Source organism: Heterocephalus glaber, unplaced genomic scaffold, assembly GCF_053883595.1.
Source record: "Heterocephalus glaber isolate CG9 unplaced genomic scaffold, H.glaber_assembly_v1.0 deba00001442, whole genome shotgun sequence".
In the NCBI taxonomy this organism is placed as follows: Eukaryota; Metazoa; Chordata; class Mammalia; order Rodentia; family Bathyergidae; genus Heterocephalus; species Heterocephalus glaber.
In genome coordinates, this window is record NW_028258296.1 from 49,732,974 (window position 1) to 49,877,152 (window position 144,179).

Genomic DNA, 144,179 nt, shown 5'->3' on the forward strand with positions numbered 1-144,179 from the left:
TTTAATTCTTTGGGGAAGATACCCAGCAGTGGAATAGCTAGGTCAAATGGGACTTCCAATCCTAGTTCTTTGAGATATCTCCATACTGATTTCCACAGTGGTTGCACCAGTAGCAGTGGAGTAGGGTTCCTCTTTCCCCACAGCCTGGCCAGCATTTGTTATTGGCTAATTTCATGATAGCAGCCATTCTTTCTGGAGTGAGGTGGAATCTCAGTGTTGTTTTCATTTGCATCTCTCAAATGACCAGTGATGTGGAACATTTTTTCATATGTTTATTTGTTATTTCTACTTCTTTGTCTGAGAAATGTCTGTTCATGTCAGATGCCCATTGTTGGATTGGGTCTTTAAATTTGGGAGGTCTGATTTTTTAAAGTTCTTTATGTATTCTAGATAGTATACTTTTGTCTGAGAGACAGCTGGTGAAAATTTTTCCCCACATTGTGCGTTGTCTCTTCACTCCGTTGATGGTTTCTCTTGCTGTGCAGAAGCTTGTTCGTAAGAAGAGATCCTACTTGTTGATTGTTTGTGGTAGCTCATGGGCATCTGAAGTTTTATTCATAAAATCTTTTCCTACACCAATGTCTTTAAGAGTTTTACCTAACCTCTGTTCCAGCCAGTTCAGTGTTTCCCTTTTAATATTTAGATCTTTAATCCATTTTGATTTTATTTTAGTGCATGGTGAGAGATACAGGTCTAGTTTCAGTCTTTGGCAAGTTGAAACCCATTTTTTCCAGCACCATCTATTAAAGAGGCTTACGCAGCAGAATGAGCCAATGTGAGGACAGAATATCAGATATAGAAGATAGGATTGCAATTAGTGACTAGGAAAAGAAAAATTTCTTAAAAATAGTAAGGGAATAGTAAAAAAAAATAGTAAAAATACTGTTCACAGAAGTGATGGCAGAAAACTTCCCAAGGAGGGGAAAAGAACTTGACGTACAGATAAGTGAAGCATATAGGACTCCAGCTAGCCTTGATGAAAAAAAATCTACACATAGGCATATAATAGTTAGGATTCCAGAAATCCAACAGAAGAACAAAATTCTACAAGCAGTGAGAGAAAAGAAACAAATTGCATACAAAGGAAAGCCCATCAGAGTCACAGCAGACTTCTCAATGCAAACGCTGAAGGCAAGAAGAGCTTGGAGTGATATATTTCAAGCCCTAAAGGAAAACAGCTTCCAACCCAGATTGATGTACCCTGCAAAACTATCTTTCAAAATTGATGGAGAAATAAGATACTTTCATGATAAAAAGCACCTCAGGAACTTCATGAATGTCAAACCGGCACTCCAAAAAATTTTAGACAATACCCTAGGAAAAGACAATGTGAATCACAACCCCAGGAAACCCAGCAGAATGAATCGATTGGGCATGACAAATTAAAAGCAAAGGGAGAGAATCCAACAAAAAAGAAAAAGTGATGACAAGGCTTTTAAAATTTTTAACTTCATCTCCCTAATGAGTGTATAATTCAATTTTGTTATTGCATTGATTAGTATTTTTCTGATTCTAGAGTTGCACACCATTCCTTGTGCTATACTGGCTATTTATCATCTTCTTATGTCTACTTTTTAATTAGGTTGTCTGTTAATGAGTTGTAAGAGTTCTTTATATATTCTGGTCATAGGTTATATGCATTGTAAATATGGTCTGTTTAAGGACTACTATTCATTTTAATGATGTCATTTAAAGTTCTAAATTTTGATGGAATCTCATTTATCAATTTTTTTCTTTTAAACATCATGTCTTTTTTATCCTAGGTAGTTCTTGCCTACCCTGAATTCATAAATATTTGCCCTTACAATTTCTTCTTAAAGTTTTACATTTTTAAGCTTTCTTATTTAGGTTCATAGATCCCTTCAAGTTATTTTCATGTATAGAAATAAAGGGTTGAGGTTAATTTTTTATATACAGATACCAGGTGTTCTAGTGCCATTTGCTGAAAACACTAACTCTTCCTCGGCTCTTGAATTGAGTTTATATTCTCCAAAATGCTAATGTTAAAAAATCTTTCAAAACTCAGTGGACCATGTATGTGTGGTTCTATTTCTAGATTCTCTGTTTTATTCAAATGATCTGTATGTCTTTCCTTATACCAACACTGCCTTGATTACTGTAGCTTTAGAAGAAGTCTTAAAATTAGGTACTAAACATCTTCCAACAGTGTTTTGTTTTGTTTTATTTTGTTTTTTAACTTTTCTGGGTCCTTTGTACTCCTACATAACTTTTAAATTTCAATATCCAGTTTGTCATTTATAGCAAGTATACACAGACCTGAATTTTTATATATACCTTGTGTTTTCTAATCTTGCTAAATTCAAATACAAGTTCTAGGGGCTCCAAGAGATTTCTTAGTATTTTCTCTGTAGATGATCATTTCATCTACATATAAAGATCATGCTTCTGCCATGCCAATCCTATCCTAGTTGTGTCATTTTATTGCCAGACTATTTTGGTAGGGCCTAGGTTTCAAAGTTTAATGGACAGATAAAGAGTAAGCATATCTGCCCTTGTTCTCCACCTTCAGGAGAAAGCATTGTGTCTTCTCCATTCATAGAAGGAGTTTTTGTTGGAAGTATGGAGTACGTGTCTTTAATCTGTTGAGAAGGTTCTGTTCTACTTCTAGTCTCCTGATAGCTTTTACCATGAACAGCTGTAGAATTTAGTCCAATACTTCTCCAACTAGTGACAAGATCATGTGGCTTTTTCCTTTCCTCTGTTAAAATGATGACTTTTGGGGATGGATCTTCCAATGCTGAACCAACACTGCCATCCCTATAACAAAACCACTTTCTACATCCTGCCAGATCTGACTTCTAATAGTTTGTTTTGTTAAACAAATTTCTATCTATGTTCACACTTTGTTCTTCTATTATCTTTATCCAGTTTTAGGATTAGCACAATGTTGAGTTCCTAAAATGAGGGGAGAAGTGTTCCTTCTTTTTTCTGCTTTAATTGTTTGATATAATTTATCAGTTAAGGTGTATATGAGCCTGCTGTTGTCATATAGGTAGGTTTCCAAGCTGGGAATATACTTTCTTTAGTAGGTACTATTCAAATTTTATATTTCCTCCAGAGTTAGTTTCATTAATTTTTCTTCCAAGGTACTTCTTAGAAGTTGTCAAATTTATTTCAAGAAAGATTTTTGTAATATGCTTTCTATATCCTTTTAAATTCTGTAAAATCTGTGGTTATGTCTCCTAGATCTTGATATTGTAATTTAAAAAATGTATAACTGATATTATGTAACAGGAAGAAAAGGTCTAATAGAGCAGGGGAATTGGGAGGGGTAGGGGAAGGGAAAAAAGGGAAAGGAAAAAATATGAGAAGAGGAAAAAAATGGAAACAAGTTCTTTGCAAATAGGGAAGGGTGGCGGGGGTGAAGGGAGGGCAAGGGAAGGGGAAAAAAAATAAGAACCAAGATACTCATGTAAAGGTACAAGATCCCAGTGATGAATGTAATTGTATTTTATACCTAAAATGTACCAATAAAGTTAATGGGGAAAAATACATAAAATGTTCAATTTTCTCAGGAAGATAAAATAATTTTAGATTAATATGCATCTAATTACATACAATTATACATAACTATATATATGATTTCAATACATATTTCAGCAATTCTTAGTCAAGACAACAAAGTAACTGAGGATGCAGAATATCTGAACATAGTTATCACCGAAGAAGTCCATAACATATATTTATTTTTAACATACATAGACCATTTTAATGTTTCATCATACACTAGTCCCTAAAGAAAACTTCAAGAAAGTTGAAAGGATTATGTCCTACAGAAAACAAAAATTTACTACAAAATAATCTAGAAATTAGTAATAAAAATCATTTTTCTTTGTTTGGAAATGAAAAATATATATCTATGGGCTAAAATAAAAGTAAAACATTGGAAATTAAGTTATACATAGGTGAGTAATATTGAAATATTACACATTAAAACTTGTGAGTTTGTAGGAAGATGGTACCAGTGGTGGTAGCCTTGTGTTAAGATCTCTCTGATTATCCACATAATTAATACAGCAAAGAAACTAGAAAAAAAATCCCCCCAAAACTCATGGACAGGAAATGCAAGCAACTGAGATACTATCTTCTTGAATTCTGAAGAATGAGAAATGTGACCACCAACAACCATAAGATAAGCATTGTGTGTGTGAGACTGTACAAAAGGAAGGACGAGCAGAGAAGTCTAGGCATGGAGCAGAACTTAAGAAACAGAACTTCCAGGACTTCTCAGATGGAGTCCTACTCTGAGGGGAAGGAGTTGCAAGTGTAATGAAAACAAAGCAGAATAAGGACAACAGAGACAAAGGAAGAAGAAAAGCCAGGCCTAAGTAAAGGAAACAAAGAGAGGTAGGAAGTCTCTGAGAGTAGTTTCTTAATGTGAAAATAATGGAAGAGGAAATTTTGTGAAATTAAAAAATCTGCCCTCAGTCATATTTCCTGGAAATGAGTGTCAGAAATGTTTTAAGGTTTAATTCTGTGCCATAAGAATGGGTACAAAGAAAGTAATCAGGTCAGTATTCATTGAAAGTTATTATAGAAATAGATAAAATATGGAATAGAATAACAAACTTCCAGATACTGGATGCACACTAGAAAGATACACATATGAAAAGACCCAAAACTGTTAACTTATAAATTCTAAATAAGTCAATCTAACAATGTTAATTTCCTGATTTAGATGATTGTAGGTATGTAGGAGAGTAAGAAAATACAAATAAATGTATTTAGACATGACAGGAATATCAAGTAGGCACTTATTCTCAATGGCTCAGACAAAAAGTTCTTTGTACAGTGCATACAACTGTAAGTGTGATATTGTTTAAAGATAAAAATTTCTAGCCAGGCATGGTAGCTTATAGTTGTAATCCCAGCACTCGGGAGGCTGAGGCAGAAGTGTGAGGCTAACCTGGGCTACATAGTGAGTTCAAATCCTGCCTGCACTACAAAGCAAGACCCTATCTCAAAAACCCCAGTAAATAAATAAATAAATAAATAAATATTTCTTAAAGAAAAAAAAAGAAAGCCGAAAAAGGATTTTTGTAAAATAACAAATGTTGATGCTTGGCAACCAAGATACAACAACATAAGGATAATAGTCCCAAAGCAAAGCAAAACAAAACAAAACCCAGAAAATAATAGTAAAATTATAAATTAATAATTTTTAAATGAAAGTATATATGGGAAGAGTATGTTTCAGGCATTTGAGAATATTTATTAGGAATAAGAAACACGAAGACATATAGAATTATGAACTTTACAGAATAAATCCTTTAGACATCTAGACAAAAAAAATCTCTTATTTATGGAAGAAAATAAGAGTATTATTAGTTTTTAACAGTAAAAATTTATGCTGAAAGAAAGCAAAAGTAACAGTTAAGTTACCCTAGAAAGGATATATAAAGGGTTTTATAGTCAGCAAAACTGACTCTCAAGTAAAAACAGACAGGATTTATGTTCTTATAAACTCTTTCTGAGCAACATACTAAAGAAAACATCTAAATGATTAGAGAGACGTCAACAGAAATGCTGTTACCTGCTTCTGTTATGTCAGAGTCTTGTTCTTACCATTGCTAGCAGTAAGCTAAGCTTGTACAAACCCCTTTACTAACCACCATGGCCTACATAGGAAAGCCTCCATTTGGCTTCACAATTATTCTGGTACCTGTTTATTTAGTTGATTCCTTATGGTCTTTACAAACAGCGTTCAAAGTGTATTCTGCTAGAACATAAACACCTAGCAGGTCGTCTAATTTTACACGATATGTCCATTCCAGCACGACCAATTCCTTAAATTTTTCATCTCTTCATTCACCATCTATCACTTTAATCCTACTGTGTGCTCTTTCATTGCTTTCTCAGTGCTTCTCTAAACCTTTACAGTAGTGCGTTTGGACCAACTCAGGGGTCTTTGCCAGTGTATAAAAGTCTCAGGGTGCCTGAGGGGAGTGTTTCAGGGGAGTGTGGCTAAGTCAATGAACCTTTCTTTATCTAATTTCAACTTGTGAGAAATAAATGAGAAATAGGATACATTTAAATTCTCAACTTTATAAATATATTTTAAGAAACTAATGAATCACCTTGAGTGATGACAGAAAATCAATACAGTATCTTAAAACTTAGGTAGGGGAAAGAATAAGCATTTAGTCTGCATTCTTAAATACACTGACCCACAGGGTAACCAAGTAAATGAGGGAAGGATGTCTTCATAAAATTCTTCCCTGTAATAAAAGAAAACAGAATTGCAGAATGAGAACATCTTGCAACTGCCAGTGAATTAATGGTTCTGGGCAATGAACAACAGCGGTTGCTAATACCACAAGCAGAGAGATAGACAGTACATATCTTCTAGTAAATAAACATCACACAATCTATAGTCTGGCCAAAGAGATCAAACCAAAATCTGATTGAGCTCCTAGAACTCCCGGGGAGAGAGAACTGTATGGAATTCTACCATGAGTATACAGTCAGCAAAGTCCAGGCCATAGGAAACTCTAGGTGTCAAAATCTCTGGTTTTTCAACATAGAAATTGCAGGGAAAAGAAGAGGATGGAGGAAAAAATGTAAAATAAAAGAAAATTTAAAGATCTAACAAACAATGCTTTATAGATGGGAAAAAATTACTATTATGTCTAAGGATCCTTATTTGGGTGAAACAAATGTCTAAAAAGAAAAGAATGTGATTATGATAAAAATCAGGATATTGTTTTGGAGGGAGGGAAGCTGAAATCGAGCCGGGGCCAATGGACAGCTCCCGGATGCCCATAAAGTTCTATTTTTCTGGCCATCAATGCAGTTACAAAGATGCTGATTTTAATAATACTTCAGTATTCTATGCATTCATTTATGTAATTTCCTGTATTTTTGGTTTGTTTTACAATAAAATAGTTAAACATTTAAGAGAAGTAATAGCAATAAAATAGGAACTTGTGAAGTATAATTAAAGCTTTACTCAGAGGGAAATTTATAGTTTTAAATGTTTACATTAGAAAAGAAGTTAAAGAATAATTAGCAAATTGTAGTAGGAAAGTCAAAGCAAGTCAAAGAATGTAGAATGAGGGAAGTCATGCAGATAGGCACTGAAATTGATGCCACCCCCCATCAAACAAAGAAGACAATGAAACCTTAGCGGAATCACTGAGAAGATTTATAAAACTGAAAATATCTGAGAAGACTAATCATGGTGAAAAGAGAGATGGCATATATAAATAATAGTAGCTATAGAAATAGGAACTATTTAAAAGATAAGAGCATAAAATGAAAAATGGCCAATAAAATTTGAAAACATGGATGAAAGGGAAAATTCTTTGACTGAACATTGTAAAAACTTTCCAAAGTTGTTAAAAAAAGAAAGTAGGAATGGGACTAAGTATTTAAAGATCTTCCTAAAAAGAAAATATTATGCCCAGACAAGTCCTCTATGATTTTATAAGACTTCTATCTATTTAGCTTTTTGCCAGATGACCTGCTTATCAAGTAAGAAAATAATTATAAGTGAAACATAAGGTTTGGAAAGGAGAAATATAAAATGAAAATGTGGTTTGAGGGGATAGAGTTATCAATTCAGAAAATGAAAATTGTAGGCACATTAAATTAAAATAAGAAATTTATGAAGCTTGGCAAAGATGTAGACATATATATGTATATATGTCTCTACATACATATAAATGAAAGTCTATTGTGTGTTTATACAGTGGAAACATCTAACTAGAAAATGCATTTATACTGAGACTTGAGAAAGCCTAATTAATAGCATCAATATTCCAGCCTGTGTTCTGAATGAGACAAAAGAATAGTGGACAGAAAACAAAAACAAAAACAAAAGCAAAAATCCAATTAAAATGGTTACAGGAACTGATAGACATTTTTATCAAGAAGACATATGAATGGGCAATAGGTCTGACAAAAAAATTCATCACTAATCCTTCAGAAAATGCAAATCTGAACCACAGTGATATATAAATTATACCTACTATTGTGGGTACTATTAAAAAGTCAAAAGTTAAAAAGTGTTGATGAGAATGTGGAGCAAATAGTATCCTTTTACACTTTTAGTGGGAATGTTAATTTGGACAGCTGTTTTGTAAAACAATATAGAGGTTCCTCAAAATATTAAAAATACAACTGCCATATGATTCAGCAACCCCACTTCTGGGAATATATACAAAGGAAATAAATCACTATATCAAAGGCATATTTATACCCTCATGCTCTTTTTAGCATTATTCACAATAACCAACATATGGAAACAACCTAAGTGACCATCAAAGATGAGTGGATGAAGAAAATATGACACATACACAATTATTATTTACCCTTAAAAATGAAGAAAATTGTTTCATTTACAACAACACAGATGAAACTTCTGGATATCATGTTAAGTGAAATGAGCCAGACATAGAAAGAAATGTTCTGCATGATCTCACTTACAGTGGAATATAAAAAATTTTTTGAACTTATACTATTAGAGAGTAGAGTGGTGATTACCAAGGTCTAAGCATGGGGGAAAAGTAAAGAGATTGGTCAAAGAATACAAACCTTCAGTTATAAGTTGAATAAATACTGGAGATATTAAATACTGGAGATATATTAAATATATATATATATATACACAGTGGCTATAGTTATTAATACCATATGGTATGCTTGGAACTTGCTAAGAGAGCAAAGCACAAGCGTTCTCATCACACACATGCACACACATACATACACAGTTACAATAATAGCTTTGTGAAATTATGGATAAGTTAATTAGCTTGATTGTAGTAGTCATTTCACAATGTATACGTATATTAAAACATCACATCATATACTTTAAATCTATACAGTTTTTATTTGTCAATCTTACATCACTAAAGCTGGAAAAAAGAAGAGGCAGAGAGATGCCAAAACATTTTTATTTTCATTACACTGATTTTGCAGAATGTGGTTTATATCTGTGCCTAAGAGAGATTCACAATCCTAAATTCCAGAATCAGACAGCCTTCTCCAATGAATCACTAGCAACATGTGAACAGCAAAAGCCTCTCCTATAAAGGAAGGGTCATTTCTGTTAGGCTCTCTTCATGTCTTAGAGTAATTTAGACCACATGTTCTCATAGAGCTGCTCCCAAGAGGATGGGAAGAGGAAGGAGCTGGGCATGAAAGCCAAGTTTATTCTTCCAAACCATTAATCAGATTATGTTTCTTCTTCTCCCACAGGGCCAGCATGAGTGAGGGCTGGAGACAGGTCAGGACTGTTCATAGGTGAAGCCCCCTCCAAAAAGAGGGAAAAACAATCATCCCTAAGTTCCATGGGGGTCTGATTCAAAGCCCCCTGTGGGTACCAAAATCAGCGGATGCTCCAGTCTGTTAACATAATGTGGCACAGTATTCCATGTAAACTGCAGACAACTTCCCATACATTTTAAATCCTCTCTGGACTATTTATAATACCTAATATGATGTAGACGCTGTGTAAGTAGTTGCTCTACATTGTTTAGGGAATGACTAAAAAAAAGAAGTCTGTACACGTTCAATAGTGACAGTATCTTTCCTGAACAATTTTGAGTCTGGTTACTTCTTGGATATGGAACCTGTGAACAGAAAACCTGACTGTACAGTCTCCTCTTCACCAAAAATGAACTTAGAATGCTACCACTTTTGAGAATCAGCCTGTAGGAATAGATTTAGTAAAATATTTTAAAGCAAGACCTTTATGGAGAGACTTACAGAACTTGATTGAAAGATATTAAGGAATTCTGAAAGAGACATATCACGGTCACTGACAGAAAGATCGAACATTGTGAAGTTGATAATTTTCTTGAAGTCAGTTCACAGAATCAATGTAATTCTAATAAAATTCTGAAGAAGGATTTGGTTAGCTATATCTAACATGTACATGGATGAGCAATATGTCATAAATAGCCAATACACTCCTAAAAATATCAAGGTAGAAGGACTTTCCCTACCAAGTCAAGTTTTATTACAAACTATTGTAATTAAGGCAGAGTAGTTTGGGTGCCAGGAAAGGAAAAAGCCCAAATGGAACAGAAAGGGAGTCCAGAGATAGAGTAATACATAGCTGATTTTTTAAAAAAAGCACTATATGAAGAGCTAGTATTAAAAACTATTTGGAAAAATAGTTTTTTAACCGGTGACATGAAGATAATTGGTCATCTATATGGAACAAAATAGGATCTTTACCGTACATACACAAATTCTAAATAAGTATAGGGATTCAACTAAAAAAGAAAAAGTATAATTTTTAGAGAAAAATGAAGAAAATATCTTAATTTTGGGAATGAAAAATATTTCTTAAATAAAATTCAAAGGGGGAACCCTTATACACAGAAGATTGATAAATTTGATAGCATTATAAGTAAAAACTTCCTCCAAAAGACATATTAAGTAAAAAGACAGGCCCTAAGTTGTTAGAAAATAGTTGCAATATGCTAACCAATAGGGAATTATTATCAAGTTTTCGTAACAAAATCCTGCCACTTGGTAAGAAAAGGACAAAAAATAAGTAAAAGATATGAACAAGCATTTCATAGTGAAGGAGCAGGATAGGTTAATAAACCTATGAAAAGATGTTCAACCTCATAAATAACATCATAATTTGGTAGCACTTTATATCCACTACATTTGCAAAAATCAACAAATCTAACAATACTACATACAATCAAGGATACAAAACAATGGAAATATCCCCACACTGCTGGTTGGAGTATATAAATAGGCACAAATACATTTGAAAACCATTTGGTATTCTTATGTATGGTTGAAGATGCATCTTATGACCTAGAAACTCCACCCCAGATTATATTTCCTAGAGAACTTGCACAGGTGTATTAGGAATTAGGCACAAGACTACACCTGTAGCATTGTTAGTATTAACAGCAAAAATTGGAATCAATGCAAGATCCATCAACATTTGAATGGATAAATTGTACTATATTTTACATTGTAATACATATAATGAAGTATTGTACCCAAGTAAAGATGGAACTACAATTATATCTACTAACTTGAGGCAGGGAAGAGACCCACATGGAGTTTCCAAGACACTTATTGCTCTGGTCTGAATGTTGATGCCCATCTGAGTCCTATGTTGGAACTTAATTTTCAATGTGATAGTACTAAGTGGTAGGGATTTTAGGAGGTGATCAGCTCATGAAGGCTTGGACTCATGCATGGGATTATTAGTTCTCTTATAAAAGAGGTTTGAGGAAGCCTATTTGTTCTTTATGCTACATGAAGACACCTAGAAGATATAATCAGTGAGGAGCAGGCCTTCAGCAGATCTTCTCGTGCCTTGATCTTGGATTTCCCAGTCTCCAAACTGTGAGCAGTAAACTTCTGTTGCTTATAAATTGAGTCTAAAGTATTTTGTTATGGCATTAGGAAAAGACTAAGACATTGATTATGTTTTATATTTAAAACAAAGTAGTACGTTCATTTGTGCTTATTTAAAAATATTGTTTACATAACACATAAAAATTACATATTTTGACAGGCATAGTGGTGCACATGTCAGTAATCCCAGAACTCTGGGAGGCTGAAGCAGGAGGATTGCCCTGAGTTTGAGGTCAGCCTGAACTACATACCAAGATCTTGTTTCAAAAAGCCAAAAAAAAAAATACACATACTCACTTACAGGATACTATATATTATTTAGAATGAAAGAATATTCCTCTGAAAATTATGTACTGAAGAATTAGGAATAAAACTTCAGCAGATTACTTGGCATCTTCAATGAAATGCAAGATGACATGGCCCATATAGCAAAGAAGCAGAAAATTCTAAGAGAACAATAGGCCAAGATGAAAAGAGAGCAGATTGAGATATAAAGACAAGAGCATACAGTAAAGTTGGAGGGGGTGAAGTAATTTCAAAAATCATGGGAAAATAATACAGAGTAGCTGAGTCAAATCCACATTGAAAGCAATAAGCAGGTAATTTATAGTTTAGAAATCAAATCAAGAACATGAAGAACAAACTTGTCATCTACCAGAAGGTAGATAAAAAACCAGGAAGTATGACCATAAATAAAAAAACCCCTGGGTGTTGTGCTGGACCCCTGTAATCCCAGCACTCTGGCCTGAACACCCTTTTAACGTATTTGAATGTCTGATGGGGCAAAGAGAGATTGGATGTGTCTTTTGCACCTTCAGAGGGTGAAGATGCTTGGAGTGACAGGAAAGCAAATTGGAGTGAATAGGGAGAAGTGATAATAAAAGAGAGGCCTGTACCACCAGATCTTCTATTGGCAGGCCCCATCCCTGAAGACTGGAGTGGCCCCTAGCTCTGTGGGCCTAAGGACAAAGAAATTCCTGCAGCGGGGGAGGTTAACCTTGTAGCTCACCTGTTAAGGTCCCTGTTGACTCTGAGATGTCCCATCCTGCAAGTCTGACAGTTCCAGGAGAATTTTCTTTAAAGACAAACATGTCCTGAGTTCACGTCCAGAGGAAAACGTGTGGGGGTATGTGGGAGCCAGCCTGCTGAACCTGGAAAAGCAGCAGTGAGAGAGGCAGGGACCCACTTCTCATTCCAGCCCACTCACCTCTAGCTCCTGCCACATCCTGGAGAGTGCCTTAGAAACAAAGCCATTTTTGGAAAAAATGCAATAAAAGAGAAATGAAGCAAGAATGCTTGCTTGGAGAGTTTGATTTTTTTTCTTTTTTGGTTATTTTCTAAACTGCTTGGCAACATACCTATTGGCTTTTTTATGTGGTGGAGCATGAGTTTCCAAGCATTATAGGAAGATGTTTTGAAATCAAACCAGCTTGTCTGAAGCTGCTTTTTATAGTGAGGCACTGTTTTCAACTAATGTGGCAATCCATTTCAATTAAGAATTTTAACAGACTTTGTGTTTATATAAAGAACAACTTTTAACTTCATGGCCTGACCATAACTTCTTCATGGAGATGTTTAGAATTCCTGTGCTGTGGAAATTCTGGGCCACATATGACTGATCCTACAGCACAGGAAGAATCCCCTCACCCATCCTTTGTACTGTCCTATGGGACCCTTTATTTAATCTCTCTCCTCTTGGGTGGATTTAATAAGGCTTCTGTTTCCCTTGTCCTGAGTGATGACACAGTAACAGAAAAATGGGGCCAGGTCTTCAGAAAGCTTGAAATCCACATTGCGAAATGGTTCCACCCACTTGAAGTGACTTGAGGGTGACTATAAGGCAATTAGCAGGTGTCAGGCAGGTCTGGTGCTGGCAAGGGGAGAGACCATGTCACTACCTCACATGCCAACATGGCTTTTGCTTTTTTTGTAGAAAGATTCATATTATGGCAGCTTCTTAGGAAACACAATTACAGAGATGGGCAGTTGCAAAGTCTGTTACATAAACCACAAAGTACCATAGCTAATGTGCCTGCTCTAGTTTCCTTTTCTTCTAGGAGGAAATTCATTTGGGAGCATCAGAGTGGAACTTGGTAGGAATTTACTGGCAACAAATGTGTGTGTCTTCCACTTGGTTTTGAGCAGAATGGAAAATAATAGTTGAAATGATGGCATATAGTTTCCTGGTAAATTCACGCCCAAAAACAAATTGATATATATTGTCACTAATAATCTGTTTTTAAATCTCTATATTTCATGGACTAACATTTGCTAAGTGGCACCTGACTGCAAGAAAGATCTTGTTCTTGTAGAGAAAACCAACATATGGACAAAAATTCCAATATGATGAATATGATGAATCAACCAAGGGACCCTGTTTTCCACTGACAGGCCAAAAGGAATTCTCCAACACTGCATTGTTTATCAAATGTTTCCAGTTAAACTTTATAAGTGTCCTTTTAAAAAAAATTTTAGTAAGTGCATAGTGATTTAATAAAAAAGGACCAAAAAAGGGAAAAACCCCAAACACTGTCAGGAATTGATAAACACTGTATTTAATTCCATATGGAGAGAGTGAAGAATGTGTCTCTTCTTTTTTGGTAGTAATTATCCGCCTGTTGTGATTGTGTCAGTATTTGTCCAGTCTTCAAGAATCTCACTAAGGACACTGCTCCTCAAGTAGAAAGTGGTCTTACGATGCACCCTCTTAACCTTTGTTTTAGTTATTCTCGTCTCTGAGACACACTACATGACACCCACAGGTTAAAGGAGGAGAGATTTATCTTGGCTCAGTTTGTAGAGGGTTCAGTCCATAGTCAGCTGGCTCCAAGGCAGGGTGGCAGGGCAGAGGGGGACAGCGGAAGAGAAACAGCTCATGGCATGGCAGACAGGAAGCAGAGTGCACCATCAATGAAGGAAGAGGGATGTATATATATATATATATATATGAAACCATGGGCCTGGCCCATATAATTAATCTTCCATACCTATTAGATGTTATCATCATCATCATTATTATTAATGAGATAGGACAACCATGACCTGAAAGTCAGCTAATGTAAGACAAAAGGAGCTGGTGGGACAAGAATACTGTGTTTGAGAGTACAGATGAAATACTTTCCAGTGATGACATGAAAAAACAGAAGAATTTGGTGGGAAAAACCAATTTATTCCTGTATTGGGTCATAGCCAGTGTGGCTTGGAGAGACCAATTATACTTAAAGCTGTGGCCATTTTCCTTATCATCTGCCTATGAACACCAGGCCATCTGTGTTCTGTTCTTTCCTTGCTACCTACACTTACAGTTACAGTGTTTCCTATCTCCACACTTTGTATTTCTGGTTCTGAAGCAGTAGATTCTGCCAGTTTTGCAGTGGAACTTTTTTTTTCTTCCCTAGAAACTTTGTCAGTTCCTAAAACGCTGTGAACCTCTCACTGATATTTATCTCAGCTGCAATGTTACAGTAGTAGGTATTCCAGAAGTGTATTATGTGCTGGGTGTGGTGGTGCGTGCCTATAATCCCAGCACACAGGAAGGCTACTCTAGACTACACAGTGACACCCTGTCTCACGAAAACAAACAAACAAAAAAAAGTGTGTTAAATATGCTTGCATTGATGGTCAGTTACACTCCACTGATCATCTTATCAGCTCCCAACTCAGCCCCCAGCGAAAATCCTCAACTGACTTCATCTTCCACTATTCTCCAGGGTTATTTTAGGTCATCTCATGGTCCTGGGAAAATACAATGCCTATTGCTTTCTTGCAGTGTGGAAAATATCACCCACTTTGGTGCCAAGGGGAATAACGTCTGAATGATGACTCTGTTTATTATAAGTGCACAGGAGAATAAGCTTCATGATTTCCCCAAGACCTGAACTTATCTATAAAATGAGATCATAAGATGTAAAAGGCCCTACAAAGTATCTGGGAAATAGTAGATGATGTGTAAGTCTCAGTTCCTTCCCTACTTTCCTCTGTCATCCTCATTTCTCCCGGAGAATCTGCTTTCTTCCCTGTACTTCCTACCTACTCTCTTGTCTCTTTCAATGGTGTATCCACATCCAAAATCTTCCATATTATTGACTTCACAAGGATTTCCCATTCTTTCATGAATTTGTGAAACCTTCGTTTAGCACTTTCTCCATGGACACATTGGTACATCTTGTCCTATATTGTCACCCAGCTGTGCCATGCATCTGTAATATGAAAGCCTTTAGTCATGTTCTTCAGTATTTCTGGTCCTCCTCCTTCTGGACACATTTGAATGGCACTCTGTTACCTCTTCAGGTAATTCATGCTGTGTGACTTGCTTTAAGTTCAGCAAGTGTAAGTAGGTGTGTGATGATTCAGTACATGGTTGTCCTTCTTTCCTTCCAACCGTTGCATTAACCTATGGCACTCCACAACCTTAAGCCTTTGTTAGTCTAGGTCCCTGACAGAAGGTAATGTAGGGAGCAGCCCTGCCTCCTTCATGACTTATGAAAGACATGGGAATTGAACTATTTATAGTTTTACATCTCTAAAATTTGTGTTACTAGATGATCCTAACTGGTAAGGGTATGGAAGTATGAAAACTGTGTCTTCACTTATCTCCCCATGTCAAATGGATTGTGCACATACCAGGCCCTTACTCTTTGTTAGGTGAAAGTGTTTTAATTCAATCACAGCACTTTCGGAATGGAAAGGGATAACTAAGATAATCTAATGTCAACATTCATTTGTCTGGGTCTCTTTTATCAATTTCCTGCCTAATATTTGATCTGTTTAAATAATTCCAGGGACAGGGAACTTACCGTAGTCCAAGTCAAACTGCCCATTTTTTGGACAGTTGTGCTAAAATGTTCAGCCTTATGTACGGCACAAATTGATTTCACTGTGGCTTCCTCTCCTTCGCCTGAAGCAACTCTCAAGCTGTAGGGAAAAAGTTGGCCCCGAGCCCCACTTCTTGCTGTCTGGCACAAGGGAGAAGAATGGCTTCCCTCATGGGACCCAGGTGGAAATTCCCCACCATTCTCGGGAAACCCCAAAGGCCCCAGGTCACTCTTGCAACTTTTAAACAGAGGTAGGACCATCAGGAGAAAGAAACTCTTCCCTTTGGCTACCGTCAAGCTAGGTAGGGGTTTGAGGAAAGGTCTTTGTGGCTATAAATTGTGAGGACCCATAGCCACGGTGGGGGATTCTGCTGGCTTTTCCCTCAGATGTGATAGAGCAGTCCCAACTGTTGGCCACAAGATCACACAGAGGCACTCACCTCAGCAGCTCTGAGTGGCTCTGTTGTGTCTGCCGCATATCCTACATTTTCCCCTGGGAAAGGCCCATGATTAAAAGGCATCAGAGGGCCCATTTGCAAGGACTCTGCTGACGTCTATCTGGATAAAGCCCACGGGGGCAGTGAATTATTTCTGGGACCCATGTGTGACGCCAGGGCTCTGCAGCCAGCGGCGACGCTGTAGAGTAACCTTGTGTTACACACGCAAGAGCACACGCAGCCTAGGAGTGACTCCAGCCTCAGAGGAGCAGGAGCTCAGAAAGTTGAAAGCTCAGCAGAAGAAATAATATCACAAATTGAATGGTTTTGAACCATAACAAAATTAATTTTCCTTGGAAACTGCTTTGTTTCCTTAAATCAAAAACAAAATCTCTCAGACCGCAGAAAAACATCATCTTAGAGACTTAGGCAATTTGGGGAGCTTGCTCCCCTCTTCCTTGCCTCCGCTTTCCCCTTCCCCACTGTTTGATGGGTCCAGAAGGCATGGAGGAGGGTCAGATGTAAGATTTGTGAGGAATGGTTTTCCTGACATATGGACAGTCCCCAGAAGAGCCCATGGTTTTTTAAGGCCAAGAGACTGAGTTTTCTTTAGGACAATAGAAGAATAGAAAATTTGGTGAATCTATTTGGTTCATTTCCCAATCATTTAGCCCATCTACTAGACCTTGGAGAAGTGAAGAGGAACAAGACTTAGTCCCTAGGTTCAAGGCTGGAGAACTCTCCCTTTGATAAACAATCAGGTATGTCATAGCCTCACAGCTTCATATACAGCATTAAAGCAGCCTTCTTAGAATAATCAACATTTGTGGAGATGTTGTGTCGAGAGCTAAGTTTTTCTCACTAAATCTCAGTGGGAGTAGAGGTACCCATTATAATTTTCTGAGGTACATGGGGAAACTGAAGCATAAAGTGGCTAAATAACATGTTCAATGTCACAGAGAATATGAAGTGACCATCATTGCTATACCAGATCCATCTGCTTCTATCACCAGTGAATTGAGCCGGAGTCATATATACACACTTGTTTTTAAACCCTCCTAACAGACCTAAGTAGGTAGAAATAAATGTTTGTTTTACTGAATGAAGAAATAGTGATAGACAACATTAGGTGGTGATCTGCTCAATGTCTCAGGCCTAGTGAGTGGCAGAATCAAGGCTCGGCCAAGGTTTGTTTTCAGGAGTATTCTTCCAAGGACAGTTCTAGGCAGCTAGTTAGGACAGACCCAAGCTGTCTATCAGATACAGAAGAGGCTTCTTTACAAGTAGCATCCGGCATGGTGCTTGGTGCCCACCATGCTCTCTGGCTGGTATTGGTTCCCTAAAATTTAATCTTTCCCATGCTCTTCAGTGAAAAACCTAAAATCCAGAGAGACGGGTGCAATGATTGAGTTTGTATAGCTAATAAATAGAGTTAACCAAAAATTAGAGTATAAGAAAGTATTTACAAAAATATGAGTAATATTGTAACTGAGGTGAGACAGTATAACTGCATTTATTTAGCTAGACTAAATTATACTGTAGGTTTATTGTTTTCCTATAGCATAAACAACTCTCAGCGGCTGAAAGGCTTATAAAACAAAGGCTTACTTCTTGTTCATGGTTCAATCCTATGGGTTCATGGGAGACTCAATTCAACCTGGTCTCTTGGGACGTAGGCTGACAACGTCTCCATGATTGTATGATTTTTTTCACCTCAATACAGAGATTTGGGGTTCATTACATCAGGGGAGGGGAACATGGAGAATTATATACACATGTTCACATTCTCCCTCCAGAGCACTGTCAGCATCATTTCCACCCACTTCTCAATGACCAAGGCAACTAACATGGCTGCTCTCGACTTTAAAGAGGCAGGCAGTGTCACTCTCCCTTGTGCTTGCGGGTGCAGAGATCTGGAAAAACTGGTGAGCCTACTGATATCTTCTTCAATGGCCTAATGGTTGAGTTCTTAGGGTCTAATATTGGTTGGTTACATCTTTTAATTCCATCTGAGACACTTATATTGGCTGTGTGATCATGACTAAATTCCTTTTTCATCTGTGATTTCCTCCTCTGTAAAACAAGAACAATAACAGTAACATTGGAAGCAGTTAGCTCAGGGTCTGGCACTGCAAGAGAAGCCCTAAATAAATGTTAGATATATCTATGAGGTAACAAATAAGCTGGGAAGGATTACAGTAATGTTTATGTCTTAACTCATATAAGCTAGGTGGGAGAGCAGATGGAGTTGAGAACAAGAAGACTGGGCACAAACACAATGGTGAAGAAGCTATTGCTGTGTTCCAGGCAAGAGATGATGAAGACCTGCAACAGGGCAGTGGTTGCAGGGAGGGAGGGATCAGACCTGAAAAAATAAAAAGCTTAAATTAGTGAGGCTTGATGATCCTGAGTATATTAAGGCTACATAACTTCTCACCACCATCTTGGAGGTGCAGAGATGGCAATGATGGAAGCTCAGCACTATTCTTTCTTGACCCCCATCTAAGCTTGAGAGAAATGGAGAATGAAAAAATGAAAAACACTGGAAGTCATGGAGGATGCTATGGCCTGAATAGTTGCATTTCCTAAAGATTTACGTGTTGACATTGAATGCCCAGTGTGGGGGTGGTAGCAGTTTGAACCTATTGGAGGTGCTTAGGTCATGAGAGCTCCAACTTTATGAATAGTACCAGCCCCCTTATACAAGAGCAATCATGTTTGGTCTTCTATCATGTAAAGGAATCATCCTAAAACAGAGGGCAAGACTTCACCAGGCAGAGGATCTGCTGGCGCCTGCATCTTGGATTTTCTAGCCTTCAGAACTATCAGCAATGTATTTCTGTTGTTTATGAATTACCCAGTCTGTGGCTTTTGTTATAGAAGCCTGACCTGACTGAGACAGAGAAGCAATGTCTCCAGGAAGTGTCACTTTTGCTAAGGCCGGTGAGATAGTGTAGCAGCATGCAATTTCCTGAGAATAGCCGGGGATGAGAGGATACCTGTGCTGGTATGAATCAAGGATGAGTAAACACAATGTCTTGCCTGCTTGGATTGATTGCAAGCCAGCCTCTTGGTAGGGTCTAGCTGTCTAGGAAAGGCTAGGTGTGAGTTTTGAGAGGCGGTGATGTCTTTGCCTTGGGATTTTCTCTAATTTCTCTGTGTGGTCTCAGGAACTAGCAAGCACAGAGCATAAGGTTGGAAAATGTCTGCATAATGTTTCTTACACTGGAAGGTAAACTTCACTTCAAGTACAGGGAGCCTGAGAAAGCCTGTCCTGAGACTATCCTATCACTAATGCTGGACTGAGGATATCTACCAGCAAGGAATACCACCATCTGAAGCTGGAGATTTTATAGGTATATTCTTATACATTGCTCTTCAGACACTGAGTTGTCACTGTTTACCACTGAGCAGAACAGCCTTCCCATGGCAGAGCTTAATAGAGCTTCTGAGAATACCTTGGGTGTGAGTATGTGGAAGTCTCTGTCACTTGTGATGGTTGATTGATTGTGTCAACTTGAGTAAGAGAAGCTCAACTAAATGGGCTCAGTAATCTTCCTCCTAAAGGTGAGGAAGACCCACCCTAGGGCAGCTAGTTGCCTGACTAGTATAAAGGAGAAATGAAGAAGAAAAGACCTGCTTCTGTTTCTTTGGAGGAGCTCCAGTCTTCCCCTTCCCCTTGGATGTCATCTTCTGGCTTCCAGTGAAGACTCTTCAGCTTTAGGCACAGACTCTTCAGCCTTTCATCACAGACTGTCAACCTTCTGATAAGGACTCTGCAGTGAGCTCCAGGCCTTGGACTGAATCCTTCAGTCTCCAGTGTGCAGATGGATTGTTTGCACTCTTCCACATCCGACTCTGTGAGTGGCCATTGTAAGCTAACCTTGTGAATTCTTATATAATTGTATATCTTATGTTATATCTGTTTCTCTAGTAAACACTGACTGATACATCATTGTATTCTAGAACAACCCTACCCAGACCACACATACATGCTGTGGGGCAGGGGAGGAATGTGGGTGAGTCAGATGAGCTTGGTATCAGTCTTGTGGGCAGTTGCACAAATAGCCTACCTTCCTGCCAGCGTCCATCAGCTTTATGAGTTCCATGTGGCCTGTAGCATCTCTCCATCTTTTATAGGACTTAGTGCAAGACAGCACTCTTCTCTTTTTGGATATGTATACCTAGGAAGAGCATAATTATACCTAGGAACACAGTTTAATTTATTTCTAGAGTTTAGACTTTTCTTTATAGAACACTAAGCCTGAGTTAGTAGTCTCACCAAGCATTTCCAAAGGTCTTGTTTGGAAGCTATGTTATAGGCTTCTGTTCCCTGCTCACTCAGCTTCCTATCCAGTTCAATGTTGTAATGAAATAGAAAAAAGGGGAAGAGAGGTTGGCATGTTTCATTGTTTCTTTGGGTTGCTGTTGCAAAAATATCTTAAACTTAATGGCTTATCAACAACAGATTTATTTCTCATAGTTTAGGAAAATGGGAAATTCAAGATCAAGGTGTCAGCAGATTTGGTGCCTGGTGTAGAGCCTCTTTGTAAGGATGGTGCCTTTTCCCTGTATCTGCACAGTGGAAGGGGCAAGACAGTTGTCTTAGCTCTCTTTTGTAAAGGTATCAGTGGTACTAATTCTATATGTGAGGCCTCTGTCCTCATGTGCTAGTTATATCCCAAATGCCCCATGTCCTAATGCCATAGACTTGATGGTTAAGATGTCAACACAGAAATTTGTGGGTACACAAACACTCAGACCCTCACAGGATGTGTCATTTTTAGTGTTCCACTAAGAAGTAACTTTGCCAACTTGGGTCATTTCTCTTGAGATTGGAAGTCAATATCACAATGGACATAAGGTCTTCCCATCTTTTTGTTGAGATAAGGGTTCACTCAGAGGGTCACTCTACAAAGGAATTTTGTTTCCAAGTAGAACTTCCTTTCGAACATAAAAGTCATGAAAGATTGTCATAGATAGTTGTAATGTGGAGGGAAGTGGAATTTAGAGAATTTGATCAACTATCTTTTCAGCAAATCTTACTTGAGCACCTATTATCATAACAAGTTCTGTATAGGATGCTGCAAGAGCTAAGATGAATCAAATGATTCCTTCCCAGTAACTTATAGACTAGGAAGATGACTTTGCCCCCTAAATACTGTGGTTTTAATGTAGTGATTCTTCCATTCTTTTGTGCCATGCAGCCAGCATTTCCTATCAGGATACTCTGCGGCACCTGTCTTTATTCATGGAAAAAGGTCTAGGCCTTTTTGTTTCTCTCATAATTTGTTCTCAACTTCTTCTGTTTCTGCACTGAGACCTAATCTCTTTCTCATCTACCTTTCAGGCCAAGTATAATTTCGTATTCAACATCTTTATCACATACTCAAGCGTTTTCCCATAGTTACTGTCTTACACTGAGTCCTGGATCTCTCCACTCCTCTCTGCCCCTGGTTCCACTTCCTTCTGTGTTCTCCTGGTCCTTTCACCTGCCTCCTTACTTTGATCAGCTTGCCTAGTAATACCTGCCCAGCTTGGACCCTTCTCCAAGGATGGTTAGGTGGCTGCACAGCCAATTTTCAAAATATAAATTAATTTCTGTTTGATGCCCAGGGAAGGGAAACTTCTGTGGGTAGTTGTGTACTCAAGAAGCACCAATACAAGGCCTCATTAGCATTAGCTCAAGGAAAACCATCACAGAAAGAAAAGCAAATGGCTATGTCTGTGTCTAGAGCTACTTGCCATGTATGTTCTTCAGTACTTTTTGAGGGATGATGGAAGTTGTTTATTTGCTCAATCTCCTTTGGGTTACCTATAAGGCCACTCTATTCCTTAAGTGCAATAACTTAAAGTATAATTTCTTAGAATATAATCAGAAAACATTCGTCCTCTCAACACTCTTAGCACCTACTAACCCCTTAGAACTAGTATACTGTAGAACATACTTAAGGGAAAACTGAGCTAACTCTAGCCCTCTTTCCAGAGATTCTATAATTGTCATTAAGGTTTGCATTTTCTGTCAAACAAATCCAGGTAACACCATCTGCACACTGCTGAATATATATTGACCAACCAATTTACTGATATTAAGATGAGTTAAAATTCTCTTTAACTCATTACAATTACAAATTATCCTCCACATGGCCACCAAGTGGTCTTTCTAAGATGGAAACTGGAGCTTCCCAGGTTTACCATTTGTCTATGGGATGAAGTCTAAATTCTTGAGAATAATGAACAGAGCTTGTCATAAGCAGTTCCAGCCAGCTCTTCCAGCCTCTTTTCTCTCCTGACTCCTAAGGCCATCTTGACCCTCTCCATGCTACCTTCTTTCCATCACTCACTGCTCCATGTTTTCCTGGGCCTCACTGGCTTTGCAAATGCTGTCTCCTCTACCTAGGACTCCCTTGTGCATAGGTCATTGCTTCTACTCCTACTTTAAGCTTCAGCTCAAATGTCCTTAACTGTAAAATATTCTCCTTGCTTCATACCAAAAGTAAAGAGCTCTTTCTTATCTCATGTTACTATTTTTCCCATTCACATTGATTCATAACTTATCGTGTTGTGCCTGGTTTTCCCACTTGTTTGTGTGCTTAAAGAGGGCAAACATTCTGTATTATTAATATTTTTCTACTGAACATCTCTCTATATGTTTGTTGGAAGAATGGGTGATTAAATGAATGGACAATAGGAATAAAAGATGCCATTTCTTGGGTATAAATTATAGTTGGCAGTCAATAATTCTGAAATTGAAGATTCTAGGCTTCAGTTTGTCTGCTCATCAGTTGATATTTCTTATCAATAAGGAAAAACACTGAAAAATGAAAAGTGTTTCTAAATCATGTGATCCTTGAGGATTAAGTGAAGCTATTCAGAGAGAGAGAGAGAGAGAGAGAGAGAGAGAGAGAGAGAGATAGGAGCAAGGCATCTAGCATCTTCTTATGAAAGATTTTGCTTTTCATCCACTTTTAATCTTCTCTAGCACCTACAGTTTCACCCTCTTTTCTTCCTTATGTTTCTAAGTATGTTTGAACACTTTCTGTTAAATAAAGAAAGCAAACAAAAGTCCTTTTACTCTCTCTAAGTCTATGATAGAATCACTGCTCTTCGGGTTTATGATATGCACACAGTGGATTATGGTTTCCTCAAGGCATTTGACAGTGTAGTCTATGAAATCCTTGTAGACAGGATGAAAAAGGTGGGTTAAGAGTTACTGAACAGTCATATTCAAAAAATGTTGCCTGTAGATCAGAACTACTCTGGAGGCAGGTCATGATGGTAAGCCATTCATCCACACCTTCTCCACACCTTCATCTTCCTACAAACTTCCTCTCTGTATTTGAGTAGAGCCCTGTGGCTTCTTTTCAGCTTCTAGTATTTTCTGGGCTCCCTTCTCCATCAGATTCTTTGCAAAAGGCATCATCTTAGCTTGGAAACTTCTTCACTTCCATCCTTATGTGGGAGATTATACCAGTCTCTCACTTCACACATCACTTTGTCTTCTCCACCAAGGTCAAGGCCCTTATGTACCATGCTCAGAGCCTTATGTACTTCTGTTTGTAGCAATTATTATGGCTACCGCTTAATTTATTTGCGGGTTATTTTTCTTTCTTTCTAGACTATAAATCCCATGTCTGATATATTTTTACCAGTGCACTTCCAGCTTCTACACAGCCATTGGATTGGATATACAAAGGAATAAATAAGAAATCTAAAGTACAAGTTCAGCAAGCACAGAGTCTGGTAGTCTGTGGCAGGCTGCCTGGGGGCTAAAGCTGATTAGAGGGAAGCAAACAAGGCAAGTGACTTGAATTTACAGTGATTTCCTTAGACCATGGCCACATATATAGAAGTTTCTTCTAAAAGTTTGAGGTGGGCTTGATCTTGCCTAAACTCACAGTTCTCTGATAGTTGAGAGGATCGATCAATGTGTTGGATTACTATGTCAAGAGTCAGAGAGCACTCAGAAGGAAGCTTCCCTGCCACCATCCCAAGCTCCTAGGGCAGAGAAGGTGAGCAGGTCCCAGCACCTGGAAGGAAGCTCCCCTGCCACCATGCCAAGCTCCTAAGGAAGAGAAGGTGAGCTGGTCCCAGCACCTGGAAGAAAGCTCTTCCGCTGCCATCCCATGCTCCTATGGCAGAAAAGGCAAGTTGGTCCCAGCACCCGGAAGGAAGCTCCCCCACTGCCATCCCATGCTCCTAGGACAGAGAAGGTGAGCTGGTCCTAGAAACCAGAAAGAAGCTCCCCCCCTGACATCCCACACTCCTAGGCAGAGAAAGTGAGCCACGTGAGTGCCAGAAGCAATCCCCCACCCGCAGAAATGAGAAGACACGTAAACAAGCCTCAAAAACAGACTTCTGGATCATCTACAGCAACCCCAAAGGGAAAGAAGATGGAACAATCTGATACCTAACCACCTGGACTTTCTGAACTGGCAACAAAAGAGGATCTGGGAAAAATGAAATCAGAAATAATTACTCAGATAACAGCAAAGACTGTGCTCATGGTGCAAGACATGATTAATAAATCTAGAGAGGACACAGATTAAAAAAATAGAGGATCTGAGGAACATGATGGAATCCCAACATAGGAAAAAAATGGAATCCATAAAACAGATGGAAATGGATTTCCAGGTGATTAAAAACTCCATTGAAAGTCTGTGCAGCAGAAATGAACCAACATGAGGATAGAATTTCAGATAGAGAAGAAAAGATTGCAATTAGTGAGCAGGAAAAGAAAAATTGCTTTAAAATTGTAAAGGAACATGAGAAATCAATCCAGCAGCTGCTACAGGATGCAAAGAAGAATAACATAAGACTGACTGGAGTCAATGAAGAAAGAGGAGAGAGTGCAGATGACATAAAAAAACTGTTCACAGAAGTGATGGCAGAAAACTTCCCAAGGAAGGGAAAAGAACTTGACATACAGATAAGTGAGGCATATAGGACTCCAGCTAGCCTTGATCAAAAAAAATCTACACATAGGCATATAATAGTTATATATATATAATAGTTAGGATTCCAGAAATCCAACAGAAGAACAAAATTCTACAGGCAGTGAGAGAAAAGAAACAAATCACATACAAAGGAAAGCCCATCAGAATCACAGCAGACTTCTCAATGCAAACCCTCAAGGCAAGAAGATCTTGGAGTGATGGATTTCAAGCCCTAAAGGAAAACAGCCTCCAACCCAGATCGATGTACCCTGCAAAACTATCTTTCAAAATTGATGGAGAAATAAGATATTTTCATTACAAAGAGCACCTTAGGAACTTCATGAATACCAAACTAGCACTCCAAAAAAATATTAGATAATACTCTAGGAAAAGACATTGAGGATCACAACCCCAGGAAACCCAGCAGAATAAATCCATTGGGCATGACAAATTAAACACAAAGGGGGAGAATCCAACAAAAAAGAAAAAGTCATGACAAGGCTTTTAAAACTTTTAACTTCATCTCCCTAATGAGTGTATAATTCAATCTTGTTATTGTACTGATTAGTATTTTTATGATTCTAGAGTTGCACACCATTCCTTGTGCTATACTGGCTATTTATCATCTTCTTATGTCTACATTTTAATTGGGTTGTCTATTAATCAGCTCTAAGAATTCTTTGTATATTCTGGTCATAGGTTATATGCATTGTAAATATGGTCTGTTTAAGGACTACTATTCATTTTAATGATGTCATTTAAAGTTCTAAATTTTGATGGAATCTCATTTATCAATTTTTTTCTTTTATACATCATGTGTTTTGTATCCTAGGTAGTTCTTGCCTACCCTGAATTCATAAATATTTTCCCTTATAATTTCTTCTTAAAGTTTTATACTTTTAGGCTTTCTTATTTAGGTTCATAGATCCCTTCAAGTTATTTTCATGTATGGAAAAAAGGGTTGAGGTTAATTTTTTTATATACGGATACCAGATCTTCTAGTGCCATTTGCTGAAAACACTATCTCTTCCTCGGCTCTTGAATTGAGTTTATATTCTCTAAAATGCTAATGTACATAATCTTTCAAAACTCAGTGGACCATATATGTGTGGTTCTATTTCTAGATTCTCTGTTTTATTCAAATGATCTGTATGTCTTTCCTTACACCAACACTGCCTTGATTACTGTAGCTTTAGAAGAAGTCTTAAAATTAGGTACTAAATGTCTTCCAACACTGTTTTTCTGTTTTTAACTTTTCTAGGTCCTTTGTACTCCTACATAACTTTTAAATTTCAATATCCAATTCTTCATTTATAGCAAGTATACACAGACCTGAATTTTTATATATACCTTGTGTTTTCTAATCCTGCTAAATTCAAATATAAGTTCTAGGGCCTCCTAGAGATTTCTTAGGATTTTCTCTGTAGATGATCATTTCATCTACATATAAAGAGTTTGCTTCTACCTTGCCAATCCTATCCAAATTGTGTCATTTTATTGCCAGACTATTTTGGTGGGGACTAGGTTTCAAAGTTTAATGGACAGATAAGAAGTAAGCATATCTGCCCTTGTTCCCCACTTTAAGGAGAAATCATTGTATCTTCTCCATTCATATAAGGCGTTCTCACTGGAAGTATGGAGTACATGTCTTTAATCTGTTGAGAAGGTTCTGTTCTACTTCTAGTCTCCTGATAGCTTTTACCATGAACAGCTGTAGAATTTAGTCCAATACTTTTTCTCCAGCTAGTGACAGGATCATATGGCTTTTTCCTTTCCTCTGTAAAAAGGATGACTTTTGGGGATGGATCTTCCAATGCTGAACCAACACTGCCATCCCTACAACAAAACCACTTTCTACATCCTGCCAGATCTGACTTCCAATAGTTTGTTTTGTTAAACAAATTTCTATCTATGTTCATACTTTTTTCTTCTATTATCTTTACCCAGTTTTAGGATTAGCACAATGTTGATTTCCTAAAATGAGGGGAGAAGTGTTCCTTCTTTTTTCTGCTTTAAATGTTTGATATAATTTATCAGTTGAAGTGTATATGAGCCTGCTGTTGTCATATAGGTAGGTTTTAAAGCTGGAAATATACTTTCTTTAGTAGGTGCTATTCAAATTTTGTATTTCCTCCAAAGTTAGTTTCATTAATTTGTCTTCCAAGGTACTTCTTTGAAGGTGTCAAATTTATTTCAAGAAAGATTTTTGTAATATGCTTTCTATATCCTTTTAAATTCTGTAAAATCTTTGGTAATGTCTCCTAGATCTTGATATTGTAATTTAAAAAATGTATAACTGATATTATGTAACAGGAATAAAAGGTCTAAAAGAACAGGGGAAGTGGGAGGGGTAGGGAAGAGGAAAAAAGGGAAAAGAAAAAAATATGAGAAGAGGAAAAAAATGGAAACAAGGTCTTTGCAAATAGGGAAGGGTGGGGGGGGGGTGAAGGGAGGGCAAGGGAAGGGGAAAAAAATAAGAACCAAGATACTCATGTTATGGTACAAGATTCCAATGATGAATGTAACTGTATTTTATACCTAAAATGTACCAATAAACTTAATGGGGGGGAAAAAAAAAGATTCAGAACACAAAGTCAGTATCATTCAAGGTATACTCTTATCAGTCCCAGGCTCTAACCTCTAGGGGGAGCCCAAGGACTCCCCCTCCTCTTAAAATGACCAGAAAAAAGTGCCCTAGCTCTTGGCAGAAGGAGTAAGGGAATCATAAATGGTGCTAGACTGAGCAAATACTAATTTATTCATCCCTTGTTTTGCAAAGTTTGCTTTTATTTTCTTTGCGTTTTCTTCCTCTCTGAATTTGTCATCAGATGGGCTTGTTCAAGTGGGTTCATAAAAGTCCTATAAAAGTGTTCTGCTCAATCATAGGATTTGGTGACTAATGTCGTAATTAAGAGTAAAGAACGAGCTTTTGTTTGGCAAAATTCTTGATGTCATTATTCCTTAACTTCTTAAAATCATAATTCCTTAACTTCTTAAGGAGGCATCTAGCAGAGGATACAGCTAATACATCAGCTGAGCAGGCTCTCTGGTACCAAACTCTGGAATTATGATGATTTAGACATAGTTCTTGGCCACAGAGACCTTAATGTGAAAGACCTCACCATTTAATAAGCTAGATGTCAATTTTTAAGCTATGTAATAATAATTGGCAAAAAATGGAGTCCTGGTTTAATAATAGTAAGAAAACAAAACAAAAATACCCCCAAGGAGTTATAAATTATCATAAACTTAGAATGAAAATCTAATATGATGTGGCAACTGAAAAAATCTATGTAGTTTCAGGCTCCATTAGTGGAAATATTTTTATGAAATAAAAAGGAAAAAAGGAAATATTTTTGTGGATCAAAGGAATTAATGGTCCCATTGTAATTATGGCTGGTCAGACCACATCTAAAGTATGTGCTTCCTTTTGGACACCCCATTTTAAGAGGAATATGGACAAATCAGAGCATTCCAGAGAGGGCTGACCAGGATAGTAAAGAGGATGATTGGAGGACCTGGGAATGTTTAGCTTGGAAAATAAAAGATGAGGCAGGGCACAATAACTATTTTCAAAGATTTGTCAGGATCTAAGTACATGTGTTGCTCCAGAGAACATTTCTAGGGACAGTCATTGAATGAATGGGTGGACATATTGGGAAAGATTTTTAGTGTAATGTGGGGAGAAACTTTCTAGATGTAGGCTATTCAAGAGTGGACTGGGAAGTCTCCTTTCTTAGTATTTCACTTTCTCATCTCATTTTCTACCTCTCCTTCTCAAGGTAATAACTGATTTGTAGGTTCTCTTTTCTTCCCCGACAATCTCACTTCTTTGCCCCTTCTTGGTCAAAGCAGGTTTACAGAGGTGATTGAATCTTTCACACAACAAATCTTCCCATCTTACAGATGAAGAAACAAAGCTCAGGCAACTTGCTCCAGGTCATATAGTTATTATTATACGGGGGAGCCAGGATGTGGATACAGAAATACCATTTCCATACCTTATTCTTCTTATTCTGTAGCAATTCTCTGCTATATTTGCTCCCCCCCAACCCTAAAATATATTAACAAAAACTAACAACAAAAACAGGTGGGGGCTGGGGATTTAGCTCAGTGGTTTCACTGCCTGCTGCGCAAGCGCAAGGACCCAAGTTCAATCCCCGATACCAAAAAAAACCAAACAAAAACAGGTGGATCAGTAGATTGAACCAACACGGGCTTATGGAGTAGGGTTTATTTCCAGTGAATAAGGGGCAGAAGAAATGGGAAGGAATATACATGTCATTTAGGGTGTTGAGGGTAAAGGTGTTCATTGTGTCCTCCTGGAACAAACACTACTTGCCACCTGAACTATGTACAGGACATTATTTATTTATTTATTTATTTTTACAGGACCGTTTAAAGAATCAAACAGCACTTAGGTCCATCCCATAGTCCAAAGACCTGTGTACATCACCAGGCCAAGCCCTCTTTCATTCTGTGGCACAGCCAGGATTCTGACATAAACATCGTCTTTTCTTTTTTCTCACGCTCTCCCCTCATTCCTCTGGGATTTGGGTATTTCATTTTAATTGTGTCCTTATTGCTTTACTCAGGATAAAGCCTTTTATAGTGAATAAAACAACTAAAAAGCTTTTTCCTCTAAGAAACTACTGTGACTCACCAAATATAAACCACAGCCCAATAAAGGCATGATTAAAGTCTGTGTAGAATAAATCTCTCAATGAATAGAGTTTCTCTTTCTGTTACCACAAGTCATCCGAGCCCTTTGATGTATGTTGGGCCCTCTTGCTCATAGACCTCTGCCCTATCATCACTCTCCCCAGCCATGAATCTTATGCCTATGAGTACTCTGGAGAGGAGACATATTGGCTAATAAGAGGCCAAGGGAAGGCTTCCTGGAACACATGGAGAAAAATCAGGAAAATGACCGAAGTGAAAGGTAAGCCCAGAAGAAGAAAATCAGCAGCAAATTGATGGCCTTTTCCAGCTGGAATCCTTACCTGTGCTTATTCCAGAGGCTGCTGGAATAAGTGAGCAAGACTGCTTTAGAGGGAGTTTTAGCCACACTTTGGCCTTCTGGCTCCTGCTCTTTGTAGAATCATGTTGTAAAATTGAAAACAACAATAACGACATCAACAAAACCTCAGTCTCCATTCCAGAGAAACGTGTACTTACCACCTGAAGCTGGAGGACTGTGGCATCAGATAACCTAGATATAAACTGAAGAGATTCACTGGGTGGTGTGAATACATAGCTTCTGATACAGAGAGACATTTGTTTTACTTCTATTGCTCTGAGTAACTGTTGATTCCAAGGACTCGCTGGTCATCTGGCCTGATGCACTTAAGGTTGTTTGAATTCTTTGCAGCATTTTTTTTCTAGCAAAGGTCCTCTCAAAGTAACCATAGGCCTCATTTTTATTGTGTTCATGATCTCTTCCCCCCAAAGAGTGATATTTTTATGTGATGGACATGGGAGGATAAAAGAGAAATTGTGATTATACCAGTAACTGTTAATAGACACAAGAAGGAGCCAACTAAAGAGAAAAGGAATAGAACTGGTTATTTTTAAATGACATTCTTCAAATATGACAACTGTAAATAAACCATATATTGCCCTTTTCGGGCAAGAGTCTGAGGGGGAAAGTCCACATATGGCCATTAAGAGGTCTGGTATGGGGCTTTCAAGTGCTTCAAGTCATTCCAACATGAGTTGGCAATGGAATTGATCTTTTTAAAGCTAAAATGAGACAAACTTTTTGAGGCTGATGGGAGCTACTTGTTTTATACAATGGACTGTGACATTTTTCATTTTTACAACCATTGCTGATGACTGTATCAAGTGTTATGTAAACTGTTCTGGGTATGGTAAAAAACAACCTCTCTGGGAAGTGTTAGGACAGTCCAAAATGTCTGTCACTGAGTAGCATGACTTTTCAGCCCTCATTATCAAGAAGAAGAAATTCTTCTTGAGGGAAGAAAGGAAGCTGGCTCAGGTTTATTTGAAGAGGGCAACACTGCATCAGGTCTCCACTGTGATGCTTTGCTTGTCAGCAAGTCTTTTTTCCCCTACAACCGGGACCAGGCCTGGTGCTGTGTAGCAGGTGCTTTACTTTCTTCCTGTCTCACCTGCCTCACACTCTGTCCCCTGCCTGCCTCCACCTCCAGCTCTCCTTTGGAATGAGTCGCAACATTCTGAGAACTTGGTTGTAGCCCCCATCACTTTCTTTCTGATATGATATTAGTGGAATGGGCCCCTTTCTAGCTCCTCCTCAGGAAGGGAAGAGAACAGAGCTAAACTGTGGGACATGGGCCAGGTGTTTAAGGCAGAGTGGTTGGAGTCCCAAGGGCTGGACCTAGAGTCAGGATTACTCTACCCAAGACAAATTCAGATTCCAAGAACCAAAGAAATGAGGCTTGTGAAATCCTTAGGTGAGAACCGAGGACCAGATCATGGGGAGGCCTTTTGTGATCCAGGACTATGCTGTTCAAAGTGCGGTCCCCAGGGGACCACCACGGGGAGCACCATGGCTATCACATGGGAGCTGTTAAAAATGCTCCCTGTGCTGTAGGCACGTGGTCTACAGCCACATTCAGACTGAAAGCCGAAAGACCCACATCTTCCATTCAGCCTCCAATGTGAGCGTAAGAGCCTGGGAGACAGGGGTCCATCTTACTCCTCCACCTGCTCCAGGTTGCTCATGACATTTTGAAAATTTCACATCAAAGACTCAGTTTTTGCTGAACTGCACAAGGGCCTCAGCCTCTCCTATCAGTCACCTAGCCTGGGAGGATTCTAGTGAAGAGTCAGGTCCTCTAGGAATCTCCTGGTGAGGTAATGACATCTGATATTTTTTCAGCAAAACCCAAAATAATACAAAACACTACCCTGCTGGCTGAGTGAGGATCCAGCATCACATCCCTTGACAGTCTACGCAGTGTCCCAAAGGACACCCTGGGTGTCAGCCTGTCAGTGTGCTGTCTCTGGAAAAAGGAAAGTGAACCTGCTAGTTTGTGCTGTGGAAAGTTGGCGCTCAGGTGCCAAACCCAGAACCTCGCTGTGCACTTGGGGGCCTGTGACTGCCAGCCTCTACAGAATCTTGGGAGCGAGCCCTGTATGCAGCAGCTTCTCCTGGCAAGAGTTAACACTAAGGTGCAGCTGAAGGAATGTGAGGCTGGAGAGCCAGCTTCAGGAATTGCTATTGCAATCAGAAGACAGCCCAAGTTAGAGCTCCCAAGCCCTTTGAAGGGATGCCAGAGCAGACACATGTTTCCAATTATCATATGCAATCTCGACACAGTGTGCAAGTTGCACTTTTATTATGTCAAAGTGAAAGGAATGGTGAGGGTGAGATAAAGGCGGAGAGGCTGCCAAGCCCGAGACTGTGCTAGCTGTGGCACTGGACTTCAGTCCAAGTCCTCACCCCCCTTCTCTCCAACACAGGTCTAACCCTAGAGCCAGGGAGCATGGTGCCTCCTTGGAGAGCCTTTTTCCCCTTCTTGCTTTGGGGATTGAGGAAACCCAGATGAGTTGGCTGGAGGAGGTCTCATTTTCAATAAGCTATTTGACCAGCTCTTGGTATTTTGATCCGAATACAGACCAGATTTTGTGGAAACCATATGGGGACTTTGTGTCCATCCAGATTTCTCTGAATTTCCCCAGGCTATTTCTGATTTAGCAAAAGTTACTGCCTCTTCCAGTTGTAACTCAGAACCAGGTGAGAAAATAGAGAGACAATTCTTCTCACTCTCCTATCCAGGACTGGACAATCTAGGTTGGACTATACCTTGTTTATAATTCGGGACTGTGTCTTAGTCTAGGACAATAATTTCACTTAATTTCCATTTTCCAAACACAGTTCAAAAGTTGTTACCTCTAGGAAGTCTTCCCGGAATTACTCTTTCTATCGGATTGCTTCTTTTCACTGTGGTCATCATTTGGAATATGACCTGCTCATGACTAGCTAGTGGTGAGCTAAGCTTTGACCCTGGCAGTCAGTCTTATTGTGCTCCTACTGTGACACACTCCTCTGAAAGGAACTCAGATGCCTGCCATGCTGTGGCCTCCAGAAGGGCCTTGTCTTCGCTCACCCCATTTACACAGGGTTGGTTTGGGACACAGGACACAGGGGTAGGTGGTGGCTCTGGAGAGAGATGGGAACTAAATTCTGCCTTACCTGTTCCAAGATACTGATTGAGTATTTGCGGCATGCCACATGAGGTTCAGTGCTGAAGGGACACAGATGTAATGCATCTGTATGTTAGGGAGCAGCCCTGGGGTGGAGGACTCCCCTCTGCTGTGGATGGAGGAAGGTCTTCCCAACTTACTCTTGACCTCAGTCCCTTGAGCTATCTCCACAAGCCCGGGTGAACCTTGAGAAGGCCAGAGCTTCTCAAGTTGAAGACCCAAGTGAATTGCAGCAGAACACACCCCATGTGCTTGACACGAGGCAACACTCAGAGCCAATGGTTTATACTTGCCAAAGGCGGGGGGAGTAAACTTCCCAGAGAACAGTGGAGCCAGAGTTCTGGCTGTGCTGCATGCAAGCAGAAAGTACAGCCTTCCTGGCCATATAAGGTGGTCATTGGTCTCAGAGTGTCAAAGCTTGCTCAGACATAATGCACACAAAGTGCTCGGGCCCATGTGGGCATACTGCAAGCTCTCAGCGACTAATAGCAGGTCATTATTGCTTGTCACTGCATGAAGCCTACAATTCAGCTGTAAAACTGCCTGCTCATGAAACTCCTTGCCTTGTGGAAAGCTATTCCAGTCATTCTAATATCCTTTTAGGGTTTTTCAGACAACTCTGCTTTTCAAAACTAAAATGTTTTATACGCTCCTTAAGTGCCAGGCAGATATAGATATAGACATAGATATAGATGTAGATGTAGCACTGAGAAAAACATTGTAATTGTTTGCTTTTCACAAATAAAGAAATTATGAAAAGTCAAGCAAAGTGCTTAAGGTGACACAGCCTTAATAGGAATGCCTGGTTTTCATGACCCCAAAGCTCATGCTCTTACTCACTACAGTAGAATTTCTAGAAACTAGATGGCTTCCTTGAGGCCATATTCAGGCCAGAGTGAAGCTGAACAATTGCCATTCTTGCTCTTACCCTCTCGAGCCTGGTTCTATTACAACCATATTTCACGATGTCTTCTGACTACTAGGCTTCCTTACCTGATCTACATATTCACCAAAAAACACCTAAGCAAACATCTAGTGAGCACCATCATAGCTTCTCTACTAAATCAATACCAGCATTGCTAAGTTTGGAATAAATTACTTTGCTTCATATTTGCATAGGACTTCACTGGCTTCAAGTACCGTTTTGTTGTGTGCTTACAACCCTTGGACATAGGAATGACTATTTTCATTCCACAACTGTGAAAACCAGGTTCTAAGAGAAGCTAAGGCTCGCCAAGGTTTCATGGAGAGGAATGGGGGGGGGCCGAGCCTAGCACCCAGCTCTGCTGATGGCATCCCAGTATGCACAATCACACAGGGGCTGCTTCCTTACCCCCCAGGTTGGCTTAGACCTTCACTCCGAGTGGCCCAGTGCCTCCCACTGTTCTATTCTAAGCTTTGGTGGGAAGACTGAGGTCAATCTGAATCCAGGTTCCTGTGCTCCCATTCTGTTCTGCTTCCCTTGTCTGTCTTTTCTTCCAGGAGCAAAGAATACACACCCTGCCTGCTGTCCTCTATTCTAGATGTGGGACAGATCCTCCCCCAAGGTGCAGAAGATTTTTAGGAGAAATCAAATCTAACTGCTTGATAGTTGCTGAAAACCTGCACCCCATGGCAGCTTCCTGCTAGGAGGGAAAGCAGTTCTGGGGAGGCTGGCACTCTGGCTGGGGGAAGGGAGGTTCAAGGAATGAACTGGGAACATGGCCTGGAGTCCTGGGCCTCAACCTGCTGTCACCTCCTGAACCAGACACTTTGCCTTCAGCACAGCACACTGGAGCCTTCTGGGAGAGTTGGTCTGCTCGGGGCTGAGGATGAGTGGGGAGCACTAGATTTCTTTGCTTACTGGAGAACACCTGCTTGCCTGCCGGGGGAGGAAGTTGCCAGAGGAGAGGGTACTTGCTTTCCCTCTCTGGCCTTTTGGGGACCCTAGGCAGCAAAGTCTCAGTGAGGTACTGGAAGGCAAGTAAAAGGACGTACTGCTGCTCCTCAGCAGAATGTGAGGGGAAGTTTGGGGCTGTTTCTTCAAGTGCTCAAGTGGCTACAGCCTGATGACCTGGCTGGCCTCTCAGGGGAAGCCGGGTGGGTCTGAAACCCTGAGCTCCCCCTATGTGGGGGGTAGAGTCCAAGCTGAGGAAACCACCAGGCACGGAGTTGTTCTTGGACCGCTTTGACTCTGCTTGGCCAAACTGATATCCCCTGGTACTGTGAGAAAACATTGGCTCCCATGCTGGGACTCCAGAGGGTTTGCAGAAATGAGTTCCGCCTTTGGCAAAGTGGGCAGTGTTTTGGGGGTGAAGGGGGCCTCCTCTTACCAGCAAAATGCATGGAAACAAGGTGCCTTCGGTCTCCGTTCTTTCTCAGAGATTTAGATGGCAAGTCTTTCTTCTAAGCAGGCCTCGGGAGCCAGACATTTTTCAGATGTCCCAAGAGTCTTGCAGCGCTGGGAGTAGCTCTTGTCAGAATTGTCCCGCTAGGAGCTTCCGAATGCCTCCCTCCCCACTACTCTTTCCTCATATTCTGCACCCAGCAGCCCTGTCCAGCCACAAAGAAAAGAGCCCTAGAATCTGTCTGTGGAAGAAGCTGAGGACAGCTGAGCCCCTGGCACCGGAACTCTGCAAAAACCCACAGACACAGGTCAGTGGCAGGGCTCCCTTTCTGAGGCCTTTATCTGACCAAGCATCTCAGCACAGAATGTTCTGGTTGGTGTTTCTTGAATATAAATCTTTATTCCAATTGTAGTAGCTTTGATAGAAAAAACAGGGCACATTTCATCATGCTTTCCCCTAATCAAATGGTTCTCGTGCCAAAGCTCCCTGCCATTCCAATTTGCCCTATTTGGATTGGGTTGGGGGTGGAGCAGGACAGTCAGAGTTGTAGAAGAAATGAACACCACCAATTGCTTTTTTAGCCACTGGACAACTTGGTCCTGTTGTCTTAAACCCAGAGTAGGCATTTTATCCTCGGAGAAAAAGGGGACAATGGACAGGAGAGTAAAATTTCCATGTGGAATATATGGATTCGGGCTCGAGGAAAAATACAGAAGGAAGGTTGCAGGAGAAGGTGGAAGAGTGAGGCTGGGTCAAACCCTGCTTCGGAGTGGATCCTGCAGTCTGTCTGTCACTTTCATCTCTCTCTAATTTGCCTGTGAGACATCCAGTGTTCTTGAGCACATTAAAAACAAAACAAAACATGCAGAAAAAATAAGAACCAAGAGAGATTACGTAAAGGTGCAAATTTCCAATGATGAATGTCATTATATTGTATTCCTAAAATGTACCAATACAATTAATAAAAAACCAAAAAAACCAAACCAAACCAAAACAAAACCGCAAAGCTACTAATCCAAAGGGTGTTGGACTTCCTGGAGGGTTGGGTAAAGATGAGAGGATGCCTCCCCTCTGCTGCTCTGTTCTTCCTCCCCCTTGCTCATAACCTGTCTGGCCCTTCTTGCTGCCTCCCCTGTTTCCTTTGGCTATTAGGAGGAGCACAGAGCCATTGTTGCCTCCTGGCTTAGCTCCTGTCTGGCCTGCAGCTTCCTGGACTTGCTGCTGGTGCGCACTCCATTTAGTTCCGTCCTCCTTCCATCCTCGTCACCACTCTCATGGCCCCAGCCACCTTCGGCCACCTATGGAAATCATCCCATTAAGAATAAAAATGCTTTCAAAAGCACAGTCCCTGGCTTCTCTGGTTGTGAGCTGATGGTGGGGCCAGTGGAAGTTGCTGGTGGGGCTGCTCGTGGGTGGCAAGAGTGTCGGAGGCCCTAATGTTTTCCCGGGGTAATGAAGTCTTTCGGCAGAAAGCCACCAGGGATAAGCGGAGGAGCAGCCATCAGCACTGAGGCAATCGTAACATGAAATCAGATCTACCGTGACAGGCCTTGTGAGATTATTTTGTTACGACTCTTCCAGACAGCAGATCTCCCCCTAAAAACAAGCAGCTTCCCAGGGCTTTGGTGCAGGCCTCCTCCTTTCTACACAGTGAGTCTCCCCCGGATCCCGTTGGGGCCTCTCTGAGGTCGGGGGCAACGGTGATCTTTCTTCTGATGAGAGGCCACCAACTTCCCCAAGTGAAGCAATCAAAGCTCCAATCTGGGCTGTGGGGTAGGTAATCCAAGGATTAGGTAGATTTGGCTCTGGAATGTAGAACAAAGTTACAGTCCTCAGATACCCCTTCCTAATCATGCTCCACTTAGGCTAATATCTGCAACCACTTAACCTCCCTTCCCTGAAGTCTTTGTGCTATGGCTGGGGTGAGAGAGTGGCCTGTATTTACAGCTGGGCCTCAGGAAGGACTAGGCATTGCAGGGGACAATTCAGCCTGCATGTTGCCAAAGCTTGCAAACAATCCTGAGAAAAGGACTCCAGTGCCAGCACATGGGATGCTTCAAAAATTTAATAAATAATGATTTTTTAAAACTGTATAAACTATAAATTACCATGCAGTCCTTATAATTTAAAATAATTTACAGGTTGAGGTAGGGAGGGGCCCAGGAGTGTGGAGGGGGTGGGGAATGGGGCTGCAGGAGGATCAGCCTCTTCTGGATGCCTTCCTGCTGAGCACGCACACGCAGGCTGTGTCTATCCGGATGAAGCGCCAGGCAGCCTGCTTGTCATCCGTGGTCAACGCCTTGACGAAGGTGTGGGTCGTGGTACAGTATGAGTTCCAGTGCTTGGAGTCAATGCCCCGGCACCCGCTGTCCACGGGACTGGGATCCCGGCACTTGGTCTCAAAAAAGTACTGTTTGAACACATTGTTGTTAATGTTTACCTCTGCCAACACTGTCACCTCCTTGCCCTTGATGTCCGTGGCTACAGTCTTATCCCCAACCCACACGCTGACGCTGTCGCACACCGAGAACTCCCCCATGTGGAAGACCGGGTGGGTGGGGGACCGCTTGCTCCTGTGAGTCCTGTTGCCGGACGCCGCACCAGCCAACTCCAAGTCCAGATCCTGAGTGTCTGCAGCCAGGGGCGGGGGCTGGGTGCTGAAGAGCACGCGGGGCGAGTGCAGTCGCCGTTTCTTAAACAGTCTGGGGTCCACAGTGATGTTGCGGGTCTGCCCTGCCACCCGGGCAGCTATCGGTGCCGCAGGGGCGCTGCGGGCTCTTCGGAGGGCGGTGTCAAGGGAGTGCTGGAGTTTGGTCCAATGGGCTTGGGGGGCGGTGTCTCCTGATGGGACATGGCTGTCTGAGTAGGGTTCTGCCTGGATGCCGATCAGAAACACTGTGATCAGAGTGTAGAACAACATGGACATTACGCTGTGCACCTGGGGTGGAAGACAGGAAGATTAGCCAACGAAGCAGTGGGAAGTAGTAGCAAAGGTCAGAGCAGACCTCCTAAGAGGGTCCCAGGAGGTTTTTCGGGGTAGTTTATGGGCAAGAAGACCCTACATTTATCATCCAGACAGGGGCACTTCTGGGAAGGAAGAGGTTGCTAGCAATACTTACACAGGAGTGGCAGGCCTAAAATGGGGCTCAGAGGGTTTGGGTGTGTGGTTACCCTCTCTTTGGAAGGGATGGAGCCCCTCAAATCCTGCCCAGTTGCATGGTGTGGGCTTGAGAACATCACTTTCAGATTCCTTGAGGCAACAGAGGGTGGACAGTGCGGGTGCCCAAGGCACCTGCATCTCAGATGTGAAGGTGCTGGTCCTGCCCAGCAGTTTGATTCCCCTGGAAAGGCGCTGGGAAGTGCTGCTGGAGACATGTCCTGCCCAAAGCCTGGGCACTGAACACTCTCTTTCAGACAATAGCCCCGAGTTAGCTCTGAGATCTGGTGACTCAGAGCCCTTGCTATGAATTCTCAAGCCAGCGTGCTTGGCAAGAGACTTGTGGCTCTGGGACCATGCTACCCAACTACATGCATATATTCAACCACCACCCCACACACAGAAACAGGCGACTGCTAGTGGTCCATCTCTGGGGGAAGTTTATGCACTTTTCATATGTGTTCGTTTCTAACTTCTCAATCGTTTGTGAGCAGGGTTAGAAATTACTATTTTTCATATACAAGGAAACTGATTCACAGAAAATCAACCAACAGGCCAAAGTCACAGAAGTGGAGCCAAATAGAATCCCACCACTGGGATAACTAAGCCAGTCTGCTCTTCCCTCCATCCTCCCTCCCTTTACCTTTCATTCTTAAACATGTATTTCCTTTTTATTATTTGTTTTTATGCTAGTAAAGACCAAATAGCATGAACCTGTCTGCACCCAAGAAGACCCTACATTGCACTGCAGTTGGCACCAGTAACACTGCTGACCCTTCAGTCAAGTTATCCTGGGACAGCTCTGCTCTGGGGGTCCTTCAGCTGCTCCTGCTGAGCCCCTGTTCACTCCTGTAGATGCATAGGAAATGCCACCACCCCTGTCAATCTCTCTCCCCACATCTTCTCGTCTTCTTCTCAGGGGGATCACAGGTGTTAGAGGGACACCAGAGAGTGCTCCACTAACTTCCAATTCTGTCTTTTCTCCCATCTCTCCTGCCCTGTCTCGCAGGTCATTTTGCTTCCAACCTACTTTCCAAGCTTCGCATAGACACCACTTTCTCTTTGAAGCCTTATAAGATCCCTCCAATCAAACATGATCCCCTAGCAAGGTGTGGTGGAGCGCACCTGTGATCCCAGCTACTTGGGAGGCTGAGGCAGGAGAATTGCAAGTTTGAGGCCAGTCTGGGCAAATTAATGAGACTCTGTCTCAAAAAAAAACAAAACAAAAAAACAACAAAGGGCTGGGGGTGTAGCTCAGTAGTAGAGCACTTGCTCAGAATGTGTGAGGCACTGGGTTCAACCCCAAGCACCATAAAAACAAACAACCACCTGAACTTCAGAACTTCAGAATAGCCTATCTGCACACACATGTGTGTGTTCTTTCCTGCTACATTTGTGTAATAAAAAGAATTCTGCATTGGATGTAAGGTTAGAAAACTTTGGCTATCCAGCTCAACTACTTATTAGTAAGAAGAAATCCACTTAATCTTTCTGAGTCTCTGTTTTCTCATTGATAAGTGTGGACAATAAATGCTATTTCTCAGGGTAGTCGCTAGGATCGAGTGGGTACTCACCAGATCTGTTAATTCACAGTAATTTTGGTCTCTCCGTGTCATCTTCGGGTCCATTGCTGATTATTCCCTCTCTGAGCACCCTCCACCCATGCCTTTTCCCAGCACTCTGCTTTCCCTCCCCCAGACTACTTTCAAAGCAAGTGTTGGCCTGTGTCTGATTGTCCACGAGGTCCTGGAGGGGACAGCATATTGCATTCATCTGTGTAGCTGCTTACCCTGTCCCCTAGAGTGTATCTCTCATTTTTCCCAGGATACTGCACAGCCTTCTCTCTGTCCCCCTGAGCATGCTGTAGAAGATATGTAACATTTATTTCAATCATGGCATGGCCATGTGCAGTGTCTTGCGTGTAGTAGGACCTCAAAAACTACCAGGAGAATGAAGGGAAAAACTGAATGGGGAAGGCCAGAGAATCTTGCCCCCTGTTTTCTGTCCACCATAGTTAGTCATGGATTCTTTTTGACTTTGTGCACAGGGCTACCCACCACATTGCCAGTGTGCTTTGAAACAGTGAGTTCTTCTCAATACTGTGCTTTCATTCAGCTGGAAGCAGATAGCTCTTTGGTGAGATACCAAGAAGGAAATCACCAAATTGTTTTCTCTTTGGTTATTTCGAAGAATGATTTTGTTTGCTCCAGTTTGTCAGCCAGCCATGCAGAGAAGGAGGTGGTGTATCTGGGCTTTGACCACTATCAGATTTGCTGGCTAACGGTCTTGCTGACAAATGTCCAGCAAACTCTTAAAGAATTGATTATTTGTTGGCAGCTAATTCAAGCCTTTTACTTCTGCTTTTTTTCTTGTTTCATTTCATTCTTCAAAAAAAAGTACATAATATCTTTCATCAGGTGAATTAAGGGAGAAGAAACAAAATTGAAATTCATACTTTTATATCCAAATTTATAACACTTTGTTAGAATCTGAACAGGGAAATGAAGAAAAATTGACTAAAATTTAGTTCTAATGGAAGTAAGGAACAATCTGCTCCTTGCTCCCCATTGCCTTATCCACTGTATCCTTTGATCAGCTCATCCTCTTGAGAAGTTCCTGAGCTTTCTGGGCAGCAGATGCCCATACATGGATCTCTAGCCCACCTGCTCCTTTGGAGAGAGTTCTGAACCTCCATCTTTATGAGGACAACTTTTCACAGATACTGGCATTTTTGATACAAGACATCCAAACCCCAGATCCTCAACAAGTGTGTTGATATCTCTTTCCTTCTGTGTTCCTTTATTTATTTTATCTTCTGATTCCAACAGCATCAGCCCCATTTTGGACTAATTGATGAATTACAAAGCAGTTCTGCCACTATTATGTTTTGTGATCATCTTCTCAATCTTCCTAAATGTTCTTATGTCTATTTTCCTTTTCCTCTTACTAGAACCAGTGTGTCTTCATCCACCAGCACCAAGACCTAGCTCACCCCTGGACTCTGATATTTCCCTCCTTGTCCTCTATGAAGTACTCTATCTAGCCTCCTTGGCTCTGCTGTGGTGGCACACTTTGAGACCATACTTTTCTTTTCATCCTCACTTCTGTACCCCAGGTTATGGGAACTATCTCCCACCTGACAGCCAGATCTTCACCTTGCTTCATCCAATGCTTCTTATCCCTGCCATCCACAGGCAGCTTCTCAAAGCCCTGCTCTGACCTCGTCGCTCAAAGAAGCCAGTAGTGGGCCCTTGTCTAGTGAGCTAGAAGGACTGCTCAGGCCGGCATCAGGACCTTCCTCCTTCTCTTCACCTCCCCTAGCTCTCACTCCAGGAACATGAGCTCTTGGGGCGCTTCCTGACTTGTGCTTCCCCACCATTGCCCTTGCTCCACACTCTGCCTCCTCCCTCTGCCCCCAGACATGCTCCTCTTACCCTCCTTGGCCCTTTCTGCTCTCCTTCTATGTCACTGGAATCCTTTTTCCTTTCTTTTTTTTTCTGTATATCCTTTTATTGGTACATTTTAGGTATACAATACAATGACATTCATCATTGGAAATTTGCACCTTTACGTAATCTCTCTTGGTTCTTATTTTTTCCCCTTCCCCTGCTCTCCCTTCAACCCCTCCATTCCTCCCTATTTATAAAGACTTTGTTTCCATTTTTTCATTTTCTCATATTAATTCCATTCCCTTCTTTCCTTTCCCCTACCCCTCTTACTTCCCCTTCCCCTTTGTCCCTTTTCTTCCTATTTCACATTATCGATTATACCTTTTAGTCCTTATTTACACTTTCAGTTTCTCACATTAGAGAAACTATTCGGTATTTACACATCTGTGTCCTATTTATTTCACACAAGAATATCGCCTCAATGTGCATCCATTTAGCAATAAATGTCTCCAATTTCTCATTTTTTATGTCTGAGTAGTACGCCATTTTATTTAAAAAATGACATTTTCTTTATCCAGTCTCCAGTTGATGGGCATTTGGGCTGTTTCCAAGTTTTAGCTATTACAAACTGTGCTGCTATGAACATGGGTGCACATATATCACTGTAGTATGATTCTTTTAATTCTTTGGGGAAGATTCCCAACAGGGGAATAGCTGGGTCAAATGGGACCTCCAGTCCTAGTTCTTTGAGGTATCTCTATACTGATTTCCACAGTGGTTGCACCAGTCTACACTCCCACCAGCAGTGGAGCAGGGTTCCTCTTTCCCCAAAGCCCCACCAGCATTTGTTATTGGTGGATTTCATGATAGCAGCCATTCTTTCTGGAGTGAAGTGGAATCTCAGGGTTGTGTTCATTTGCATCTCTCGAATGACCAGTGATGTTGAATATTTTTTCATGTATTTATTTGCTATTTCTACTTCCTGGTCTGAGAAATGTCTGTTCATTGCAGATGCCCATTTTTGGATTGGGTCTTTAAATTTGAGAGGTCTGATCTTTTTAAGTTCTTTATAGATTCGAGATAGTAGACCTTTGTCTGAGGAAGAGCAGGTGAAGATTTTTTCCCACATTGTGGGTTGTCTCTTCACACTGCTGGTGGTTTCTCTTGCTGTGCAGAAGCTTTCTAGTAAGAAGAGATCCCACTTGTTGATTGTTTGTGCTAGTTCACGGGCAACTGAGGTTTTGTTCATAAAATCTTTTCCTACACCAATGTCTTCAAGAGTTCTACCTAACCTCTGTTCCAGCTGGTTCAGCGTTTCTGTTTTAATATTTAGATCTTTAATCCATTTCAATTATAGTTGCATGCATGGTGAGAGATATAGGTCTAGTTTTAGTCTTTGGCAAGTTGAAATCTAATTTTTCCATCACCATTTATTAAAGAGGCTATCTTTCCTCTAGTGAGGGTGTTTGGCTCCTTTGTCAAAGATGAGGTGGCTGAGTGTGCCTGGATCTGTTTCTGCATCTTCTAATCTGTTCCACGGGTCCTCAGGTCTGTTTCTTTGCCAGTACCATGCTGTTTTTATCACAGTAGCTTTGTACTATAGTTTCAAATTGGGGGTTGTAATACCCCCTGCCATGTCTCTGTTAGCTAGAATTGTTTTTGGTATTCTGGGTTTCTTCTTGTTCCAAGTGAATTTTTGGATTGTTTTCTCAAGGTCCATAAAGTATGCTGCTGGGATTTCCATTGGGATTGCATTGAATCTATATAGCAATTTTGGAAGTATGGCCATTTTCACTATGTTGATCCTTCCTACCCAGGAGCAGGGGATGTCTTTCCATTTTCTGATATCCTCTTCAATCTCTCTTTTCAAAGTACTATAGTTTTCAGAGAAGAGGTCTGCGATTTCTTTTGTTAGGATGATTCCTAGGTATTTCAGTTTTTTGGATGCTATTGTGAAAGGAATTATTTGCCCTATTTCTCTCTCAGTGACTCTGTTGTTCGTGTAGAGGAAAGCTATTGATATTTGTGTGTTGATCTTGTATCCAGCTACTTGACTGAATTTGGTTATTAAGTCTAGGAGAGTTTTGGTGGACTTCATGGGGTCTTCTATATAGAGTATCATGCCATCTGCAAATAATGACAATTTGACTTCTTCATTTCCTATTTTTATTCTTCATTTCTTTCTCTTGTTGAATTGCCGTGGATAATGTTTCCAAAACTATATGGAACAGGAGTGGTGATAGTGGACATCCTTGTATTGTTCTTGATTTTAGTGTGAAGGATTTTAGTTTGTGACCATTTAGTATGATATTGGCTGTTGGGTTTTCATAGAAGGCTTTTATCAGATTGAGGTAGAGACCGTCTATTCGAATTTTTTGTAGGGTTTTTATCATAAATGCATGTTGGATTTTGTCAAATGCTTTTTCTGCATCTATGGAGATGATCATATGGTTTTTGTCCTTGGCTCCACTGATATAGTGTATTACATTGATTGATTTGCATATGTTGAACCATTCCTGCATCCCTGGGATGAATCCCACTTGGTCAGGGTGTATGATATTCTTGAGGATCTTCTGCATTCTATTTGCCAGTATCTTATTAAGGATTTTTGCATCTATGTTCATTAGTCAGATTGGCCTATAGTTCTCTTTTTTGGTTAGGTCTTTCTCTGCTTTGGGGATCAAGGTGATGCTTGCTTCTAGGAATGATTAGGCAGTATTGCTTCCCTTTCAATTTCATTGAAGAATTTAAACAGTAGTGGCAGTAGTTCCTCTCTAAATGTCTTGTAGAATTCAGTGGTGAAGCCATCAGGGCCTGGGCTTTTCTTAGTTGATAAGTTTTTAATTATATTTTCAATTTCATCGATTGATATTGCATTGTTTAGAATTTTAGGTCTTCTTCATTCAACTTTGGTAATTCATATGAGTCTAGAAATCTGTGCATTCCTCCTGTGTTTTCCATCTTATTGGCATATAGGTTCTTGAAGTAGGTATTGATGATCCTCTGCGTTTCTGCTGGGTCCATCATAATTTCATCCTTTTCATTCCTAATTGCATGGATTTGGGCTTTTTCTTTCCTTTTTTGATAAGATTGGCTAAAGGTTTCTCAATTTTGTTTATTCTTTCAAAGAACCAACTTTTGGCTTCATTGTTTTTTTGTGTGTTGTTTTGTTAGTCTCCATTAAAATGATTTCTGCCCTGATCTTTATAATTTCCTCCTTTGTATGAGCTTTGGGGTTGTCCTGCTCTTCTTTTTCTAGAAGCTTGAGGTTCAGCATCAGGTGGTTTAATTGGGCATGCTCTGTTTTCCTAATATGAGTATTCACTGCTATGAATTTCCCTCATAAGACTCCTTTCATTGTGTCCCATAGATTCTGGTATGTTGTATTGGCATTGTCATTTAGTTGTAGGAACTGTCTGATTTCTTCTTTAATTTTGTCTGTGATCCATTGGTTATTCAGAAGTGTGTTGTTCAATTTCCATGTGTTTATGAAAGTTTTGTGGTTTCTTTTGCTATTGGTCTCTAATTTCATTGGCACTATGGTCTGATCATATACAGGGGATAACTTAAATTCCTTTGCACTTACCTAAATATGTTCTATGAGCAAGTATGTTGTCTATTTTGGAGAATGACCCATGTGCAGCTGAAAAGAATGTGTATTCTGATTTTGTGGGATGGATCACTCTGTAAATATCTGTTAAGTTCATTTTTTCAAGAATTTCATTGAGTTCTACCATGTCATTGCTTGTTCTTCATCTGGTTGATATATCTATTTGTGACAATGGGATATTGAGGTCCCCCACTACTATTGTATTAATGCTTATATGATTTTTCATGTCTGTTAGTATTATTTTTATAGTTGGGCACATTAGTGTTTGGTGCATACATATTCATGATTGTCACCTATTCCTCTTGGATTTTTCCCTTTATAAGGATATAATGTCCTTCTTTGTCTCTCTTCATCAGTGTGGGTTTGAAATCCACTTGATCTCCAAAGAGGATAGCTATTCCTGCTTTTTTCCGGGTTCCTGTCACATGGAGTATTGTTTTCCACCCTTTAACTTTCAGTCTATGAGTTTCTTTTTGAATTAAGTGTTTTTCTTGTATGCAGCATATTGTTTGGATATTGCTTGTTGACCCATTCTGCCAGTCTATTTCTTTTGACTGGTGAGTTGAGACCATTAACATTGATGGTTATAACTGATACGTATTGAGTTATCATTGTCGTGACTTTTTTTTGTTGGATTCTCCCCTCTTTGCTTTTAATTTGTTGTTGTGCCTGGTGGATTCATTCTGCTGGGCTTCCTGGGGTTGTAATCCTCATTGTCTTTTTCTAGGATTTTTGTCTAAAATTTTTTGGAATGCTGGTTTGCTATTCATGAAATTCCTGAGGTCTTCTTTGTCATGAAAGTATCTTATTTCACTATCAATTTTGAAAGATAGTTTTGCAGGGTATATCAATCTGGTTGCAGGCTGTTTTCCTTTAGGGCTTGAAATACATCACTTCTACCTCTTCTTGCCTTGAGGGTTTGCATTGAGAAGTCTGCTGTGATTCTGATGGGCTTTCCTTTGTATGTGATTTGTTTCTTTTCTTTAACTGCTTGTAGAACTTTGTTCTTTTGTTGGGTTTCTGGAATCTTAACAATTATATGCCTATGTGTAGAATTTTTTTGATCAAAGCTAATTGGAATCCTAAGTACCTCACTTATCTGTATGTCAAGTTCTTTTCCCTTCCTTGGGAAGTTTTCTGCCATCACTTCTGTGAACAGATTTTTATGCCATCTGAATTCTCTCCTGTTTCTTCATTGACTCCAATCAGTCTTATGTTATTCTTCTTTGCATCCTGTAGCAGCTACTGGATTGATTTCTTGTGGCCCCTTACAATTTTAAAGACATTTTTCTTTTCCCAGTCACTAATTGCAATCTTATCTTCTATATCTGAAATTCTGTCTTCACATTGGCTCATTCTGCTGCATAGACTTTCAATGGAGTTTTTAATCTCCTGGAAATCTGTTTGCATCTGTTTTATGGATTCCATTTGTTTCCTATGTTGGGATTCCATGATGTTCCCCAGCTCCTCTCTAGATTTATTAATCATGTCTTGCACTAGGGGCACAATCTCTGCTGTTATGTGAGAAATTATTTCTGATATCATTTTTTCCATATCCTCTTTTGTTGCTAGTTCAGTGAGTCCAGGTTGTTGAGTATCAGAATGTTCCATCTCATTTCCTTTTGGGGTTGTTGTAGGTGATTTGGAAGTCTGGTTCTGAGACTTGTTTATGTGTCTTCTCATTTCATCACAGAGGGGTGGGTGTTGCTGCTGGTGCCCGAGCAGCTCACCTCCTCTGCGCTGGGAGTGGTGGTAGCCTGGATTGGAAGCCTCCTACTCTGCACTGGGAGCTGTGGGACGTTGACCCAGAAGACTCCTCTGCCCTGGGACCTGTGGCATGCTGACCCTGAATCCTCCTTTGTGTTGGAAGCTGCGGCATGCTGATCTGGAAGCCCCCTCTGCAGTCTCCTTTTTCCTTTCAACACTCAACTTCAATGTCCTTGCCACTGAAAAGTTTTTCTAATTCCCAGGGAGATAAAGTTCCTTTCCATCTAAATGATTATGTTTACAATATTTTCTAACTCTAATATTTTAAGCTTTACAATATTATAAAGTTTTCTCCTTTACTTAACATCTATCTGTTCCTTCTACTAAACCAATGTCACAAAGCTCCTGGAGTCCAATGCTACTTCTAAACCCCATGTCAAGTTGCCATGTGATACCTACCTGATATCATTTAATGACAATGGAGACTTGCTTCATGGACAGATTGTTTCGTTTAGATTTGAAAATATCTCAAAGAGGTCTCCTGGGTTTTATATTAAAAGGCTGGGTTTTTAAAAAAAAAAATACTTGATTGGGTCATAGTCGTGTGTTCCTAGAATCTTTTTAAATTTTTCAGAAAGTATTTTTTTAAAGTAATGATTACTAGATACAAAGGAAATGAGTGACTTGTGTGCTTTCTATTCTAGTGATATAACTCACGGTTTATATCTCTCCTTGTTTAAAGTAAACCGACGGGTAAGTCTGTTTATTTTTGAAACAACCTTTGAAGACTTTCTCCTGAACAGCTGACAGCCCTCCATGTGGCTTCATCAAACACAGCTCTGAAGGCTGAGTGATTAGCTTGGAAGATGCAATTAGGGGCTCACACGAAGGGATATGTTCCATGTCAGGTGCGAATGCTCTTTATTAGTTCTGCTCCAACCCAGAATGGAGGATAAATGACTGAGAACGGGGGAGATCCATCAGGATATTTTTGAATCCAGCCTCCAGGGGCTGCCTGGCCCCCCTGCCTTCTTCCTGGCTAACAGTGCTTTCTGCAGATTACCTGGACTCACACACTTCAATATTAAGAGATATTCCTGGTACTTGCTGAATGATATTCACACAGTTCTATCCTCATCTGAATAGGTGGTGGAGCTGCTGGACAGAGCAGAGCAGCAGCCCAGATATTTGTGGCTATGAAGGTCGAAATGACAGGAAAGCCTGGCAACCATGGCTGTGAGGTGCACTATAGAAGGAAGTAGGATGCTTCGATCTAACCTGGAGACAGAGGTGCCAAGAGCACTTAGTGATTCTCAGGCTATGGAGTCATTAACTGTTGACAAGGAGGAAATTCTTGTAGCTGAGGAAATGCAGCCTCATCTACCTCCCTCACCACATTCTGAGAGAAGGTCAAGGGTTATTTATTGCTTTACCCTTGGCCTCCACTCTGAATGTAAACCGGCTGCTGCCTTTGGTTGTAACCCGAAGTCAGACACTCTTGGCTGTTGGGGCCAGGAGGAATTCTGTAGTTCCATGATTCCTGAGGGAGGAATTCCTGAGGTGTCCTAGGCTAAACACGAAGAGCCCTGACAGAATAAAATTCAGTTTTCTTGCTGGGATCTCCCAGAAAAGATTTATTGGAGAGGGCAGGGTCTGAATGAGATATCGGTGACTGAAGTCTAGAGGCTCTCAAACTTCAGGGCATCGGAATCACTGGAGAGATGATTAAACCAGACTGCTGTGCCCCGCACCTACAATGGCTGATTCTATAGATTTGGTAGTAGCAGGACAATCTGCATTTCTAACAAGTTGCCAGGGAACACTGATGCTGCTGTCCTTGGGACTACATTTTGAGAACCACAAAACTAGCCTGATCCTGTAACTTTCCAAAGGACAGCCTTGAAGAGGCTGGGGACTCAGGGTCATGCAACTAGTATGTGATCGTCTCAGCCTAGGACCCTTGGGCTGTTGCTCAGCCTCTGCACCTTTTAGAGGAGAGAGGTCTGAGACTGCATACACACTGTTATCGATAGGTCCTGGCATGCACCCACTGTATCCTAAACACCAAAATGGAATTTCTGTTCAGATTGAGGGTTTTGCCTTCCTATTGCCACAAATTCAGATATAAGGGAAAATGTAGCTATCTAATCCATTTTATGTCTCGTGTTTCAGGTTTCTGAACATCATGTAGACTTGATCCAAAAACACTTGAAATGCCTATGATAGAAATATGTGGCAAGAGCACCAGCGCATAAGAGTACCTATGGGTTAGCTGGTCTCCTGCACGGGTGTGCTGGCTGCAAGTATGGGACAGACTCTCAGGTCTGAATTCTTAGAGACCTGTCTTACAATGGATTAGGTGAAGTAAGGACCACCATTATCACTTAATCTGGCATGATTTTCTATCCATCACAACAAACCTGAGAGGTAGGCCATATTATTCCCATTTTCCAGATGAGGAAACAAGGGTGGAGTAAGAAACTTGGTCAATACATGTGCCTGGTGGACATGGAACTCAGAGCCAGACCCGCCAGTGATCAGATGCAGAACTTTTCTTCACCCTTCTGCTTCCCTGGCCAAGGGCGTGGAGAGTAACTGTGGACCTTCCATCTCTGAAGGTCACCCCCTGAGACAGCCCAATGAGGCATTGTATGGAGGGTCCAACTTATGCTGTCTACTCGAGGTCTTGTGTTCTGTTATTCTTGATCTGTCCCTGGATGTGAGGCCAGCCTGAGGACACGAGGGATTTCCTCTCTGGACAGGCTGGGAAGGCCACCTTTGCAGAATCACTAAGCAGGATCTAACTCCCCTTCCTCCACCTGCTATTTCCAACTGTTCTGTCCCTTGAGGCCTCTGGTCCCGGTAGCTCCAGACCTAGAAACCTTGGCGAGGCAGACACCTCTTAGGTACTTACCTCAGTGTGGCCAGGATAGAAAGCTGTTCCCTTGGCAATGCTGTTATTGGGCCCAGACACTGAGCTGAGCTTGGGTCCAGCATGCCATCCAGCCCCCTGCACTGCACGACCACAGGCCAGAACTCTGTAGAGAAGGAGAGCTGATGTTAGATGATGGGCCCTGCACCATAGTCTCCAGCAGAGGGATGGATACCTGTGCCCTGGCAGGGGGAGGGATGTGCTAAAAGCACAAGTCCTATTTTCTGAGTTCCAGGAATTTACCAGCAACAGGCTCTAGGAAGAGCTAGAATCCAGCTACCAAGACTGCTTTTACATCATGGCTGGTTTTATACTTGGTGCAGGTGCTCCTAGACCCACACTAAAGTCCTGCTTCAGCAGACCCCTAAAGTTGCATCCAAGTAGAAATTATTCCACATATAACATATGCAGAGATGTGTAGACCCAACACTGAACCAGCCTAAGATAAATTACATAAATACCACATGGTTTCTCCTATATAAACCCAAACTATAAATAAAGAGTGAAATAAAAGATAGATGATAGGAAACAGAGAGACAGATATTTTTCAAAAGGGAAGGGGGCCGAGAGATGGAGGGAGGGTGGATGGGGGAGGGAAAGGGATGAGACAAAGAATGAAGATGTGTTGTGTCTATGTACCAGCTCCCCATGAGGAATGTAATCATCATGTACTGCAAACATGACCAATAAAAAATAAAAATTAAAAAAGAAGATGAAATCCTGACCATTCAGAGCAGTTGGTGGTTTGATAAAAATGCATGAAAACCTCATCAGCTGGTACATAACCCACAGCTCTTACTGAATGAGGATATGACTCTCAGAGCATGGTGCTGAAAGTCGTATTTCAGGGATTGGTAGATAATACGGTGAGAAAAAATTCCACTTGATTTTAGTTGTTTCTAGAAGCAATAGATGCACTCTCCTCTTTCACTTCTGTAAACTAATAGATGTAGATGCCTCTTTCATTTATTCAACAATATTTTCTGAGCATCTACTATGTGCCAGGCACTGTTTTAGGTGCTGGAGACACAGCAAGGAATAAGACAGACAAGGTCTCTAGTGTCATGGATCTTACACCCTTGCATGTATAAATATCTTCAGATTCCGTTTATGCCAGGAAGGAAATAAACAGAGTCTGATGAGAGAGGAAGGTATATCAAGGGACCACTGTATGAAGGTTGCTTGGTGAAGAGTTCTCTGAGGAAGTAGTTTTCAAGTTGAGATCTGAAGGACGAAGGGAAATGAGGGAGCGAGAATTCCATGTGGAAAGAACAGCAAGTGCAAAGGTCCTGAGGTAGAGATAAGTTAAAGTGACTAAGCATGAATGGCAGAGACCTACAAAATGAGCTGGAAAGGCCTAAAAGCCAGGTCAACAGGGACGTAGCCAGGACTTAAGGTTGGATCCTGTGGGGACAGGAATGGAGTGAGGGCTGTAAGAAGGAGAGTGACATGTTTTATGACTAAACCAGTGAACTCTTATGTCTATCCCAGAATTTGTTGTAGAGAAAATTTAGAATGGCATCTTCAGCCTTCCTGTCTGCATTGTCTTTCCCACTCCAGAATCCCTTCCTTTCATCAGGCCCTGTTCCAGTGTGGACCCCCGCCATTTTCCCTTCAATCTCCTCTCATCTCGAGCTGTGGAAGCAAAGGTTGAAGAGGCCATCACAGCTCCTCAGATCCCCAACCACGAAGAGGAGCTGGAGCACAGGGAGATAGGAAGGCCCTGGAGTGGACTCATGCTGCTAGGAATCATCAAGTGAACGACTGGGATGTTTTCATTCCTCTTCCTTTCCAAATCTCCTCAAAAATAACCTTTTTGCCTCAGAAGTTAATAGAAAAAAAATCAATACTCATATGAAAGTTAGGTCTAGAGGTAAAACATTCAAATACCCTTTAAAATCTCTAGGTTCTGTGGGAGTAGCACTTTCACACTCTCACAGGGATGTCGGTATTTCCCCTCGGCTAAGATACTGTGGGCACTATCTGGCCCCATTACTCATGGGCAGGGGGACCTCACTGCTCCTCAAACTCTTCATCTCGGGGTTTGGCTGGGCCTCACAGGTGGAAGGGCAAAGAAGCCACAGAGCTGTCCTGATCCAATTCCCTCTGATTCTCGAGTCAGTTGCTTAGCATTGTTAGGCACCTCTGAGATTCCTCTTCCTCAGGCCCAGCGGCTGGCACAGACGATATTTAAGGTTTTCTCTGATTCAGGGTGTCTGAGATTTTTATGACAGTAATGCTTCCCAATTTGCATCCTTACTGGATTAATAAGTGATGCTTTCTCCATTCTAACATTTATTTCATTAATTAACCACTTACATTTGCAGGCCTTGTATAAGCCATTGTGCCAGGTGCTAGGAACTTAAAGAAGAATCAGATATAATGCTTCCTATACCAGATAATCTAGAACTGAGGAAATGCAAGCACAAGACTAAGAATTTAAAGTACACCTTGATAAATATGATGTATATTTCATATTCTATGGAAACAGAGGAGACAAAAATTAGTTTTATCTGTCCAGACTAGTAAGAGACATATGTCCATAGGGAAGTAACAGCTGAACAAAGCTCTTAGGAAAAAATAGTTCATCAGGGAAGAAGGGAGAGAAAGTCACTACAGAACTTCTGAGCTCAAAAGCAGGCTAGAAGTATAACACAGGCTTTACAGAGGGGTGTGGAACAGGGTGAAAGGAGAGTGTGGTGGATCTTATACATTAGTAGGTGCTAGTGAACATTGCTGCTCTCACTGCTCTGGCCTGCTTTCTGTAAGACACAAAAAGCTTTCACTTTTAATCTGTGGAACAACCAAAGAAGTAACAGTAACTGCCTATAAATATGCTGGATGTTCCACTAAGACCAGCATACCTTCCAGTTAAGATCATTAGAATAAATGATTTCTGTCTAAGTATAAAATTCTACAACTCAGGCAGACCTGCCTTCTTGGGGTGATGATTGTTGTTATCTACAATCAGTCCCTGCATCTGCAACCTCCGTGATCTTTGCATCTGGCCTTCTGTCTGTAACTTCTGCTCGAGCCACCCCGGTGTAGGTTAGTGCTTCTGCTAATCTCACTGAGGTGCCTGGTTGCTTTATTTGAGCCCCTGTCCAGCATCTCCCATATCTTTGATCTTCTCTTACTCAGTATGGGTATGGTTTGCTACTGGAGAGAGAAATGCCCTGCCCAGAATGCTGAAGCATTAAATGATTTCATGGATCATGTTGTTATTGTGTTCGGTCTCATGCTAGTGAAGGTTGGAGCTCTAAAATTAAATCCAATTTAAATATTACCAATTCCTAATGCAAATATATCAGGGACAAACAACCCAAATGAATATCTATTTTTAAAGCCTCGTCTGTTCTCATGGAATAATCACTTAAGAAAAAATCAGATGGCTCTCATGATTTTGATAAATGTATGGAAATAAATCCCAGCTCACCTCAAGATTATCTTCTGACCCTTCTCTATAGGACACACACAAACACACACACACACCTAAATATTAATATCTGGTGTACCTCTCCTAGACCTGGCCTGTCCTAGGTCTCATGCTTTATCAGTAGTCCTCAAAGTGTGCTCCACAGTGGAACTCGAGCATCTTTGGCACTTGTTAGAAATGCATATTCTTGTGATCCACCTCAGATATCCTGGGTCAAAAATTCTGGGAGTGAAACAAGACAACTTGTGGTTTAATAAGCCCGGTGAGTGACCATGATGTAGACTTAAGTTTCAGAACCATTGCTTTAGGGTTCCATGGTGGCCCCCATCCAACTGCATCCTCCCCAGGGGTGAGGAACCCAAGGAAGAGAGCACTGGCCTTGAGTCAGTCTGTGGCTGGGTTCTGCCCACCCAACTGTTCCTCCTGTGGGACAGTCAAAGGCTCTTCCTCCTTCTAGACCCCCGGAGGCAAGTCTGTTTGTATGACTTTCTGTGGACTATTGCTTCAGCTTGCCCTTCCTTTTCTTTATGTCTTAATGATATTTTGGTCAATTTCAGCCAGGAAATTTTAATTAATGGTAAATTGTTAAAAGTCTCATCAGTATACAGATGAAGAAGTTGGAAGAAATTGTCTTGGCCTCTGCAGGCAGTTTACTATGGCATTAGCTGCATCTATTTAAACCTGCTAACTCTGCTAATAAATATCTCCCAAGTCCTCTATGCTTGAATTTTGTGGAGGATTTTATCTACTTCCCTGGCTCCCAATTTATGTGCCCCATGATCTTCTACAGCACTGGCTCTTAGCCCTGGCCACCTTCTGGGCGCTTTGGGGGATCTTTCATACTCTGCTGCCTGTGTCCCATTTCCAGAGAGCCTGATTTTGTTGGTTTGGAGTGCTGCCTGGGCATCAGGATTTTGTATAGCTCTCTCAGTGACCCCGGTGTAAAGACAAGCCTGAGAGCCACTGATGTGCAGGGTCAACAGGAAGCTTAGCATTGGCTCTGGAGAGCTGCTAATTAAGAGAAATTGTCAAGAAATTAGTGTCTTTCAGAAAAATATCAAGTGTAGATACGGTCCCATTTTGAACAATCAAAAAGGTATGAGAATATGACTTCTATATGCTAGGGAATGTTGTCCCTGTTGCTGCCCCCAGACTGTCTAGCTATAAGTTGACATTGTGGATTGGAAGGTTTTCTTTAAATGTTCTTTGGTGTTGGCCTAGTATCTGGTTGGCTAAGTATTAACAAGCCTAAGGACTCTTTGCTGATCCTTTGAATACTAAAGACTTGGGAATGCTTGACCCAAAAGACTTCTTGACCTATTCATCCCATGTTGTTCTGTGAAGCAATGGCTGCACCCAAGAGTAGCTCATACTGCATCAAAGATGTCAGGGCAGCTGCTACCTCCTTCCTCCTACTTCCCACCTGGTAGACTTCAGTTGGGAAAACTTACTAGAAATGTAAGACATTAGGAATATGTTGATACAGGTATAGTAATTTTTGGTGTTATTGCAGTGATTTTCATTGCTGTAACAGTTCTCCTTAATTCTCTCCTTTGTCCGTTAGTTCTTGCTTTGAGCAAGATAAAGGGAAAAAATTTGAAGTCTTTTGTGTTGCAAGTCTGTTTTCCTAATTTTTATCGTAATCAAAAGTTTTCTATGATGGAATATGACCATGAGGTTTGCTGACTAGGAGCTCTCTTATTTTTGGAAAAAAAATCAGTTTTGGCCACTTTGGGATAATTTGATGTGTTTTAACTATTTAGTGGTTTTGGCATATCTGATAGGAAAATAGTGCATCTGGTACCAAGGACTTAGGAAGGCATTAAGGTTCAGCAAAACTGCTCTCCTTTTTGACTGAACTTGGCTATCTATGCTGACAATTCTAAAGTGCCTTGTCACATTCCTTAAAGAGAAATGGTGCTAGAGCTGTATGGGAGGTATGGAGTAAATTACAAAACTTTTCTCACCATTTCCCCAGAGAGACAGGCAGCTAAGGAAGAAGCCACTGTGGCTGGCTGACCTTGAGCTTCAGAATGAAAGCATTTGCTCTGAATGTGAGTGTGGCCGGCCACAATCTGCGTGGTGTTTACCTGAATGGAGCAATTCATGATTTTTATAATAGCCAACACTGAGGAGAGGCTTTCAAAGTGTGGGTAATTACAAGGACATTAATGTAGAAAATAAGACTCAAACACAAAGCAACCTTCCATAACAGAGTTGAGGGCAGAATATTTTTGCAAGAATGTGCTGCTAAATAACAGTTCTTCTAGTATAACCAATCAGCATAGTAATACGAATGATATATCTATAATCTACACTTCAGTGCCAAAAACAATCCAAGTTTTTCAAACTTTTCTGCGACCTTAACAACACATCTCCTTGGTTCCAACTGGCTGATCTTTAAACCACAAGAAAAAGATCTGTTTCAGCTATGCGTTTGCTCTTTCCCTGGTTTGTTGTTCTCATGCTTGAAGATCAGAGCAGCCAGCAGGACTGGGAGCAAAGGGGACTCTCAGGTTAGTTGGAGTGAAAGTTTGCGTTTGACAGTAACAGCACCTCCTGAGGTTTCCACGGCACACCTGGGATGGCCACCTGGACTGAAGACTTGAATGAAAACAAAACGGTGCCAGTGAATGTTAACTTAGATTCAAGCCTTTTATTCCATTTGCTTTATAGGATTAAATGTCCTCAGCTCTTCTTGAGCCAGCCTTTTCCTCTTAGTGTGTGGTATGTTTTCCAAGCAATAGGTCAAGAAATGTTACAACACATAAGTCTATAATGCAATTGAGATGTAACTTCAAAAATTAAGACGAGTGAAAGATCCATAGCTCTTAAAAAAGATCAGAAAAAAAAGCCTGGCTTACAGACACACGGGGTCCTAGGGCTTTTAAAACAGCCACCCGTCCTTCTACTAAGGAGTGTAGGGGATGAGCCAAGGGACCCAAATAAAGGATTTCCAGTAAAATGCCACCCTTACTCGTTAAAGTGTCCATGAGATGAGGCCATTCTGTTTGAGCAGCTGGACTTCAGTTTCACTGCAAAAATTGCTGCAGCTCAATCACCCTGCATCCAAGAAAACAGGATCACAAGTAGCCAGCACCAGACACATCACAGGGGACACACTGGACACCTGGAAATTCAGCTGTCACTCAATTGTCATCTCCCTCACCCGTCTGTGCTGACATTTCCTGGCTTGTCTTCTGGCTTCACACCCAGAAAATCTGACTCAAGGCATGGAAGAGATAACTCAGCCTGTCTTTGCCCAGGCATGCAGCACTTACAAATCCCAGGTAACCAACAGCTAAGATAAGAGCTGGAGATGAAGAGTTTATTTCCATGTGTGTTCATCAGGGGGCTTTGTGTTATTTTGGCAACTTCCTGTGTATAGCTTTAACCATCCTGGTCCCAAATGGGGAATGTTGGTGGTTAACTGTAATGAAGGGCTCTGGGGCAGGCATTCTTGAGCTCAAGTTCAGGAACTTCACCTCCTTCTTTCATTATCTTAGGAGGAAAGGTCAGGAGAGACTAAAATCTGCTGTCCCCTCTAAAGTCATTTGATTCTCATATAATTATGTTTCAGAATATTCCCGATCTTCTCAGGATCTTTCTCCTTTAGGGTTTATATGACCATGACCACATGAACAACAGAAAAACTTCACTGGGGAAATTCACTCCCGAGCTAACAAGAGACCCACAGAGTGCACCTGTCTCCAGAGATCCAGAACACTGTGGGTAATTAGAAATTGCAGAGAGGAGGGCAGTTTTCCACTCTCAGTCATATCACAAACACACACACACACACACACACAGAAACTAGCCACTCGTCCTCTTGCTTCTAAAGAGGAACAGTTGAAATGATTAAGATTCAGAGAAATAGAAACAAATTTATGTTAGAATCTTCATAATTCTGTTGTTCTACCATCATCACATACTGTTAGAGCTCTAAAGAGCCAGTAGTAGTAGCTCTTCAGTCCAGCTGATCTTGACAGATGCATATTAGCCCTATCACTTACCAACTGTGTGACTTTAACCTTTCTGCAACCTCGGTGTCTCCTTTCAAAAATCAGAACAATTACACCTTGCACATTGGGCAATTAAGCGGATTAAATTGTGTAAGCATTTAGCCCAATGCCCAGCAAGGAGATGGCACTATATCAATATTACCAGTAACTATTCTCATTGATTTTATTAAAGCTATTTGGCTAAAATCAGGTAGGGAGTTACTGGCACAGCTGGGTGCAGAAGACAAAACACTGTTTCATGTCCACCCCGTGCCCCTATATGGCCCTCTCAAGCAGGAAGGAGCCAGCAAAGTGTCCCAGTTTGTGACCCGAATGGCTGGTCCTGCACATGCTCAGTGGGACCAAGCAGCTGCAGCACACGTTCTGCAGCTGTGGGGTGATTATCTGCAATCATTTGCCAACAAAGATGCTGAGTAACAAACTGAAACAGTTGCTTTTAAAATGATCCATTTCAGTCAGAGGGAGGAAGCTGCTCCAGCTCCAGTTACAGCCATGGCTTGCTGAGGGCAGTGATCTCTAGCTCCAGCTAAATTTGCCAGGCACTGTAAATTTATAGCAACTTTGCTTGGGGTAGTTGCTGTTTCAGAGGGAAAGTGAGTCACAAGGAGAATGAATACAACATGGAAGACATTCCTCATGGTCAAACGTATGCTCAGTCATCCAAGGGCTTAGGATAAATTTAGGCTCCTGCTGGATTATTAACTTCTTGAGGTTTTAGGTGTATTTTTATCCGTGGGGCTGTCCTAGAGTGGGCATTTAATGAATGTTTACTGAGCAGAATTGAAAACTCTTCACACAGCTGTGCCAGTTTATTCAACCAAAGTAAATCATTATTTCATGTAATATTGGGAAATAATAAGTGGTCCCAATCCACAGGTCTAGATAATGGAAAGAGGTTGTCTTCACTGGTGGTGTGAGGTTTATTTAAGCAGGAAAAAGCCACAGTGGTAGAATGACAGGTGTGCTGCTGAGGAGCCAAGATACAGACCCTCCTTCAGCCTTCATTACAAGTGCTAAAAAGCACACACAGGTGTTGTGCATAAGAAACCCCTCCTTAATTCCAGGGTGCTTATTTTTCTTGTCCTGAATTCCCTTGCAGGAGGCTATGCTCCAGCCCAGCCTCTGGGTATGTTGTGCAATCCACTGGGATGGCAATCACCTCATTGTTTAGTTACAAGCCATGAGAAGATGAAAAAATAAAGAAAAGAGTGGAGCATACACATACAGAATGAGGGTGGAGACTGCACGATGATAATGAAAACCATTTGTTAGCACTGCGCTCCTTTCTTTGTGAATCAGCTGAGTCCCTGGCTCCAGGGCTCCATCTGAGAAGGGAGCTGCACCTCAAAGGCCTTCCAGGGACTCGTTCTGCCATGCCCGGTTGAAAGAGTGTCACCCTTTGTCCCCAGGAAGACGGGGATTTGACTGACTGCCCCAGCTCCCTCTGAGCCCCAGCCACTAGTCTCGGCTCCAGCTCTCATGTTTGGTCCCAGAGCCACTCACCCATTTTTCGGACTGTGTGCTGGCCTCAGTTATATTTAAGCTCTACCTAAATCCAAGTTTGGTTTAGTTTGTGTAAGAAGGGTTCTCCCCTTGCTGTCTTCTAGCATTGTGTCCACCCACTTGTGTCCAGGACTCTCAGCCCATGCTTTCTTTTGAACTGTTGCTACTTTTCCTTCTTTCCGCAGATCTGTCTTCTATATTCTCAAAATACAGATTCCAACTTTTTGAGGATAAAAAGCAAAAATAAATAAAAATTTAAAAATAGAACAAACAAAATCTCAAGCAAACCCCCAAACTTCACAACTTTTAGAACAGTATATATACTTAGGCAGATATACACTGTACTATTGGTTGTAGTTTGTTTTGCCTACATTGTCTCTAAAGTAAAATAAGTTCCAAAAGGCAGGTGGAGAGGTTACTGGCCGAGAAGTGCACCAAACATTTCCTGTGCACCTGAACTCATCAAGCCCTGGGATCTAAGTGTTTCCCCTCTCTCTGCTCACTTCTCAACTCAGTTACAGCATTTATAGAAGTCAAGCCTCTGATTCAGAGCCATAGAGCATAGGAGCACCATCTCTAACACCCACCAACACTGCTACCACAATGGCCCCACTGCCACCAACTTTGTAGCCATCCCTACGGCCATTATCATCTTAGCACCACCACCACCACCATCTCGTGACACTTCCTTACCACCAAATTCAGTCTCTGCCTATGTTCACCACCAGCATTGCCATTTCCACCATTTTACCCTCACTATTACCCACCTCCACCATCAGTACCACTACCACCGCCATTATGATCATTACCACAAGGAACATCACCATCATCACCATCAACATGTCTGAAAAATTAAAGAACTGATTGGAGGGAGCAGCAGTGTTTGCCCTGTGGATTTTGTATTGAGAATCTGGCCAATGTTTCTCAAGGCCTTGAGAGTCAATCCTTTAGGTCATGTAGTCTCTTCCAGTATAGTTCAACACATTCTTTAGGTCCATATGAGTTTCAGCTGAGTAGTGAGTAGAGCTTGGTCTTGAAATCAATTTGCACGATTTCCTATATATTCCATTATATTATTTTCAGCACCTGCTGAAAATTTCAGATGCTGCTTTTTCCATTCTTTCTGCTAAGATACTTATTTTGCCCACACTGTATTTCAAATAATGTTGATGACAACACTTCTCAGTTTAAACCTTGATAAATTTTAGAATTATCACAGAAGAGTAATAGCTATAATGGTCACAAGGACTGTCATAATAATAATATACACATATTTCAAAAAGAAAAGAAGGAATTATGTACCTTGGTCCTCCAAAGTGAGTCAGGTTCTTCTATTTGACTGATGCAATCTACTAAGGATAAGTGCACATTTTTGCAGGCTATTTTGAATTTTTCCATTTCTTTATATCTGAAGACAAGTAGCCTTGGTGCTTAATCCTCTGCAGAAAGGGAAAGCACTCCCTGATCCCTCCGCTCAGCTTCTAGCATCTCTGTTTCCATGGGAGTGATTGGGTCCCACTTGTAAGAGGGAAGTTCTCTGAGAGTTTAAGGCTGGGCACAGAGTCTAGCTCTGTTCTGGCACGTCCATCCCAGAGAGAGAAGAAGCCAGCCGGCTATTCCAGGAGGAGGCCTGGCCAGCTCGCTCCTTCTTGCCACTCACTCAGACTGAGTAGAGTTCTTTCCATCTGGGTCACTAGGGTGAGTATGCCACAACTGAGAGTTTGAGTTTGGCTTTGCAGGAAGAAAGGAGGGGGCTGCGATAGAAACGTCAGAGAAATGCCCTTAGGGCTTCAGCTTAATTGGTAAGGACAGCCACCTACTTTTAGGCAGAAAATTAGAGGTAACGCAATGTCATACATTAAAACATATTAAGCACTTCAGTAGCATGAACAGTGGGTTAGAAGTAAACACAATTACTACTCCTGAAGGTAAATAACAGTTGTGTATGATGCTAAGGGCTTTCTGCATAATTTTTAAAAATACTTATTATTAAAAGTCTTGTTGGTCAGGGTTGTCTCCATTTCACAGAAAAACAGAGTATGTAGTGCCGGGGCCTCCTGCTCTGTGCGGCTCCTTTCCTATTCCAGGTGCCACACTTCTGATCGCTTCAAAGGAACAGCAGTTTTGTCCTGTGGATTTTGTGCTGATAGTGTCCATTTCTGCTTCTATGACATGAATATTGCGCTAGTGGAATTTGACCTATTTTCTTTTCTTGAATTTACCTAATTGCTTAGAAAAACAAAACTAGTGCTGATTTTCTAGTTTGCAGAATACTTTGACAGAGGCACTTATCTGTCATGAGCCTTTCCTTGTTTACAACCTCAAGCAAGCCCAGAGGCTGTACTCCCTCCTCCAGGAAATATCCAACCACCAAGGAACAAGTTTTGAGAGGACCCATGATTCCGATATAAATCTGGTCCTGGAAGACAGAAGCTCAGAAGTAATATTCAGTTGCTTCTTACTGGGAAATCTATAGAAATTAGAATGTGGCTATTCTGTAACTGTCATACATTACTGAATAAGATCTTGTTTTTGAATTTGGAAGAACAGCCGGAGGCAAGACAGGAACTACTCGCTCTGGGCTGGGGATGTGACTCTGTCCGTTGGGTTTTTGTTCTTCTTTTTTTTGGTACCAGGGATCGAACTCCGGTCCTTGCACTTGCAAGGCAGGCGGTGGAACCACTAAGCTAAATCCCCGGCCCTCCGTTGGCTTTTTGGGTGTGAAGATCAAGCCAGAGGCTGATGAAGCTAAGTGGAATCTATTAATATTTCCATTCATGGACATGCAATAGCAAAACATCTCATACATTTATAGGAAAGCATCGAATATAATATCTTTGTTGAGCTTAATCAGAACCAGAGTAAAATTCCAGGCGACAAGAATAGAAACTTACCCTAATGATTTCATTTTTAGTCCAAAACATACAGTGTTTTCTCTGCTTGGTCTATTTGTCACTTTCTAAAACAAGAAAATGCCAAGCAATGACTTTGGTTTGAGGGATGAGTGGAAAGTAAAAAGCACGAAACAGAAAGGCAAAGAGATCAAATGGAGAATGAACATTCTGAAGTGGATTCAATTGTAAGTTGTTGACTTTTTTTCCCCCAAATTTATGTGGTGAAGTAAATCACAAGGCAAAGAAGAGGTTGGATTTCCATCAGTGTTTTTTAAGGAAGATACAAGCACTTTTGTCGTTAGCATTTGAATTTGTTGTTAGCATTCTTTTCCTAAAAGAATGAGAATCTCAAATCATGAAAATCATATAGGCTGCCTAGCCAGAAGAGAAAGTGCCTCTTCTGAGTTGCCATATTGAGTTGAGTAGATAGTTTAATATCAGAAATCATGTTGCTGTGTGTAAGCACATGGGTGGTTTTAGCATGCAAACACTGGGGTAAAAATCTGGAAGTTCCTTCTGCAATCAGCCTATTTCCTTTAGAAACTCTCTAAAGAGTTTCTAAAGAGACTGGGCCACACTGTTTTCCTCTAGAGTCTCAAGAACAATAAATATGAAGGTGAGAAGTAGAGGAAGGCTTTTCACCAGTGAGCAGTGGCTGTCACTTACAGGGTAACAGGGACATTTTGGCAGGCACAGAAAGGCACACACTGGCCATTAATTACACGACTTGGCCCTGCCCCACCTGGCACTATGGGGGATCTGACTAATGTTGGCACTGATGCTGGCTCTGGCCCTGGTGCTGGATCTGCTGATTCTAATTAGGGGCCAGCCTGGGGCTGAGCCCAGGTCAGGGACAGAAGGAGAAATGCCTATCTGGTTTCCCATCAGCCTGGAGCTCGATGAGTGCTGTGGCACGAATGGGCGAGTCATGATGGGATGGAATCGAACCAATCTAACACCTGTGGGCACTCAGAGAATCTAGTGAGTTAGGATTTGTCCGATGTTTAAGAAACCTGATGTCATCATAGAGGGAAACTGCAAAAGTGCAAAGAGCAAGATGAAGCTACAGTAAGAAGTAACAGGGAAGGGAGGGGAGTGGGAGAAACAGAGCAAGGTCAATAAATGAGGGGAGACAGAGGGCAAGAAAATGACAGAGGGAGAAATGGCAAAGCAAGAGGAGGATGGAGAAAGAGATTCAAATGGCAAAGAAGCAATAGCAGCAAGAGGGCAATGAGCCTGAGAGAAGAACCAGAGAAACAATGAAAGGGAGAAGGAGCCAGACTGAGAGAAGACTTTGAAGATGACCTGGACTTCAGTTCTGCTAAGAGCAAGAAATCACTGCACAAATCATAGGGAGACCCACAGGCCACAGCTTGTGCCAGAGAGATGTGACTACTGGATTTCCCTAGGGAAAAAGCCCAAGGAGTCGCCATTTGTAAAGACCTAAATTTCACTGAACCAGCTTCTAGTAACCTTACAAGATAAACCTGATGATGCCTCATTTAACGGCCTATTAGAATATGATTTCTGTTGGGCAAATTCCAAAGCTGAGCCCAAACCTAATGATAATGGTGCACAATGATACAGACTTTATCACCTAGGTCAGTTAGGACAAGGCCACTTCCTGGGCACATGGCATCTTCAGCACAAAGCCCTCCATTGTGGGGCTGCCGGGCTGGGTGTGCCATACTTGGCCTTAAAATAAACGAGACCGTATGACCTCACCTTTTTCAGATTCAGAGCAAATGTTTTGGAAAGAAATCATGAGTGGAAAGGACAAAAGGTTAACATCAGGGATGTTGGGGTTTCCCATTGATGCTTGGATCCAGCTGGAGTTAGTTACACTGTAAACTTGTGTAATCAAATCTACTGTCATTAATAAAACCCCAAACAAGATCCAAACAGAGATAGATGATGGTATACCTTGATTTCACACTGGGTTTGCATCATTTTGTTTCACCAGGTGCAATCTATAAATGTAGGATGCAGGCTGTCGGAGCTGAGCTGCACAGGCCGGCTGTCCCAAGGTCAGGCTTCCATCATTCCCCTGTGCCACTGCCATATCCACTTCCCTGTCACTGCTGCTTCATTGGCCAGTGAATGACCTGATGAAACTAGAGGTTCTGCCCAAGATCCACAGTCCTTCTCTTCCCAATAAGATGAATATTAACAGCGAGCCAGGCAGGCAAGGCATCTGGAAACCACTCCGTAGCAAAAATGGCTGAAAGTAAGGAAGTGACTTATTCAGGAAAGAAAGCTTTCACAAGGCGAGGGAGAGGAGTGTGCTCCATTGTTGCCAGAGACCCATTTGTAATGAGCACGCAGAATGGAAGAGAGGCAGGTGCCACCTTGACTGGAGAGATGTGGACCCAACAGAATGTGCTGCCTGTATGGGTCGACTTCCCACTGTGAGCAGTGCTCTGACCACGACAAATAACTCTAATGCCTCTTGTTTCAGGGGCATTAAACTAGCACAGATTCAATTATATGGAAATAGAAAAAATAAAAAAGAGGGGAAAGGAAGGAGGAACAACAAAGGAAAGAAGTGAGGGAAAGAAAGAATGGATAATATTTAAAATGAGGGTGATTCCTTATGTCATTCTATCAAATGAGTGTCCGAACATACAAATACCAGGGGTGATCACAAAATACACTAAATGTTTAAATTTTAAAAATTATTACAGTTAAAAACACATTGCTATTAATGCCCCTCAAAGTACTCCCCCTCACTTCGAACCCTCTTGTCCCATAGTTCTTACCCCTTCCCGAAGCAGTTCTGGGAGTCTCTTTTGTGAGTGATTTTAGTTCTGCTGTCATGGTTGCCTCAGTGTTCTGAATCAACTCAAAACATTGACATTTCTTGGTTATTTTGACCTTGAGGAAGAGCCAGAAGTCACATAGTGCTCGATCAGGAGACTAAGGTGGATGAGGACACACTGTAACATTTTTATGGGCCCGCCTTCCATTTTTTTCTTTTCAATCATACCTCATAAAGATATTCAAAAAAGAGGACTTCTAGTCTGCTTCAGAAGGGGCAAGAACGATGGAATAAGTGCATTCAAAGTCAAAAGGAATACTCTGAGGGAGATTAATGGCAATATGTCTTTTACTGTAATAATTTTTTAAAAATGTAAACACTGTACTTTTGATCAGCCCTTGTACATGTATATAGAATATACGTTCTTCAGGCAGAGTCGGTTCCCACTGAATGTTTATTCTGTGTGATACAGATGTTAAATATTTGTATTTTTAGAAAACAATTCCTTTGCAAACCAACTACTTGGTTTGGTTCCTTTGCAAACCAACTACTTCGTCTGGTGCTCAACTGAAGGAAGAGTAACCTGTTCCCACAGTGCGGGAAAAACGAGCTGTTTGGATTCAGTGAGAGGCACTATGCTGTTCTCCCTAAAGGGTTTTCAAGGTAACTTTGGCTACAACTTCACAGGCCTTTTATACATTGACTTTAAAGTGCAAGTCCTGCATGAGATCAGCCAGGCTATATTTGCTAGGAATCTAGATAAAAGAGTCCTAGTGGCCAGGCGGGTAAATGGGTGGCCTGTAACAGATGATGTGGAGAAACTCCTGGGTGTCCTGAGGCTGTCAGGTGGTCTGGAGCCACACACCCTTTGCACCCCCACAAGATCACTTCATTGTGATGACCAGACACACTCATGTGACTGCTGTAGGTAAGGCCAGTACTCTGTGTAACTGCTCACTAGGAAGCTAAGTCTTGACAAATAAACCTAATTTTAAATAGATGTATATATTAAAGACAGGGAAAGGTCCAGGAGGAAACACAGTGAATATTAGTAGTCATTGAATTAAAGAATTATGAGTAATGTTTTGTTTTATTCCTTATGCATCACTGTATTTACCAAATGTTGTGTAGTGGTATAACTTTTATAATCAAAATAATGTATTTTAAAATAACTTGACAATACTATATTTAAAACTAAAGAAAATGTTCATAGTTTTTACCTATTAATCCAATTTTTGAGATTTTTGTCCTAAGAAAATTACCTTGAGGGGAATAAAACTATATGTATGAATTTTCCCTACTAAATTATTTAGAACTGCAAAATCAGAAGCCAAGTACATTTCACTAAAGAGATAGTTTATGGAAAATCTTTTTCAGGAACTTCTTGCTGTTATAAAACACAAAAACTGTGAAAACAATAGAAAAAAGGGACAATCTTTGTGATCTAGCGCAAAATGGGTGAGGGGACAGATTAGAGCAGAATATGTGTGAAATCAGTGTAGCCAAAGGAAATCACATGTATGTAGGAATCAGGCCTGGAAGTAAATATATAAATGAAAACAGTTGTATTGAGTGTTAGAGCTTTGGGTGAGCCCTTTCTCTCTCCCTCATTCTCCAAATGGCTTGTAATGTTCTTATAATGCCTTTAAATGAAAATAAGGTTTGTAAGCCTTTCCATATGTCCTCTCTGTAAATCCTTGGCATGTAGTACTACACCAAAGATTTGGGATTTCAAGTCAGTGTACTGCCCACAGTGCCTAACCTCGGGTGCTTTTTTCTGCAGAGATGAAATGATCAGGCCGATTTGAAGGTTTAGAATGGGTGCTGATGGAGGTGTTCATAACCCTGACTGAGCAGTCAACCTTCTGGGAATGGTCCCTTTGTTTAATGAAGTCAGCAGTCTTACCATGTTGAACACAAAATGAGAATTGGTAAATGGTACCGATGTGCTTTGGGAGGAAAAAACTGGCAAGAAACCATCAAACCATTTGTAGTATATTTAATTGAGTTGTGTTCATCCCAGATACTGGGAAAAGGGAGAGGGGGCAGGGGAGGAGTAGCAAGAGGAGTAGAAAGAGGAAGGGAACTAGGAATATTTAATACATGCCTGCTACTCAGCAGGAATAGTACTGGGAAGTTTTCAGTGTATGGCTCACATCTGCTTGTTACCAATGTGGGGTAAGCACTCCTTTTGGTACTGATAAGGAAACTGAGACTCTGAGCCAGTTGGATAATTTGTCCCAAGCCACATAGGCTAGAAAGAGGACAGAGTTACCTAGTTCCAAAGGACAAGAAACATGGCTTCCCATTTTCTGTGGACATACTAATTGATCATCCACAAAATGAAAAATTCGCTTTCAGTGTTTAACTGACTTTAGCCACCAGGAATTCTTTTATCATTACTCATTCTCAATGAGAGGTGAGTTCCTCCAACTCTATCCTTTCCACAGGAGGCATTTTGCAAAATCTGGAGACAGTTTTGGTGTTGTAAGGGGGTAGGAAGGACCTAGCGTATAGAGGCAAAGGATATGCAAACTTCCAATGATGCCCAGGGCACCTTTCACTACACAGAACAATCCGGCCAAAATGTCAGTATCACAGAGGCTGAGAAATCTTGTGACAGTACAATAGAACGTGATGTAGCTTATTTCCACTACATGCACATTATTCTTATAAAATTTTCTCAGCTTTGAAGAATTCTCAAATACTTAAAGCATCAGAGGAGCTGTTTGCTTACTGATCGTACAATTAGGAACCACTCAGCATATGTAAATCAAATAAATGTGCATACAATCTGGATGACAATGCCAAATTTAAATCTGAAATGTGTGAAGGGAGTTTACAGTGAGATTGCCAGCAAGAATTAACAACTCCCCAAGTGTTACCAATTGTGGCTAACCCTAATTTGTATTAAGTTCTACAATGAATGGCTAAATATTCACTTAATTCCCAGGATGCCCATATAAAATCAGAAATTTGGCTGTTCTCCGTTTACAGGGTCAAATCACCAAGTTCTAACTTCTAACACTTAAGCAGAGAGTCTATAAGATGAAAGTAAAAGGCTTTAGTTTTCTATGGCTTGTCATTTGGAGGGGCAGCATGTATTAATTTTGTTACTTCTTTGGCATTAAGATAGCCCCTAGCAAACTTCAGCCATTGAATTACTCATTACTTTTGTGGTTCATCATAAGTTTGTCGGCACAGAATTGTACCAGTATTTCAGAAAGATTCTTAGAACTACAAAGCTGAAAAGGAATTAAGAAGTCAACAATTGTCACCTAAGTCTTTAATCAATCAACCTGTATCCATTAGATGCTAGAGGATGTGTCCAATCCCAAGCTAGCTACCATAGAGAATACTACATACGTATAAGGTATGAAGCTTGGTTTTAGTAATAAACAACGGGGGGAGGTAAGACAAATGGTCAGGAAATATTTAGGGAACAACTCAGGTTATAAATTGTTAGAAAAGAAGCCTATATGCTGCGCAAGCACAAGGACCTGAGTTCGATCCCCAGTACCCCAAAAAGAAAAGAAACGAAGTCTGTATCATGAAATGGTGATATTTATGTACATGTTTATCTCTCCCATTACCTTGACAGTTACCACCATGCAGGGATCTAGACCCTTTCTTCTTGGCATTTGCTTTGGTGTCTAAGCATAGCCTGGCTTGAGAAGCCAACATACAAATGTCCATTTAAAAAGTGAATGAATGATCTCAATAGACATGGCTCTTGGTCTTGTCCTTGAAATCACAGAAATGTCCAAACCAGTGCTTTACAGCTCTAGGATGTCCAATGTAGCTTGGTGAAACAAGGGCTCCATGGTCAAGTACATTTGGGAACTGCTGAGTCACAAACAGCTTTCTTTACTCAGAGTTTTCCATGCGCCAGAAGGCACTGTGAGTCCCTGAGAAGGTTTCACTTATTTGAGGTTGAACTTATTTCACCTTGGAAACAATTTTTTTTTTTTTGCTGAAGATTTGGAAACATTTAAATCAATACACCAAGAAATTCACTTTGAGAATAGTCTAAAATCATGCAAGGAAAATGCCTTCTTGAACTGACAATGGCTTTGAAAACCAGCATCACAAAGGCCATAAAATTGTGATTTGGAGACTTTCTAGAGAAGGAAAAGTTCCATCCTTCCAAGCCAGTCGTGTATGAAGGAATGGTCCGGATACTCCGTATGCCTCATTTAAGTAGCTTTCTTAAGTGGCCTCTTTGCGGCTCTGGTTTAGAGCTTTTGGCCTGTTGTAATGGATTGAGCCTTGGGTATATATTTTTTAAAAATCTGGACAAGTCTTTTCTTAATATTCCCACTGGGCTTGTTCTTTTATTTTTTAAATGTTTTTTGCCCTGAACTGCTCAATTGAGTTTGATGAGTTCTCAGCAGACTTCTGGCCCCAGCCCCCTGCATGATCTGAGGCAGCTGCTGTTTGTTTTTCTGTAAATCTGCACTTGCTTTGATTTTGGTGGGTTTCCTGGCATAGTTTTTAATGATATGGGTCATTTATGGGCACCAACCCACTAAAAAGGTAAAAGCAAAAATACTGTCATATTAAGTTCCTTTACCTTATTAGGAGATTTTTCATATATGCTTCAAATATACAATTATTTTTTCTTTTACTGATCAGCTTTTGAAATAAGACTTCCATATGCCAAAGGATTTTATGAAAAGACAAAGCAGTTTAAAAATAACTGATGGTAACCTGGGGAGTTGAGCAGAGTTCTATTGCCATCAGGAGAAAATATAAGCAGACAATGGCGTATTTTGTGAATTATTTCTATGTAAACATTTCAGCCTAAGGAAACAATTGAAGGCAGAGCTAAATCTCTTTGTGCAAGTAGCGTTGATTTTGAGATACATTTGAAAGTGATTCCTAGTACCTTGTGTCATGTTCTAGCCCCACTTATAACTGAATTTTTTACAACTTGAGCTGTACCTGGATGTCTTCCAAGGAGCCAGTTTTTAGGAAGCTCTCAGTATAGTGTAGTCTCCTCTTCCACAGGGCCTGGGGCATGAGTCCCGAGCTGGCATTGTGGAAAGGCTACTGTCCATCACTCAAGCAAGTAGATGTGATTCCAAAGGCAAGGAACAAATTTTTCTGGTTCCATAGAAGTGTAACAAAATCAGACAGGAGCAAAAAGCCGTGTCTGACTCACTGTGGTTTGTCTGCATGGTTCTGTGGTGGTGATACGGCATAAATCTCCCCTCCAAGACAGAACCTGGACCTTCGGTGCTCAGATCCCATCAGCCCTTTGGTCACATTTGTTTCTGCTGCTTTCCCCAGAGCTCAGCTCTGCACACTTGGGCCTGGCAAAAGGTCAGGGAAAACATGCCCATTTTCTTCATCACACAAAGCTCTATTTGTGCTCTTCCTTCTCTCAAGAGTCATCCAGATTCTCACGAAACACTGGGACTGGCTCAGAAAAATTAACAGACCCTTGAGGCACAGTGCTTCTTGCAGCTGATAGAAACTGGACTGAAGTCACAAACTTTGTGGCTAGTGCTTGGCAATTGTTCAGTTTAATTCAGTACACATGTAATGAGTACTTTTACATCTGGGCACATCATGTTAGGAACTGTGGGGATTATGGAGGTGGGTAAAACCGTCCTAGTAGGGGCAAGAGATTTGCATGCTGGAGTATGATTAAGTAAGATTAGAAATCTGAAGTACAGAATGAAAGTGCATTCTTGATTCACTCTTAAGAGCTACATACTCAGGACCTACATGTGTCAAGGTAGTGTTCTAAAGACCGGAGTCAATATACTTATGAACATAATGGGAAAGTTCTCTGCTCTCAGAGCAGTTAAATTGTAGTGGAGAGAGACAGAAAACAAACAAAAAATAGCCAACAAAGTGGCAGTTGGTGATAAGTGTTGGAAAAAAAATAAAGCATGGCGAGCATTTTGGAATTACACATTGGAGAAGTGCTAGATTGGACAGGAAATGTCTCTCTGATGAGGTGGTATTCACAGAGATCCGACTGAAGTGTGGGAGAGAGTGATGAAGAAGTGTGAAAAGACAGTCTGGGCAGAGAGGATGGCCTGCACGAAGGCCCACTGGCAGAAGCACGCTCAGCAGAGTACAGCCAACATGCTCCTGTGGCTGGGGAAGGCTGGAAAGAGGTGAGATCAGAGTGACAGCTCAGGACAGCTCTTACAGGACTTTGAGGGCCCTGGTGAGTTTGGACTTTATTCTGATGAGACAAAGAAGCCAGCAGACATTTTTGAGCGGGAAAGTGACACAACTTAGTGACTTAGTGAGACCCCGTCTCAAAAATAAACAAACAAACAAATAAATAAATAATCAATAAATAGGGCTAGAAATGTAGCTCAGTGCAAGGATTCTAGGTTTAATCCCCAGCACCCCCCAAAAAAAACCCCGATAAATTTTCAATTTTAAAGGAGCACTCTAAATCTATGCATACAATGGGGGATCAGGAGTAGAAAGCAGAGGACCAGGTAGGCAGTTCCTTCAGGGACCGGAATGGGAAGTGATGATGGCCTGGGTTTGATGGCAATGTGGGGGGAGGTGAAAGGACACCGCGTGAGGGATGTGGAGAAGGAAGAGGGCCATAGGATTTCCCTGCTGGACTGCGATGTGGGGAGTGAAGGAAAAGGAGAATCAAGGAGTCGCCAAGGCTTTTGGCTTCCAGCTGGATGCAGGTGCGATTTGTTGAGGTGGAGAATGCTGGCAGAGGAGCAGGTGTGAAGGGTCGAGTCAAGGGTTCAGGTTCAGACATGTTAACTTTGAGACACTTATGTATCAAGATCCCTTACACTGAGCTCTCATACTGAGATCTCTATATTTGAGATACCTTAGACAGGTCATAGAGGTAGAGAGTTCGAAAAGGCAGTTGATTTAAGTCTAGAGTTGAGGGAGAAGCCAAGGCCTGAAACTACGAATCTGGAAAATATCCAGCCTTGAGACTTGTCCAGTGTAGGAAGTCCAAAAACTAGCTCGCCGAGATTTATTTTGTGATTCAATTTCTGATTTTCATTCTTTTGTAGGTGAAATTAAACAAGCTCCCCTTTTCTGAGAGCACCTCATGCCCTACTGTGTCTTGCCTTGTTAGTCTTGGAAAGCTCCCTGAAGGCAGGGACTGTCTTTCTTAGCTTCCTATCCCTTATACTGCTGAGCACGCAGCTGGCACATCAGAGGTCTGAACAAATCATCAACCAGCACTCACTACACGCCCAGGGCTTCGCTGCACACCGTGTGGTCCTGCAGAGCAGTCTAAGGCACCAGGGGGAGTCAGGATCTTTGTATCTCAGCCACTAGGGAGCCTCTGTCAGAGCAAGAAGAGGCAGATAGTACTCAGGGTCCTATGGGCTGCTCCTGTCTTTGCTTCCTTGTGACATGAGGGGAAGGCATCTGTACAAGGACCTTGTCTCTAAATTCCCTTTCAGTCCTAAATTCCTGCCACATCCTAGGAAGCATAACCTGGGGTGTAGCTGAGAAGAGATCTAAGAGTTGACGGAGGACTTGACTCAGACCCTGGATATTTGTTTTATACTCACATGTATCTCAGGTAAATTCAGAAAATAAGAAAATTGGTATCTGCTGATTTGTCTGCTTGTTTTTTTTTGCAGATCTTGGGGTCATTTTTTGAGAGAGAGAGAGAGAGAACACTAATGATAGCTAAAATTCACCCATAATGATAAAACTCACTGTAATGATAGCTAAAATCTCACGTGTGTCAGGTATTGTGACTACTGGTAATACTTGAGATGGATGATCTCACTTAATTTTCATATTAGCCTTATGAATAGTTTATTTCTTGTAAATTTATTTGCAAATAGAACTATAATCCAATCTGTTATTTTATGTAAATCTAAAAAATCAACCAACAAACTCACTCTTACTTAACATATTATCCAGATTATCTAATTTCAATATAAAGAATCTCAAAGAAATTCAATTTAGATTAAACTCTTAAAATCTAAAGCAGATGAAATAGCTTATTGTCTAGCATTCGAGATACATTTATTAAATATATTCCATATTAAAAAATATTTTTATATAACCTCAGGATTTATGACAAGTTGAGTACAACCGGAGGATCAGTGTAACTTCCTCAAAGTATGCTCAATTCTACATGCGTCACATTGGTTTTTATTCCAATTCCATCTACTCAGAGATAACTAATGTTCACATATAGGGCACATCCTTCCAGAACTATCTATTGCATTTAAATTTTTATACACCAATCTCCCTTTATGCTTGGGGGATATGTTTCAAGACCCCAGTGTGTGCCTGAAACTAGATAATACCGAATGCTCTGCATACTGCATGTAGACTTACCTGTAGGTAACATTTAAGTTATACACTAGGCCCAGAAGGAGATTAAAAGTCATAACTAATAGTAAAATAGGATGATTATAACAACAAACTGTAATCAAAGTTATGCCAATGGGGTCTCTTTCACAAGTGCGCTGAACCATCCTCACTCTTCCTGTGGCAGGGCGAGATGACCCAGTGGCCGCGTGACGTGATGGAGGAAGTGAGGTGCTGACGTAGGCGGGGCGATGCAGTCAAGCTGCTGGGAAAGGGACCCTTGCACACAGCAGCAGTGCTGAAGAGTTGATCTGATAATCGGGCGGCAGCTGAGCGACTGGCAGGTGAGCAGGGGAGACAGCGTGGGTACACTAGACGGAAAGATGATGGATGTTCTGGTGGGCTGGAACGTGACGCTGAGAGATTTCACCAAGTTACTCAGAACAACATGCAATTTTAAACTAATGAATTGTGTGTTTCTGGAACTTTCCATTTAATATTTTCAGATTGTGGTTGACCACAGGCAACTAAACCCATGGAAAGTGAAGCTTCGCATAAGGGGCAGGGTGGGTGACTGTACTGCTTTAGCTATCTAGAAGCTCTTTATTTAACATGGACCCGACCTCAGTGCCCAGGTAGAGAAGGGACGGCCTTTCTCCTGCCCAGTGAGAGGAGGAGATGGAGTCATGGCTCTTGTAATTTTCCAGTATGCGGGTGCTTGCGTGGAGCTCCCATCTGTTTGCAAGGCTGCTGTGAGTCCTGTGCATCTGATTCCAATAAGTGAGGAGAACAATTCCATCCTCCAGCGCATTAGCGGACCGGCACATCTGCTCTGCGTCCCTTCTCCAGAAGCCAAGGGAAAGCTGGTCTGGTGGAGGCCATGGCCCAGTTTGACAGCAGGAGACAATGGTTGCTGTTGGATCCTCTCCAACCCCTCTGGAGGTCAGGTTTTGACCCCAAGCCTTTTGGAGTGGAGATGCCAAGCTGGTATTGTTCTTTATCATTAGTTGTGTTTGTCTCCATTAGAAAAAAAAAAAAATCTACGAAGTCTGGATACTGAATTCTCAAGTCTGGAATTCCTCCCACACATGGAAAACAGGCTCAGTCATGGAACAATGCCACTGTGTTTGTCACCCACATATTTTGGGATCTGATCATAGAGAATAATTTGCTCTTTATCAGGGCACTCTTCACCTGGGATTGATAAGGAGTTACTGCCCAGCTGCAGCCAGGCGACCTGAGTCAGGTGATTATGTGGCAGCAAAGCAAACCTTCGGTGCTCACTAAGTACTAGAAATGCATCCTTGCACTGGCGGGGGTTCGTGTTTACTGTGACTGCTGGGCAATTATCAGCAATAAGACATTTTAATGAGCAATATTTGGACAATGAGCATAATGACATAAACAAGTTAATTATTTCAGTGTTAATAAGGAAAGCACCTCTTCATCTTCAGACCACAGGCATTTCAGTGGAGAAACCGGACCCCAGGGCTGGCCTCGGAGACATTGCTGAGTGGGTAGCACGGGTCTTCACCTTTCTCAAGGCTGCCTTACCTGTGTGCCCTGCTGTAAACTTGAGTTCCTCTTCTCTCTCTTGATTCCCCTCCTCTTTGAGATCCCTCTTCTCCTCTTCTCTCCACAGCCTTGGGGGCTTCCAGGGCCAGGGCTGAAGTTTGGCATTGGGAGCCTCTGTGTGACTTAGCAGTTGGCTCTTTCCTCAGGCAGATGCAGCTCTACCTGGGGCACAGCCTGGTGAGCGAGCCTTTCCATCCCCTCTTCTGGGTGCCCTGTGTGGGACAGGTCCTGTAGCACTGTACTCTGCCTCTGCCCCTGGTCCCTCTCCTGATAACCTACGTGTCCCCTCCAGACTGTGGCACTGACCCCCTGTCTGAGCTGGGGGCCTCAGAGCCCTATGCATTACCCTCAGGTTCCAAGGCAGTACTGGGGAAGGGAGCAGCATGTGAACTGAGGAAGCAGGCCATGAGAGCAGCACAGCAGACAGAGGGACCCGGGGAGTGGCGGGACTCCTGGAGGGCTGAGGACTGTCCTCCTGTCCACCAGCCTCTGGCTGCCTGGCTGCTTGCCCTGTCCTACCCTCTGCCTTTCCATAATGGGTGATTTCTGGCCACCTCTCTCCTTTGTTTTCTTCTGTGTACCCTAAAAACTCAGAACCTTTTGCAGCCCATCTGCTCGGCCCTCACCCAGCAGGACTCCCTTGGCTCACTCCCATCTATTCTCCGCCCCCAGGCATGCAGCTTCACTCAGGAGCTATTCTCTGTCACCCTCTGATGTTGCTTTGGGTGGGGCAGGTGCCTCCTGGAACTTCCCTGCCACTCCATATGGTGGTGATCCAAGGTCAAGATAGTAAATGGCTGGGCTTCCATAGCTCCCGGGATGTCTCTTCCAGCGCGGGCCAAGGGTGCTGCTAGCCACTGTCCCTTCTAGCACCTGGTAGGTGATCAGAGGGACAGGGACAGGAATCCTGTCTGTCCACCAGAGTACACAGCTCTTTCCCCAACCAGACCTCTGGCTGGCCTTTTCCTGCTAGTTTCTCTACCACACTGCCCCGGGTGAGGGCTCTGTGTGCACCCTGCCCCACTACACAGTCACGCTCCCTTTCACATTCTGTGCACTGCAGACACACATGCACGTGTGAACACACACCCATGCACATGCACATGCACACATGTATATGTGCTTATACACCTACCTGTGTACACAGGCATGCACACATGTACTGAAAGATGTACACATATTTCCTGGAAACGAAGACCTTACTTCTGCACAACCTTTACCCCATCCTTGCTTCCTGACAGTCCTTGGAAGAACTCAGATCACTTTTTCTTTGGCAAATCTCTTCAGAGAGTGAGGGTGGTAGTGGGAGTACAAGGGCTGTAGAATCCATGGCTTTAAAACTTGACCACAGCACTCACACTTCCTGTGCACTCTAACCCTACTCACCCCGTTGCCTGTGCGTAGACAAATTGTGAGGAACAGCAGCAGTGCTATCTCCTAACCCTGTGCCCTTGGCTGTGCTCCTAGCCCTGCTTCTGTACCCTGAGCAGCTTGTGTTATATTAAGGAAGAACAATGTCAGCCTTGCAGCCTCAGCCAAGCCCAGAATTCCTGAGGGGTCAAAGCCTCACTTGAGATCTGCCTGGCCAAGTGTCTCATACAAGCTGGGCAGGCGTGGGAGGTTGATAAATATCATTAGATGGCTAGGAGGTGACGAAGACCACAAGAACAGGCTCTTTCTTCGTGGTTTGGTATTAACTTGTTGGGATGTCCTGGGTCCCAGGAGCAGCCAGATGGCCCAGGGTCTGAAATAAACAGCCCCAAGGCCCAAGTCACTTGCTGGCAGAGCCTCTCTGGGAATAGGCCCCTGGAAGTTTCTACAGCAGGGAGACAAGGTGTTTGGTTTGTAGGACAGTATTTGTGCTTCCCACAGCCAGAGAGCAGGTAGAATACATGAAGCCTGTGGAGTGTTGGTGAAATGGCTCTCCAAAGTTGGGGGGGGGTCCCAAATTGTGGCATTAATAAATATGCCTACTATGGCCCATTTCAAGTTGCCAGTGTGGAGGTGAGAAGAGAAGACCGTGGAGGATCAGGTGTAAATCCACCTGAGCTGGGGACAGCACATCGTGGTGAAAGGTTTTTGGGATGAGGAAGGAGGACCTCCTGTTATCTTTGGCTACTTTCCAGATCTCCAGTGAATCACACCTTCCTCCAGGAGCCTGCTGCCTGCCCCCAAGACACACGATAAGACAGCACTTGGCTCTCTCCTTTACGGAACCCGGAGAGGATGCTTGGGTTTCTTTGTGTGGTGACTGCTCGCTGGTGGACTAGGCTGTAAGTCCTGTCAGGAGGATGAGAGGCTTTGTCCACCGATGAATCCTGTGTGCCCAGCTCAGCTTCTGGTGCAAGATAGTGCTTGATAAATAGTGGGTGAAAGAAGAGAAGGAAAAATGAACTGAGACCCAAGCAGGGCTGCGCTGCTCACACTGTGGTTTTAGACAATGTACATCTCTATTAGCATTTGGGTTTCCTTTCCTTCCTTTTTTTTTATGGATTTAAAAAAAAGGAGTGCGTGATTTCACATGATTCTTTCAACACTGTGATTCTATGAAGCTTGAATCACAAGGTTCTTCAGTTCTTTAATGTTTGCAGTTGTATCAGTGTCTCCACTTTTTTGTGGTGTGTGTGTGTGTGAGTGTGTTGTAGGCACAGGCAGGTGCAGATGGCAGAAGCATGTGATGGGGAAAGGAAGGCGTACAAGATGTGTTCATTTCCTTTTCATATCCAAAGGTACAAGGTCATGGAAGAATCTGCCTGACAGCCAGACCTGTGGTATTAGGTTTATTCCAATGATCCTTTTCCCAAAAGGCTAAAGTCTTCCTTGGAATTAAAGTTAAAATAAGAGGTGCCAATCAGATGCAAGCCCCTTGTGGGCAAGTATAAGCCTTCTAAGCCAAGCGTGCTGCTGTAATACCGGAACTCTAGGAGGCTTAGGGAGGAAGATGGTAAGTTCGAGTCCATCCTGGGCAACTTAGTAACTTAGCAAAACCCTATCTCAAAATTAAAAAGAAAGTTTTTTAAAGGGCAGGGGATGTAGCTCACTGGATTCAATCCCCAATACTGAAAAAATAAAATCTTTCCAGTTCCTCATGCCCAGAGCAGTGTGTGCACAGGGAGAACACAATTTCTGCTGAATAATTAGCTCAAAAATAGGCAACACCTTGCAGTCAGAATTAATCCTACTTACCAGTTTTGCTAGAACCAAAGTTCCTCCATTTTCTATATGCTCGCTTAGGAGCACAGGTAGAAATATCTTTATAGCATTTTGTATACGTTTTGGTAGCTGTGATGAGAAATGAGACCTCCTACAATTTATGTCTGTATCCAAGGAATCTAGAGGACTCTTGCCTGTGGAATTTCTTTCCTGTCCTGGTCTAGCACTTCCTGGCAGGGCCAGTAGCAAAAGCTAAGCTCTGTGCCCCTTGCCCCTTGCTGTGTACTGAATTCAATTCCTTTCAGGGCCATGGCTCCCTTGTTTTTGTGACCATCCCAGGAATGAGGAGTGAAAGCCAGGTAGGGTCAGCTCCAAGCCAGTAGGAAGAAAGGAAGGAGACTGGTCCCTACCCACCTGTGCATAGCATGACATTGTCTTACAAATGACAAAGCCACCACATGCAGTAAGGAGTTGTCCCCAGAAATCTGTGGGAGTGGCTTTTACTGCTGTGAAGGCTCTGTGAAAGGAAGAGGCCCTTGGAGTGAAAGTTGCACTGTCCCCACCCAAATTCTGGCCTAATGCTTGAGGGATCCAGGTTGGGCCGATGTCTGTCAGACAGGAAGAAAGGACCAAAGCATCTTCCACTTGATGCATTGTCAAAGAGTGGTTCATTGCCTTCAAATGGTGAGAATCTGACGGTTTCTAAGAGAATCTGCCCATGGGATAGCACTGCTGTGAGTCTCTGTGAGCCATGTATTTCTCAGTATGACTGAAGGGCCAGAGATGACGTTTTGAGAAATTTGAGAGCATCAACCTGGGCGTTCCGGGAAGGGGACCTGAGGAGAAGTTGGCCATTGGGTTTTGTGAATAAAAAGCCAGAGAAGCATGTCAGTGGCTCTGGAGAAGCAGGGATGGATGGTCAGCCTGTGGTGTTTCCGAGCTTCGGAGGCAGCGTGGCAGACAACCTCATTGCCCTAGCCCTGCAAGGCACACAGTGCTCAGGCAACTATGAGGCCACGTCTGCGGGAAAGTCTGTGTTTCTGTGGACTGAGTCAGGACTAAATTAGCCAGAAGGGCAATCCAACACTCTGAATTTTGTCACCATTATATCACTCTTTAGAGCTTGTAAATGTTCATAATAATATTTTTGGTAGGTTGGAGTAAGCTGTCTACATTCGAGGTGTTGCTTTAAACTTATATCAACAGACTAATAAAATGAGGTGTTGGCCAGCTAACCTCATGCAGTCATCTCTTCACAAATACACAAGGAGCGAAATGAACTAGAGTCAGGAGTTGGTGTCCTAAGGTTGGATGCAAGGGTACGACCCCGATCGCTGATCATCTCTCAGAGAACGTATCCAGATGCCCAGATCTGAGTGCCTGAGCCCAGGCACTCCAGCCCCCAGGAGACTCCATGTCCTGCAAACCCCAGAATCTGTATCCCCTGGAATCTGGGGCCAGGGAAATGTAATCCTGACCCACCCCTCCCCCACTTCATTTTCCTCACGTGTTGTTACTGTGAGATAGTGCAGGGGGCTGACTCCATGGAGGGACCAGGCATGTGCTGATCATAGTCACATGTGGTGTTACTACAATGATGTTTCAACTGGAGCACAGGACCAGTGTTGGACAATGGAGCAGAGTATGTGAAATCAAGATTCTCCTAGAACTGTTTTTCACATAATTATCTCATGTGCTTCCATCTCTGCACAGGGCACAATCTTTACCTGGCAGCATGAGAGATTTGATTTTTATTCCTCTTTTGCCTTCCAAGTACTCCGGGTCCACTCACAGCCCCCTCACTCAGCTCCTGGCAAGCTGATGGCAGAAAGCAGCCATCCCCTTTGCTGCCAGCATGAGCTGACCTGGACATCTCCCTGGTGACATCTGTTCTCCCTTCCCAAAGCCCTCTCTACCCCCTTGACTGGACTTCTCTTGATCTGAGCGCCCTGAGCTAAGATTGCTCCTTCTGGTTTTGCTTCTCTCTCACTCACTCTCTTCCCTGACTCCTGTCTCCCGGGGTATCTTGGGCCCTTGATCCTGCAGCATGGTTCCCCATGCGATTACAGATTCAAGTCCACAGCTGATTCCAACCTACAGGAAGGGTACCGCAGGTATGATTTAGAGAAAGCTGGTCCCAAAAGTCCTGCTCCATTTTAGGCAGCCCACGCGGAAGGACCGGTGGCTCAGGAAGCTTGCACTGCAGCCCATGCAGTGCCTCCTCCAGAAAACCTTCTCAGAAATGCTGATTTCCACCAATTGTTTTTTCATCTACCTTTCTATAGTAAATCATGTCTGAGCCCACTTATGATTATTTGTTAAATTACTCATTCAAAACATACTTTTTTGAGCTCCTATGTGATGCACTACTTGATTAACCCAACAAATTTCCTGCTGTCATTCTTATATTCTGGTGAGGAGAGAGCAAAACAAATATAGAGTTAAGCGCTGTGAAATAAATGAAACAGGGTAAGGGAATAGAGTGGTGAGGTTTGCTGGGGTTAGGGATCGCCATTTACAGTAGAGTGACCAGGAGATGGCATCAGGGTAGACTAAATGATGAGCAAACATTAGCCCTGTGCAGATCTCTGGGTAGGAATCTGCTCAGTGGAGGAAGCAGCAGGTGCAAAGACCTGAGGATAGTTAGAGGGGCAGTGGGTTCAAGGCATAGCGAGAAGGTCAGTGAGTTTGCTGCATGGCAGGGGGAAGAGTGATCCAAGATGCTGTAAAGAGTTAGGGTCAGATCATTTAAAGCAGGTCCCTGCCCCTCACCTTTATGGACATCTTAGGCTATCTAATTCTTTGTTGTGGGGGACTGTCCTGGGCATTGTGGGCTACTTAGCTGTATCTCTGGTCTCTACTCACTGGATGCCAGTAGCATTTCCCATCTTGTGAAGACCAAAAATGTCTCCAGACTTTGCCAAATGTCCCCTGGGAGAAAAAGTACCCCCTGTGAAGAACCAATGAAATGAAACCACAGCAGGAGTATGGGTTTTGTTCTGTAGATAGTGGAAAGCCCCTAGATGCTACAATTGAGAAATACCACGTGATTTCCACCATGAAAGGACACTGTGACTGTCATTGGGTTAAAAGGCTGTAGGAGACCATCAATGTTAATGGTCTCAATTCACCAATCAAAAGAAATAGACTGGCAGAATGGGTCAAGAAGCAAAATCCAACAATATGCTGCATACAAGAAACACACTTAATTCAAAATGAAACTCATGGACTGAAAGTTAAATGGTGGAAAACAATATTCCATGTGACAGGAACCCCCCAAAAAGCAGGAGTAGCTATCCTCTTGGCAGATCAAGAAGATTTCAAACCAACACTGATTAAGAGAGACAAAGAAGGACACTACATCCTTGTAAAGGGAAGAATCCAAGAGGAAGAGATGACAATCATAAATATCTATGCACCAAACACTAGTGCACCCAACTATATAAAACAAATACTAATGGACATGAAAAGTCATATATGCACTAATACAATTGTAGTGGGGGACCTCAACACCCCACTGTCACAGATAGATCAACTAGACTAAAAATAAGTAATGAAATACTAGAACTCAATCGAACTCTTGAACAAATGAACTTAACAGATGTTTACAGAGTCTTCCACCCCACAAAATCAGAATACACATTCTTCTCAGCTGCACATGGGTCATTCTCCAAAATAGACCACATACTCACACATAGAACATGTGTAAGTAAGTGCAAAGGAATTGAAATTATGCCCTGTACATTATCAGACCACAGTGAGATGAAATTGGAGATCCATAGCAAAAGAAACTCAAAAAATTTCATAAACGCGTGGAAATTGAATAACACACTTTGGAATAACCAGTGGGTCACAGAGGAAATTAAAGAAGAAATCAGACAGTTCCTTCAATTAAATGACAATGACAATACAACATATCGGGATCTATGGGACACAATGAAAGCAGTCTTACGAGGGAAATTCATAGCAGTGAATATGCATATTAGGAAAACAGAATGAGCCCAATTAAACAACCTGATGCTGAACCCCAAGCTTCTAGAGAAAGAAGAGCAGGACAACCTCAAAGCTCATACAAGGGAGGAAATTATAAAGATCAGAGGAGAAATCAATGCAATGGAGACTAAGAGAATGATACAAAAAAATCAATGAAGACAAGAGTTGGTTCTTTGAAAGAATCAACAAACTTGACAAACCTTTAGCCAACTTTCTCAGAAAAAGGAAAGAAAAGGCCCAAATCCATGCAATTAGGAACCAAAAGGGTGAAATTACAACAGACCCAGCAGAAATCCAGAGGATCATCAATACCTACTTCCAAACCTATACGGCAATAAGATGGACAACACAGAAGAAATGGACAGATTCCTAGATACATATGAATTACCAAAGTTGAACGAAGAAGACCTAAAAAATTCTGAACAACCCAATATCAACCAATGAAATTGAAAATGTAATTAAAAACTTATCAACTAAGAAAATCCCAGGCCCTGATGGTTTCACTGCTGAATTCTACAAGACATTTAGAGAGGAACTACTGCCACTACTGTTTAAACTCTTCAGTGAAATTGAAAGGGAAGCAATACTCCCAAATTCATTCCTGGAAGCAAGCATCACCTTGATCCCCAAAGCAGAGAAAGACCCAACTGAAAAAGAGAACTATAGGCCAATCTCACTAATGAACATAGATGCAAAAAATCCTTAATAAGATAATGGCAAACAGAATGCAGAAGATCATCAAGAAGATCATACACCCTGCTCAAGTGGGATTCATCCCAGGGATGCAGGGATGGTTCAATATACGCAAATCAATCAATATAATACACTATATCAATAGAGCCAAGGACAAAAACCATATGATTGTCTCCATAGATGCAGAAAAAGCATTTGACAAAATCCAACATGCATTTATGATAAAAACCCTACAAAAAATTGTAATAGATGGTCTCTACCTCAAACTGATAGAAGCCATCTATGAAAAACCAACAGCCAATATCATACTAAATGGTCAAAAACTGAAATCCTCCACACTAAAATCAAGACAAGGATGTCCACTATCACCACTCTTGCTCAATATAGTTCTGGAAACATTAGCCATGGCAATTAGACAAGAGAAAGAAATAAAAGGAATAAAGATAGGTAATGAAGAAGTCAAATTGTCATTATTTGCAGATGACATGATACTTTATATAGAAGACCCCAAGAACTCCACCAAAAGTCTTCTAGACTTAATAACCAAATTCAGTCAAGTAGCTGGTTACAAGGTTAACACACAGAAATCAATAGCTTTCCTCTACACCAATGACAGACTCACTGAGAGAGAAATAGGGCAAATAATTCCTTTCACAACAGCATCCAAAAAAAATGAAATACCTAGGAATCATCCTAATGAAAGAAATCAAAGACCTCTTCTCTGAAAACTATAGCACTCTGAAAAGAGAGATTGAAGATGATATCAGAAAATGGACAGACATCCCCTGCTCCTGGGTAGGAAGGATTAATATAGTGAAAATGGTCATACTTCCAAAACTGCTATATAGATTTAATGCAATTCCAATTGAGATCCCAGCAGCATACTTCATAGACCTCGAGAAAACAATCCAAAAATTCATTTGGAACAAGAAGAGACCCAGAATAGCAAAAGCAATTCTAGGTAACAGAGACATGGCAGGGGGTATCACAATCCCCAACCTGCAACTATACTACAAAACTACTGTGATAAAAATAGCATGGAACTGGCAAAGAAACAGACCTGAGGACCAGTGGAACAGATTAGAAGATGCAGAAACAACACCAGACACACTCAGCCATCTCATCTTCGACAAAGGAGCCAAACACCCTCACTGGAGGAAAGATAACCTCTTTAATAAATGGTGCTGAAAAAACTGGGCTTCAACTTGCCAAAGATTAAAACTAGACCTGTATCTCTCACCATGCACTAAACTAAAATCTAAATGGATTAAAGATCTAAATATTAAAATAGAAACTCTGAACCAGTTGGAACAGAGGTTAGGTAGAACCCTTGAAGACATCGGTATAGGAAAAGATTTTATGAACAAAACCTCAGTTGCCTGTGAACTAGCACAAGCAATCAACAAGTGGGATCTCTTCTTATTAAAAGGCTTCTGCACAGCAAGAGAAACCACCAGCAGTGTGAAGAGACAACCCACAATGTGGGAAAAAAATCTTCACCTGCTCTTCCTCAGACAAAGATCTACTATCTCGAATCTATAAAGAACTTAAAAAGATCAGACCTCCCGAATTTAAAGACCCAATCGAAAAATGGCCAGCTGAAATGAACAGACATTTCTCAGATAAAGAAGTAGAAATAGCAAATAAATACATGAAAAAATGTTCAACATCACTGGTCATTCGAGAGATGCAAATGAAAACAACCCTGAGATTCCACTTCACTCCAGAAAGAATGGCTGCTATCATGAAATCCACCAATAACAAATGATGGCGGGGCTGTGAGGAAAGAGGAACTCTGCTCCACTGCTGGTGGGAGTGTAGACTGGTGCAAGCACTGTGGAAATCAGTATGGAGATACCTCAAACAACTAGGACTGGAAGTCCCATTTGACCCCGCTATTCCCCTGCTGGGGATCTTCCCCAAAGAATTAAAAGAATCATACCACAGTGATATATGTGCACCCATGTTCATAGCAGCACAGTTTGTGATAGCTGAAACTTGGAAACAGCCCAAATGCCCATCAATTGGAGACTGGATCAAGAAAATGTGGTTTTTTTAATAAAATGGAGTACTACTCAGCCATAAAAAATGAGAAATTAGAGACGTTTGTAGCTAAGTGGATGCACATTGAGGTGATACTCTTAAGTGAAGTAAATAGGACACACAGGTGTAAATACCAAATAGTTTCTCTGGTGTGAGAAACTGAAAGTGTAAATAAGGACTAAATGTATAATAGGTAATGTGAAACAGGAAGAAAAGGGGCAAAGAGGAAGGAAGTGGGAGGGCTAGGGGAAAGGATAGAAGGGAATGGGATTAATATGAGAAAATGGAAGAATAGGAATAAAATCTTTGTAAATGGGGAGGACTGGAGGGGTTGAAGGGAGGGCTGGGCAAGGGTGAAAAATAAGAACCAAGAGAGACTATGTAAAGGTGCAAATTTCCAATGATGAATGTCATTATATTGTATACCTAAAATGTACCAATGATTAGAATGAATAATCGATAATGCAAAATAGGAAGAACAGGTCCAAAGTGGTAGGGGTAGTGGGAGGGGCAGGGGAAAGGAAAGAAGGGAAAGGAAAAATGATGAGAAATGGAAAAAATGGAAATAAAGTCTTTGTAAATAGGGAAGGGTGGAGGGCATGAAGGGAGGGCTAGGAATGGGGAAAAAATAAGAACCAAGATGCATTATATAAAGGTACAATTCCCAATGAGAAATGTAATTGTGTTGTATACATAAAATGTACCAATAAAAGAATTTAATACAAAAAAAAGGCTGTAGGAGAGCAGGAGTGGAGGCAGCTGGGCCCAGGAGGAGCTCCAGGTGAGAGGTGAGGGTGGCCCAGACCAAAGGGGCAGTCATGGGCAGTGAGGTGTGATTGTATACTGAGCTGGTGAACTGGATATGAAAGGTGTGGAGGAAGATAGAATCCAGCATGAGTTCTAGATTATTCCGTGAGAATAATTATGTCATTATCTAAAATGGAGAGGAGTAAACAGAGTCTAGGGAAAGAGTAGTCTAGAAACATTTGAAGTTTGGGGGGCCCGTTACATATCCAGTGAACACGCCAGTAGAATGTAAGAGCCTGGGGTCCAGGGCAAAGGTATAGACTGAGACAGACGCCTGGAATCCTAGGTAGTATTTAGTGCCTGAGGAAGATGGAAGAGAACAATCTCGAAAATTAAAAGGATCTTGTACTGAGTTCCAGATACTCATATTTAGAGGTCAAGAGGAGAAAGAGAAGCCAGGAAAGGAGAGGGAAAAAGAGGTTCAGTGAGGGAGAAGGGACATTGTGAGTGCTTCATGTCCTTGAAGCATACTAGCACTGTTGTCATATCTGCCTTAGATGTCCTCAGCCAGGTCCCTGAGCATTTTGGGAGCTCCTCAAACACTGGTTTGTTATCAGGGTCAACGATGACACCATACCACTGTAATGTACAACATTTGTGTTTCAGAAAACCAAATGACTTTGCAAAAGCCACCTCTTTTCATTTTTACACTAAGAAGTAAGCGCTGTTGGTCTCATTTTACAGCCAAGGATACTGCCACTCAGAAAGTTGCAGCAACTTGCCTTGTTGTGGGCCCTTCCCCTAGGGCTAGAACGTTAGAGAGTCTGATTCTGCATTCACGCTCTTTCCATTGTGCCCTTGGCCTCTGCCTCTCAGCAGGCTACTCAATGCCTTGCACAAGCTCCCATCCCAGCCATGGGAAGAACACCTGGCTCTGTCCAGGCTTCTGTGAATTCTTCCACATCTGCTCCTGCCTTTGGATAGGCAGCTCCTCTTCTGGGGCGAATGACTGCCAAGGTTTCTCAACCTACTGTGGGCAGAGCCAGCCCTGGCACCTGGACTCTCCCATTCCTTGTCTAGGTCTTCACATCTGGCCTCTTAGGCCTACAACCCAAGTGTTTCTCCATCCATCAGACACATTTGGTGCGAGGCCATATCAGGTGTACAGGTAAGTGTTATTCTCATTCTACAAAATAAGAAACAGAGGCGCACAGAGGTTCTGTGATTTGCCTGAGAGACACATTGGTAATAACACAGTAAGTTGTTCTGAACCAGGAGTAAATCCCTCATCTCCTAAATGTAAGTATATTGGCTTGAAATAAGTAATCTACAGCTGTCTTACCCTTTTCTTTCCCAATGCATACAAGCAGTGGCTACAGACAAGTTGTGGATCGGAATTCTAGAATAGGCCCATATAATTAATGAAGTCGAAATGACTAGAAATGGACTTTCTGTGTACTGTGGTGATTTAAAATCTCTTTTCTGCTTCACCATAAAGATGCTTTAAAAAGAACCCTTAAGACATACTTTTTGCTTTACTAAGCCCTCTGCTTTATCATGTGACTTGTTCGTTTTTTTAGAAAAATTAAAAACAATGGCACTTAAGAACCTCACTCCTAAAATATTTTGTTTCATTTCAGATACAGAGATGTTGACACTTGGGGCATGAGACGTGGAGTCAGGTTTTGGTGCCTGACCTCTTCAAGAAGAAAAATGAAAACACTGCTAGGAGTTCACACTTTACCTGTGAAAGCATAGAAACAACACTCTCAAGCCCAGATGAAAAAGAAGGTGATTCTTTTCATGCATAAGAAACATTGCTGGTAGTATGTCATTTCTGGGACCACTGATTCCACTTGTCATTGCAAGTTGCAGAAAGGGCAAAAATACACTTTCCCTCCCCTCTCTTCCTGCTTTGGGCATAGGTCAGCATTTGCTTTTTTGTAAAAAACAGGTGCAGCAAGGGTGAATGTAAACATCTCTCGGCTGGTTGGCGTGTGGCCTTCTCCAGCTCCCTGTCGCTTGGTTCAATATTAGCCACCTGCTCTGGGGGTGGGGCTGAGTATGGTGACAAGTGTCTCTCTTCGGCCATAAATGTTGTTTAAAATGTGCACTGGCCCGGGGTGTTAGCTTTGCAGCTAACAGTGTGCAAGCGGGGAGAGGAAGACAGTCTCACAGAGATGAAAATTAACCTCCAGAATTAGGTGCCTTTTCTCTCTTTCTGTCTCACTGTCCTGCAACCCCCAGTAGAGATACAGTAACTGGCTGGGAGGGGGAGTAAATCTCTGGTCTGGACAGGAATTCAGCCTTTGAGGGAATGTCACAAATAATCCTCTTTGAGTCTTAGCCTGGGGTAGGGGCTTTTAGTAACAGAGTTGGAATGAGCCCCAGGGGAGCCAGGGGAAACACGATGAGGGGTACAGAGCTCCCCTGTGAACAAAGGGCCCAGCAGTCTGTTCTCACTGATCTGTCCTCACTGATCTGTCCTCAGGCCTACGTCTGTTATCTGGGCTCTCAAGGAAATTGGGACATTCACCTTTGTGGCTCTAACGTAGAATCTTGGTGGGGGTCATTCTTTCCTTTGCCCTCTGCTAGAAGCCAAACAGCTGAGGTCAAGGACACCTTAGCTGAGCTGGGACTAGAGTTGAATTTACCCAATTGAGAGCCTTTAAGATGTTTATATCAGGAGAACACCTCAGACCTCCATGCTGGGGAAGGCCTGAGTCTCGCTCATGAGAAAATATTTGGCTGTCAGCTCTGGGCAGAAACTTCTTTAGAATTTTGACAACAGCAGTATTTTAATGATATCTTAGCTCCATCGACCTTATAAACATACACTGAAGGACAAGGATATGATTTAGTGAGAATAGATGCTCATTCCAAAGTCACTGTAGCTATATGAAGACCAAAGCATTTATTCAAGTAACAAAGTCAAGAAAGGCCATGTTATCCCTCTGACAGCTCCGAGGGACAGAGATGAAGAGGGCTTGGGTTCCTTAGACAATCATTGTCATGTCGTGCCCAGGGGAAGAGAATTACAGAAAGATGGCTCTGCAAGCACAAAATGGAAGAGAGATGGTGGAGAAAGAGATGGAGCCAAGGACAAACTATGATTGTTGTGGCTTTTTTCTGGGTTTGTCAGAGAAAAAGCCAGGGATATAAGCATTGAGGGAAAGTCATAGTTTTGTTGAAGTTGAATGGTCATAAAGAAGAGGGGAAAGAACATGGAGGGAAGAGATGACGGAGAAGAAGGAGGAGTAGGGAGAAGGGGAATAGAAAGAAGGAAACGGGGAGAAGGAGGAGGAGGGACAGGAAAGGAGGAGGAGAAACAGAAGGAGAAGGAGGAATTGGAAAGAGAAGACGGATTATGATAGCAGCTCTCCCTTGTTGGCCTCCTTGGTGGCTGGCATAGTACCAGGCACTTCATACATCTTTGTCACTTAATCTACACAACAGCTCTGTGAGAGAGTAATTAGCTGCACTCCATAGAAGAAGATACTGATGCTCAGAGAACTAACGTTACCCAAGATCATACAACCAGAGGTCACAGAGCTAGGAATGAACCCCAAATCTTTCTGCCCTTTTCTATATGATTCTGTCACTTATGCCAGTAGCTTTCAAACTTTTTTTGACTATGATTAATATTTTTTAAAGTTACATTTTACATCATGAGGCAGTTTGTACACATATATGTGCATACAAACATACTTAAAAATAGACTCGTGAACATTTTTCCTTGCTATATACATTTAAAATTTTTTTGTACTCAATTTCCTCCTTCTTTCCTTCCATCCTTCCTTCTCTCCTTAATGAGAGTAGAGCACTAAGTTTATTTCACTACTAGCACCTATTAAAGGATCTCAGCACTTTCCTTCCTCCATTCTTTGGCATTTGCTTGGAAATGTTTTCCAGGCTCCTGCTCATCTTGGTGGATGCTGAGCTGCACCTAGATTCCGAGGCACACTGCTAATTGTGTCCTCTGGTTCATCCCTCTGGTGAGGGGACATCATTAACAAAATATTTCAGAAATTACGAATATCTGACAATGCCTTTGGGTTGGAGAAGAGTCCAGGAAACTATCCAGAGAACAATGTAATCGCTGGTCTCAGGCACTGACTAGTAATATTTTAAGCAGTTGATGCATGCTTTTGCAAAAGAAACTATTTTCTCTGCTTTGGGGACCTAAAGGGCTCGTCTGCTCTGATGGGCAGTTAGCAGTCACCATCTAACAATAAATACTAAAGGAAAAGCAAAATGCAAGGGCCTGTGGCTCTCTTATCAATCTTCTATCAAGAGTGGAGATGTCTTTTCCAAATTTTGGTGAGTACAACCAGGACCTGAAATTAGATTGCTTTTGAGGGGACTATGTATGTCTCCACTCTGGTTTACGATTTGGGGGTGATTTTGTTTTGACAGCTAGGGACAGTGGTGGTGTTGGCTGAGTCAGATTTAGGTCCTGGAAAGTGAATTTCAGATTAGGTAGCTCAGTGCAAGTCAGCCCTGATGGGCTGCGGACTCGGTGACTTCACTTTAAGCAATGCACACAGTAATTGAGAAAACATGTTCCTGTGATGTCCTCATGCAAAAATCCAGATTTACAGAGAATTTTTTTTTATCTTAAGAATTCCTTGAATATTTGTTGTGCGTGTCTATACAGCCTCCCGGAGCACTTCTTCTTCTTACTGAGTACAGTCGTATTTTTCTGCTGTTGCCTGGCCAGGTTTTAAAGGGTGAGCTTCTGGTAGAGGGCAATTGGGCAAGCGGCCACAGGCCTGGGAGAGAAGCAGGAAGAGGGCTAGAGAGGGGATGATAACTGCACTTTCTGGGTCTTTCCTGGGACAGAGAAAGCAGGGGAGGCCCCGGCCCTTGAAAAACAGCTGGGGACAAGTTTCCATGAGGACCCTGCTTATTCAGGAATCTGGCGCAACTGCCCACCCCAGCATCAGGAAAGCAGAACTCCGACTTCCTGCACATTTCCCACCTTCCTGACTCTGCAGTAAGAGCTTTCAAGCCTTTTTCCTCTCACCTTCACAATTGCCTGAGGCACTCAGGATTACAATTCTCCTTCACAGATAAAGAAACTGAGGCTCACTGGGACTGAATAATGTGATCCTAAAACTAAGAAAATGTAGGACTTGGATCCAAAACTAGTTCTTACTCATTTTGTGCTGGGACTTCTACAACATCCTACCTGGCTTCCTGGAGGCCGACCGCTCATTCAGACCTCTGCCTTCTAGATCTAGATCATAAAGCCCCACAATTAGCACTTCAACAAGCTTCTGTTTTGATGTTGCTCACAATTTCTCCAAAGGTGTTAATCTACATAAGAAGATATAAAAAGCCCCCCTCACCACCCTATGTTTTGTTTGATTCATAGGGATGTTTTGAAAGTGAAAGAATTCTACAGTCAAACCCAGAGTTTTGGTTTATCTCAAATAGTTGTAAGATTTGGCCACAATGAACCCATACCCTTTTCAATGGGTCATATCACTTCTGATTTTTCAAGGTCCCCACCAACCTATGGCCTTTCTCGAGTATGTGATCACATGAGCCTCTAAAGGAAGTTTAGTTATTACTCTAAGCAGCTCCGTGGGATAAGATTGTGATTTATATTTATTATGAGTCTCCAATAGGGCTGAGTCCCCCGGGAACATAGTAATAAAAATGCTATTATAGAAGAAAATCAATGTGGTAGCCTGCTTTACAGTGGGCCCACCATCCCTGGGGGTGGGGACTCCGACGGTAGTTCAGCAGGACCCTGGCATGGGTCTGGGCAGCATGTGCCCCACCACCAGAGCATGTTGCTTCCTCCTTCTTCCTTCTCTTGTAAACTTGTTAAGACACTTCCAACCCTAAAGACATAGAAGGGGTGTGATGTAGCCATGAAAACCAAAACACTTTTAAAGCTGCCAGTAAAAATGGCTGTTCTGAAGAAATGCCTTATTTAGTGAGCATTGCATAACATTTCTGACAGAAAAATCTGAATACAAGTTTGCCTCCAAAGGAAAATTACAGCCAAATACCCACCAGCCTCCTTTTGCCCTGAGATTATAAGGGAAACAATTCAGAAAATGAAATGTTTAGTTCACGTCTCATCAAAGTGAGAATGTTAATTACAGATGGTCAAACACAGGTGAGTAAATTCCTAGAGAATCCTGCAGTGCTACCAAAAAGACTTCTTGTCTCGATCCAGCAAGGCTTTATACACACAGACACAAGAAATGCAGAGATAATGTTCTACCTGAAATGAAGGGACAACTCCCCTCAGATCTGTCCCTAAAGAAGAGCTTGAAGGAAGGAAGCTCAAGTTTGTTTGATGTCTGTTTTGTGCCAGGCCCTGGTATTCTACCTCCACCATCCCACCTGTTGTGGACAAGGGCCGGCTTGTCAGCACAGGCGCTACTGTTAGCTTTGTCATATAGAGGAGGAGATGGTCTGGAGTTGCCTTCTGGGTCTCTGCTCTCTCGAGGTGCTCTCCCCAGCCCCTGCTTATCTAACCTAGCATCTTTCAGGCAATACAACTTTTTCTTTTTTCTTACACTTTTATATTTTTACTTTTTGGTTGTCACACGACCACAATCCAAAGGGAGTCCACCCCTCTTGGCATCTCCAGTGTGCTGTGGGGTTCAACATATGGTTATTCATGATGATGAGGTGGTACTCATACTGGCCTCTGAGCCAGATCTGCTCAGACCCAAAAATGGGACGTGATTTCACCAGACTCAGCAAGTAAGAAATGCAAGTCACCTCGTGAGTAATGAGCATGGTAATCCACAATGTTGAGGGACCAGAGATGGGGCACTTGTCCCTCCCCCCAAGCTGAGCAAGGGCAGGGCTCTCTAGACTTTACCAGAAGGGACATTCCTCCCCAGCTCACTGAGGAACCACTTGCAGCAGGGAGGTGATAAATGCCACCAACCCCTGCTACTGAGGGAATAGCCAAAGGAAATGGGAAAACCAGCCCTGTGTACCAGATAACAAATCCCTTGTGGTTCCTGGGAGACCATTCTGATAGTGTTGGGTTGTGACTGCCCACCATGGAAGGACTTTTGGGCAGACCCTTGGTGTTCATTTCCATTGACCACTTGCAGGCTGTCCACCTTGCAGACATCACCACAGGCGGTGCCCAAACCTCTCCAGCTGCTTAGGCTAGCAGTGAATTTTCAGGGAAGTTCTGGCTGTCTGACTCTGATTAATACCACAAGTAATAAGATTTCCCACACGTGAAGAGGTTGGCTGAACTCTTAGGCAACTCAAAATCGTTGCTAGCCTCATCTGACAGATTTCATCACCAGACTAACCTTATTCAAGCATCTCCTTAAGTCTCCTACATCCATTTTTCTTCCTTTCCCCTCTCCCTTCTTTCTTTCTCTTCTTTTTGGTCCCATTGGGAATCAGGTCCAAACTCTGACAGCCCTAGTCCTATACCAATTTTCTTCTGTTCGCTTTTCTTCATTAAATCCCACCCACATTGATGACTTGGGGGTGAGTAGCAAGTATGTGTTCCTATAATATCCAACAAATATATTAGTCAATTACACCTTTGCAGTGGAAATAAAAACATGGTTCTAAGTCTTGTCTCCCAGTGAAACCTTGGGGCAGAGGTGAGGTCTGAAGAATAGATCCAGAGCTATAAGCACCAACCCTCTGGTGTAGTGCCACTAGCCTGCCTTTTTCTACCAAATGTCTTGCAGCTTGAGTCCAGTTGTATTAACTTGATATCAACACGCACTCAGGTTCTATTAAGTGCTGTCAGCACCGGGGTAGGGGTGGTCTGCTTCAAGGCAGACACCTCTTGGTGCCAGAGCAGGATCCACTTAGCAAAGGAGAGGATTTCCTCCCAGTGCTCAGAACTCCTGAGCAGACTGTCTGCCTGTGTTTTTGATGGCATATGGCAAAGAAGGAAGCAACCATGCTCCAATACTCCCATCCCTTCCTCCAATTTTTTCTGGGGTTTTCCCCCCACTGTGGGTCGTTTGTAGTCAAATTCCACTCACAGAAGGCAGAGGTGTTGCGTGTGGGACTACAACACTGAAGTTCCTGCTGATGGTGGTGTTGGGTGATATGCTAGCTCTCAGAGCATGAGGCCTAGGCTGAACTTCAAGTCCCAGTTCACTGACCATACTGGAGACACTCAATAGAAAGGCCTGAAAGAAAGGCCCTTATTGATAACTTCCATAGAAATTCTTAACTAGGAGCAGCATTATCCTTTGAAACAAACATTTAACCCTAAATGGGGGCATGTTTGGTCATCACTCTGACTTCTGACATTTTGTAGTCGAGGCAAGGATACTAAATTTTCTGCTCTGTGTAGATTCATTACACTTAACCAAGAATTGTCTCTTTAAGAAACAATATTGATACAATACACTGTGTTTTATAAATTTCCTGAGAAGCTGAATGTCTTGGTCAAAGTCATATACTTTCTCTCTTTCTCATAACAGAGAAAACCACCATAGGAAGTTTACTCAAAATACAGAAGAAAACTATCAAGAGATTGTCTCAAGTTCTTCCTCTGATTCTTACTAAGTGTAATGTCAACATTTTATAGAAACTCCCCAAAAGCACGTAATGTCACCCACAGCAGAAGAATGAAAACATCTTCTCTATTCTTGTCGTTATTTGTTTTTAGATCTTAACTAAACTTTGTGGCTGAAGCTCTACTTTCCTCAGCCCAAACAGAAACATTTCCCTGTCTGTGCCCACTCAACTGAAAGCCCATGCCCCCAAAGTCTCACTTTCTCTATTAGAATACTGGCTTCAGGGGCATCCTAGTCTCACTGCTATTTAGAGTCAGGATCTTAACTGCTCCCCCACTTTTCGGAAGCCAGGTACCTTGGGAGTAGGTTGGGGAAGGGTCTCATCCTCATTTATGAGCCCGGTGTCACCATACAGTGTCCTCTGAAACTAGCCTCTCCCAGAGCTGATTTCTCAGAACTGGCGAAGCCTAAGAGCTGTGCAGGATCAGAGGTGCCAGTCAAAGAGACAGCTGCTGGGAATACGGGTTGTCTGCTCACAGATATCCAGAGACTTTTGAGCAAACCCTCAGTAGAGCATGCGCTCATCCTCAGGGTGGCCCCAGTGCTGCCTGGAGCCTGGGCCTTGGCCCTGCTGCCCACAGAGAAGAGCACTACCTGCATCTCTTTGCAGTTTCTCTTGCAGCTCCGTGCAGCCTCATGCTCCAATAATGCGCTGCACAGGTGAGCAGTCATCATGCTCAGCACTCATGTAAAAGTGAAGTTGTGCGATTTTCTCATCAGGATAATCTCAGAATGATGAGAAACTTCCCTCGGGCACCAGCCCTGCCCTGCCATGCCCTTCCCTCCTTGCTGATGTCGGCAGTTGGGGCCCCCTTCCTGGCCTAGGTACAGATTTCTTCTTGGGAGAGAATGGGAGAGTGGAGCTGCATCCTTTGCTCCCACTGCCCCTTGAGGCAGAGGAGTTGTGGAGTGAGAAACAGAAGAAGGTAAGACTCTCATTTCTTGCTAAGGGTTAAAAGTAGGGAAAGAGCCACCCACAGTATGATGACTGAGTAGGCCCAGTTCTCCCACTCTCTGTTGGCTTGGGTTACTTTGGCAAGATGGCAGCCCAGGGATGACACTGGCCCCAACAGCTGGTTATAAAACCGCTGGGGCACTCCTACAGTTCTATAACATCATGGGTCCTATGCCCCAGAGTTTGACTTCCCATCTGTAGCACCTTCTAACATTTTTCCCACCAAGGCTTCCCTTTTTTCACCTGCATAACAATAAAAATGTTGGGGAGGAATATGTCAGAAGGTTACTCGTACCCTATCCCCTTCCAACTACCTAATGACAGAAACATTCATTCATTCTGCAAGTCACTGACAGTGGGCCCAGTCTCAGCTCCAGGGGCCAGTCCCCCCTGAGCCCCTGGGAGTTCTGACCATGGTGAATGACACCCAAGCTGCCCAGTTTGACACATGACTTATCCAAGAGACCAGGCACGCAGGTCTACGGCAGCCTTCTTTCTGTGACTATGCAGAGAGAGAGTTTCAGACATTCCCTAAAAACCTGTAAACACTGGGCAAGCAGGGCTGGCAGGGCCAACTGCTCTGTCCTGCACTACTCTGAGAAGAGGAATAGTCCCCTCCAGCAGGCTGACGGCTTCAAGCCTCAGAAGACCCGGAGAACAGTGACTGAAGGGCCTTTGGTGCCATTCCCGAGTCTGCAGAGTACAGCTGGCCCTGCGTGTGGGGGAGCAGGAAACTGGTACTGGGAATAGGTGCGCCCAGAGGACGGAGCCAGGACAATTAATCAAATGCCTTTTCTCCAGGATTTTCACTGGCCTCAGATGACAGATGGGGCAGGGACACCCAGGAGAGCACTATTTTTGTTTTCCAGCTGGGAACGTGCACTAAGGTTTCCTTAATACCCACAGTACCCAAAGGCTTCGCTGTAATGCATGAAACACCCATAAATTATCCTTCAGATTGTTAGAACTTCCAGCCTGGTACAACTTGGTAAAACCAGCCTAGCAAGCATGCTCTTTTTTAAATCTCTCAAGTCACAAGAGAAGAGAAAGTTCAAGCAGAAAACATCTTCCATAAGAATCCCGCAGTTTTTTGAAAGCAGGAGCGTGGTAATGAAAGGGAGCTGAGCCGCGTGTTTACGATGTCCACGCACGGCCGCCCCTCCCTGACTCGCGAGTCCCTCTCTTCCTGGACAGCCTCGCTGCCTGACCCTAGGGCGCTCGCTGCCCGCCTCACTCTCCGCGCCAGCGTCTCCAGCACCTGGCAGCGTACAGCTGGGTGTAAAGCGTGTAACCCACGCAGCAGGACTGAGCCTTGATGATTTCGACTTGCGGCTGTCCAGCAGGCTCCGGTGGGGGCCCTGGCACGCCGGACCCCTGCCCTGGGCCGTCGAGCTTCTGTTAACCTCCGGTGCCCGAATCGGGGCTCCCAGTCCTCTCCTGACAAGCGGATGAGTCCCAGGACCCTCAGATGAGTCCCAGGACCCTCGTTCCATTCCCTGCACCAAGTTGATGGCTCCCTTCCCGCCACCTCGTGCCTTTACGGGGGGTGGGGCGGGGTGGGGGTGGGGGCAACGCAGCACTTTCCGGAGTCCGCTCAGTGCCCAGCCCGCGGGCGAGGCGCGCTCTGCCTTCGCGGTGCCCACTCTGCCAGCCCGGCAGGCTTGCAGCCCGGGCATCCCCACCTCCACGCCCGTTTGCTCTCCCTCACTTGAGCGCTGTCCCCTTTAGCTCTCGAGCCGGTCCTCCCTAGCAAGGCAGTGCAGCTTCTGCAGGCGCCAGGGCTCCTCCCGGACTTGTGGCCATCCTGGGGCCAGGAATTCCACAACCGGAGAGAGAGATGCTCCTGCAGACTCGCCCGCCTGCCAGGGTCTCATCCCGGACACCTAATACAAACACTCCTCTCAGGGCTGCGCTTCAGCCCGCAGGAGCCTCGCGGGTACCCGGACAACGCGCCAGGCCGGGAACTATGCACACTGTTGCAGGGAGCCCATCCACCCTGGCCCTGGGCGCCCACTGCGCCCCTCTCGAGGCTGGGCTCCGGGCAGCCTTACTCACCGATGTGCTCCGCTCCGCTCCCGGCGCTCTCTGCCGTGCCGGAGCTGCTGAAACAGGCTTCTTGAGTCTGTTAGCCCCTCCTCCCGGACTCCTGAGTCACACCCTCTCCCAATCCTGACCCCACCCCACCCTCTGTTCCCCTTCCCACCTCCAACCCCAGCCCCGCACCTGCTGTGGCTGCGCGGAGAAGCCCAGCTGCAGGGGGTCCCGGGGATAGAAAACTTCCTGGAGGACCGGCCAGATCCTGCCAGGGAGGACTTTAAACCCCCGGAGGTCAAAGGGAGACGCACCGAGATCTGAAGCGGATTTTCACAATGGCCCCCAGGCTGGGGCAGGGGGAAGCTGCCTGGAGCTCTCCTCCCCTCCAGCCCTGCCCTGCCCCTGTGCCCTGCCCCTGTGCCCTGCCTGCCTCCAGCGCCTCCTGGGTCTGCCCTGTGTGGCCCAGCACATCAGCTGCTCCCAGCGAGCTAAACCAGCACTAGCACGGAGGGGAGCTCCGTGAGATGCAGGTGGCAGGCTTCTTACACAGGTAAGCACGGTGACTCTCAGACCAGACTTAGCTAGAAGGTTCCCCATAAGAGCGAATCTGGCGTGCGGGTCAAAAGCAGAGGACTTGAGGAGGAGGACACCCTGTACCTCCACCACCAGCCTTAATTTAAGGCCCTGGATTCTGAGAGCTTCCCTGGGTCCCTGATCCCTCTGATAGTGTAAGTGGCCCGAGTGTGATGCACACATTTTTCTGGGTCAAGGGTTTGCAGCTTTTCTCAGTTTTGCGAGTGGTCTGTGACTCCACACTGATCAGACAGTGAGCCTTCTGTCCCAGGCCCCAGGCCCTACTCAAATCCCCCTTTCTATGCACTGTGTAGATCATAAATGAGGTGGGATTTCCAGGCTGGCCACCAAGATGTCTTGGGTTTAATGGATTCAGAGCCTGACAGCAGGGCTTGGCTGACTTAGGCCTGTCCTTTGGCCTGAGCTGTTTGCACACCAGCCCCAACTACTGAGGCAGAAATATATCTAACCTCAGAATTGTCACCAAATGTGCACCAGTGATTATGTACCATTTCAGGGTCCTTGCAAATTTACACCTCCAGTCCTTCCCCTATTGACTTTGCCATGTGTGTTCACTTTTTCCTTTGGCAAAGACATGTTGAACGTCTACCCTGTGCAGATGCCACGGTGAAGAATGCATCTGGGAGAGTGACAGAGGAAGGGTGAAGCACCAAGTCTCCCTGCTGCTGGTGACATCATGCCAGTGTAACTCAGGGCACCCTCCATGGTGCTGTGATTTAGTGAGACACGGGAATCCTGTTACAAGTACAAGGTGGTTCTTCACACGTGCATGTGCACACACACACGTGTGCACATGTACATTTACAGTCATACACATACACCGCAGAAGGACATCGAGCAAAGAGGCCTTGCCTAGGCACTTCCAACTCCTGGACACAGATTTGCCTGAGGTCTCTGCTTCTTTCTTTTCCACCTTTGCCCCCATACCTATGTTCATTCCATTTGTAAGTGATTGAGAAAAATTAAGTAGGAAGAAATCCCTGGAGTTGGAAGTCAGCCCTAGCTTTCATAAGCTCATTTCTAGGTTTGTCAGATATAAGTGAGTGAATGGACACAACTTGGATACAAGGACAAAAGGCTAGGGATCACCATAAATGGCCCTTTCTGCAAAAGTAGCATGGTGGTCTGTTAGGAAATTTATCACTGTCCATTACATAAAGGAATTTCCAGACAATAGTACAAATTCATTCATCGATCATGTTGTAATAAATTAGTTTTGAAAGCGCCAGCCTCTAGCCTTACATAATGATTGACTAAGAATTTAGGGATGAAGTTAGAAATTTTAGAATAACAGAAATTGGTTGTTGAATAGAGAGCTTTTTTTTTTTCCTGTGTCCTTGTGGCATCACCCAGAAGGACAAAAGGATTTGAGGCACCTGTGGTTCTTTTTCATGTGGTATGTAAAAGGGGAATTTAAAAATGAAGTAAGCAGAATCTAAGTTCAGATGTCTCACCCCCAAACTGTTGATCATATTCTTATGGCACATGTTGATTTAATAAGAGTTCCTTTCCATTCTTAACTAGATATGTTTCTGCCCCTAAATTTGAAATATCTTGAGTAAATTAGAGTAAGAAACATAAAAACTTCAAAGATTATGCATGGAGAGCCTACTGTGTACAGAGTACTGTGTGAGGGTTATTGTCAGAGAGGTTGTTTTCCGGTGATGGCTCAATTATAAAACTCTGACCATGTTTGTCACAGTCTCCCTAGGTCCTTCCCTATGATCTGGCTCACAGTGGGGAATCAGTAAATCCAGTGCTGGTCAGCATCACTTGTGGCTGTCAGAAAACCCATTCACACTGGATTGGTTGCTAGCAGGTTCCATATCAGGCCAGCCTTGGCTCAGAGGGCAAAGCCAGGTGCCTTTACTTTTGTCTTTTCTGCTTTCATGAAGGACTTGAACAGAAGCGCCTTTCTTTTGGGACATTTAGAGAAGGATCAGAAGGCCTAGAGCAGCTTTATTTACAAGAATGAAAACAGTTGAGAGGGCAGTGGCCAGAAGAAATGGTGCAGGCAAGCAGAGGATAGGAATTTTTTTTTTGTACTAGATTTTCTTGAAAGAGCTTTTCATCCAGGGTATCAAAATAACCAGCAGCTGATGCGTTTGCTGACTTGGAGGACAGATTGTGGCGTGTATAGTAATTGTTGTTATTTCTGAGGATGCAGAAGCCTGCAGCCATTGAGTGGTACATCAGCAGCAGTACTTAGCCTAGCACAGACCTCCTGCCTCTCCCTCACCTCATTCCAGCATGCCAGGACGAAGTACACATGCTATTTAAAACACCAGCAGGCTCAGCAGAGATCTGCCAGCAAGGGTGGAATCATGGGATCTGCTAACTCTATGTGTGAAGCAGAAATATTGTCCCAGTTGTGGAGGAAGTGACAGCTTCAACTCAGATTTCTTCTCCCCTTTTCCTTCTAGTAAGCATGAAGAAGAACTTCAGAAGAGCAGATATTTCACAGTGCTTAATGAGATGGCATGACTACAGAATCATAAAGGATCAATCTAGCCACCTTATTTATGAATAAAGAAACAAGGGCTTAGGAAGGACAAAGGCTCAGCCAAGTACAAGTGGCCAGTGTCAGCACCAGAACTTGGGCCCCTGGACTTCTAATTTTCTTTTGGCACTGGTTCCTAAAGACCTGCCAGCTTCAGCCTACAGGAGGAGGCTGGCAATGGAGCAGAGGCAAGTGGGGCACCCTCGCGCACACCTGGACCTGCTTCCAGCTTTCACCCTCTCCCTCGGGTAGCCTCACTCTCTCCATCTCTACCAGTCCTTCCCTTTTGCTTGCTAACCTTCACTTGCCTTTTTTCTCTTAAAGACATTACTGAATTTCTCAACTTCCGATCACTATCAAATTCTTCATCAAAGTGATCTACACCCATCACTTCCTTGGTTCTGCTTAACTTCCTGCAGTCAGGTTCCCAACTTCCTCTCCCTCCTCAATATATTCTTCTTAAGTGTTACCAGTTGCAATTACCACTACCACCAAACAATCATAGCGGCATTTATCAAGGGCTTCTCTTATTTCAGACCCTGGGCAAGGCACTTTTGTGAGTCCTAACAGTAAGTACTCTCCATTTGTAGGTAAGGAAGCAGAAGCTCTCTGAGTTAGTCACATCACCTGTCTTGTGGCTGGACAAATGGCAGGGTAGAGATTTGAACCTATATGGAGAAGCTCATGGCATACCAGATTGCCTCCTCTTTCTCCTTCAGCCAAGTTCTGCTGCTTTTCTAGTTCCCAGCCTGCTGTCCTGATGACCTCCTGCATGGAACACTTTCTTTCCTAAGTGTCTATGACCGTGCTGTCCTGAATGACTGTCTGCCTCAGGCCTGGGGCTTTCCATTCTCCTCCACACTCAGTCCTTCAGGTATTCTATTCTATTTGGCTGATTCCAAGCAGATCTTCAACTCTGGTCTCTCATGCACACTCCCTCAGTCATCAGAATTTTGAGTGTCCATCATGTGCAAGATGCTCCCTAGTATTTGTCTAGCCCACCCACACAGACACTAACAGGGACCGTGTGTCCTTCTCACCTCTGACTCTCAGGCTCTCTGTCCAAATCCCTTGCTCCTGACTCAGCCATCAGCTGCTCCATGGTCTCATCAGTGGCACAGGTCAGGGAATACACCTGGAACAAGGACAGGACAGTTCAGCTTTCTCCTGTGTGGGCCTCACAGCCCAGGAAAGCCACCACCTTGGAACTGGTAAGCTTTAGTCATCTATCCCATCTAGCCACCAAAGGAGTGTGATTTTGGGGAAAAGATCTATCTTCTTTGAGCCATGACTCTTACAATTAGCAGTAATTATAGTGATTAAATATATTAAATAAATAATTTTTGAACACCTGCTCTGTGTCAGTTCCATTGAAGGTGCTGGGGATTAAGCAAGTGAACCAAACATCAAAAAGGCACATGGAACTTTAATTTTAGTGATTTGCTAAAATGTACATTATTTAATGTGCCTTGTATATGAGGCCCATAAAAAGAAAATGTGTTTTTCTGAACAGGAGAATGTGACAAAAGCAGAGGCAGGCAGTGATGATACAGGAGCAAGGAAGACACGGGAGCCCTTTGGGGACTGAATCCCAGCTTCACTCTCCTGATCCAAACAGTTGTTAACCTCTTCCCTCCCAGACTGGTCTGACTCTGTTCCCATAAAAGCCCCTGGTGGCCTCCTTGTGCCATCCTTGACGCTGTCCTCCCAGGCCTCTCCTAATGGGGCAGGCTCCAGTGTCCCTCATGAGCCCACAGCCAAGGCCAGTGTACCTCCATTCAGGTGCACACTGCAGCCCTCACCTGCCCTGGAGCTGGGACATTGCTGTAACAGTACCCTTCTCTATCCTCGATGTGGTGACACTCAAGGTTCTACGATAACAGAGATAGGCCAGGGCTTCAAACCTTTGCAGTAGTGGAGTGTTATAGTGGAGTGTGGGGTGGGTGGGCTCTGCCACATCCTGGTGACACTCTGAGCCACTACCCCAGAGATTCAGCCTAATGCATTTAATAAAATCCTGTTCTGGGATGGGATGTATGTCAAATACAAGGAAACAGAGATCAAGAAGAAATGTTTCTTGCCCTACAAGCACCTACTATCCACTGGGGAAGCTGACACATAAATTGGTAAGAAATCTGTAGGGGAAGATGTAGAAGCTCAGGGAATGGAGAATTTGACCTACTTGGAGCTTCAGAGACTCTTCCTTGTTATCCCAGTTGCCCTTAATGTAAGTTCTGTGTTCTTTAAAGTGACTTACTGGGCCTGGTGTCGTCCAGTCCCTCGTACCCCTCCATCCTCTCCTTTGCTACTTTGCTGTAGCCCTAGCCTTGGGGAATACTTTTGCAGTTCATTTCATGAGTGGTGCTAGGATCTCTGGCCCTAAATATTGCTTCCAATGGCTTAAAACTACTAGCTTTCCTCCCACCTCTTACTTTACCTGGCCCAATCCTCTTCTTTTGAGACAAATTTCTTAGAATCTGTGAGGACACTTTGGGGTGGGGGTGCTTCCCCTGAAGCCAAGATCTGGTATCTTTTCTAGGTACTTCTATAGCACCTATCTTGCTGAGAGCACATGCTTAACATGCATTTTTAAATGATGGCACCTAAAATGTCAGTAGATGAAGTTGGAGCAGTCACAGATGTGGTCAAGGAGGGCCTGGATCATGGAGGGTAGGCACAGACCAGATGCTGAGGCCTGGGCCTGGGCCTGCAGTGCCAGTGGAGTGCACTGAATGACGACGGTGGCAGCTTGAGCCAGGTGCTTGGGAGCTGAGCATGCAGAGACACACTCACAGTAAATTTAGAAGGTATTCTCATCAGGATGTAGGGAATGGCTGGTTTGGGGGCAGAGAGGGAGAGGAGGGGGTCTCCTGGAAGGTCCCTGCATTCCTGATTTGCCTGGCCAGGTAAATGCTAATGCCATCTATGGAGATGGGGCAATGGAGATGAATGAAGCCCATGGGCAGGCTGGAAACCAGAGGACTCCAGTTTAGGACTTTATGGATCACCATGTGATGCTGAGGAGCATATGAAACATAGTGGGGAGGTCAGGAGTGATGTCAAGGCCAACAGTCTCTGAACACTGCACACAGGCTCCAAGGAACAGTGCCACTGTCTCAGAGTCTGCTGAAGACTTACCTCCCACACAAGCTGTGTACTTACTCTGCTGCCAGCTACTGCCAAACCAGCTGAGGGGCATGTCCTAGAGGCCTGGACTCCAGGGAACAGGACTAAGGGGGTGGGGGTGGGACTAAGCTCCAGCATTTGATGGTTCTCCTTCCTACTTGTTTGTGTCTGTAATACTCATTTTCCTACCTGAAAGTGCAGGGGGAAGAGTAAGGGAAAACAAGGACCCTGGCAGATGATTACCTTGCCTCGCCCATAGCCTTCCTTTCTTATTCTTGTCTCTACGGCCAACAGTGAATGTTTTTTCTGGTCTCCTCAGTCAGAGTTCCTCTTAATTAAGTCATATCTTCAGCTGCCTCTACACTAGGCTTGTAGTAAGACTCTATGATCAAGTCCTCCAAGCCTGGTTGTTGATATTTTATGGGAGCTTAAGAATTCAGAAAACTTTTCTTTTCTTTTTTACCTTAGGAATGTTTGGCTTTCAAAGCCAATGTCCTGTTTTGGACTCAGAAGTCCAGTTTTTGATGTGGAAAGTGAATTTGACTCACTTTGCAATTCAGCTGCAATAACCCCAGAAGTATATTATGGAAAGTGCATGCCTCTGGCAGAACAGAGGGAGATCACACTCTAGGAAAAGCAAACTAATAATCATGCATCCCCTATTATAGTACATTCACTTGCAGTAGGCTGCTGTCTCCACTAAACTCTAAAATCCTTAGAAACTTCAAATTCCTAGCACCCATCATAACATCTGGAATATTATAGGATCTCAATAAATGAATATTATATAAAAAAATAAACTGGAGCTCAGAGATTTTAAATAATCAGCTTGAACATAAGTAGCAAATACCTAACCTAGTCTGTGGGTCTGTATATCCCTTGCCTTCAGTACCATGCTTTACTGATGAATATTTGGAAAAATTCTTAAGTAGCCAAGGGTTGGGGCTCTCCCATCAGGGTCTATCAGTAAGGCAGAAGCTGAGAAGACACACTTCTCAGGAGTGCTGGCTAACAGTGGCCTTTTGCTGTGCTTTTAGTATTGTTCAGTCTAGAGCTGTCTTTTTATTTGGGAAGCAACAGTTTGGGCCTACTGAGGATGCCTGGGACCCCTTTCAGGTACTGGAGGTGTCCCCTGAGGTGTGGAATTGCAGACTGAGATGCCATGGCGTAGCAGATGGGAAATGTGCATCATCCCTGCAGACGATGCTATTGGATGTGAGGCCTGCTTTGACCAGCACTTCACCTTCTGCCAAAATTTGAATTTGTCAAAAATTGTCTCCCTCTTGGCAACCTCAGTCATCTTGAGGCCTCATCAGGAAATGGCCTGGGACACCTGCTGGACTTGAGGCCAGATTGACTGAAGTCCTTTGGTTCTCTTACGGTATCTGCATTTCAGAGGGTGACAGGGCTGACTGGAAAGATGGAAGACCAAACTTATAAACTGAATGAAGGAGATACCTGGGGAACTCAGGACCTAGGGGAAGGCCCCTGAAAACATTTTGCTAGGTTTGAAGGCTGTTCGCAGAAAAACTGTCTAGACTTCCACGATTATGCTTTCCAGTCTCTGGGCCCTCACAGGTGCTCCTCCCTCTTCCTGGGACATTTGCTGCATTCTGGGTCTGCTTCATTAAGCCAGCTCCTCACTTCTGTGGCCTCAGTGCATATGTGGTGTCGGCAGGCAGACTGACTGCCCAAGTCTGGGTGAGGGATCCTCCTCCTCCGTGACCCCTTCATCCCTCTGATTGGACTTCCTCAACACTCCAAGCTCAATTTTAAAGGCTGATGTGCTGGTTTGTCCTCTGTTTCTTCCCCAAAGAGCTGACAAGCTCTTCTCTGGGGTGACAGAGCCGTGGCAGCCCCAGCACTCAACACCATGCCTGTGTACGCACGTAATGCATTCTTAATCATTGCTTACCTACATGCTCCTCTTTCTGTGGATGTAAATAAAAGGTGTTAGTCATATTTTCTTCTTAGCATATACCCTTTCCCAAGACAAAGCCCAGACATTAGAAAGATTTGGATCTTAATTCTAGTTCCTACACTTCCTGAGTTGAACACCTGTAAATTACAATGATACCTGCATATAAGGTGTGACAGGGCATATTTAAGGGGTTATTCACACAGATTTGGGTGCACTTCCTATTCCCCTGCATCTCGAGCACACATATCCCCTGTGTACACCATACTCACCCCATGTACTTGTGCCCTGTCATAGGCTGAGCTGGATGAGACTGCACCAGTACTGGGCAGATGAAGGGATGTTTGAATGACTGTCAAAAGGTTAAAGAGAGAGGGTTCCCGATGCTTGGGAACAGCAGAAGTCTTCTCTTCTCCAGCTCCCAGCTTCTCTGTGCTGCGTGATGTCCTCGGGCTGACTTTTGCTTCTCATTCTGCAAGCCTGAAACACTTTTTCTTTCAGGGTGGAGAAGCATTTATTGGCATTCTAATTTTAAAAGTTCTCCATGTGCAGGGATGACTTTGATCTTCAGCAGGAGTTTATTTCTTCCACTTAGCATCACATTATACAATCCCTGACAGATTAATCACAGCTATTGTTGTACTGTTTATTCTACACACTGTATAATTTTACTTTCAAGATGTTATTTTAATTAAGAAGGAAGTGAGTTAGGGAAAGGCATTTTCCTGACAGACAGGCTTCTTGGGTCCCACTGAACAGGTGTATGCCTTGGCTGCCCAAGAGACAGCAGCATCTCCAGCAAGGAGCTCAAGTCCCAGGGCTAGGGAGGAAGCAAGTCCTGAAGTTTATGATGTGATAGAAGCACTGTGAATAACTTGGTTGAAGCTCACTTGCATGCTTTTTCAAGAATTTGTAATTTTTTTTCTCTAAAGCAAACAACATGTCTCCGTGCCATGTGGTACAAAGAACATGGCTGGAGTTTGATAGAAAGCTGTAAAGGGATGGCCGTGGGGCCTGTGGTTCTGCTGCTTTATCCTAGGCTCGAGTCCAGCCTCTCAGCCATCTCTTTCTCTTGACAGTCTTCTATCAAACTTTGCGACCTTAGCCAAGTTGCTTAACTTCTCTGAGCATGACATTCCTCAGAGGCGAAAGATCTCAGCTAGGGCTGCATATGGAAGTGCTGGGAGGTTTAACCAAGAAAATGTAAGAAGTAAGGCACTTCAGGACGTTTATGGGCATGTTCTGATGCTCAGTAAAGGCGTCATTATTTTACCCATGCATTCTCTTCTGTTCAAGAAGAGAGCAGCCCTCCACACCCCCCAGGGGTAGATGCAGACTTTGCCAACTTGACAGTTGTGTGGAGAACCCACCCTGGTTTGAAAAAAGCAACCATTTTGAAACCTCAGAATCCAGAAACACATTTCAATTTTACCATTTATCCTTAAGTTCTGGATCCAGAGCCAGATACCAAGCACTTGGAGCAACAAGTTCATTTTTTAAAAAAGAAAAACATTTTGTGGTGAAGGAAAAAATTCTTGTCCAAGAGGTCTGTGAAGAGAGGCTCCTATGCATGATGTAGTTCCATGGGACAGAGAAGAAATAAACAGCCACTTTGCTCCCAAAGCCAGGATGGGGCCAGACTTGGCCTGAACTCTGCATCTGGTGTGTACTCTGAGGCAGACAAATCCCAATGGAGTTACAGAGGTCAGTGCCAATGTCACAGTGCCTGACCTGACTGGCAGAGGAAGGTGACAAGGAAGCTCATGCTCTTCAAGAGGAACTGCTGGAGGTAAAGCACTCCTGTCCTCCTGCTAGAACCTAGGAACCATTGGGCCCTGACAAAAAGCTGTAGAAAGAGAAGCTGAAAAAATAATAAGCTAAGGTCCCTGTAGGATAATGCCCCCAACACACATGGAATCCTGCATTCGGTCCCATCAGGATAGAGTTCAAGGGATAACCACAGCTCTTTTGTTGTGTTGGAATTTTGTCATTTCAAATATTGAGCTGTCTGAGATTGGGTACTCAGCTTTTTTCATCCCTGCATCAGCAGAACTGAGTACAGTACTTGGAAGATTTTGTCTTCAAAAATAGTCGTTAAATTGAATTGAGTAAAATTATTCCAAAACCAGGCTGTTGTTTAGATCATTTGTTATAGAGAAATCTTTGTTGTAATGGGACTTAAACTGTGTTCTTTAGTAACAGCTGGGATCTGTTAGGGTAGAGTAAAGGTATAAATGAAGGTAAAAACTGAAGACAGCACATATGGCATTGTCATTAATGGAATTTAGAATGCAAGAATTTAGAATATAAGAAACAGGAACAGTGCTCAGACAGAGTCACATTGTTCCAAGTGTGGCTTTAGCGATCATTCCCCGCTCCTTGCATGTGTGCAGGGAAAGACAAAATTGGTTTGCATTGGAAGAGACAGAGGGTTACCAGCACATCAAGTGCAGTATTTGAAAATCTCTCAACAGAGGAATGAGACACAGAGCGTGCCTTTTTATGGGGACATTTCTTTTCCAATGAAAGCAAGTTCATTGGAAGCACCCTGTCTTAGTTAACATTTTTATAGACCTTGATATAATTTTTGGCATTTTTATATAATGCAGATATTTGCTTAAACTTCAGAAAGAAAAGTTAACATGATTTCAGTTTATTCTACACATTTTTCAGACACTAGGGGCTGATAAACACTGCAAGCTGTCTTTCTGGCTGCTGATGGCTCTGAGGGTTGCTTTTTGGCCTCTAAGGCTGTTACAGGATTTTTCTCTTCAAAGCTATTCTTTGACTTTTTTAAAAAAAAATTTATTTTATTGGTACACTTGAGGTATACAGTATAATGACATTCATCATTGGAAATTTGCACCTTTACATAGTCTCTCTTGGTTCTTGTTTTTTCCCCCTTCCCCTGCCCTCCCTATTTACAAAGACTTCTTTTCCATTTTTTCATTTTCTCATATTAATTCCATTCCCTTCCATCCTTTCCCCTACGCCTCCCACTTCCCCTTCCCCTTTGCCCTTTTTCTTCCTATTTCACGTTATCTATTACACCTTTGAGTCCTTATTTACACTTTCAGTTTCTCACACTAGAGAAACTATTTGGTATTTACACATATGTGTCCTATTTATTTCACTTAAGAGTATCACCTCAATGTACATCCATTTAGCCATAAATATCTCTAATTTCTCACTTTTTATGGCTGAGTAGTACTCCATTTTATTTTAAAAAAACACAATTTCTTTATCCAGTCTCCAGTTGATGGGCATTTGGGCTGTTTCCAAGTTTTAGCTATTACAAACTGTGCTGCTATGAACATGGGTGCACATATATCACTGTGGTATGATTCTTTTAATTCTTTGGGAAAGATACCCAGCAGGGCTGGGTCAAATGGGACTTCCAGTCCTAGTTCTTTGAGGTATCTCCATACTGATTTCCACAGTGCTTGCACCAGTCTATACTCCTACCAGCAGTGGAGCAAGTTTCCTCTTTCCCCACAGCCCCGCTAGCATTTGTTATTGGTTGATTTCTTGATGGCATCCATTCTTTCTGGAGTGAGGTGGAATCTCAGCGTTGTTTTCATTTGCATCTCTCAAACGACCAGTGATGTTGAAACATTTTTTCATATGTTTATTTGCTATTTCTACTTCTTTGTCTGAGAAATGTCTATTCATTTCAGATGCCCGTTTTTGGATTGAGTCTTTAAATTTGGGAGATGGGAGGTCTGATTTTTTTAAGTTCTTTACAGATTCTGGATAGTAGACCTTGTCTGAAAAACAGCAGATGAAAAATTTTCCAACATTGTAGGTTGTCTCTTCACTCTGCTGGTGGTTTCTCTTGCTGTGAAGAACCTTTTTAATAAGAAGAGATCCCACTTGTTCATTGTTTGTGCTAATTCACAGGCAACTGAGGTTTTGTTCATAAAATCTTTTCCTACACCAATGTCTTCAAGAGTTCTATCTCATGTCTGTTCCACCCTGTTCAGCACTTCTGTTTTAATATTTAGATCTTTAATCCATTTCAAATTTAGTTTAGTGCATGGTGAGAGATATAGATCTAGTTTTTTCTTTCTTTCTTTTTTGTTTTTTAGTACCAGGGATCTAATTTGGATCCTTGTGCTTGTGGGGCAGTTGGCAGAACCACTGAGCTAAATCTCTGGCCATGATATAGGCCTAGTTTTAATCTTTGGCAAGTTGAAACCCATTTTTTCCAGGACCATTTATTAAATAGGCTATCTTTCCTCCAGTGAGGGTGTTTGGCTCCTTTGTCAAAGATGAGGTGACTGATGTGTCTGGAGTTGTTTCTGCATCTTCTAATCTGTTCCACTGGTCCTCTGGTCTGTTTCTTTGCCAGTACCATGCTGGTTTTATCACAGTAGCTTTGTAGTATAGTTTCAAGTTGGGGGTTATGATACTCCTTGCCATGTCTCTGTTACCTAGAATTGTTTTGGCTATTCTAGGTCTCTTCTTGTTCCAAATGAATTTTTGCACTGTTTTCTCAAGGTCTGTGAAGTATTCTGCTGACATTTCCATTGGGATTGCATTGAATCTATATAGCAGTTTTGGAAGTATGGCCATTTTCACTATGTTGATTCTTCCTACCCAGGAGCAGGGGATGTCTTTCCATTTTCTGATATCATCTTCAATCTCTCTTTTCAGAGTGCCATAGTTTTCAGAGAAGAGATCTTTGATTTCTTTTGTTAGGCTGATTCCTAGGTATTTCAGTTTGTGGATGCTATCATGAAAGGAATTGTTTGCCCTATTTCTCTCTCAGTGACTCTGTTGTTCATGTAGAGGAAAGCTATTGATTTTTGTGTGTTGACCTTGTATCCGGCTTCTTTACTGAATTTGGTTATTAAGTCTAGAAGACTTTTGGTGGAGTTCTTGGGGTCTTCTATATAAAGTATCATGTCATCTGCAAATAATGACAATTTGATTTCTTCCTTTCCTACCTTTATTCCTTTTACTTCTTTCTCTTGTCTAATTGCTGTGGCTAATGTTTCCAAGACTATATTGAACAGGAATGTTGATAGTGGACACCCTTGACTTGTTCCTGATGTTAATGTGAAGGATTTCAATTTTTGACCACTTAGTATGATATTGGCTGTTAGTTTTTCATAGAAGGCTGTTCTCAGATTGAGGTAGAGACCATTTATTCGCATTTTTATCATAAATGCATGTTGGATGTTGTCAAATGCTTTTTCTGCATCTGTTGAGATGATCATATGGTTTTTCTCCTTGGCTCTATTAACATGGTGTATTACATTGATTGTTTTGTGTATGTTGAACCATCCCTGGATCCCTGGGATGAATCCCACTTGGTCAGGGTGTATGATCTTCTTGATGATCTTCTGCATTCTATTTGCCAGTATCTTATTAAGGATTTTTGCATCTATGTACATTAGTGAGATTGGTCTACAGTTCTCTTTTTCGGTTGGATCTTTCTCTGCTTTGACGATCAAGGTGATGCTTGTTTCCAGGAAGGAATTTGGAAGTAATGCTTCCTTTCAATTTCACTGAAGAGTTTAAACAGTAGTGGCAGTAGTTCCTCTCTAAATGTCTTGTAGAATTCAGCAGTGAAGCCATCAGAATGCAGGCTTTTCTTAATTGGTAAGTTTTTAATTACATTTTCAGTTTTATTGATTGATATTGGGTTGTTTAGAATTTTTAGATGTTCTTCATTTAACTTTGGTAATTCATATGTATCTAGGAATCTGTCCATTTCGTCTGTATTTTCCATCTTATTAGTATATAGGTTCTTGAGGTAGGTATTAATGATCCTCTGGATTTCTGGTGGGTCCATTGTAATTTCATCCTTTTCATTCCTAATTGCATGGATTTGGGCCTTTTTTTTTTTTTTTTCCTTTTTCTGATAAGGTTGGCTAAGGGTTTGCCAATTTTGTTTATTCTTTCAAAAAACCAACTCCTGGCTTCATTGATTTTTTGTATAGTTCTCTTAGTCTCCATTGCTTTGATTTCGGTCCTGATCTTCATAATTTCCTCCCTTGTATGAGCTTTGGGTTTGTCCTGCTCTTCTTTTTCTAGAAGCTTGAGCTTCAGCATCAGGTTGTTTAATGGGGCTTGCTCTGTTTTCCTAAAGTCAGATTCCACTGCTAAGCATTTCCCTCATAAGACTGCTTTCATTGTGTCCCATAGATTGCAGTATGTTGTATTGTCATTGTCATTTAAGTGAAGGAACTGTCTGATTTCTTCTTTAATTTCCTCTGTGACCCATTGGTTATTCAGAAGTGTGTTGTTCAATTTCCACGTGTTTATGAAATTTTTGCGGTATCTTTTGCTATTGATCTCCAATTTCATCGCAGTATGGTCCGATAATATACAGGGGATAACTTCAGTTTCTTTATATTTACTTAAATATGGTCTATGAGTGAGTATGTGATCTGTTTTGGATAATGACCCATGTGCAGCTGAGAAGAACGTGTGTTCTAATTTTGTGGGGTGGAACACTCTGTAAACATCTGTTAAGTTCATTTGTTCAAGAGTTTGAGTTCTAGTATTGCATTACTTATTTTTGGTCTAGTTTATCTATCTATTTGTGACAGTGGTGTATTGAGGTCCCCCAGTACAATTGCATTAGTGCATATATGACTTTTCATGTCCATTAGTATTTGCTTTATATAGTTGGGCACACTAGTGTTTGATGCATAGATATTTATGATTGCCATCTCTTTCTGCTGGATTGTTCCCTTTACAAGGAGGTAGTGTCCTTCTTTGTCTCTCTTAATCAGTGTTGGTTTGAAATCCACTTGATCTGTGAAGAGGATAGCTACTCCTGCTTTTTGGGGGGTTCCTGTCACATGGAGTATTGTTTTCCACCATTTAACTTTCAGTGCATGAGTTTTATTTTGAATTAAGTGTTTCTTGTATGTAGCATATTGTTGGATTTTGCTTCTTGATCCATTCTTCCAGTCTATTTCTTTTGATTGGTGAATTGAGACCATTAACACTGATGGTTATAACTGCTATGTATTGACTTATCCTTTTCATGACTTTTTTTTGGTTGGATTCTCTCCCTTTGCATTTAATTTCTTGTCATGCCCGATTCATTCATTCTGCAGTGCTTCCTGGACTTGTGATCCTTGTTGTCTTTTCCTAGGATATTGTATAAAATTTTTTGGAGTGTTGGTGTGGTATTCATGAATTTCTTAAGGTGCTCTTTATCACGAAAGTATCTTATTTCTCCATCAATTTTGAAAGAGAGTTTTGCAGGGTATATCAATTTGGGTCTGTGGCTGTTTTCCTTTAGGGCTTGAAAAAATCACTCTAAGCTCTCCTTGCCTTGAGGGTTTGCTTTGAGAAGTCTGCTGTGATTCTCATGGACTTTCCTTTGTACGTGATTTGTTTCATTTCTCTATCTGCTTGTAGAACTTTGCTCTTCTGTTGAGTTTCTGGAATCTTAATAATTAAATGCCTATGTATAGATTTTTTTTGATCAAGGTTAGTTCGAGTCCTACATGCCTCACTTATCTGTATGTCAAACTCTTTTCTCCTGCTTGGGAAGCTTTCTGCCATCACTTCTGTGAATAGTTTTTTTTATGTCATCTGCACTCTCTCCTTTTTCTTCATTGACTGTGATCAGTCTTGTGTTATTCTTCTTTGCATTGTATCACAGCTGCTGGATTGATTTCTTGTTGTCCCTCACAATTTTAAAGAAATTTTTGTTTTCCTGGACACTAATTACAATCTTATCTTCTATATCTGAAATTCTGTCCTCACATTGGCTCATTCTGCTGTGTAGACTTTCAATAGAGATTTTAGTCTCCTGGAAATCTGTTTGCATCTGTTTTATGGATTCCATTTGTTTCCTATGTTAGGATTCCATCATGTTCCTCAGGTCCTCTATTTTTTTTTAATCTGTGTCCTCTCTAGATTTATTAATCATGTCTTGCACTATGGGCACGATCTCTGCTGTTATCTGATAAATTATTTCTGATTTCATTTTTTCCAGATCCTCTTTTGTTGCCAGTTCCAGGAGTCCAGGTGGTTGAGTATCAGATTGTTCCATCTCTTTTCCCTTTGGGGTTGCTGCAGGTGATCTGGAAGTCTGTTTTTGAGGCTTGTTTGCGTGTCTTCTCATTTCGACGGGGGTGAGGGGGGACTCACTTCCTCTGTGCTGGGAGCAGTGCTATGGTGACCCAGAATCTTCCTCCTCTGTGCTGGGAACAGTGGCACAGCAACCCAGAATTCTCCTCCTTTACATTGGGAGCGGTACTATGACAGCCTGGAAGCCTCCTCCTCTGCACTGGGAGTGATACTACCTCTTTTCCTTTTTCTAAGAAGAGGAGATTGAGGTCTAAACCTCCTTCTGTTTCTCAACCGTCTGCCACTCCTGGGAAATTTCTGATCACTAATTACCTAAAACAGTGGTTTGATCAGGTTGTGGCAGTGTATGCCTATAACCCCAGCCTCTGGGCAGCTGAGGCAGAAGAATCACAAGTTGAAGCCCAGTCTGAGCATTTTATCAACTTAGTGAAACTCTTTCTCGAAGTTCAAACAGAGAGGGTCAGCTGGTACCTGGGGATGTAGCTCAGTGCAAAGGCCTTGGATTCAGTCCCCAGTACCAAAAAGCCTCAAAAAACAAAAAAGCGGCTTGGCTTCCCTAGACACCAGAACAGATCTATGACAGAAGTTACTAAAAGTAGACATTGTCCAAGGTTTGCAAAACATCAGAAAGGTTCCAATGTTAACAGTTTCAAATAACTCGTCTAAAAGGTACAATTTCTAATAAAAATCCAATAAAAACTATAGTTAGGCACTTTGCAAATTTAAAGTATGGTATTGAAACACATAATACAAACAGCTCTAATTGGTGTGCTAGGATACAGTGTGCTAGGATACGAGGAGGCATGTTGGTTCTGTCTGTTTTTAGCTGTGGCTGACCTATGTGAATCAGCTCAAAGAATGCTTTGTAATAAGAATGACACAAAGCTGGCAGGCCAGGGAAACACCAAACAGAACAGAGAGAAGAAGAGACTTGAATGTACTTCATGCATTACAGGTGTCCAACACACACACACACACACACACACACACACACACACACAGGATGTATGTTTTCAGTTTCTTTTAATACTTTCTTCTTTTTGGGTTTGGTCCTTGGATCAGAACCAGTGAAGTCAAAGTTGGTGCAAAAGAAGGATTTATAGTCTTAAAGGAAGATGTTCTCCGAAGCTGGTTCAGGATTTTTTCACACAAAATAATAAAGGAGGTATTAAATGCCTCCTTTTAAATGCTGACACCTGTACCTGTACCCCCTCCAAGGTCAGGCTGGATGTGGGGCCAGAGGCAAAGCATTTCTCCAGGAGTCCAGAATCTTCCTCTTCAGATCTTGGCTCAGTTCATGTATTCTATATGACTTCAGACAAAACCATGTGCCTCTCTGGACCTCCACCTCTCCAAATCTAACAAGAGGCTTGGACCAGATGACTTGAAAGTTTCTCTGATTACAAGTTGCTAAAATAAATTGATCTACATTAAATCAACTCCTCTTTCCTGGATCTTTTCATTTTGAAATAAGCTTCCTGAAAAGGGCAATGCTTATCCAAAATGAATAACTCTTTAATGATGACATTTCAGGCATCTTGCCTGCCAAATGAAAAAACAGAGTTCTGCTTCTGCAGTGTGTGTGTGTGTGTGTGTGTGTGTGTGTGTGTGTGTGATGGAGGGGTGATTTAGAGTGTTGAGAGCTTTTTCACCCTTCATTGGCATTCTTGGTGGCTCTACCTCCTATGTCTAGAATGTGCTCACTTTTTATTACCTCCATTGTCACCAGTAATTAAATAGACACCATTTTACCTCAAACCTAGATGATAGCAATACTCTCTTAACTGCTCTCTCTGCTTCCTATCTTTTTTCTTTTTTTTACATATTAAATTCTTTTATTGGCACATTGTAGGTATACAACACAATTACATTTCTCATTGGGAATTGTACCTTTACATAATGCATCTTGGTTCTTATTTTTTCCCCATTCCTAGCTCTCCCTTCACCCCCTCCACCCTTCCCTATTTACAAAGGCTTTATTTCCATTTTTTCCATTTCTCATCATTTTTCCTTTCCCTTCTTTCCTTTCCCCTGCCCCTCCCACTACCCCTACCTCTTTGGACCTTTTCTTCCTATTTTACATTATGGATTATTCATTCTAATCATTGGTACATTTTAGGTATACAATATAATGACATTCATCATTGGAAATTTGCACCTTTACATAGTCTCTCTTGGTTCTTATTTTTCACCCTTGCCCAGCCCTCCCTTCAACCCCTCCATTCCTCCCTATTTACAAAGATTTTGTTCCTATTTTTCCATTTTCTCATATTAATCCCATTTCTTTCTATCCTTTCCTCTAGCCCTCCCACTTCCTTCCCCTTTGCCCCTTTTCTTCCTATTTCACATGACCTATTATACATTTAGTCCTTATTTACACTTTCAGTTTCTCACACCAGAGAAACTATTCGGTATTTACACATCTGTGTCCTATTTATTTCACTTAAGAGTGTTGCCTCAATGTGCATCCACTTAGATATAAATGTCTCTAATTTCTCATTTTTTATGGCTGAGTAGTACTCTATTTTATAAAAAAATCCCACATTTTCTTTATCCAGTCTCCAGTTGATGGGCATTTGGGCTGTTTTCCAAGTTTTAGCTACCACAAACTGTGCTGCTATGAACATGGGCACACATATATCACTGTGGTGTGATTCTTTTAATTCTTTGGGGAAGATCAGCAGCAGTGGAATAGCAGGGTCAAATGGGACTTCCAGTCCTAGTTCTTTGAGGTATCTCCATACTGATTTCCACAGTGCTTGCATCAGTCTACACTCCCACCAGCAGTGGAGCAGGGTTCCTCTTTCCCCACAGCCCTGCCAGCATTTGTTATTGGTTAATTTCATGATAGCAGCCATTCTTTCTGGAGTAAAGTGAAACCTCAGTGTTGTTTTCATTTGTATCTCTCGAATGACCAGTGATGTTGAACATTTTTTCATGTATTTATTGGCTATTTCTACTTCTTTGTGTGAGAAATGTCTGTTCATTTCTGATGCCTGTTTTTAGATTGGGTCTTTAAACTTGGGAGGTCTGATCTTTTTAAGTTCTTTATAGATTTGAGATAGTAGACCTTTGAGGAAGAGCAAGTGAAGATTTTTTTCCCACATTGTGGGTTGTCTCTTCACACTGCTGGTGGTTTCTCTTGCTGTGCAGAAGCTTTTTAATAAGAAGAGATACCACTTGTTGATTGCTTGTGCTAGTTCACGGGCAACTGAGGTTTTGTTCATAAAATCTTTTCTTACACTGATGTCTTCAAGGGTTCTACCTAACCTCTGTTCCAGCTGGTTCAGAGTTTCTATTTTAACATTTAGATCTTTAATCTATTTTGATTTTAGTTTAGTGCATGGTGAGAGATACAGGTCTAGTTTTAATCTTTGACAAGTTGAAGCCCAATTTTTCCAGCACCATTTATTAAAGAGGCTATCTTTCTTCCAGTGAGGGTGTTTGGCTCCTTTGTCGAAGATGAGATGGCTGAGTGTGTCTGGTGTTGTTTCTGCATCTTCTAATCTGTTCCACTGGTCCTCTGGTCTGTTTCTTTGCCAGTACCATGCTATTTTTATCACAGTAGCTTTGTAGTATAGTTGCAGGTTGGGGATTGTGATACCCCCTGCCATGTCTCTGTTAGTTAGAATTGCTTTTGCTATTCTGGGTCTCTTCTTGTTCCAAATGAATTTTTGGATGTTTTCTCAAGGTCTATGAAGTGTGCTGCTGGGATCTCAATTGGAATTGCATTAAATCTATATAGCAGTTTTGGAAGTATGACCATTTTCACTATATTAATCCTTCCTACCCAGGAGCAGGGGAAGTCTGTCCATTTTCTGATATCATCTTTAATCTCTCTTTTCAGAGTGCCATAGTTTTCAGAGAAGAGGTCTTTGATTTCTTTGGTTAGGATGATTCCTAGGTATTTCAGTTTTTTGGATGCTATTGTGAAAGGAATTATTTGCCCTATTTCTCTCTCAGTGAGTCTGTCATTGGTGTAGAGGAAAGCTATTGATTTTTGTGTGTGGACCTTGTAACCAGCTACTTGACTGAATTTGGTTATTAAGTCTAGAAGACTTTTGGTGGAGTTCTTGGGGTCTTCTATATAGAGTATCATGTCATCTGCAAATAAGGACAATTTGACTTCTTCATTACCTATCTTGTCTTTTCTTATTGTAGTCTGAATAACAGTTCCCTCAGAACAATTCTGCTAAAACTCCCCTTTCGCAAACCCATTTTTGACATTTTCAGCCAGTTTGGGCTATATTATGCTGAAGTAACAAGAAACACCAAAATTTCAGCGGCCTAGTCCAGGGATGTCTATTTCTCAAGCTACATGTCCAGTGGAGGCTGGCAGAAGAGTTCTACTCTCCTCAGCCACTCATTGGGCCTGACCTGGACTCTCAATCATTGGAGTGACAAAGTCAGAAAAAATTGCACAATGGCTCTTAAATCTTCTGTTGGAATGACCATACCACCTCTTCTATTTTCTTGGCTGAGAAAGTCACATATCTTTCATGGGTTAAGGAAGGGCAATTCTATCATGTGGACAGAAGGAAGAAGATCAGAAATATTTGACAAAAAGCATCATGGCTATCAGTTTCCCATTTCACTCAGAAGACATCTCATGTCCTCATCATTAGAGTCCTCCAGGACCCTATATCATGTGACTTTTCAACCCCACTATCTCTCTGATCTCATCTCATTCTTCTTTCCCTCTTCCTCCACCTTAGCTCCTGCCTGCAGGCTCTCCCTCAGGCCCTTTGCACTTGCTACCCACTCCCTGGAATGCTTTTCTCGCAAATGTTTGCATGACCCTTACTTCCTTTGAATCTTTGCTCAATTGCCACCTTCCAATGTAGCATTTTCCTGATCAATACAAATTGCCTTCTCCCCTATCACACCGAGCATTCTCTAGCCTGCTTCTCTGCTTTATTTTTTACTACTGAACTGTTCATCTTCTAATAAAACATTTAACTGATTCATTTTGTGGTAGAATGTAGCTGTTAAAAGCCTGGGTTCTGTATTACATAGGTTCAAATCTATGACTTTTTAACTTCTTAGCTGGTGACCTTGGGGACATTACTTAGCTTTTTCTGGCCTCAGTTTCCTTGCCTTTAAAAAGGGGTAATAATAGTGCTTACCTCCCAGAATGGTGATGAAAATGAAATATGTTAGTCACATGGAACAGGAACAAAACAACCCTATTCTTATTTGTTGTATAATTCATTGCACTGAGATGAAAACTACATATGGCAGAGATTTTTGTTCTATTTTAGCCCTGATCCCTAGAGCAGTGTGTGGCATACAACAACATGTAGATACAACATAGATTCTTATTGCCCAAATAAGTGAGTGAATTTTTGAATGAGTAGCATGTTAAGCAGGCTGGCCAGTGCTCACTGTTCTCTAGTGCCTTTACTACCTTGAGGTCTCCAGGCCACAGCACAGGGAGACCTGCAGAATAGCCAGTTCCCTCCACCAGGCCAGACTCCACATGGTCAGGGGCCTTGAAGCACCTGCTGGGGACTTCTCTGAATGTAATGAAATGCAGTAGGGGCATCAGCTTGTTTAACTGGGAAGTGTTATGTTACACATTGAAACTGAGTGCAGAATAGGCCCCAGAGTACAGGTGAAACTTGAATTGACTCTACAATGGCAAACACTTCTTTGGCTGGTCAGCCTCAGTTGTGACCCTGAACCCTGTCCTCTGGTCCTGTGGTTCTGTTTGTTCCTATTGCAAACTAACCACTTGCCCTTATCAAGATTTGTCTGATATCTGTCCCATGTGGGGAACATGAGGGCCCAGAAACTGACCCTGAGGCAGGCTAGCAATAGGTGCTTAGGAAAGGTTTGTTATATGGCTGAGCCAATGGATTCAGAAGCTCACCACATGGAAGTGAAACAGCACAGACCCTCTCTAGCTGGTTGAAGGGGATTTGATCCCCTGAAGTATGGGACACTGCAAAGATAGCTATCAGAGCCTATTTTTTTTCTTGGATGAGTTAATAGTACAAATGTAAAGTCTCTTAGTAAGGTGTATCTATATTCTTGGGATATTGCAATTCTTCGCAGTTCATTCTATCAAACCCTCACAGGTGGGTCAGCTACCTGCAGGAACTCAGCAAAATCAGTAATTTCCTGATTTGTCCTATTTCAAGGGCACTGGGACCTCCTGTGGTGGAAATGGCTTAGGATTACAAAGAAAAGATAGATATAAGAGAATTCCTGGGAGAGCAGACAAGAGAAGGTGTTTCTTGTTCTTAAATATATTACATATGGCAGTCTCTACGGTGTGTAGTGGTAAGGGGAACCCCCGGAGAGCATTAGGTGCCATAATTCTTAGTTCTGGATTTGATTCTGTTTTCTGATGTCTGGTTCTGTGGAAGCCCTGTGGGGATCCCTATCCTATTTGTCACTGTGCAAACTTCAGGTGTTAATTGGAAAGGACATTAGGATGGGAGAAAATTCATGATTAATGAGACATAAACAACACTGAGTAAAGCATCTGCTCTTTCTAGGGAAGATCCTCTGTTTTCCTTCCTGAGGGAGTAGTAAAGGATGGTGAAATAAGGATTAACATGTGCTTATGAGTCCTTTGTTATAGGCCCTGACTTCATGATAGTCCACTTTGCTGGGATAAAATACCTGACACCCAAAATTTAAAGAGAGGTTTATTTTGGCTCACAGTTCAAAGGTTTCAGTTCAGGTTCTGCTGGCTTGAACAAAGAAATGGCCTTGCAAAAGGGCTTGGGAAGAGGAAAGATGGTCACCTCATGGCAACAAGGAATTAGAGAGGGAATAGAGGAACGAGGGAGGGAGATATGCCCTTCCAGGGCATGCCACCAATGACCTGCCTCCCCTGACCAGGTGTCACTTCCTAACAACAAGACAGACATAGTATACCATGGTCCAATCCTCTTCCAAAACCCCCACCTGTGAGTGTATGATGCTGTTTGGGTACATCTAAATTTAAACCATAACATTCTGACCTTGGACCCCCCCCAAAATTATATGCATCTTTTCATGCAAAAATGCATTTATTCCATCTCTAAGAGTTGCCAAAGTATTACCCATTCTAATATTGCTAAAAAAAAAAAAAAAGACCAGAGTCTCCTCTGAGTCATAAGGCAAACTCTTAAATGTGAATCTCTGTTAAAATTTTTCAAAATTAAACATTTTGAACTTGAAATATGACAGGGTAAACATGCCTTTTCCAAACAAGAGGAATGGGGACATAGACAGGAATGCAATGAAAGCAATGCCAAAACCCAATAGGGTAGACATTAAATCCTGTGACTTCATGTCCAGCACTAGGGGCAGGCTGGGCTGAAATACAAACTATAAATGTCTTGAGCAACCTGACCCCTAAAGCATCACCTTCCACAATTTTATGGCCTTTCTGTTTGGCAGATTTCAGACACTGCTTGTGGCCTTCCTCAGTATATGTGTGCTCCTGGGTTTTTTTTTTTTTTTTTTTTTTTTAACCATCGTGAGGTCTCCACTGCACTTTTAGTTTTACTCTCATAGCTTCACTCACTGTGTCCTTTCAGGAACACAATGCCTGGCTTTCAAGACCTTCTGAAACCTGGCTGAAAGCCTCCCTAACTCACATAACTTACCTTGTGCATGTCTTTAAAAGCAGTACCACATGGATGAAGCAGAGGTGTGCCACCAGCTTGAACAATAGCCAGGCCTTTTTGTATCATGGCTACAGTGGCCTTTGAATGGCTATATGGCTGAGTATTATGGAAGAAATTCCAGCAAATCTAGCCTTTCTTGAACATAGTGGCCTGGGCTCTCTTCTCAAATGAAAGCTTTATAGCCTTCTACTTTTGAGCCTACAGTGTGTGGCATCTTGCTGATTCCTCACAAGACCTCAAGGCATCTTTCCTATTGGCCTGATGTAAAGTACTTGGCTTCTTTTTAATGCTATTCTTCTCAGCAACCAAGCTCTCCTTGGCCAAAACATTACACATCCTGACTTTATAGGATCTTCTTTTCTGATGAAACTTAAAACTTTAGGCAGAGAAGCTGAGCCAGTTCCAGCACCCGGAAGGAAGCTCCCTCCCCCTCCATTCCATGCTCTTAGAGCAAAGAAGCTGAGCCAGTCCCAGCACCTGGAAGGAAGCTCCCCCACTGCCATTCCATGCTCCTAGGGCAGAGAAGGTGAGCCACGTGGGTGCCAGAAGCACCCCCTGCCCATGGAAATGAGAAGACACATAAGCAAGCCATGAAAACAGACTTCCGGATCACCTACAGCAACCCCAAAGGGAAATGAGATGGAACAATCTGATACTCAACCACCTGGACTCTCTGAACTGGCAACAAAAGAGGATCTGGGAAAAATGAAATCAGAAATAATTACTCAGATAACAGCAAAGATTGTGCTCATAGTGCAAGACATAATAAATCAAGAGAGGAGACAGATAAAAAAAGTAGAGAATCTGAGAAACATGATGGAATCCCAACATAGGAAAAAAATGGAATCCATAAAACAGATGCAAACGGATTTCCAGGTGATTAAAAACTCCATTGAAAGTCTATGCAGCAGAATGAACCAATGTGAGGACAGAATTTCAAATACAGAAGATAAGATTGCAATTAGTGACCAGGAAAAGAAAAATTGCTTTAAAATTGTAAGGGACCACAAGAAATCAATCCAGCAGCTGCTAGATGATGCAAAGAAGAGTAACATAAGACTGATTGGAGTCAATGAAGAAACAGGAGAGAGTACAGGCGACATGAGAAAAACTGTTCACAGAAGTGATGGCAGAAAACTTCCCAAGCAGGGGAAAAGAACTTGGCATACAGATAAGGGAGGCATATAGGACTCCAACTAACCTTGATCAAAAAAAATCTACATATAGGCACATAATAGTTAAGACTCTAGAAAGCCAACAGAAGAACAAAATCCTACAAGCAGAGAAAAGAAACAAATCACATACACAGGAAAGTCCATCAGAATCACAGCAGACTTCTCAATGCAGACCCTCAAGGCAAGGAGAGCTTGGAGTGATGGATTTCAAGCCCTAAAGGAAAACAGCCTCCAACCCAGATTGATGTACCCTGCAAAATTATCTTTCAGAATCGATGGAGAAAAAAGATACTTTCATGACAAAGAGCACCTCAGGAACTTCGTGAATACCAAACCGGCACTCCAAAAATTTTTGGACAATACCCTAGGAAAAGACAATGAGGATCACAACCCCAGGAAACCCAGCAGAATGAGTCCATTGGGCGTGACAAATTAAACGCAAAGAGGGAGAATCCAACAAAAAGAAAAAGTCATGACAAGGCTTTTAAAACTTTTAACTTCATCTACCTAATGAGTACATAATTCAATCTTGTTATTGTACTGATTAGTATTTTTCTGATTCTAGAGTTGCACACCATTCCTTGTGCTATACTGGCTATTTATCATCTTCTTATGTCTACTTTTTAATTAGGTTGTCTGTTAATGAGCTGTAAGAGTTCTTTATATATTCTGGTCATAGGTTATATGCATTGTAAATATGGTCTGTTTAAGGAGTACTTTTCATTTTAATGATGTCATTTAAAGTTCTAAATTTTGATGGAATCTCATTTATCAATTTTTTTCTTTTATACATCATGTTTTTTGTATCCTAGGTGGTACTTGCCTACCCTAAATTCATAAACAGTTTCCCTCATAATTTCTTCTTAAAGTTTTATATTTTTAGGCTTTCTTATTTAGGTTCATAGATCCCTTCAAGTTATTTTTATGTATGGAAAAAAAGGGTTGAGGTTAATTTTTTATATATGGATACCAGGTGTTCTGGTGCAGTTTGCTGAAAACACTATCTTTTTCTCTGCTCTTGAATTGAGTTTATATTCTATAAAATGCTAATGTTAAATAATCTTTCAAAACTCAATGTGGTTCTATTTCTAGATTCTCTGTTTTATTCCAATGATCTATATGTCTTTCCTTACACCAACACTGCCTTGATTACTGTAGCTTTAGAAGAAGTCTTAAAATTAGGTACTAAATGTCTTCCCACACTATTTTCTTTTAACTTTTCTAGGTCCTTTGTACCCTACATAACTTTTAAATTTCAATATCCAGTTTGTCATTTATAGCAAGTATACACAGACTTGAATTTTTATATATACCTTGTGTTTTCTAATTCTGCTAAATTCAAATACAAGTTCTAGGGGCTTCTAGAGATTTCTTAGTATTTTCTCTGTAGATGATCATTTCATCTACATATAAAGATTATACTTCTACCTTGCCAATCCTATCTAAATTGTGTCACTTTATTGCCAGACTATTTTGGTGGGGCCAAGGTTTCAAAGTTTAATGGACAGATAAAGAGTAAGCATATCTGCCCCTGTTCCCTACCTTAAGGAGAAAGCATTGTATCTTCTCCATTCATATAAGGCATTCTCACTGGAAGAATGGAGTACATATCTTTAATCTGTTGAGAAGGTTCTGTTCTACTTCTAGTCTCCTGATAGCTTTTACTATGAACAGCTGTAGAATTTAATCCAATACTTTTTCTCCAACTAGTGACAGGATCATATGGCTTTTTCCTTTCCTCTGTAAAAAGGATGACTTTTGGGGGTGGATCTTCCAATGCTGAACCAACACTGCCATCCCTATAACAAAACCACTTTCTACATCCTGCCAGATCTGACTTCCAATAGTTTGTTCTGTTAAACAAATTTCTATCTATGTTCACACTTTGTTCTTCTATTATCTTTATCCAGTTTTAGGATTAGCACAATGTTGATTTCCTAAAATGAGGGGAGAAGTGTTCCTTCTTTTCTCTACTTTAAATGTTTGATATAATTTATCAGTTAAAGTGTATATGAGCCTGCTGTTGTCATATAGGTAGGTTTTCAAGCTAGGAATATACTTTCTTTAATAGGTGCTATTCAAATTTTATATTTCCTCCAGAGTCAGTTTCATTAATTTGTCTTCCAAGGTACTTCTTAGAAGTTGTCAAATTTATTTCAAAATCTATTTTTGGACTATGCATTCTATATCTTTTTAAATTCTGTAAAATCTGTGGTAATGTCTCCTAGGTCTTGATATTGTAGTTTAAAAAATGTATAATTGATATTGTGTAATAGGAAATAAAGGTCTAAAGAAGCAGGGGAAGTGGGAGAGGTAGGGGAAAGGAAAGAAGGGAAAAAAATATGAGAAGAGGAAAAAAAATGGAAAAAAATCTTTGCAAATAGGGAAGGGTGGAGAGAGTGAAGGGAGGGCAGGGGAAGGGGAAAAAATAATAACCAAGATACTCATGTAATGGTACAAGATCCCAATGATGTATGTAAATGCATTTTATACCTAAAATGTATGAATAAACTTAATGGGGGGGGACTTTAAAAGTCACTCAGTTGTGCCATTTGCACTTGATTCTCAGTATAGAACTGGCTAAAAGCCCCCAGAAGTACTCATGCCACAGTCTCGACATTGGGCTGCATTGAAATTTCCTCTGCCAGATTAGTCTGCCATCCTTAATCTCAGTCTCCTGTAAAGTCTCAGGACATGAGCAAAATATAGACAAATTTTCTACCAGAGCATAACACATGGCCTAATATGTTAGTTACTTTTCTCTCATTGCTGAGACAAACTACTGGACATCCAAAGTTAAGTGGGAGGGTGTTTATTTGGTTTACAGTTTGTAGAATTTTCAGTCCCTAACTGGCCAACTCCAAAGCAGGGATGACAAACAGGCATGGCAGAGCAGGAACAACATGGTTCCACAAGGCAGCAGAGATAACAAGAGGGTAGGTTAATAGTGTCTCTCTGACCCTTTTATCTTATTCTGACTAGTTAGAATGGGTAGCACTCACACCCTTAATCTTAGTGCCCTTGAGCCTCACATTGCACCATGAATCAATTCCAACTTCACACACTCTAGATCAATCCTATGACCACATGAGGCTTTGTGGGGATATCTAGACCCAAACCATAATACCTGGAGTCCAACTGCTGATGGAGTTTTTGTTTCTACCTGAAACCTCCTGATCCTTGTCTTTATAATCTGTCAGCATTCTGGTCCTCTAAATTTTGACCAGAATCTTCTGCCCAGCCTGACCCACAGGATTCTAGGGCTTCTCTAGGCAGCATCTCCAAATCTTTTCAATTCCTCCCATGAACCAATTACAAAAGCTTCTAAACCATATGATCAGGTAGCATCTCAGTGATGTCCTCACTTGTCTGGTACCAAAATCTGTCTTGGTCATTTTCCTTGTCACTAAGACAAAGTACCTGGTACCTACAACTTAAAAGAGGTGATGTTTACTTTGGCTTACATTTTAGCAGTTTCAGGTTAGTGGAGTTGAACTTAGAAATAACATGGCAGAAATGCCTGGCCAGAGCAAGCTGTTTGTGTCATTGCAGCTAGGAAGCCATGAAAGAGGAGCTGAGCTGGTAAGAAAAATATACTCTTGCCAATTCTGTCCCCCAGTAACCCGTGTTTTCTGACCAGACCAACCTCATATTCTAACAGCAAATCTGCTATGGCACCTCCATGGTCTAAGCCTCTTCCAAAAGCCCTGCCTATAAGTGCGTGAAGTTCTTGGGGGACATATAGATATAAGCCATAACATGCTGCCTCCTTTTCTTTGCTTGAAAAAAATATTACAAAGAGGCTAAAAATATACTCTCTATGCCCTTTTTGCCCTACTTACAAAAGTTTATGAAATTGTCATATTCAGAAATCCTAGAAATTTTCAGCTGGATGAGATTGTTCTTCAAAGATTGTCACACATTCCTCTGGCTACAGGAAGCTTTGTGAGTGCCCAGCCTATTCCCTATTACATGATTTCTATTAAGAACAGTATTAATTCTAGTACTAATTTAATATAGCTTTTATCAACAGTTCAAATAACTTTCTGAGTCAACAAATCAGAACAGTCCGTGACATAGTTTAGTTCTAGTACTAATTGAATGTCAGCTTGTATCCACAGTTCAAATACCATTTCCAAGCCAACAAATCAGAAAAGTCCAAGATATATCCTTAGGTGTAATATTTAATTAGTGTAGTGCTAATTATTTAACATCAGCTTGTACCCGTTTTTCAAATAACATTTCATGCCAACAAATCAGAAGAGTTCACAATAAAGATTTAGTTCTAGTACTAATTTAACACTGACTTGTATCAATAGTTCAAATGATATTTCCAAGCCAACAAATGAGGACAGTCCACAATATATGCCTCTTCTAACATCTGTGCTCCACTCCCCCAAACCCTGCTTATGGGTTGAACCCTGCTGAGGAAATCTGTTTAACTTGCCAGACTTGGCATGCTAATTGGTACCATGAAGATAGTCAGGAGCCCAAACTTTGATCCAATAAAAATAGACTTTAAAACTATTCTGTTTCTTGTTTTAAAGATTGTTGATTCCTAGAGTCTTTTGGTGTCAAGTTGCTGGAAGGGCCATTTGTTTAAGGAATATGTTGTTGAGCGAAACACAGTCCAGGGAAGTAAATTTAAAGAGTTCTATTGTCACAAGGATAGACTGATATGTAAAAGATTGTCAAAGGAAAAAACTGTGCGTGCGTGTGTGTGTATGTGTGTATCCATCATGTATATTAAGGACACAACCAAACTCCACTTTACAAAAATCCAATAGACCATGACCCAAACCTATAGGCAAAATAGAAGAGATTTTTGACATTATAAATCAATTTTTCAATACTACTTTCAGTGCCCCAAATTTGAAAACAGTTGCCCAAATTTAGTCTATGCACAGTCTTGCAGGAACAAATGCACAGTGTAAAATGATGCACACCTGTAAGTTATTGAGTTATAAATGGTTCAACAGGAAAAACCATTTTGTAGAGTCCCATGATTCAGTTTTGAGGCTTTGATATGGTACATAAGGTATGAATTTTCATCTCAAACTCCCCCTTTTGACTTTTGATTTGGGATAGAACATTTCAAGGCTTGACAGCAAACTTAATGGATAAGATTATTGAAACAGCCTTTCATTTGCTGACATTTATCTGTTTACTTGCAGTACCACTCCTCTTGGCCCTAAGGATTTGTTTTTGAGATTCAGCCTGGCCCCCACCCAGGCTCTGCTAAGCTGTTTTGTACATATGATCTGTAGCACCCACCTCCACCAGTGACCCTTGGAGGTTTGACTCCCTTACCTCATCTTGTGTTGAATGGAGTTCCACTTAAAGAATGAGGGAGTGAAGCACATGGCCTAGGCCTAGGGCAATCAGCACATCACAGTCTCTTGTGACAAAGACTGGTTCAGGAACAGGCAAGTGGCCACAACAGAGTCAGTAAAATGTAGTGAAATTTCCACAAAAATTCTGGGACACAGGAAATGCTTCCATCTAGGTTACTGAAACAATAAGATGGACTCATATCCACAAGGTCAGGTAGCATCTCAGCGATGTCCTCACTTGTCTGGTACCAAAATCTGTCTTAGTCATTTTCCTTGAGACAAAATACCCAACACCTACAACTTTAAAAAGAAAAGGTTTACTTCAGCCTATATTTTCAGTCCATAGTCTGCTGGCTCCAAGGCAGGACAGAATGACTGTGAAGAAGAAAGAAAAGCTACTCATGTCACTGTGACTAGGAAGCAGAGAGGGAAGAAGAGGATCCCAGGAGGGAGATATACCTTTCCAGGTTATGGCTCCAGTGACCAGTGTCTTTCAACCAGGCCCTACCTTTCAAAACCAAGTCAGTTATCTTGCTCCCATAATCCAATTGCCTTCCAAAGGCGCCACCTATGAGTGCACGAGGCCTTTGGGGGACATCTAGAGGTAAACTCTCATGTCCTAAAGGATACTAATCCATTATGAGAACCTCACCCTCATGACTTTATCTAAACCGAATTATTTCCCAAAAGCTCCACATCCAAATAGAATTACAATGAAGGCTAGGCTTTCAACATGTGAATTTGAAGAAGATACAAACTTTTGGTCCACAGCAACCTTCTTCTAGAGTTATAAGTTACATAGAGTCATAAATTAAGATTTCATTTTAGACTAATTTAAGTTAGGTTCTTTGTCGTTTGTAGCTGAATCTTAACTAACATCTTAGAGACCAGTATGTTTCAGCTCCCCTCATTAAAAGTTTCCATTTGTTCCAGGACAACTCTTTTGGTGTCCTCTCCCCACTTTTCCCCTCTTCCTCTCCTGCACAAGTCTTAAATTGCTTTATGTACCCATTTCCTGGCTAGAAGGTAATTCAACTAATTACTGTTACAGAAAAACTATGAAAAGGTTTAGACTAAGCTAATGAAAGGGTTTCATTTACCTCCAGCTTTTCCTATGCTATGACTTCCACAGTAAATCATACACTTTGAGTATTTGGGCATCACAATGGTGCCATAGAATCTGTCTCATAAAGGTTACTGTATTACCTGCTGTTTTTCAGACTGTGTGGAATAAAAAATTTGAGCAGTCCAAATTTGACAATCTAAAATGTAGCACTGCATAGCCACATTTTTAGCCAAAATATTCCAACTTTGCTGGGTTGTTTGTATATAGTAGTCAATAGTTAAAATTGTGGCAACCACTTAGGTGCCTGCTTCCCTGTGGGACTGGAGTTTTGGACAGACATTGTCAATCTTGTTTCTAGGTTCCAAGTTAGTGTGAACAATATGAAAATATGGGAGATGGTGAAAAAGTTGGGTTTTGAAGTCAGTTAGACCTGAGTTTCAATCCCAACTGTGGAAACATGGACTAGTTGTTTTACTTCTCTGAATTTTAGTTCCTTCACCTGCAAATTGGTAATGATAATATTTACTCCACAGTAAGTATCATAAGGATTAAAGTTCCTAAAACTGCCAGATAATATGTTAGGACAATTAGTGGCCTGGAAATCAGTAGAGCCTGGTGCTGGTTGCTGTGAGGCTGAACATGTATGTGCTTTTTCCCAGTGTGGTAGAATAAGCAATATAATTATCCCTGGTGTATTTACAATGAAAAGAAGGTTTAGAAACTTGGACAAAATCACCCATTAGTAAGTAGAATTGGGAATTGAAGCTATCTTGAAAATTGAGGGAAATTCCACTCATCCACCCACCCTTTTCTCCATCCATCCATCCCTTTATTAAGCACATATTTATTTAAGTATTTTCGCTGTGTGAGGCAGCGTGTTAAAAGCTTAGGTTACAATGATGAACCGAATAGTCCCTGACTCATGGAGCCAGGTGATCTGTGGAATAATACCCTCTCTACCTCACAGGGTCATTGTGAGGTTCGTATGGGACAAAGAGCATTAGATCCCCTTGGCAAATATAAAACACGGTAACATATGAAATGTTATTGTCCTCTGGTCAAATGCATTGGTAGCATTTCCCACGCCGTGAAGTTCCCACTAATGCTGATTTGAAATTGAGAAAACTCTTATCTTAGCTTTCTTTACCTAAAGAAAGCTAAGATAGTTCAAAGAATTCAGTTTAAATCTCAAGCTCTGAAAGAAGACTTCAGGGCCTGAATATTGAGTTGGCTGCAGGCAAGCTCTAAGTCCCAGGGCCCCAGATGTCTGGGCTGGGCTGGTTCCACAGAGTCTGTCTTGGTGGAGGTTAGCCCAGATGTCTTGCATCTGGTTCTCACCTTGTAGCCTGGCCTTTAGATGGAGGCTACCTTTGTCTGTTTGCTGGTTCTTGGTTCCGACACTTGCCTGACCTTTCCCTCTCAGATTACTCTATCTCTCCCCTTGCCCTCCCCTGGTACACAGGATCAAGAGCTGATTTGATGGCTCTGCTTATCCATGGAGGCTGTTTACACATTAGGAAGAAAACCCAGTTGTCAGAAAATTGCACTGCTTTTAAAATACCTTCCACCTACCCACTACTCACTCCACTGGCATCTGAGTAACCCCACTGACCTGCTTGTCTGGGAAGGGTCCTGAATGTTAGATCTGCTTTTTTGAAGTGACTCTTGGATGGAGCTCCCAGTGAACATCAAGGAATGAAGGACATTCTGCACAACCTTGGGGTAAGAGGGCTAGAAGGTAGAACTTTAGCTGGCTGGGTTGAGGTGGGTCCCAAGGTTGCTCTGGTTTTGTTATCAAGTGTGTGCCCTGTGGAATCTGAAATGAACCATTAAATCTCTCAAGTTTTCTGTCTCTGATAGATGCATGGCTTCAGGTCTCCCTGTGCTATCTTCAAAGGAGACCTCAGACCTTTTGCTTTCTAACAGACCTCCCAGCAGGTGCCAAGGAAGCCCTGTAAGATCCTCCCCTAGCAGAGGACAAGTGCACAGGTGTGAATGGCTGCTTCTCACTGCTGGCAATGAACCAGAGCCCCAGGCCTGTGCCTGGCCTGTCGTCTTTGATTTGAGCTTCTTGAACATGGCACTAGAGGGGAGTGTAGGCCAACTACTCTGCTGGTGGCAGGGCTGGGGCGGAACCTTTCACCCCTGGATCATCTGCTTTGAGGTTCCCTGCTGTCACACACTGGTTCTCCCTGCTGTTGTGACACAGAGGCCCTGTCTAGCTTTCAGGTTACCCAACTGAGGGCCTCTTCCAAGTTAAAGTCACATCATCCCAGGCCCCTGTGTGTGGGGTGACTCCTCTGGTTCCATGAAAGTCTTCAACTGGAACCTGTGCAAGCCTTTTAATATATGGCTGGGAAAAAGAAATATGAACGTTCCCAGTATTTTCCCATTCCCATTCCCTCTTCTACCACAAAGACCTTAAGTGAAGGGGGTGGGGCACTTCATACCAGAGGAAAGTTTGCAGTGAGAATCTCTGAGTCTATTTTTGTTCAGTACCATCTGGACAAATATCAAGAATCTAATTTTTCCCATTACTTTCTCCCCGACCCCAGTTTGTACTTTAGCTGACTCTGAGAGCACGGAGCCTGAAACCAAGTCTGAAGAATAAACAAAAAGAAAATATTACTGAGTTCCATAGATTATTTTCCCCACCTACAGCACTTGTGGCAGCCAAAGCCCTAGAGCCCTCCTTTGAGGACCTTCCTGATGCACCAAAATGTGCAGAAAGAGGCAAGGTGAGAGTAACAATGGCTGGTGCTGCCTTGAACCTCCAACTGCAGGTGGAACTATGTGCTGTGAGCCCCAAGACCAGGGTCTAATTTCCAGCCATGTGGCAGTCATGATCAAACCTCCAGTGAGTGCCAATGTGATGAGCTGGTCTTGTGAGCCCTGGAAACGCTCATTCCAGAAGCATTGCCCTAGTGAAAAGAGATCCTTGATGGAGGCCTGAAAGAGCACCCTGCTCCTTACTTGGCCTGAACTATTTCCTCTTCTTCCTCATGGCCAATTCTCTGGTTTGCCACCCTGAAACATTAGTTCTATGGATTCCTGTGACATTTCCGTGAGTGGGGCTTTCATACTAGTGAAATTGAGGTGCACAGGTAGATTTTCTTTAGTTACTAATGCTAAAGGACTTTGGCTTGAAAATGAAATACAAAAAGTTCTAGGCTAGATTTTCTGTTTAAAAAATAAACATATTTATTCAGGAGTCTGGACATTGAGAACCCTTAATTTATGTACTATTGGTTCAGCTAGCAGAACTGGGACAGAGATGAAAGTGAAGGCTTTGTGTTTTGTGTTTTGTGGAGAATGCTGCCCTAAGGAAGCAAGGGCTGGTACGACTTCTCCATTTGTGTCCCTACTGTAGAATGTCCAGGACTTCCTTTGCCCCTGTTGGGGTGCAAATGCTTGTGGTCACCTGAGCCAAGGATGTGGCTCTCCCTCCAGGACAGTCTTGGGCAGAATACTTGTTCTGCCAGAGTGGAGGACACTAGGGAACTCCTCATCTGATGGGGCCTCTCGGAAGAGGCAGAGAGCCAGCTGGAAGTCTGGTAGGCCTCTGGCTGCCAGTGGGACAGATGTATCAAGTCAGGTTTATGGGAAAACTTTTCCCAGACTGCTATGTCCAAACTTCTGTCCATCCTGCTGTAACCTCTACAGTTAGATGGATGAAAACCAGATCAGTCCAGCCTTGGACCAGAACTGCACAGATAAGAACTCAAAGAAGAAACAAATGGTCCATCATTAGATATTTTTTCCACTTGAGCAGAAAAATCAGTGATTGAGGAAAGAGTTTGGCCTCTGAATGAGACTTGAGGTGACAACATAGTGAGTGAACGTAAGGACTCATGCACAGGGGAGCTTTACCCGAATACCTCATGGCTTACTGGACCTGAGACCTTCTCGATATAGAAATGACCATAAAAAGAAAGCAGACAGATTCCCATGCAGAAAAGTGACCTCTCTTCTAAATTCCATACTTGGAAAAACACTTATTTAAAGGAAGGGAAAAAAGTCTACACAACAAAATCTGGGTTGTTTAGAAGACTTGCCCTAGGATCATGGTGGAAACAGAGTCCAAGAACGTGCTTGCACAGTGGAGATTGCTGGGTGGGAGTCCATAGCCTCTTCTGAGCTCCATGGACCCTAGTGTGACACTGAGACCAGGGACGTGGAGAAATGGATCACATATTTATGATGTGCAGTGGGGTCACATTAGCAAGATTGTAACCAATCCTTTGAAAAACATGAATCATGCTGAGTTATCCATCTAGGCTACAGACAGCACGGATGGGTTCCCTGGGACCAGCCAAAGTGGTTGCAGGCCAGGTTCGGGCTCCACTTGTCAGTATAGGTAAGAGGAACTGCAAATGGCTTGCTCATGGACATCAGCAGCAGGTGGAGTTGTTCTAAGAAACAAGCTCAAATCAGGGACATTAACTGTATAGGCTCCTGCAAAGAGAAGTGATATTGATGTGATATTTAGACTCTGGGATTTTGTATTCTGACTGCATAATAGTTCAAAACCTTCAGTAAACCTATAAGAATATTAAGGAATTTCATTTGCCCTTTGTTTTCCCTTTGTTTTTATTTTGCCGATTCTAATTTGGTACCATTTCAAATTTAAAAGCAATGGTGATTTCTGATTACAATAAAAACCTTTCCCTACAGAAATTTTAAAATGTTAGTATTATTTTAAACTTATAAAAGTTATAAAAAGAGTATAGAGTCTCTGTATATCTTTCACCTAACTTTCTCCAATATTACTATCAAGCATAGCAATAATACATTGATCAAAACCAAGAAATGAACATTGACACACTACCATGAGCACACAACTGACTTTATTCCACTAATGCCCTTTTTCTGATTTAGGATCCAATCTATGATCCCAAATTGCACTTAGTTATCATGAAAAGACTCCCTAGTCTTTTCAAATCTGGAATTACTCCTAAATCTTGACTTTTACAATTTCAGCATGCTTTAAAAAACTTTTTATTTTGAGATAATTATAGATCTACTTGCAGTTGTAAGAAATAATACAGTGAGATCTCATATTCTTCATCCATTTTCCCCCAGTGGCACAGTCTTGCATAACTATAGCATATCACAACCAGGAAATTGAGATCGATACGATCCACAGACATTAGACTTCAATAATTTCACATGGACCTTGTGTGTGTGTGTGTGTGTGTGTGTGTGTGGTGTGTTTGTGTTTACTTCTATGAAATTTTATCACATATGTAGATTTTGTAGCCTCCCCCCCCAGAAGAGTTTTATCAGAAGGATCCCTTGTGCCCTGCCCTACTCCCTGACCCCAGGCAACCATTAATCTGTTATCTATCTCTACAGTTTTGCCATTTCAAGAACACCACTTAAATAGAACCATAGCACAAAAATCTTGAGATTGGTTTTTTTAATCAGCATAATTCCTTGGAGATCCATCTGCATTGTTTCATTGATCAATAATTCTTTCATTTTTCTTGACAGCTAGTATTCTATGGTATGATGCAACACACTTCAAGAGCTCAGCCATTGAAGGTCTTTGAATAATCTCAATTATTTCAAAGAATACTGGTCAGTTTTTGTAGAATGCTTTTTGATTTGAATTGATCTAATTGTCTTCTCATAAGCAGATTTTGGAAATGGATTGTTAGCATGAATACTACAAAAAGGGCTGTCTTTCTGAGTTCTTCATATCAGGGGATACATTATGTCAATATGCCTTATTGTGGATGCTGTTAACTTTAATCAGTAATTAATTGTTATCTGCCAGGTTTTTTTTCAGCTGTAAAGATATTACTATTTCCTTTGCAATCAATACATTTCTTGGGGGAAGTTTGCTTTCCTTAATGGAACTTTGATAACTGTGGAGTTTCTCTTTCCCCACAAGCCAGTGGTTAAAGCTCTGGGTCATCTTTCCAAAACAGAGCTCGGACTTGTTATGAAGTAAGTGAGAAGGCATTATCCAAAGAGGAAGTGTGTCTTAGAACATGTTCTTCATGCCAAATCTTGATTCAAAAACAAAATCAAATCCCCCCAGCTGGAAGTGCTAACAATGAGGGTAAAGGCACAGTTTTCAGTAGTTTTTTGGGGCAGGGAAAGGTGACAGCCTAGAAGGCAGAAAATTTGTCCTTCAGAAGGAAATGTGGCTGAAAGGGTGCAGTGGATAGCCTTCACTCAGGCTTCTGAATGCAACAGTGATGGCTAGATTCACCTGCCTAGTGCCTAGTGCCCCTCCTTGTCTCCTGTTTTAAAGGAGGAGGGCCCCCTTCTCACTTGAGGCTGGTTCTCTCCAGCTGTGCTTTGGCTCCATCTACTTTTTCACCTATGAGAACTTCATACTTTCAGTTTTATCATCCATTTCTGTTATAATCAATTATTCATCAGGGCTTGAGCCTTAAATGGTTAAACATATTAGTTGCTTCAATCTTAAAGGTGATAATGAGTATAAGGGAAGGAAGGAGGGAAGGAAAGAAAGAAGAGAGTCTCGAACACCTCAATGGTCCCAATGGCCTCAAACTCCAAGGACATTTCTATCCCCTTTTCAAATGACTGACTTAATGGCCACAAGCCCCAGTTCTGACCGAAGAAAAGCAGGAGAAATTTGCTGGAAAAGTTTCCCCTTCCTTTTAAATGAAAGATGCACAGGTAGAATCAATCTTTTTTTCCAAACTGGGAAGAATACAGGCCCGACTTCTACAACAGCCTCTCTACAACCACAACATAGGCAGGTTTGGATGAAACAGCTATGTGGATGGTGAAATGAAAGATAAGAAACATCTGGGCCTTCCAAGATGGTGCTATTTCTCAGGAAGAAAAGCAGAATATAGCATAGTCTCAGGTAGACTTAATTCAAGTTCTAACTCTGGTTCTTATTAGCAAATTATTTCATCTCTCTCATCTTCAGTTTCTCCATAAAATAAAAATAAAAAGAACAAATATTTGTTGAGATCTTGTCATGTAGAGGTACTGTTCTGACTTACTATGTCCACTCATTAAATATTTCTGTGACCTTATTAGATGGGTACTCTTATAGCTCATATTTTAGACAGAAGAGAACAAATGTTTAGAAAAGTTAAGTTTTAGGACAAAGATACCAAAAACTAAAAACAGTACCCTAACCAGATTCTGTACAACTCCACGTTCATACTACCTATTTGAAATAAAATATGATTTGGCTTTGGGTCCCCACTATTTTTAGCACAAGGCCAGTAGAGAGTGATGTGTAATGAATGTTTGTTAAATGAATGTAGGCCTTTTATATACTGTATGTCCTACCAGCACAAAAATTGGTATTTTTCCTTTTGTGAGCAGTGAAGTGGTCTGATTGGGAAGCACAAGACCTCTGACTGAAGACAAATTTTGACTTTTAACTGGGGAGACTAATGCCACAAAGACACTAGGTAGTGGCTTGCCCCCTGTCCCTGCAAACCAAAGCTGTTCCTTTGCCCACCAAGATAGGAAATTCTAATCAGACCTCTGCATGCATGAGACTCTTCATAACTACATAGAAGGCTAATGAAGAAACAGATTCTTTTCACATGGGTTATCAACATGATATTAAAACACATCTTTATTAGTTAAATTCCTTTTATCTTCCATTGAGAAAAGCTGGAGTGAACATTATTTTGAATATGTTTAGAATTGGCGTTTGGGACTTTATTAGTCTGAAATGTCAGGAAATTAGAGACAACCTTATAATTCTCAATACAACTTGATCATACCAACATTTTTGCTTTTCTGGTTTTTTTTTTTTTTTTTTTTTTGTGTGTGTGTGTGTGTGTGTATGTTTGAGATTGGATCTCACTATGTAGTTCAGGCTGGCCTTGAACTCACTATGCAGCCCAGGCTGATCTAGAAGTCACTGTGATCCTCCTGCCTCAGCCTCCCAAGTGCTGAGATTATAGGTGTATGCCACCATGTCCACCTCATACCAATGTTTTAATTTTTTTATGTTTAAATAATTTAATTGATTTTTTAATAAAAATGTGTTGTATTTAGATAAAGTGATTAAACCAGTGCTGATAAAGTAATGGTGGAAATGACCCTGAGAGAAATGGTCCTAATTCTCATGAATGAAATTTATAAAGAGCACTGGAAAATGCTTGAGGCCTGGTCCTGGCTCAGTGTCACAGGAGTTGGTGGTATGTCCTTTCTTTTTGGATGTTGCACCAAGACCCAATCCTGTTCTTTTACTTCTCCTTGGACAAGAGCCTTGGCAGAGACGCACATGCGTTTGAGCTTTAGTCTAGGGGGGGCCATTAACACCTCATTTGTCATCCAGCACATCTTTCCCTAAGGGGAAAGGGCCTTGACATTAAAAATACCCTGTTCTGGGATCAAGAAAATAGGCATCTGGAGCCATTTCCTCCTTTGTGTACTGACCTAGGAAACAGATCCCTCTTCCTTTTTATTTATGTTTTATTTATGGTTGCCTTCAAGAAAGGCCTGATTTTATCAGCTTGTGCTGATGAGTTAGACACAATAAGAAGAGACTGTCTTTAGTGATTTTTTTTTTCCGGAAAATTAGAGGCCATTTTTTCTTATTTTACTGGTACATTTTAGATATACATAATAATAACATTAATCATAGGGAATTTGTACCTGTACATGATATATCTTTATCCTTCTTTTTTTCACATTCCCCTTCCTTCAACTCCCTTCCTCTCTTTATCTACAAAAGCCTTGTTTCCATTTTTTTCTTCTGTTTATTTTTCCCTAGTCCCTTCCTTTCCACCTCTGCCCTCCCTTGTTCCTCTTCTCATTTGAACATTTTCTTCCCATTTCTCAATATCTATTATACAGTTTGGTCCTTATTTACACTTTCGGTTTCTCATACCAGAGATATTCTTGTTCCTGATTTTAGATTGAAAACTTTCAGTTTTTGACCATCTAGTATGATGTTGGTTGCTGGTTTGTCATAGATGGCTTTTATCGGATTGAGATAAAGACCATCTGTATCAATTTTCGGTAGGGTGTTTTTTGGTTTTTTGGACTTTGTCAAATACTTTTTCTGCAGCTATTGAGATGATCATATGGTTTTTGTCCTTGGCTCTATTAATAAGGTGTATTACATTTATTGATTTGCATATGTTGGACCATCCCTGTATCCCTGGAATAAATCCTACTTGGTCATGGTGTATAATCTCGAAGGTTTGCTACATTCTGTTTGCCAGTGTCTTATTGAGGATTTTTGTGTCTATTTTCATTAGAGAGATTGGCCTTTAGGTTTCTTTTTTGGTTGGATTCTTTCTGCCTTTGCTATCGGGGTAATGCTTGCTTCAAGGAATAAATTTGGGAGTATTGCTTCCCTTTCAATTTCATTAAAGAGTTTGAGAAGTAGTGGCATTAAGTCTTCTCCAAATTTCTTGCTGAACTCAGCAGTGAATCTGTCAGGACCTGAGCTTTTCTTTGTTGATAGGTTTTTATTTTTATTTTTATTCTTTTATTTTTATTTTATTTCATTTTTTTATTAAATTGTTTTATTGGTACATTGTAGGTATACAACACAATTACATTTCTCATTGGGAATTGTACCTTTACATGATGCATCTTGGTTCTTATTTTTTCCCCATTCCTAGCCCTCCCTTCACCCCCTCCACCCTTCCCTATTTACAAAGACTTTATTTCCATTTTTTCCATTTCTCATCATTTTTCCTTTCCCTTCTTTCCTTTCCCCTGCCCCTCCCACTACCCCTACCCCTTTGGACCTTTTCTTCCTATTTTGCATTACCGATTATTCATTCTGATCATTGGTACATTTTAGGTATACAATATAATGACATTCATCATTGGAAATTTGCACCTTTACATAATCTCTCTTGGTTCTTATTTTTCACCCTTGCCCAGCCCTCCATTCAACCCCTCCAGTCCTCCCTATTTACAAAGATTTTGTTCCTATTTTTCCATTTTCTCATATTAATCCCATTCCCTTCTATCCTTTCCCCTAGCCCTCCCACTTCCTTCCCCTTTGCCCCTTTTCTTCCTATTTCACTTTACCTAGTATACATTTAATCCTTATTTACACTTTCAGTTTCTCACACCAGAGAAACTATTTGGTATTTATACATGTGTGTCCTATTTATTTCACTTAAGAGTATCACCTCAATGTGCATGCACTTAGCTATAAATGTCTCTAATTTCTCATTTTTTATGGCTGAGTAGTACTCCATTTTATAAAAAACCCACATTTTCTTTATCCAGTCTCCAGTTGATGGGCATTTGGGTTGGTAGGTTTTTAGTTACATCTTCAATTGCATTGGGTGATATTGGTTTATTCAAAATTTTTTTCTGGCACTGATGATTGAACTCAGCACCTGACACTTGCGAGGCAGGCACTGTGCCACTGAGGTAAATCCCCAGCCCTTATTTAGAATTTTTATATCTTCTTGATTAAGCTTTGTTAATTCATATGTATCTAGAAATCTGTCCATTTCTTCTGTGTTTTCCATCTTATTAGAATACAGGTTCTCAAAGTAGGGATTAATGATCTTCTGGATTTCTGCAGGATCTGTTGTGATTTCACCCTTTTTATTGCTAATTACATGGATTTAAGCCTTTTACTTCTTTTTTTGGATAAGGTTGGCTAAGTGTTTGCCAATTTTATTTGATCTTTTAAAGAACCAGCTGGGGTACTGGGGATTGAACTCAGGACCTTGCACTTGTGAGGCAGGCAGTGGAACCACTGAGCTAAATCCCTGGACCAAGAACCAGCTCTTTGATTCATTGATTCTTTGTATTGTTTCTTAGGCTTCATTGCATTAATTTCTGCTCTGATCTTTATAATTTCCTCACTTATATGAGCTTTGGGCTTGACTTGCTCTTCTTTTTCTAGAAGCTTGAGGTTCAACACTAGGTTGTTTATTTGAGCTCTCTCTTCTTCTGATATGGGAATTCACCACTATAAATTTCACTGCATCCCATACATTCTGGTATGTATTAGCATTATCATCTAATTGTAGAAAACTGTCTAATTTCTTCTCTAATTTCACCTGTGACCTATTGGTTGTTCAAGAAGGTGTTATTTAATTTCCATGTGTTTATGTAGTTCATGTGGTTTCTTTTGCCATTAATTTCAAATTTCATTGCACTATGGTCTGGTAATATTCATGGGATAATTTTGATTATTTTGCATTTCCTTAACCATGTTCTCTGAGCTAGTATGTGGTCTACTTTGGAGAATGTCCCATGTGCAGCTCAGAAGAATGTGTATTCTGAAGTTATGGGGTGGAACACTTTGTAGACATCTACTAAGTCCATTTCAAAAGCTTGGTTCAGTTCTGATATTTCATTGTTGATTTTTTATCTAATTGATCTGTCTATTAGTGATAGACAATTACAGCTGTATTTGTGCTTATTTGATTTTTCAGGTCCATTATTATTGGTTTTATATAGTTGGATGTACTGCTATTTGGTGCATATATATTTATGATTGTTATCTCTTCTTGAATTGTCACCATTAGAGGGATGTAGAGACCTTCTTTGTCTCTCTTAATAAGTCTTGGCTGAAATCCACTTTGTGTGCAAATAGAATAGCTACCCCTGCTTTTCTCTGGCTTCCTGTTGCATGAACTATTGTTTATTACCCTTTGACTTTCAGTCTGTGAATTTATTTTTGAATTAAGTGTGTTTCTTGTATGCAGCATATTGTTGGATCTTGCTTCTTGATCCATTTTGCTAGTCTGTTTCTTTTGATTGGTGAATTGAGGCCATTAACATTATAACAGACATGTATTGACTGGTTCTTGTCATGTTTTTCTCCTGTTGTTGGTTTGTCCTTTTTATCCTCTGGTTAATTGCTTGCCTTACCTGATGAATTCATTCTGTTAGGTTTTGTGGAGTTATAGTCCTTGTTATCTCTTTCTAGAATGTCCTTTCATAGTGCTGGTTTGGTGATCATGAATTTCCTCAGGTGTTCTTTGTCATGGAAGTATCTTATTTCACTGTCAATTTTGAAAGATAGTTTTGCAGGTTACATCAATTTGGGTTGGAGGTTGTTTTCTTTTAGGGCTTTAAATACTTCACTCTCAGCTCTCAGACTTGAGGGTTTGTGATGAGAAGTCTGCTCTGATTCTGATGGGCTTTCCTTTAAAGGTGGTTTGTTTATTTTCTCTAGCAGCTTTTAATATTCTGTTCTTTTATTGAATATTTTGAATCTTGATTATTATAAGGTTTGGTGTACTTTTTTTTTTTTTTTACTCTGGCTAATTGGAGTCCTATATGCCTCACTTACCTATATGTCACTCTCTTTTTCCATGCTTGGAAAATTTTCTGCCATTACTTCTGTGAACAGGTTTTTTATGTTGTTTGTGCTATCTCCTGTTTTTTCATGAGCTCTGAGCCATTTTATGTTATTCTTCTTTGCATCATCTAGCAGCTATTGGATTGATTTTTTGTGGCTCCCTGCTGTTCTTAAGAAGTCTTTCTTTTCATGATTGCTAACTGCAATCATATCTTCTATATCTGATTATCAGTAGTCACATTGGCTCATTCTGAGTATACTTTCAGTGAAATTTTTAATCTCCTGGATATCTGTTTAAATCTGTTTCATGGATTCCATTTCTTTCCTCTGTTGAGTATTCATGGTTTTCATCATTTTCCTAAGAGCATTTATTTTTTATCTGTATCCACTCTAGAGTCACTAAACATGTCTTTCATTTTGGTCACCATCCCTGTGGTTATCTGAGAAATCATTTCTGCTTTGATTTTTTCCAGAGTCTCATTCATCTGCTTGATAATTCTGCTGTTATTACTTCAGAGAGTTGAGGTGTGTGACTTTCAAATAATTCTACCCCGTGGCTTCCTGGATTTGCCTTTCATGAGGTAGAGGTCTGAGATTGCATCATGTTTCCATGTCTTCTCATTTTCTATTTTTCTTTTTAGTTTAACTTCTGGGTTGATGTTTATAATTTGCTTATGGCAAGTAGCTTTATTGCTAGTATTTTGAACTCTTAGGAAATGACTCCTTTTCAGAGATGTCTTCTAGATGTAACTGCTTTTTGGGTTTTGAGTCTGTTGCAAGGCCTTACTTCTTCAATTTATTGGGAATGAGTAGTTGCTGCCTACTTGGCCCAGCCCCTGGTTTTTTGGCACTGGTATTTATGACTATTAAGCAATCTCAGTCTTGGCATACCATGAAGAGCAACTGATTAGAACAATTATGTCACCTTGGCTAAGGTAGTACAACAAACAACAACAACAGCATCAAACACAGCCTAGAAAATGACAAACTGTGGTAACTATTAATTTGCCAATCTTTAACCATATGAACTAGATTTGTGGTTGTATAGCAAATTCTTTCAAAAAAACCCCAGAAAATTGTATATAGTGAATAAACCCTCAGTACTGTGATTTTACCCTCAAGGGAGAAAATTTAAAAGGGGTTAGGGAAAAATAGAGAAATAGAAGAAGATGAAGAAATTAGAAGCAAGACTAGAGGACACAGGCAAATTAGAAGAACTTTTGGAAACCGGTGAAGAAGACAGGAGGGAGAGAAGGAAGAAATAAAAACAAGAACAGAATGGAACAACAACAATAAAAAGCTAGAAACAATGTTCATACTCATATAAAAACAAAAACAGTCAAGAAAAAACAAAACAAAACAAAAAACAAGAGAAGAATAAAAAGGAGGAAAAAAATGGCTACTTCAAGGTGTGTCTCTGCTGTCACCAGTAGACAAAGTGGGCAGACAGAGTCCAGATCCATGTTGATTAATCCCAGCTAGCCAGCTGTAGATTTATGGCAGGGTAGTGGGTAATCTCTGCAAGCCTGGATCTTTTTTTTTTATAGCAAAACATTTACCGGTACATTTTAGGTATACATAATGATAACGCTCATAGGGAATTTGCAATTTCCACTGGAGTTCAGCCTGATTGTTGGCTGTGAGGCTGCAACCTGATTTGTTCCAGGCACTCCATACATCTCTTGCCAGCTGGAACCTGACTCCCTGCAGGCTGGAAGTAAGCTCCTTGACCTGGTGCTAACTTAACTCAGCAGCCTCCCCTGACACTGGCAGCTACTAGATGCAGCCAGCCTGTAGCTGCTCTGAGTTCCAGGCACAGTTGGGCCCTCTCCAAGATGACTATCAGCTGATTGCCCTCTCCTGGGGAGCCTCTGAACCTAAATAACTCACCAACCAGCCACTGAAGTCTGCTGTGTCCACTGCTGTGTTCCACTGGTGTGTTTCTATGTAGAGGTTTCTGGGGTCACCAACAGTCTGTCTGCAGGTTTGAGCTGCCTCTTCTGCATAGTGAGTCAGAGCTCAGGGGGAAACTGCCACTTGCCACCTCCTTTTTCTTCATTGAGGTCTCTCTCTTTGCTTTCCCTGTGGGCTTCAATTCTCACTTCAGATCCTTCCTGGGTCCCAGAGACCCACTTCCCTCCTTTTTTTCTTCCTCACATTGCTAATCAGCATCTGGACACCAAATCTCAGAGAGGTTATTTCTCTGCTATTCACTATTCTGCCATCTTCCCAGAAGTTCACCATTTTCAATCTTAATATATCTCCTACCAGGAAGGATAAAATAGACAGAAGATAACTTGGCTTTTACTCTAGTTTTTTTAAAAAAGAAACACTGTCAGATGCAGGTAGGGCTGGACTGTCCCATAGTTATGGATGTGTTCCCCTAGTTCTTCTTGCAATATGGGCTCTATACTGCTTTAGCAATTTTAGTTTGAAAACTTTAACTGTTTCTGTATTGTGTCTATTTCACTCTCTTTTAAGCAGTGGATGTGGCTAGATGTTCAACAATTTATGGGCTAATCCTTTTCACCCAACTGCTTGACTTACCAATTTTATCATGTTTGCTTCCCATTGACACTTGGATCTGCTTCCCAGAGATTACTCTGAAGGATTTATTAAAAACTTCCAGGGTGTAAGTATTTTTAAAAAATTGATGTTATGTAGTGCTTTTTCTTTTCAAGCTTTGGTATATAATCTTTTGTTTCATGTGTTTAATGTAATTTTTTCCATATTTTTACACAATATCTAAAACATATATCCTACCCTAAACAGTAAGATTATCTGTTTTGCTTATTTTTTCCCTCAACATGTGCAGATCTGGAGAAATGCCACCTAACTTCAAAGATAATGTTATCATTACCACATTCAAGGCAGAATAGGAAAGCTGGTGACAGCAGCTATTGTAGTTGATCTATTCTCCATTTCTCACAAAATCCTCACCTGACCCTTCTTAGATAAGCTATTGAACATGCACCAGGGTCATTCAGATCTAGATACAAATCTTGGCTGCATAAGGTACTAGCTCCATATTCTACTTTAAGTGCTCTTCAG

General features: G+C 41.7%; 1 protein-coding gene across 4 annotated transcripts; it reads right to left on the reverse strand.

The window, feature by feature from the left end:
* Positions 1–38,109: 38,109 nt before the first annotated feature.
* Ngf (nerve growth factor) lies at positions 38,110–97,572 on the reverse strand. Of its 4 annotated transcripts, none has more exons than XM_087213303.1 (4): positions 97,505–97,534; positions 57,268–57,353; positions 50,837–50,960; positions 38,110–38,997 (listed from the first exon to the last, which is right to left on the reverse strand). In XM_087213303.1, exons 2-4 carry the CDS (start codon positions 57,294–57,296, stop codon positions 38,260–38,262), a joined length of 891 nt encoding a protein of 296 aa, XP_087069429.1. In that variant the 5' UTR covers positions 57,297–57,353; positions 97,505–97,534; the 3' UTR covers positions 38,110–38,259. The 4 variants fall into 4 exon arrangements, with proteins under 4 accessions (XP_087069429.1, XP_087069428.1, XP_004853846.1 ...); XM_087213302.1 differs by having other exon boundaries at positions 57,268–77,679; positions 97,505–97,533; XM_004853789.4 differs by lacking the exon at positions 57,268–57,353 and having other exon boundaries at positions 97,505–97,572.
* Between the last annotated feature and the right edge of the window lie 46,607 nt (positions 97,573–144,179).

What these genes read in the sequence shown, in the direction of transcription:
- Ngf (XM_087213303.1), bottom strand. Translation starts at nt 57,296, where the DNA reads ATGGCCTCATCTCATGGACACTTTAACGA. An exon ending in TCTCATGGACACTTTAACGA is followed by an intron (nt 50,961 to 57,267) that starts GTAAGGGTGGCA and finishes CCTTCTCTACAG; the next exon opens with AGTTCTGGCCTGTGGTCGTG. An exon ending in TCTATCCTGGCCACACTGAG is followed by an intron (nt 38,998 to 50,836) that starts GTAAGTACCTAA and finishes CTTCCACCCCAG; the next exon opens with GTGCACAGCGTAATGTCCAT.